The sequence below is a fragment of the Centropristis striata genome, chromosome 7 (genome assembly GCF_030273125.1).
Source record: "Centropristis striata isolate RG_2023a ecotype Rhode Island chromosome 7, C.striata_1.0, whole genome shotgun sequence".
Taxonomy (NCBI): Eukaryota; Metazoa; Chordata; class Actinopteri; order Perciformes; family Serranidae; genus Centropristis; species Centropristis striata.
In genome coordinates this window covers 26,284,306-26,417,416 of record NC_081523.1, presented here as the reverse complement: position 1 = coordinate 26,417,416, position 133,111 = coordinate 26,284,306, and the positions used below count along the sequence as shown (strand labels likewise).

At 40.5% G+C, this 133,111-nt stretch overlaps 5 protein-coding genes across 8 annotated transcripts; 4 read left to right on the top strand and 1 right to left on the bottom strand.

Moving 5' to 3' along the window:
- The first annotated feature begins 12,310 nt into the window (after positions 1-12,310).
- On the top strand, positions 12,311-13,463 carry LOC131974959 (immediate early response gene 5-like protein). The gene has a single exon (XM_059337469.1). It carries the CDS (start codon positions 12,521-12,523, stop codon positions 13,397-13,399), a length of 879 nt encoding a protein of 292 aa, XP_059193452.1. The 5' UTR covers positions 12,311-12,520; the 3' UTR covers positions 13,400-13,463.
- A 783-nt stretch (positions 13,464-14,246) lies between these two features.
- zgc:154046 (Carnitine O-acetyltransferase-like) lies at positions 14,247-21,686 on the top strand. The gene is made up of 14 exons (XM_059337418.1): positions 14,247-14,426; positions 15,673-15,942; positions 16,072-16,190; positions 17,423-17,476; positions 17,599-17,764; positions 18,260-18,434; positions 19,982-20,160; positions 20,249-20,349; positions 20,435-20,554; positions 20,642-20,764; positions 20,866-21,001; positions 21,079-21,141; positions 21,235-21,372; positions 21,471-21,686. The coding sequence occupies exons 1-14, from the start codon at positions 14,400-14,402 to the stop codon at positions 21,684-21,686; spliced, it is 1,887 nt and encodes a 628-aa protein (XP_059193401.1). The 5' UTR covers positions 14,247-14,399.
- A 497-nt stretch (positions 21,687-22,183) lies between these two features.
- adamts13 (ADAM metallopeptidase with thrombospondin type 1 motif, 13) lies at positions 22,184-37,048 on the bottom strand. The gene is made up of 29 exons (XM_059337417.1): positions 36,870-37,048; positions 36,525-36,579; positions 36,248-36,381; positions 34,912-34,995; positions 34,554-34,678; positions 34,310-34,456; positions 33,213-33,347; positions 32,821-32,971; positions 32,086-32,190; positions 31,815-31,966; positions 31,597-31,660; positions 30,028-30,154; positions 29,787-29,935; positions 29,579-29,699; positions 28,941-29,021; positions 28,673-28,854; positions 28,336-28,498; positions 27,538-27,667; positions 27,264-27,443; positions 26,587-26,785; positions 26,407-26,509; positions 26,193-26,322; positions 25,889-26,065; positions 25,603-25,807; positions 24,460-24,712; positions 24,077-24,220; positions 23,815-23,994; positions 22,453-22,628; positions 22,184-22,339 (listed from the first exon to the last, which is right to left on the bottom strand). Exons 1-29 carry the CDS (start codon positions 36,945-36,947, stop codon positions 22,184-22,186), a joined length of 4,086 nt encoding a protein of 1,361 aa, XP_059193400.1. The 5' UTR covers positions 36,948-37,048.
- Positions 37,049-43,697: 6,649 nt separating this feature from the next.
- On the top strand, positions 43,698-61,470 carry ncs1b (neuronal calcium sensor 1b). Of its 4 annotated transcripts, none has more exons than XM_059337003.1 (10): positions 43,698-43,948; positions 44,563-44,683; positions 45,667-45,809; positions 50,321-50,345; positions 54,359-54,497; positions 57,524-57,602; positions 58,051-58,139; positions 58,216-58,293; positions 59,633-59,740; positions 60,221-61,470. In XM_059337003.1, exons 3-9 carry the CDS (start codon positions 45,746-45,748, stop codon positions 59,729-59,731), a joined length of 573 nt encoding a protein of 190 aa, XP_059192986.1. In that variant the 5' UTR covers positions 43,698-43,948; positions 44,563-44,683; positions 45,667-45,745; the 3' UTR covers positions 59,732-59,740; positions 60,221-61,470. The 4 variants fall into 4 exon arrangements, 3 of the variants coding, with proteins under 3 accessions (XP_059192986.1, XP_059192987.1, XP_059192985.1); XM_059337004.1 differs by lacking the exon at positions 43,698-43,948 and adding an exon at positions 44,379-44,474; XR_009394672.1 differs by lacking the exons at positions 43,698-43,948; positions 44,563-44,683; positions 45,667-45,809 and having other exon boundaries at positions 49,862-50,345; positions 60,221-60,346; positions 60,459-61,470.
- A 1,716-nt stretch (positions 61,471-63,186) lies between these two features.
- hmcn2 (hemicentin 2) lies at positions 63,187-111,813 on the top strand. Its single transcript, XM_059337567.1, has 81 exons — positions 63,187-63,445; positions 65,445-65,515; positions 65,862-66,020; positions 66,496-66,618; positions 70,173-70,344; positions 71,101-71,207; positions 71,294-71,414; positions 71,505-71,768; positions 71,885-72,029; positions 72,472-72,593; positions 72,845-73,117; positions 73,540-73,681; positions 73,995-74,122; positions 74,865-74,978; positions 75,070-75,228; positions 75,313-75,507; positions 76,584-76,679; positions 76,824-76,951; positions 77,042-77,186; positions 77,607-77,719; positions 80,905-81,064; positions 81,206-81,365; positions 83,859-83,986; positions 84,182-84,433; positions 85,965-86,048; positions 87,909-88,100; positions 88,199-88,329; positions 88,492-88,636; positions 89,708-89,834; positions 89,928-90,085; positions 90,500-90,778; positions 90,863-91,005; positions 92,057-92,207; positions 92,371-92,586; positions 92,708-92,821; positions 92,925-93,112; positions 93,206-93,302; positions 94,050-94,211; positions 94,331-94,444; positions 94,640-94,836; positions 95,212-95,293; positions 95,368-95,499; positions 95,584-95,727; positions 95,842-96,001; positions 96,536-96,660; positions 96,746-96,929; positions 97,032-97,129; positions 97,238-97,516; positions 97,602-97,792; positions 98,344-98,425; positions 99,212-99,348; positions 99,435-99,576; positions 99,674-99,818; positions 99,949-100,076; positions 100,344-100,500; positions 100,594-100,715; positions 100,804-100,968; positions 101,066-101,173; positions 101,278-101,412; positions 102,191-102,325; positions 102,473-102,742; positions 102,830-103,020; positions 103,114-103,327; positions 103,457-103,591; positions 103,683-103,873; positions 104,564-104,645; positions 104,938-105,108; positions 105,448-105,600; positions 106,133-106,270; positions 106,597-106,718; positions 106,822-107,062; positions 107,143-107,202; positions 107,294-107,413; positions 107,553-107,687; positions 107,911-108,030; positions 108,179-108,304; positions 108,850-108,978; positions 109,065-109,358; positions 109,454-109,573; positions 110,116-110,242; positions 110,344-111,813. Exons 1-81 carry the CDS (start codon positions 63,187-63,189, stop codon positions 110,720-110,722), a joined length of 12,603 nt encoding a protein of 4,200 aa, XP_059193550.1. The 3' UTR covers positions 110,723-111,813.
- The last annotated feature ends 21,298 nt before the right edge of the window (positions 111,814-133,111 follow it).

Below are 133,111 nucleotides of genomic sequence, written 5' to 3'. Positions count from 1 at the left end.
ATTGTTGATTTATTTCAGTTTCTACTGTTACCGAGACATTATTGATCACAGGCTTTTGAGGCCTGTCTGGGAAGCATCAGACTGATGAAATGGGTTAAGGGTGCCTCTCTCATAGGTGACCTGACCTTGTCTCCTCTGCCTCAGCCCCTGACAGTGATCCTCACCCCCCTGAGGGATGCGCAGGATCGATAGATTGGTCTTTTACCCACACCAATCACCAAGGACTCCCCACCAGGTCGAGCCAAGCTGAGGAGAAGAGCTGCTGCAATATAAAGAACATTCCAGAAGAAGCGTCTCCTCCTCAGTCTGTTAGCTTGCTTCTTGCCAGAGCAGGGATGCAAGAGCTTGTGTATTTGTTAGTGTGTGTGTGTGTGTGTGTGTGTGTGTGTGTGTGTGTGTGTGTGTGTGTGTGTGTTTGTGTGTGTGTGTTTAAGAGGGCGTAAGGGGGGGTTACATTACAGCTATGCTATTGTCTAATTGTCTCCTCTTATCATTAGTGACAACCATGACCTCTGTTATTGGCATATCTGCATTCTGCCTGCACTGCAGAGCCTCTACCACACTACTCGCAGCGTTTTCTCTCCCAAGAGCGGCAGGGCCCATGCCTCATAAATACAAACACAATCTCTCCTACACCTCCTGACTGCAGGACAGGACTCCACACATATCTGCCCGTGGAGCGCAGCCCATTTGCATACATATTAAAGTGACGCCTCAGAAAAAAGGAAGAGAGAGAAAGAGGGGGGAAGAGGGGAAGGAGGGGAGGAGGGAGGGGAGTGAGAGAGCGGGTATATGCAAACAAGGCTTTCATCTAATATGCAAGAACCGGCATTGCTCTGGCATAAATCTGCATCTGAGCTCAGGCAAAGAGAGCGGAGCCCATTTGACAGTAAATGGGCTAGGGATGGCTGTCAGATGCACAGGGGAACACTGTGTTACCCCACAGAGAACAGGGGCGATTGATCAGTATGGCATGTCGCATATACCAAGAACTACGAGGTAACAATAGTACATGCTAAGTAAAACCCAAGGATGGTATTTGAGGAGAGAACTGATGATTGATTATGTCAGAAAAATATGTAATGCTTAAAGGAAAAGTTCAATATTTTGGGCGATGTATTTGTTCACTGTTTGGGTTTTATGAAAGATAAAACTTGTTAATTGGTAAAGTTTAGAGGTGCTGGTAGCCGTGTTTGCCCTTTTTACCAGTCTTTATGCTAAGCTAAGCTAACTTGCTCTTGACTCCAGCTTTATATTAAACTTACAGGCATTTAATTTATTTATAAGGACTACACACATTCATTAGTATTTCTGTTGGTGAACCAGTGTTAGCCAGCTTGCTAATTTTCAACTACAGTTTTTCTAAGAGGTGTTTTGAAACCAGTGAGGTGATGGTTATACAGACAGAGGACAACAAGACACTATGAAGACAGCAACAAACTAAACATTTTCAAGACAGTGCATAAGCCATGCATAGCAACAGGAAGCAACAAAACATTACAGTTCCAGTACAGTTTACAGTTATACATTAACAATGTCCACTATTCAGTACATGTAGGCAAGCAAGCAAGCAAGCAACCCAAAGCAACAAAACAGAGCCATACAATATTAAATAACCAATATGACACATGCAAATATGCAGATCACATATTTCTCTCTCTCTCCAGATACATAGACTTTGGGTATCACCGAAATATGTGTGAATCATCAAGCCATTTAGTTGCATTCATCATTGTTGCAGTTTAGAAGCTGTTTGTTTAATTGTTTTTTTCCTGTACATAAATTATGATATTGTCTGCATAAATCGGAACCTCACACCCTGGTCAATGGTAAATGATTTAAGCTTAACGGGATGTCCCAGGATTGATCCCTGGGGCACAGAAGGGGAAATTAAAATTGGCCAGTTTGGGGATATTATTGGATATGTATGCATGATAAATATGTCATTGTGCCAAACAGAGGGTTAACTTAGCTTAGCATAAAGATGAGAAACAGAAGCAAACAACTAGTGTGGGTGTGTCCAAGCGTAAAACAAGACTTAAAGTCCATAGCTAGGCTAGCGGTACTATGTGGCTGTTCTAATGCATAGCGCTGCTTTTTAGCTAAATGCTAATGCTCAAATATGAAAATGACTCTACTTCTCAATGGATTTATTACGGCAGTAAACATTTCCCTAATGAATTTATGGTCTCGATCGCTATTTTTAAGACTTCTTCAATGCACCATAATGTTTATTTTGTAAATTATGGTCCCATTTAGAATAAAATAGACAATAAAGCAGGGTATGCTTTAAGGTGTAGCTACCTTGTGATAGACGGGTCGCTACCACAGTGCACGGTGTATTTTCGTCACAGAACTTTGACACTTTCACAGTGTTTTTTAAGTTCATAAAAGCTAATTGTAACATTTTGATTAACCGAAAATGTCTTGTTCAACATTCAGTTGTACTAGAAAACAATCTTAAGAATCGTTTTTTTTTTAATGAAGGATGCACCTTGCTCATCAGCTAGTAACAAAGAGTGCGCTGGGTCCAAAATACCAAGATGGCAACCATAAGGCTGAACTCGAGGTTTCAAAACCGTAGTCCACAAACCATTGGGTGACATTATGGTGACTGGGTTCACTTCTTATATATAGTCTGTGGTAAGATTGTTCAAATGCTTACGGCAAATTGGCAATGGTAACATGCTTATGTTTAGTAAGTAAAGGGGTTAGTTTAGGGTTGTTTTGATGAAACAATTCAATTCAGGAACACAGAAAAAAATTCAGACAAACATTGTGCATCCAAATTGTCAGCACTAGCCTTGATGACAGACTTGCCATGCAACCATTATATTTCTACAAGTTGTCATTCTAGACTTGACAGATGCTTGTTATAGTAGTAGTGTATTGAAATGGACGGTGGAAGATTCAAATATAATACATGCATTTTATGTCATGTTTAGTGGCACAAAATCTTTTTGAGGACCACCATTGGCCTGCGAGCCTCACTTTGAGTAATTGTGGTTTTGCATAATAACATGCTAATGTTGTCTAATTGCACTGGGAAATATTTCTGACCTTTTTCCACTTGAGTTAGATGAGAAGATCTTTACCACTCTCGGACATTAGAGTGGCATAGATCATGTAACTTTTGGCAAGAAAGACAAAAAAACACACTTCATAAAATGTTCCTTTAAAGCTCCTTTAAAAAGGCAAAGCATTCATTATAAAGCTATACTGTACTGTATGTATGTTGAATTATCCCAATAACATATATTAAAATATACATTGTCATCCAACAGGTAGTTGTTAAACACAGTATTAATTTTCTGAATAGAGATGTTATCATTATTATTACCTTATAGCTAACTCTGGTAACTTTGCTGCACGCTCGCTGACAAACAAACAAACAAACAAACAAACATAAATAAATAAACTAAAGATAAATAAACTTCTAGAACATTTTTGCAGAAGCAAAAGTAGAGCACATGATGGCACTGCTAAAGCAAAAAAAGCAGCGCACTAGTGAAACTTTACTTACTGTCTTCAGAAACTGGAGTGCTGCCACAAGCTCTGGGTTTCCCCTAACTCTGTGAGTATTTCATGTTGGACACCCTTGAACTCCCTTTCCTGTTTTCCTGCCTGAGCATGTCGCATTGAAGCACGCCATTCTGTCTGTACAGGTGATCTTACGCACAGGAAATGGAAACTCTGAATGTGCATGTGTCGCGTATACGTGTGTGTGTGCGTGTGCAGTTTTTGTGCGTGCGTGCGTGTGAAGAGAGTGGGGGGTTGAAACAGGATATGTTGGGAATAACACAAAGCACAAAAAAGTGTCACATGATCTGAAACACAGGGTTGATTTATTTGGCTTCAGAAAGAATCTGTTGCATGTGGTTTGGAGGAGAGAATGTTTTCCTTCTTTGCTCTCAGTGTGCTCAGACACAACACATGGAAACATTTTCAGAGAGGCCATGGGTCTGTGAAAAAAAAGCTCCAGACATTTTATTTCTTCTCCCTCTTTTCATAGCTTTTTCGGTACTTTTTTTTTCTTTCTAACTGATTGAATTACATACATCTGCTTGCCACATGTAGAAATATCCCCCTAATGAATATTTGGGATGCACTCTGGGGTTGTGCCATGCAATTAATATATACTTTAATAGTTTATTTTGGTAAGAATGAACTGTCCGAATGGTGTACCAAGTGGTGGGCTCTTCTCTTATTCCATGCAAGTGTGGCGGGGATATATCAATGAACATCCTATTTACAGCCTCTATTTCAGTCTGTAATAAATACACTTCCACTCACATGAGACAGTTGCAGGTCTGCTCTATTGTCTGCCATAAATATGCTGGAAGGGTTGGTTAAATATTGATAACACCAATTTTCTGCCTCCCCCCCTCCTACCCCACACACCCCCTCTCCATCACCACCACCACACACAAACACACACACATCACACACTCATACCAAACCCCTCCTTCTTTCTCTCCTTCTATCTCGCGGTTATTTCACCCTCACAGTAACCTTGCTTATGCATATTGCATATGTAAATAAAGCACCCCGCCTCTGAAGTAATTGTGTGCATCTTCCACAGAGCTGCATATCTCAGCTCTGTGTTTAAGGGGACGCACTATGGAAAGACTGAATTTTCTTTGTTTAGAAGGAGATTTTTTTTTTCAGTTTGGACTCATCCACCAACTCCACAACTATTGATGTATTGATAAGAAAAGTGCTGGAAGAACAATTTTTAGAACTCCTCTTTTCAAAAAAATGGTAGAGTTAGGAGTTGGTTATGGGCGGGGCTCAGTCATCATCCAGGATTTCTGGCCGATACTATTGAACAAAAATCCTTACTAATAAAGAAGTTAATTATTTTTAGATGAGAACATCAAACCATTTCAAACCATCAAATTGGCATTTCCATCCTTCCATCCATTTTTTTTTATTTATTTGACTATATTTAACTTTTATATGTATTTTTTTGTTTTTATTAAAGTTACAGTTGTAATTTCCGGGCCTTTACAAAACTTAAGAAATTGGAGTGTCCGCTTTGTTTCAAGTGAGAGACAAAAAAGTAGAAAAAAATATATATCTTCAGTGGCCAATGCTGGTACAGTTTGCACAGTTTGTCATCCTAAAATAGACACAGAGCCTGAAAATGCTTCAAAAATATAAGAGGCTTTATAATTATTATCTTATATTTTAAAATATAAGAGCTCTTTTTCAGTTGTATGTGTAGGAAAAAAGTAATGTTTGCTGTTCTTAAAACAGAATGTGTAAATAACTTTACATTACTTTATTTTTCATTCTTAAAAATGCAAAGCAAAAATGCACTGCAAAAATGTCACTGTGCTACTATGTACTGATGTATGTATTGACCAGAAAAATAGAAAAACCTGCTTGATGTGAATTCAATGTACAGTAATGCCTACTTTCTTTCATTTCTGTTGAGATTTATGTGTGTTAATTTGAATCTGTGGCACATTTTGATGCTGTAATTTGTATTGAACATTATATGGAAGGTGTTTCTATTATTTTGTCCAGAATATTAACCCATCTAAAGGGAAAACAAACAGAAACATGTTAAAATACACAACAAAAGCAATATTTTTTTTCACAGAACTGGTTATTACAATGTACAACCCAAGGTTGTTCATCGTCCTAGTATAACCATACAATGTAAACTGTACTATACTGTAAAATTAGTGTATATTACAGGTTTTGTGTATATCAGTATGTTTCTTTGTGAAAACAGTGGCGCCCCAAGAAATCCTGGTAATCTTGGGGTGGCATATCAAAACAGAAAAGACATAACTATATTTAATGTATTGTTATGCTGTTGTAGTATAATAGCTATTTCAGAGAATGCAACTGATATACTTTAGACTGAATGTGACTTATTATATCATATTGTACTTATTATAAGTGCACAAACTAGTTTGTATGCACTTCTAAGTCGAAGTGGTAATGGGATTGGAATGCAGCAGTATAGGCATGCATAAGAACAAACCACTGCTACATTAAAGAAGATCATATATCATGTATCATATATCTATCTCAGTGTTTATGTACAATTATATTCAGGACCTTCACTTTGACACTTATCATTCCAACAATGATGATGTAGATATACAGTGCTGCAGTATGCAACCCATGCTATTCTATACTAAACTATATCGATACAATTTAGTTTCGTTTCATTAAATTTATCAAAGGGTTACCTTGTACAAAATTAGGGATTAGGAATCAAAAATGTGACATGACACAAAAATAGTATCATGAGGATTTAATGTTTAATTCAAGCCACACATTTTTGCCATTTTTATGTTTGTGCTTTGCCTATTTATGAACAAAGACATGGATTCACAACACACATTTGCAGTTTATTAAAATAGCCAAACCATAAAAATAGTAATTACTTCTAATTGCATTTAGGATTATACATTTATCAACTAACTAACGGACACTTTTCAACATTTAATCTAAAATGGCAAGTTGTTTTTACTACTTTTTTTTAAGCACAGTGGCCCAAGTTATCAATAGTAATGGGACGAAAATAAATAAATGAAGGAAATGAAGTAATTCCATTACTACTGTATTTCTTTAACATTTAACTCTCCTATGAGCCAGGTACAATTACTCAAGTCAATGTGAGTGTGTGCAAGAACAACAGTGTCTTCAAAACTGATAGTGGGTCCATTTGACATTTGCTCTGACCTTTGCTTCTGTCTCTTATTGTAGGTTGTAGTTTCTCTCCAGTGATGCTCAATAAAATGTTTGTTACGGTTATTCCGTGACATTTTGGCACCTACCCCCTTTTTTTCTACATCAATCTCCCTGGCATTGCCATTTAGCCACCAATAATGCAACACTGAATCCAAAACATAATACACAAAACTGTATTTAATGCCCGTGTGTTATTTTGGCTCTGAAGGTGAAATGTTCCCACTGACTATTTTTTTTAATTACATTTTTTTATAATAATTAGAAAATGTTTTTGTGATCATTAGGGGGAAAAAGATGTTTCTATAGATGTATTTTGCCATATATGTCATTTTCACCCTATTATACTATACCTTATCATGTAATATACAATTGTTATATAGACAATATCCTCTGCCAAAACTATAACTTTTACAAGGTGACTTGAAACAATGTTAATAATCCAGAATCTAACCATAAAATATATTTTAAATGAAATTAAACAAATGTAACCAGTACAACTACTGTACTACAAATTACTGAACATATATACCTTAAAATACAAAGCTATGCCATACCAGAGCACGCTGTACCATAAAACATGATATCAATCTGCTCTCTGCCATTTAAACTATATTCCAGAGAGAGCACACATGTCACACTGCAATTTACACCATTATCAGAGCATGATAACCATAATAGTGGCTGTCCCCCTGATTCACGTATTTGGCAGGAAATCAAAGTCATATCCAGGTGTTCGGTATGATGTCAGCCATCTGTGTGTGTACATACAAACAGATGTGGGGCACGGATGACAGATAATCTCTCTACAAAGAGCTTTTACCTCACACATCTGAGTGCGGTGACAATATTTCTATTATCAGAGGCAATCCTAATGACTTCACTGTCAGGTCCGGACAGTACATTCATAATTTACTCTGAGTGTGTACTGTATAGTTAAACCTCTGTACTGTATGTTATATCAGTATATAGAGTCTTGGCATATAAGGAAATATCTGTGTAATATAGTAAAGTATAGAGTTTTAATATAGTATATTACAGTACAGTATAGTAGGCTGTTATTGGACATAATTACATGTTGTTGCATAGAAGTGAAAGTTGTCTTCTCCTCAGTTGTCCTCTCTTTTCTCTGGTCTGTTCTATTTTGGGATTAGGGTTTCTGCATTCACAAGCTATGGCACTGCTGCATGGAACACTCTTCCAGTGGACCTGAGGTCCAACCCTACCATTTTTAGTTTTTCTCATTCTCCATTGTTTATACTCTGGTGTCCCTAGTTTTAGGATTGTGTTGATGACATTATTTTTATTTTGCCTTTCTGTAATTTATGGAAAGCTGTTCGAATTGTATATAATTTTACATCAAGAAATCTATTGAAGTCTGATATTCTATGCTGTGCTTCCACCTTTATATTTTATTATCTTATTCACAACTATATTCTATTCCATCATATCAAATTACACTCTGAGATATTGTATTATATTCTTTATCTTTCTTTTACTATGTTCTATTTTATTCCATCCATTTCATTACTCTCTTGTATCTTCTAATTTACTGAATATTCTCTACTACTCTTATTCTATTCCTCCCTGTTACATATTCTATTCTATTCTATTCTATTCTATTCTATTCTATTCTATTATGTTCCATTCTACTACATTACTCTCTGTTCCATTATATTACATTACTCTCTATTCTATTCTATTCTATTCTATTCTATTCTATTCTATTCTATTCTATTCTATTCTATTCTATTACACTTTGTTCCATTCTATTCTATTCGATTACTCCCTGTTCCTTTTTTCTATTACTCTATGTTCTCTTCTGCAACTCTCTGTTTCTTGTTTTCTATTGCTCCCTGTTCCATTCTATTCTTTTCTCTATGTTACATTGCATTATATGAATCTCTGTTCCATTCTATTATATTACCCTCTACTGTCATACTCTCAAATATGTTCTACTCTAGTCTATTCAGTTCCTCTTTAACATATTCTATTCTATTGTGTCACTCTCTTGTATGTCCTATTGTTTTTCATTACTCTCTACAACTGTTTGTTCTATTTTTTTATAACTGTTTGTTATATTGTATTCTATTCCTCTTTAATTTCATTCTGTTCAATTATATTGCTCTCTACTACTGTTTGTTCTATGCTCTATTGGTAATTTTTATTCTTATTATAACTATCTCTTACTATATGCTATTCAACCTTGTTCTATGCAATCACTTTCTACTGTGTTGTGTGGTATTCTATTAGATTATTATCTTATTTGTTGTGTTATATTCTATTTTATTCCTCTCTTTTCTATTTCTCTCTACTGTATATACTCTCAAATATGTTCTACTCTAGTCTATTTGGTTCCTCTTTAACATATTCTAATCTATTCTGCCACTCTCTTGTATGTTCTATTCTATTCCATTACTCTCTACAACTGCTGTATTCTTTCTAATGTATTCCATTACTCTGTAATATATTGTATTCTATTCCTCTGTACTACTGTGTATTCTATTCTTTTGTTCTTATTATATTCAGTTACTCCATATTATTTTCTATTCCACTGCCCTAATTTGTATTCTATACTTTATATGTGTTTATTATTACTCTCTATATGTTCTTTTCTGTTCTATTTAGATACTCTTAACCATGTTATATCATAACGCTCTCTTGTACGCACCGTTCTATTCCATCACTCTCTACAACTGTTTGTTCTATGCTTTTTTATGTTTTCTAATATTTTCTATTATATTCCTCTGTACTACCCTTTATTCTATTATTTTCCTATGTGTTGTATTACTCCCATATTTTATAAATTTTACTCTTAAATACTCTTTACCATATTCTGTTCTATTCCATCACTCTATTGTATGCTCTTTATTCATTATTATTATTATTATTATTATTATTATTATTATTATTATATTATGTTACCCTCTACTCTATTGCTCTATTATACTGTAATATACTCTGTTCTCTTTCATTTCTCCAAGTAATATTTCTACTGTATAATTCTACTGTTTTCCATCACTCTCTACTGTATTCTATTCAATTGTAATTACTAACTACTATATTCTATCTCTATGCTATCACCCGCTATTCTATCCATGCAATTCTATCCATGCTATTCTATTACTCTCTTTTCCATTCTATTGTAATTGCTAACAGCTATATTCTACTTTACTCTGCTCCTCTCTTTCTATCTTTTAACATATTCTACTACTGTTCATTCTATTTTTTTTCTTATTTGTTTAATTACTCTCTGATAAGTTCTACTCAGTTGATCTTTATCAAATTTAATTATGTCTTATTCTGTAATTTTATTATACATTATATTATTATATATCCTGTTCTGTTTTGTTCTAATAATTTACTCTCAGTTATATTTATTCAATAACTCTACTGTATTATACTGTATTCTATTGTACTTACTAACAACTATAGTCTACTTCTACGCTATTACTCTCTTTTCCATTCTATTCGATTACTCTCTGTTCTATTATATTCTGTTACTATATGTTCCATTCTATTCTATTCTATTACTCTCAGTCCCATTATTTTCCATTACTCTTTGTTCTATTCTACTATATTACTCTCTGCTCCATTGTATTCTATTATTATATGTTCCATTCTACTCTATTACTCTCTGTTCCATTATATTATATTACTCTCTGTTCTATTCCATTCTATTCCATTACTCTCTGTTCCATTCTATTCTATTACTTTCTGTTCTATTCTATTCTATTACTCTCTGTTCTATTCCATTACTCTCTGTTCCATTATATTCCATTACTCTGTTCCATTCTATTCTATTACTCTCTGTTTCATTGTATCCTATTACTGTCTGTTCCATTCTATTCTATTACTATCTGTTCTAGTCTCCTCTATTACTATATGTTCCATTTGATTATATGTCTGTTCTATTCCATTCTATTCCATTACTCTCTCTGTTCCATTCGATTCCATTACTCTATGTTCAATTGTATTCTATTACTCCCTGTTTCATTTTACTATATTACTCTCTGTACCATTCTATTCTATTACTATCTATTCTATCCTATCCTATTCTATTCTATTACTCTCTGTTCTATTCTACTTTATTATTCTGTTCCATTCTATTCTATTACTATCAGTTCTATTCTATTCTATTCTATTCTATTCTATTCTATTCTATTCTATTCTATTCTATTCTATTCTATTACTCTCTGTTCTATTCTACTTTATGACTCTCTGTTCCATTCTATTCTATTACTGTCTGTTCTGTTCTATTCTATTACTCTCTGTTCTATTCTACTTTATTACTCTCTGTCCCATTCTGTTCTATTACTATCTGTTCTATTATATTATTTTATATTACTCTCTGTTCCATTCTATTCTATTCTATTCTATTCTATTCTATTCTATTCTATTCTATTCTATTCTATTCTATTACTATCGGTTCTATTCTACTTTATTACTCTCTGTTCCATTCTATTCTATTACTATCTGTTCTATTCTATTCTATTCTATTATATTCTATTACTATCTGTTGTATTCTGCATTATTACTCTCTATTCTATTCTACTTTATTACTCTCTGTTCCATTCTATTCTATTACTATCTGTTCTATTCTATTCTATTCTATTCTATTCTATTCTATTACTCTCTGTTCTATTCTACTTTATTACTCTCTGTCCCATTCTATTCTATTACTATCTGTTCTATTCTATTACTATCTGTTCTATTCTACTTTATAACTCCCTGTTCCACTCTACTCTCTGTTCTATTCTATCACTCTATGTTCAATTCTATTCTATTACTCTCTGTTGCATTTTATTCTACTCTATTACTCTCTACTCCTCTCTTTATATTCTTTTATTTTACTTAAGTGCTATTATTATCCACTACTGTTTATTGTATTATTTTCTCTATATTCTATTCAGTTACTTGTCACCATTTTGTATTGTATTGTTTTCTATTCTGTTCGATTCTAATCTTCACAATGATGTTTAATTCTATTCCATCAATCTCTACTTTGGTATATTCTATTCTATTGTAGTTACTTACTATATTACATCTTTATGCTATTTCTCTTTACTCTATTAGTTCTATTCTATCACTCTATGTTCTATTCTGTTTTAACTATTTGCTGCTTCTTTATTCTACTTTTCTCTTTCTATTCTATTTTCTTCTGCTTTGATATATCCTATTACTCTCTACAATTCTATTATTTTTCTTATGTGTTCTATTACCCTCTTATATGTTCTACTCTATTCTGTTCAGTAACACTTAATCATCGTCTGTTCAGTCTATTCTATCACTCCCTAATAAGTTGTATTCTATGCCATTACTCTCCAGGATATTCTATTCTAACCTATTGTATCACTCTCTACTATATTGTATTCTGCAATTACTAACTAGTCTGTTCAACTGTGGTCTATTCCACTCTTCTCTTTCTATTCTATTCTGATCTGTTCTACTCTCTTGTTTTCTGCATGGGCATTAATTGTGATGATTTCTGTCCGCACTGAGATTTAAAAAGCTCAGAACACATTTAGTGAAATGCAGCATGCCCGCTCCTACGTGCATTCTGAATGAGGCTAGTAGTGATATTTGCGTATAACAGAAGCACCGCCTCCCTCCCATTGGACAATGTCTACGTGAGGGCGTGGCAAGGAAAGATGAGAGTTGCAAATCCATGCCCTTACTGGGAAGACATGGAGAGCTATGGACACAGTCTACACGAATCAAGTCGGAATCTCAACTAAGACATATTTCTTCAGTGAAGAAAGCACCGATTTGAGAGACTGAGAGGAAAGAACGGGTGGCCCGGTTGAGGATGGAGTGTGCATTTGACGCACAGAATCTGATCTCCATTTCTTTGAGGAAAATCCAAAGCTCCAGGACGCAGAGAGGAGGAATCAAGCTCCACAAGAACTTACTGGTAACGTACGTACTGAGAAACGCTAGGCAGTTTTATATGAGCAAAAACTTGTCGCAAACGCAGAGGACGCACCACTATGAGGATGTAGCTGCAGTCCGCGAGAGGCAAGAATATTTTGAATTGACTGGGAGCTTAACGGAGTTGGCCGATGACTTCTACTGCAACTTTACTGGGGTTGAGTCGGACACTTGGCACTGCGGAGCGCACCAGCCCAACGGCCAGCCTGCAGAGGTGGCGCACCAAGACGCATCTGCCTGCGCAATGCTTTCACCAAGTGACTCTGACCTCATGGTTTCTGAAGCCTGTTGGAGTTGTGCAGACAAATCTTCCTGGGAGTTACCTATCCCAAACGCACAAGCCAACCAAAAGACTGTCCTGGACTTGGACACGCATGTGGTGACTACTGTCACGACTGGATACTTCCACTCAGACTGTTGCGCGCAGTCAAAACAGCCGCAGGGCGCGCAGTGCTACGCTAAAAAGCGAAAGATGGACACAACTTATCATATTGTTGATCCAGAGTTTTATTTGCCAGACTTTGGGCCAGTGCCATGTAAAAGGATGAGGACTGATGATGATTTGCATTCAGACTCGGAACAGTTGGACAGCACAAACATCTCCAACCTGATCTCAGTGTTGGGCTCAGGTGGACTATCTGAGTTTGTGAGTTGGCAGCAGACGGACCTTGAGCAAATATTCGCCGCTCAAACAATTTGTTTAAAACATACACTGTTAACAGGCAGCGGTTGGACCAGAGCAATCGAAGCATTTTGACTTGTATGATTGTTTTTCTTTGTATCGTTTTTATTTTATTGCTTTCAAATAAACCATGACACGACTGCAATCCTCTCTCTCCTCTGTTATTGAAAATGTCTATGAGATGTGATTATATAGAGCAATCATTTCGGATTACTTTTTCACTTTACCATTTCTTATACCACTTTATATAATTTCTTTACATGGTATAAATGAACTGTACCTTTCATTTAAAACCTTATTTTCTGGTGATTCAGTGGAGGGTACTGGAGTCTGTCTTTGATTTGTATTTCCTGAAGAAATGAGTTGACGCTGTTTCTCTGGAAAGATGTTGGAAGAGCTCCACCATGTGGCCAGTAAAGATCTGTGCAGCTTCATGCACCAGATCAACGCAGAATAATACTCTGTAAATGTATTATTTATATCAGGGTCTGCTGTTATCAATCAATAAAACTAACATCATTTAAAAACACTTAGACTATTATGTATTTGCTTTAACTTGCAACTCCTAATTAATTATAGACCTGTATGCATTTGTTAAGTGTGCACAAGAGTTGGAAAAAATAGATTTAACCCAGGGCCTACATCTATGGGGTTTATTGTAACCTTGTATTTTTCCATTACTACCATTTTACCAGTCTTATCTACCAGGGGGCCTAAATATATAATATATGAGTTTGCCATAACTAAAACGAAAATATAAGTGTTTATTAATGGCTCTTAATGGATCACTGCAATCTATTATTTCTTCAAATCAAATAAACGGATGATGGAATGAGCAGCTTATTTTAGCTGAGACATTTTGTGTGTTCTGAAACAGCAAGCACGCATGTACCAAACTCCAGTTGGAAAAACAGGACTTTTAGAGGAGAGCTCGCAGTTGTCTTTGCTCTGTCGGTCCGAGGGGGGCGGATAGCTGAGAATACACGGCGTGCTTGTCCTTGAGACATGACTGCCCGAGGGTTTCCCATCTATATTCCCGGGACAGTCAAATACTTTAACGCGTCGGTTTGACAAGATGTTGGGTGTTTTTGTCAAGGCAGCGGTGAGTCTGTTGCTTTTCAATCTACATGTATGTTAAATGCGTAATCGGTAGCGCAGTACCGTTACGTTTGTGTTTACGGAATCAGAATGAGTGACGGGGGTGGGGCGCTGTATGGGACAGCAACAAGGTGACGATATTAGGTGAAAATGTAACTAATGTATCACCACTGTATGCTGCCGAAATGTCTGTCTTTTGTTTTGAAATAGTGCTGATGTAGAGCGTAACTGAGCAGCACTGCGTTGTGACATTAAATGCACAACATTAGTCTAGCTTAGCCGATAGCATAGCTTTGGCCTAACTTAAGGTTACTGCGCATGTTGCAAAAAAAGACATCAGAAAAAACACTATAATAGTAGTTGTATTTGCTACAGAGCACCAGGGTGGTCCTTTTTATATACGTTGTTGTGGCATGAATTGCTAGCAACAACAACCTTGTAACACACCATAGTAATGGATTTTTTTATTTTGAAAGTTTCTACCGGAAGTTTGATATTGCAGGTCCAGAGTCCTGGCACAAATGAAGATCAATCAGTGTGAATGATTTATATCACTACTTAGGAATTAATTTGTATTCCCACTGCTACTCAGTTTGTAAAGAATAGTTTATCAATCTGACTCAATAACGTATAAATTAATTTTTAAATGTCATTATTATTAGTATTATTAATAATAACGACTTGATAATACTAACCACCAGTGAGCATCAGGGCACAGATATATATTCTGCTTTCATATCTTTGTTTAGCTACTATTTCAAAGGTTCACTTGTGTCAACCTTCTATTTATAACCTGGCAGGCTTGACACCAGTGGGTCCAAACAAATAGTATGACTGCTTTGCTCTGTTGTTTTGGTGTCATTTTTCACAGTTTAAATCACCTTGCTGTAAAGTATATGCCCTTGCAAATATTAGAAATGTTGTTCACAACACTGAAGCCTAGTTAAACCAGTTAAGTAATTCAAGGCTTTGATTTCAGACACTTAATATTTAACGACGTGTTGACACCTGGATTTGTGAGTTAGTATTAGTCTGTCGTTTATTCCAAGTAATCTACTGGATTAACTAGTGAGAGACTTTTTTATCAGGGCAGCAATCACGCAATATGGCCATGTGGTCCGGTTAAATATCTGAGCCAAGGGCGGTTGTGACACTTTCATACTGTTTGACTTTCTAGTGAAATGTTTTGCCCATTTAATCTCTAATGGCAAGGGAGAGTTTGTGCTTATTATTAAGACTATGTCTTCCAGCTGCGGCCTGGCATGGTGAAGCCTTGTCGCCTGGTCAGACCAGTAATCCAGATCCCAGAGAGGTCTCTGGTGCACCAGGAGGGTTTACCTAAGCTGCCTGTGCCGGCCTTGAAGCAGACATGTGAACGATACCTGGCTGCTCTGGAGCCCATCGTCAGCGAGGAAGAGCTGGACCACACCCGGCAGCTGGTGAAGGACTTCCTGGAGAGTGGTGTTGGGGAGCGTCTGCAGAAAAGCCTGGATCGAAGGGCACGCAAGGCAGACAACTGGGTAGATATATGGGTGTATTAGACATCTGTTTGTTTGTAATTCTGCCTTGATGACTGTAATCTAAACGAGCAATAGAAAAATACAAATAATGTATTATATCCTGCTTTTTCTGACTACTGCTTGATGTAGCTGTCAGAATGGTGGATGCAATCAGCCTATCTAGACTGCCGTATGCCGGTGGCGGTCTACACCAGCCCCGGGGTCGTCCTGCCACGCATGCACTTCCACGATCGACAAGGACAGATGAGGTGAGGAACCAGAATCAAGTTTAAAAACACTGTAGCTAAGCTGTAACTTAGTTGAACTAAACTAAACAAATCCATACAATTATCAAACATACAATCACAATAAAGAAGCGCCAGTTCTTTTAATGTGTGATTTACATTTATTGGGTTCTCTTAATATCAGTTATAAACATTAATTGTCTAATTATATGCAAACTCCAAAAGTGATTTATATTGTGTTGAAGTGCACTATAAACAAGCTGATATGAAGCTGATATGAAGCTGGAGTTTCAAGCTGACCTTTGGACTGGCTTCCCTCACCATGTTGGCTATTTAAAGCCCCATGGCCGCTGCCGCCACTCATAGCATTGCTCAGCTGTTTTAGACTACTGTGACAGTGAACACAGTGGCCCCACAAAAGAAATATTTCAGTGAAGCCAGTGCTGCAGTTTTAGGTGTGGCTTATACAGTAGGCGCACAATATGGGCATCAGTAAGTCATGTGGAATGACATTTACTTTAGGATGTCTCTATTTAAAGCTGATTACTGATAACTGTATTTGTGTTGTCTATGCTCGTATGCTCAGTGGCTTCAGAACATTAAAGGGATGGTTCAGATTTTTTTAAAGTGGTGTTGTATGAGGTACTTAACCGTAGGCAGCATTTTAACTAAATAGCGGCCAGAATTACCTGCACAAAAGCTAAGCAATGCACTGCCGTGAACAGCAGCAAAACATTCATTCATTCATTAACCGATTATCTGCACTCGGGTTGCGGGGGGCTGGAGCTGATCCCAGCTAACATTGGGCAAGAGGCGGGGTACACCCTGGACAGGTCACCAGACTATCACAGGGCTGACACATAGAGACAGACAATAGTTTTTACTGCTTTGCAGATAGCCCTGTTTAAGTTAACACATAGGAGGAAATTCCAGTGTTCTTCAAGGTAAAGTTAGTTTTTGTCAATGGAGTTTGGTGGCTTTCAAGAGAGCATAGATAGCTCAGTTCCCCACGTGAAAACTTAAGTTGGCTTTTTTTTCTGTGGATAAAATACGTTTTGCTGCTGCCCCTGTCCACAGCAGTACATTGGCTAGTTTTTATTCAGACCACCATCTACTGTAGGTAATACACTGTCTGTGTTTAAGTGTCTCATAGAAAAACACTTAAAAAATTGCAACTATCACTTTTACACAAAACAGCAACACAACACAATTGAATCATCATGTTTGTCAATTGTAAAATGATGTCTTCTATGCAGGTTTGCAGCCAAACTGATAGCAGGAGTTTTGAGTTTCAAAAAAATGATTGACACGTGAGTTTTCCTCAAACTAATGCAAATATCATACTGATGTCATAACAGAGAGATTCTTATCACCATGATTGTTAGTCTGTTTACAAAACTGCAAATGTGTAATTTGAGGTGCTGTGTCATAGTGATACCCTGCCGGTGGAGTACCTGAGTGGAAAGCCGCTGTGTATGGACCAGTATTACCGGATCCTGTCCTCCTGTCGTATCCCTGGTCCAAAGAGAGATACTGTTGTGAATCACGCCATGGGGAAAACCCAGCTCACTCATATCACTGTAGTCCACAACTTCCAGGTACGCGAGATGATTTCTGGGGGTTGCCAAATCATTTTGGAAAAAATATAAATGCACAAAATTAATATTAAATGACATAATTTTAGACAGGGAGATGTTTTAGTTGTTGTCTGCTTCATTATTTGTCCAAAATTTTGCGTATCAACTGAGTTTGTATGATCTGTTCAGTGAGCACAGCGGAAAAAATAAACAAACAAAAAGAGAAAAAAAATGGCGCGTTGTTGCTTTACCGCAGCTGCAGTTTGCTAGCTAGGGGGGCTGGGGTGGGGGTCACGGACAACATGCATGTTAAATTGGGGGTCGCGACTCAAAAAGGTTGAGAACCACTGCTCTAGATGACACTGCAGCTTCTCTTTATTGTTATCTAAACATTTCATCAGAAACAGATTTTGTAATGCCATTTTCATTGGTGCTTGCTAAATTGCTAGTAACAGTAATTGCTAAAGGAATACAGAATCTCTGGCTGAATTAACTTGACCTGGCCTTTCCCTACAGTTCTTTGTCTTAGATGTGTACCACAGCGATGGCACCCCACTGACGGTAGACCAGATTTACATGCAGTTGGAGAAGATCTGGAACTCCTCTTTGCAGACTAACAAGGAGCCTATTGGCATCCTCACATCACAGCACCGCAACACCTGGGGAAAAGCCTACAACAATCTGATAAAGGGTGAGCAGAGCAGAAACAAAAAAGAGTCTGTGACCAAAAGCTCACCATCAGTGGTTTCATTCTCTATAGGAAATACACGTTTACACATAAAGTTGGAATCATTTTGTTTCCAGCACACAAGCCTCTGTTAATTGTGGTTTCATATTCATTGTGATATGTTTGGAAGAGATTGATTAAAGTTTTGAGAAAATATACACTTTATCTGTCAATAATAAATCACATTGTCACAATCATTTCCTGGAAAGAGTTCAAAAATATTTTATTCCAACTTTATGGGCGGCCGTGTATATTTAAGAAGCTACAGGTGCATCTCATTACATTAGAATATCATGGAAAAGTCCATTTCTAGTATTTCAAGTCAAATAGCCTCAACCAAGTATTGAGTGCATATAGATGGACATACTTTTCAGAGGCCAACATTTCCATATTAACCATACTGTTTGAAATTTGTCTTTTGTAATATTAAAATATTTTGAGACACTGAATTTTAGGTCTACATTAAAAGTAAGCCATAATGGTTATAATTAGAATAAATTAAATAAATGAATACATGAAATGTTTCATTCTGTGTGTAATGGACCTATATGTGTTATTTCCACTTGAATTGAATTACTGACAAATAAACTGTCTATAATATTCTAATTTATTGAGATGCACCTGTAGACTAGTATTTGAGAGAAAATTTTGAACTTTAAGGGATAGTTCAGATTTTTCAGATGTGTTGTATCAGGTACTCATCCATAGTCAGATATATAGTCATATATTATGGTGGTGGTCAGCATGCCTACAGTTAAGAATTTTTTCAGCGATTTACTTTGCCGCCAGACAGCCCAAACACAGAAGTTTTACCACACAGACTACCACTGCCTCAAATTGTTAGTTAGTTTGTGTTTTTGTGTGACTTCTGTGAATTGAGATAAAGATTTAGTTTTGCACACACTAAAACAGTGAGCTGTGAATTTGTACTCTGCATTTAACCCATCCTTTACAGACAAGTAAACACAGCACAGCCCACAGCAGTGGGCAGCACATGTCTGCGCCCGGGGAGCAGTGGGGGGTTAGATGCCTTACTCAAGGGCACTTCAGTCCTTGACCTGTCAGTTCTGGGATTCCAACCCCCTGGTTACAAGCTAGATACCTAACCTCTCACAGGTCACAGACTTACCTTTAAAACACCAAAATGACACAAAGATACAATTGATCGAGAGCAACTCTCATGTTTTGTCAAAGGAGTCTGGTGGCTTTGAAGAGAGCATACTAGATAAAAGCTTCAGTTTGGGTTATTTTCTGTAGGTAAGGGCTGTCTGACAGCACAGTAAAGTGGTGAATAATATTATAAACATAGCACAGACTTTGATTTCTTTAGGTGGCTTAAATATTTTGCCCAACAGGACGTAGCTCAGCTTCTGTGCTGGTACTCCTGGCTGCTGCTCCAAACTGGGGGTGTGCTGACTGCCATCTACTGTGACTACTGATAAGTACCTCATACGACCCAACTTCGAAACATCTGGGCACTCTCTATTAAAGACTGTTTTATTACTCCTCAGATAAGACAAATAAGGAGTCAGTCCGTGCCATCCAGAAAAGTATCTTCACAGTGTGTCTGGATGCCCCGATGCCGCGGGTGTCAGACGATCTGTATCAGAGCCGTGTGGCTGCACAGATGCTGCATGGAGGAGGAGCTCGCTGGAATAGTGGCAACCGCTGGTTTGACAAGACAATACAGGTGAGTTTGAGCCAAATTACTTTACCTTAGTAGACCATCAATACGGTGGTAATGGTTGAGAATTTGAATTTGCTTGTCAATCCTTCAGTTCATTGTCGGTGAAGATGGCACATGCGGACTAGTGTATGAACACGCACCAGCTGAGGGTCCACCCATTGTGTTCCTCATCGATTTCGTAGTTAAATACATGTAAGTTTCTTTCACTTCTTAGATGTGTGTTTTCCCCATTTTCAAACAAACTGAATGGACTAAGTGTTGCATATTTTCTTAACAGGCAGAAAAATGAAATTGTTCGCACTCCCATGGTTCCCCTGGCCATGCCTCTGAAACTGCGTTTTAACATCACACCAGAGGTCAAGAGAGACATTGAGAAAGCCAAACAAAATATGAACATGTATGTTAAGTGCAGTTATCATATATTTTTTATTTTCTTTGATGTCAGACATTTTGTTTAACTTCCTTTTTTCCTTTATTTCATCAGAATGGTGCATGACTTAGATGTGAAGGTGCTTATGTTTTCTCATTTTGGAAAAAATGTGCCAAAGCAACATAAGCTGAGCCCAGATGCCTTTGTGCAAATGGCTTTCCAACTGGCCTACTTCAGGTAAGAATTCCTTCTATATAGTAGTCAGAAATTATGCTGGACATACAATGGGCTTTAAGTGAATTACATCACATATCCTATATACTGTTTTTAAATTCCAGGATGTATAATATTTGCTGCTCAGCCTATGAGAGCGCATCGTTACGAATGTTCAAATATGGCCGAACAGATGCAATCCGTGTAACTACTGCTGACTCGTTTAAATTCGTCCAGGCAATGCAGGACCCAGCTAAACAGGTACAGTTAAAACCACTAGAGTTTCACAAGAAATGTGCAATTTAAGGCATTTACTGAATTGTAAATACTGTCAACAGAACACAGAGAGGCTGGCGCTGCTGCAGGAGGCCGTTCAGACACATAAGGAGAACACGTACAATGTGAGAGCTGGACTTTATCAACATAAAAATCTTATATTCTTTAAACACCATTTGATTAATCTTAGTTTTACACATTCAACTTTTCTTTTATAGGCAATTCATGGGCAAGGCATAGACAGACACCTTCTCGGGCTAAGGATGTTGAGTATTGAAGACTTGACTTCCATGCCTGAGATATTCATGGATACTTCTTTTGCTGTGGCGCATCATTATCATCTCTCCACCAGCCAGGTACATATGTGTCTAAGAAAATCAACAGCCTATTATTACTGAGCAAATGATTATTTGTTGTCTTATTTGTTTGCTTGCCCTCATCTCTCCATATCCAGGTTGGCTCCAAGACAGACTGTGTGATGTGCTTTGGTCCAATGGTGCCAGATGGCTATGGAGTGTGTTACAATCCCATGGATGAGCACATCAACATCGCCATCACGGCCTTCAACAGCTGTGACGAGACAAACGCTGCCAAGTTCGCCCAGACTGTGGAAGATGCTCTGTTGGACATGAGAGCTCTCCTGGAAGACACAGCTACAGCCAAGCAGTGATCCCACACAGGAGCCTGGCGTGGTTTTTTGTGTCCCGCCGGGCCGTGCGGGAGCTGGAAATGAACCGGCGCCGGAGTCGCTGGCAGAATGCCACGCTGACAGAGACGCACAATGTACTGAGTGTTATGGAGCTGAGGGGAAACCTGTTATCAGAGGGGTGTGGGAAGTGCAATGTGTGCAAATCTTTATGATGGAAATACTATATTTTAATATATTGTGTTATATATAAACTTTAAATTAACATCATTTCCTCATTGTATTAGTATGTTTTTCTAATTTATGTTACTACTCCCTAAGGAGTCTTTAGAATTATACTGCTGAACATTTGAAGTAGCTTGTTTATTATTTATTTTTGGTCAAATTAATTGCCACATATAGTAAAAAATGAAGTCTTTCTACTCAACAGAATAGATTAATCCTGTTACAAAAACTTCAACTAAACTAAAGAAATGTTAAGCGTTGATTTCCAACTTCCTCAAAATAGTAAATATTTTGTATCAAAGATGCATAAAGGAATATTCAGCTCTGAAGGTCCCTTGTGAATGCAGATAGTCTCCATGAAATTCAATCTCAGCCATATTTCCAGAGGAGTGCCACTGAAACAGCTGTTGTCCTTTAAACACATTGGTCTTTAAGACATCCATGTCCCGGATCTGAGCAAGAAACACAAGACAAAGTAATGAAATAGTTATTACAGTCGCACATTTTTCCTCTTAAGCATTAAGCATATTGGAACAACAGCATGTGTTAAACAGCTTATCCGCACCATGATGTATGTAGACCGGGAGTTGGTGGAGTTGAATACTAATCCTATGTGAAGCGCCTGGATCCTGATCTTCACTGAGGGAGGGGCGTTGATGAGGACTCGACAGGTGTGGTTAGTGTTGGATGTTGTTGGATTCTCAAAGACACCAGTTGGGGAAAACAGCTGAATGTCACAGTCTGGGGCAAAGACATGATACATTTCATCTTTACAAAATATCATGGGCTGATTATGAAACAGTGGGCCGTGGCTACAGACATGCAAAAGGCCCCACCACCACATACAGTCATGGAAAAAAATATTTGACTGTCCTTGTTTTCTTCAATTTCTTGTTAGTTTTAATGCCTGGTACAACTAAAGGTACATTTGTTTGGACAAATATAATAACAAGAACATTTTCCATGGTTTTATCGATAATAACCAAAATCATAACCAAGAAAACTATGGAAAATGGCTCGATATCAGCTCTTAAATTAAAGTCTTATGATCTATTGTTATTGTTATCATTATATTTGTCCAAACAAATGTACCTTTTGTTGTACTAAAATGAACAAGAAATTGAAGAAAACAAAGGTGGTCTAATCATTTTTTCTATAGTTGTTTAGCCTCTTTTTAGAATTGTTTTGTGTCACTTTGTAGTCTGTTGTTGTTTGTCCCCTTCTTGTCATTGTGTATCTTTGTAGTCATTCTGTGTCTCTTTGAAGTTGATTTGTGTTTCTTTGTGGTCATTTGTCTCTTTGTAATCGATTAGTAGTTGATTTGGTCTGTTGTAGTCTTTTTGTGTCTCTTGCAGTTGATTAATTTTTCTTTGTGGTTATGTCAGTAGTTTTTGTAGTTGGTACGTGTCTCTTTTGAGTGATACCTACCTGGCCCATCCATCCAGGCAGGCAATGAATGTTAAATTTGCAAAACTAAAATGCTTAATATATTTGGGTGTTTCAGGTGTTGAATTAACAGTTTTTAGGCAGTTCAAGTGCTAAATGTCCCATTCAAATCACTGGCGAGGTGGGGGGACAAAAAGGCCAGTACAACACAGTTTAACGCAATAGCATAAACTATTGTAGCAGAATCAACCCCACTGACAGTCACAACAAGGGAAGAATAATTTAAACCTTTTTGGCTTCTCTGTATTCATTGCAGGATTTTGTATTGGATTGCATTAGACTGTGCAAGTATTCACAATATTGCATGCATCTCTCTAGATGAACCTTTATGTTGCAATAGGCTTAGTGCACTTATACTTGCATCCATCCCAAAAAGCAAGTGAAGCCTTATCCAATATTTTGAGATACAGAAAATTTAAGCCTTTTCGATTGAAAAAAAAAATCTCTGCTCTGAATGTGCTGACCACACAAACACTCTTACTCTGATGGTGGCTCTTCTTCATGTTTTTCTGTGAGCTGTAGGAGAACACGATACCATTCCCTCGGGTGAGCAGATTCTGACGCACCAGCAGGACGTTGGTTCTGGTGGTCAGCTCACTCCTCGCTACCTGCTCGCACTTCCTCACAAATGCCAGACGGTCAAAAAAAGCAACAAACTCCTCTGTAGAAACACAGGCAGAGTAATAGATGTTTCATTAGTTGCAATAGTCACATCACATTTTTAGGTATTTAATAAAACTTACTTTTTCTGCAGTTTAAGGAGCCAGATTCCACTTTAATATGAATGACCTCATCCAGGGGTCGACCTATGGACACTGTGCAGCGTCCACTCACGTCATTCAGGTCCACCATGCCTGATTCTTCCAGGAGTAGCTGTCCACATGCCCCTGGTGAAAAACAGATTCTGTAAAGGTAATCCTGCTGCTGCCTTCAGCTCTTACTGAGAAGGCAAGGCAAGTTTATTTGTATAGCACAATTCAACACAAGGTAATTCAAAGTGCTTTACATACACGTAAAGTTAAAAAGTAAGGGCAGTAGAGTACAGCAGATAAGTGTTAAAGTTAAGAGTACGCTGCAGTAAACAATAGGGTTTTTAGTCCTGATTGGGCAGCTTATGTGTACTAACTGGGTTTAGGTGTTGGGGCTGCTGTAGTGGAGATTGCTTCTGTTGAACTTGGAGAAGGCTGGTCCAGTGGTGTAACTGTGGCTGTGACATCTGAGGTAGGCAACACGTCTCCACATTCGCCCATGTAGCAGCCCTGGATGGTGATGGGTTTAGGCATGTGCATACAGAACAGAGGGCTGAGGGGCTCCGGCTTAGAGGGGCCCATACAGGACACAGGTCTGGACTGGATCCCGTATCCACAGGGTACTGAACACTGGAGGAGCCAGACAACGCAGCTGTGATTTTCTGCAGTCATTACGTTATACATACATAAGTGATGCCCCTTCAGGTAACTGTTTCAACCAAACCACCTGGATTGGTGCAATGTGTCTTGGTACATAATCAAGCTCAGTTCACAGTGTATTTTTTTACACTGGAATAGGATAAAAGGAGTTCTGAGACCTAGGAAAGAAAATGCTCTTAAAGAGCCACACCACTGTGCTTGCAAACTAAGCTATTTAATAAGTAATAAGTACAATTTATTATTTCTTTCTGGACATTTTTTTAATGCATATGAGAGATGTATTTTTTTCTATAATTCCTGATAATTGCAACAGGTTATTGGCTGTTTCCATACAATATGAAAATAATTTAAGCAACTGATTTGAAAAAGTCTTGCCTGGCCCTTTAAAACAAGATGTTGATTCAGTGTTATAGACAGTAATAAGCCACATAATTAGAATAATGAGAAAGTTACATTTCCAACTCATTTGACTTTGTTCTTATCTAGTATTATTAATTATTCTTCTTATCTAGGGCTACAACTTATCTTCAATGTTGATTAATCTGGCGATCATTTTCTCAATACCTCAATCAATTATTTTCTGTATAAAATGTCTAAATATAATGGGGTGAAAAGGATTCACAGATTTCCCAGAGCCCAAGGTGAGATCTTCACGTTTTGTTTGTCTGGGTCCAAAAAGTCAGAGATTTTCAATTTATACTGAAACCTCACATTTGAGAGGCAGGAACATGAAAATGGTTTACATTTCTGCTTTAAAAACTATTTAAATGATTAATAGATCAATCAATATGATGATTAATCAACTGATTGTTTCATCTTAAATCAGATCTAATCTAATCTGAGTCTTCTGTGAAATGTACCTGGCTCCATGGTTTCACCTCCCATCTAAAGGTGCAGACCTGCACCAGGCAGGGCACTGTGGTGGCTGCTTTGACAGCTGCATGGCAGTTTTGCTCCGGAACCACGCTCTCCTTGCCATGGACGAACTGGACACAAGACACAGTCCTCTGAGCTACACCCAAATCACAGGATGCTGAGCAGGGCGATGTGCTGTATACCTTCCACCTAGATGAATGACAGTAGTATTTAAATCATTTTACCTTTACAGAAATGTATTTCAAACGTGTGTGTTAGTGTGTGTTTCACCTTGCTGGGCAGCTGTGGGCGTTACATGAAACCACTGCTGTGGGTTTGGGAAAGTCACTGCACTCTGAATCCTCCACCACCACCTCCTCCCCTTCTGTTTCTCCGGCACAGTACAGCACCCTGTTGGCCACCCCTCCTCCACACGTTACACTGCAGACTCCTTGCTTAGACCGCCACCTGGTCGTTACAAAATGAATTGCACTGTTATTGCAGCTTATTTGAAAGATTGTGCATTCTTTCTCTAAAAAGTAGACAAAAATGGATTTACTGCATTATACTATACATTTCAAATATGGTGTCTCACATAGGGGGGCAGGGAGATGTGTTGCAGCTCTCAGACTGAGGTGGAGGTTTGGTAGAAGCATCACAGTGGACGTCAGTCACCCTCAGTCTGGTCTGGTGGTCCACACAGGAGAACCACACCTGCAGGGTCCCTACATAAGCATCAGGCTTTGGTTGACCTTATATAATTAGGGCATGCTGTTTCTGAGTGATGGTGAGTATGTTTTTTCACTTACCATTACCACAGGTCTTTGAGCACTGGCTGATAACAGGACTCCAGACATACACAGGAGTCTGTCTCGAGCGTGGCAACACGCCTGACTTCAGAATGGGATGTTCCTGCTCAAGAAAGACAGTGTTTAGAAACACTTCACATCTTGAAATGAGAGTGAGATTTTAGTAATTTTTTACTCTACCTCTCCCTTAGATTCCCACCCAATGGGACACACATCTACGACACAGGGCAAAGAATCAAGTGGTTTGAGCTGCAATGAACAAAAGCTTTGATCCACTTCAACATCCCGGCCATCGTCTGGCCGGACACATGTTACAACTCGTTTGGCTTCTCCTGGCCCGCACACTGCTGAGCACTCCCCTGGTTCTGACACACGCCATCTGTAAACATACAGTATGTGATAAATAGGTATGGTAGAGACAAGACTATGAGACAATGGGCCCCTGGGCACAGACATGCACAAGGCCCCACCACCTTGACTTTATAGTTGCTAAGTCTCTTTTTGTTGTTGGTTTGTCTCTCTTTGTGGTTGTTTTTGTCATTTTATTATCATTTTGAGTCTCTTTTGTGTTTATTTTGGTCTCTCTGAAGTTTTTCGTTGATTTGGTTTCTTTGCAGTCATTTTAAGCCTCTTTATAGTTGTTTTGTGTCTAGTTGTAGTCATTTTGTGTCTCTCGGTACCCATTTTATGTTTCTTTGTTGTCATTTTGAGTCTCTTTATGGCTGGTACGTGTCTCTTTGAATGACATTTTGCAGGTGAAGGCCAGGGGGCCTCTTGGCCCCTGTGCCAGGTAGGCCCATTCAGTAATCCATCCATCCATCCACCTAAGGATCAACAGTACAGTGTAGACTTCATACCTGGCAGGACAGTGTTGCAGGTTACATTTTTCAACAGTAATTGGAGCTGTATCAGGTGAGCATTCAGAATCTGGAACCTCCACCACATCGACTCCATGTTTCTGAACACATCTTACAGGACGCACTCTCTCTCCTCCAGCACAGGAAGCACTGCAAGGCCCAAACATGCCTGCATCCCACCTGTAAAATAGTAAATTATTAATGTAGAGCTATTTGTGCTGAGCTGTATGTCAGTCCAAAGGAACAAAGGAGCAGAGTTGAGAGTGAATCTCACCTGGGGGGACAGGGTGAGAGCTGACAGGTTGTGTGGAGTGGTACGGGGGGAAGGGGTGTTTCACAGTTGTGTTCCTCCAAATGTTTGTTGGTAGTTTCATCTACACAGACATTCACATGCTTCTGAATACCTGTAAAAAGAAAAAATACTTTTATTAAACTCTGTATGATTTCTCCTGAGTTTTGGGGCCCTGTTTTTTTATTTTCTATTTCTTTAACAAAATATGCTACATCCTATTTCAGGGCTATATTAGTGTATATACATTTATGGCAGAGGGGGAATTTTACAAGTCTTAATTGCAATATTCTTAAAGCTACAGATGAAGGTTTCAAGTTGCAAATAATGAGATTCACATTGGTAGAACATGTATAGGCAAGGCAAATAAAGGAAAAAAAAAAGATATATATACTGAATATATTATATTATTGGGTTTTTTGTACTATATGCGATCAGACAGTTTATCAGTCCAGAAGACATTTGGTGGTATTTGCAACTGAAAACCTCTGCAATCAGAACAATGACTAAATTAATTTGGCATATTCAACACTGCAGTGTCTTTGTAATAGACAGACATCGTAAGTATGGGATAAATGCTCGCTCAAAAAGGTCAATTTTTGCTGCACATTATCATACAAATGCCTCATCTCATTTGTAAAACCTAGTGTCTCCTAAAACAAGAGAGCTAGGACTTTAATATGCAATCAGTCTGTGAATCCATAATGACATCTTCCATCAAATATATTGTAATATGCTGGCTTTTGGTGCTTTTTAATAGACTCGTGATTCACAGTTACTTACCTGATCCACAGGAGACGGAGCAGGGTGTTGTGAAGACAGCCCATTTGCCTTTTGGTGCGATGTCTGTCAACTCACTCTCACTGTTTCTGGTAGGTACATAGAACTGGTAGCTTATGTTTGGATTTGTTTTCTCTCCATATTCTTTGCCATATTTGCGGTAGACCTGCAAAGAGAAAAATAATTATAAAAGTCAGATGTTGCACACAAGTTTTTTAAATTTTATTTCCACTGATCTGTCTTTCTTAACATTGTATAAAGGTTTAATGTGTGTACACATTTACAATTTTTGAGTTTTCAACAAGAAAGTTTTTTTTTTTTTTAGTTTATCTTTACTGACCTGTATGTTTATCTCTTCTGACAGCGGTCCTGACAGCAGCAGTTCCTCCATTTCAGGCAAAAGGTCAGGGGTCAGGTGGAGGCGGTACTCCAGGTGGTTATCATCCAGTGGGGAGGGGTGGATCATATTCAGTGCCATGCTGCCTATCCCAGACACAATATACTGATCCCCAACCATTACAGCTGCAGGCACAGAAACAACTTTTCATTTTAGTTTCTGTAAACACTGATGTAAATATATGTATGTCTTGTAAAGTGACGACGCTCACCCATGTGAGTGAAGAGAGGTGCCCTGTTGATAATGTGAACCTGAGTGGCATTCACTGGCAGAGAGAGGAAGGTGGTATACTCTGAAACAGAAAGAATCTAATCATAACTCATGGAAGATAACACAGGAATTTTATGGAAGACCTAAGAAGCAGGTGAGGAAAACTAAAACTGGTGATCCATCTTTTGAATGTTTGTAACTTGTTAAACATCTAAAAAAATAATAAATAAATAAATACGTTTTTCCATCCTTTCTCTCTTTTCATCTCTTTTCAATCTTTGTAATTTCTTTAAAATTAATTTGTGAAACAGAAAGGAAAAAAGTATTGCCAGATTTTTTAAAAAGTGACTTTTTGTCTGTGAGAACATTGTCTGTTGTTGTAATATTTATTTTGGCCACAAGAGGCGGAAGTGAACCAGTGCCCCATTTCTATATAGGATTAAAACCATTCATGTTTACTTACAGGTGACTTAAATTATTTTTTTAATGAAATTTATGAAATTAAAAATTGTTTTCTTTAAGCAGGAATTAGGGTTTGAACTATCATTATTAATTCATCTATTTGTTATTTTTTGCAGGAGTCAGTTAATTGTCTCTTTAACTGTCTTATTTAAATGAGTAATCGATAAGTAATGCTACCTTTGGCCTGACCACCAGTGTAGGAGTCAGATGTCAAACTGCAGGATGATCCATTGCCACCACACACCCCGCACACATCCCTCACTTTCTTTGAGTGCAGCACACCATCACAGCCAAACACCTGTAAACAGTTAAACATTTAAAAAGTTGAAAAACTGTGAAAAGTGTTGAATGAGTTCTGCTGTGTCATCTGCTGAGTCATCTTTACCTGGCATCTCCCTCGTAAACAAGCTGCTGTGGCGCCGAAGTGGAGCGGGCTGTCTGACTCACAGCGAGTCCCGTCCACAAACTGAGAGCCACGACTCACTATGAAGTTCTCTCCTTCTGACTGGCACATGTATCTGCACTGCTCATCCCCTGGTTACAATGAGAAGAGCCCACACAAAAATAGTGTTAGAAATAAAGGTTTTGTCCTTTTATATATATGGAAAAAATGTCTCTAAGCCCACCTCGTGCAAAGCCTATAGCAGGGATCCAGGTGTAGAAGGAGGCGGTGTTTGGTAGCAGGTAGAGGGGGTGGAGGTCTGTCTGGGAACACTGCTCTGCCATGAAATCCAGCTGGGTGCCCTCACAGGGCTGCAACAACAACAACATCAGGGTTCTTTTCTAACTTTTATGGCCTGATGGTGGTTTCTGTTTGCACCTTTATCCCCCATACCCTCATAGGCATTCAGAGCAAAATCGTTCTCTTCTTCAAAGATTGATTTTGAGGATAGCTCACTTTGCCCTAAGCTCATTGTCTCACTGTTAAATTACTTCTTTGCCTCTAATTCACTAAGTACTTCCATCAGTACTCTTGCATTTGGCGGCTACTTATGGGAGCACAGGCTAGGAACTGATGATAGAGGATCTTTATGCCTTCTGTTAGACCCATTTTTGTCTTTTTTAGATGAGGAGAGTGGATGTTTAGGGGGAGATAGCAGGTCAACAGTAGATGTCACAAAGAAGTGGTGTATTTCATGTGAAAGCTGGGAACCTGAAGATTCATTTGACCTTAGCTCTGTGTTAAGTTTTCTTGTCATAAATCAGTAATAAAAATGTGTTTTAGTGAGGCATCTATTCAAAAGTTGAAGTTAAAAGTATATCAGGGCTGAGGACATAATTATATGAGTATATGATCGTCATTTACCATGCTCAATTATGTCTCATAAGTTGTTAAAGCCATTTTTAGGTTGATACAATTTGTCATACAGAGTTGGTCCTGAATCTACACATTTTTGACCGCATGACCTTGAGGAACACCACAGAAAAATGTATGCTGATTTCATATCAAAACCTTTTGCCATTTTGGAGATTTCTGCAAGACTTTTATCTTTTGCCAATTGGAGGGTGAGCATTTTATTCTGGAAACTGCTGAGAAACCTCCATATTGTAAATATACCTAGGAAAGCCATATATCCTCTGAATGCTCCAGGTTTTATACATATCTCTATATACATATATTTTAAACAGTGATGTCAAGTTTCAAAAATGCTCTCTCTACAATGAAAAGGGGTACCATTGGGACGAACATCATCACACATGAATAAAATTGAGCTTATTAAATCCACAAGAGGTGTGTCAGAGGTCTCAGGGTTCTAGTCGTACCTAAATTATGCAATTCCAAGACACTTTAGGGATCCCAGTATACTTTTTGCGTGGGATTAGTATAAAATGGGCATGTCTGTAAAGGGGTGACTCATGGCTACCAATACAATCAATTTTCATTCAAATATATTTAGGTAAGAAGTTAAAGGATCCCTTTAAAAATGACTAAAATTTAGCCTAATCCTCTTCACAACAAGTTATCCTTACATGGTTGGTGCCAATGGATCCCTTAGGTGTACTAGTTTTATATGATACCAGTATCTTCATTGGTAGTTCAATCCTCTTAATTACAATAATGTAGGCTAGGATTGCTGGCATGCTACTTGGTCTCAGAGGGTTAAAAAGTGGGAGGATTGTACAATGATCCACTGAGTAAACAGTATTGACCTACTGTACTGTATGGAGACCCAGTGTAAACAGTAAGAATTTACCTGCTGGTGGCAAAGTTCAGCCTCAATATCCGGTCCCTCACAATCATTCCCTCCAAAAGCAGGTCTGAAAAATGACAAGACAAAATGACAAAATGCTGAGGTAATGCTTTCATCAAGTCATCCATAAACTCCACACTTTGAAACAGCCTTATCACACAAAGTACAGTCACAGGATCTCCAGCACTGCCTGTTACTCATGCTCGCATCACATTTGTTACCTTGGGTTATTGCATTTCCGGGTGCGGTGAGTAACTCCCCCACCACATGTCCGTGAGCAGGGGGAGAACTCAGACCAGTTGGACCATGAGCCATGCACCACCACAGAGGAGCTGAGCTCATCTGAAGACACACAACGCCCCTTCAGACACCACTGGAAGACAGGAATGCACTTCATGAACAAACATGTGTGGGCCTATTTTTGGTGAATACACAGAATCATTCAATGGGAGAATATTGCACCGAAATGACTCACTGATGACACAGCAGTACCTGATTAGGTGCACACTCTGTCCCGTCCAGCAGCGGGACCAGGAGACGTTTGCAGGAGCTGTTATCATCAGGGTTAATGTGACAGGATAGGACACGACAAGCTGGCTGATGGGAAATAAGAAGAATATTCAGGGTATATACAGAAAAACTAAAGTTGAATTTAATACCTTTAATACCTTCACAATATTTTTGAATACCAACACGACATTGGTCTGCAACTTTAGCAGCAAACGTTTTAACTACAGTGTTGGAGGTGACTTATTATAAATCTGTAACTGATTACTGTATTTATTTATTTTTACTTCAAGTCAAATAAAGTACCAATATAACAGTTGCTTGATACTTTTTGCTTTTATAGCAACACTGACCTAGACACAATTATTTGCCCTAAACCATGACAAAATGTTTTTTATTGTTATGTGTAGGGAGAGCACACACCACTTCTCCACCGCTACACTCTATCATTCTTTCTCAATGAAGGGGTACAAAATGACAAAGGTTTAAAAAAGTTGTGCTCCTGGCACTTAGCGGCAGATGGTTCGAAAATGTAATACATCGTTGGATGACGTTTATTACTTTCTTAATACTTTTTAACAGCCTTGTTTTTAGCTAATTTAATTTACTACCTTTTAAAACCCCGCAGCAACCCTGAACTGCAAAAATGACTAAAAGTGTGGAATATTTCTGAAGTTGAATGCCACCTGGTGCTATAAACTGCTATTACATGCTACTTACCAGGTCAGGGTTGGTGAAAGAGCAGGCTCTTGCAGTGCTACCAAAAGCTATACGGCACTGGTCATCCACTCCATAATATAGACCAGGCTTCCAGTCTTGTAGGGAGCCTCCCAGAGCAGGCAGGTCCTTTACACATTCAGCTTTCCCTTCACTGGGGACAACAACACAAGTGGCATCTCATTATCAAGTCCAGACTACTGCAGATTTGTGTCACATGTGTAAACTTCATGTGTAAACTTTTTATACTAGATGTAATGAGGTTTTCATGAATTTTAAATCAAAGATATGAAAAAGATATGACTTATAGATGAAAATCCCTTTCAACAGTGCCAGATCTGCATGATGAATTAGAGGCATTTTCATGCACAGCTGCTCTGAGCAGGTTGGCCCACCTGAAGAATGTGAGCAGCTGCTGTCTGCTGCAGGGAGACCAGGTCAGATCCACACTGTTGTAGCCTCCGTCAGAGGCCATCATGAACCCACTCCTGCTGCAGGTGTTTCCAACTCCGTCATGGTTTATGCCAAAACTGGGTGAAAGTTAATTAAATATAAAATATGTTGAATTTACTTTAATGTACACATATTTAAATCTATCTATTGAGATGCAATGTTAACGACTATGTTAAAAGTTGGTTGTAATATTTCAAAGTTTTCATCCCTTTTGCAGTGAATGCATGCAAGCTCCAGAATCTACTCTCTTCAATAAAACTGACAGTCAGGGTCGTGTACTGTTAATGAGGCGTAATGCATTCACTTGAATTATCTCATTAGTTCTCTGAAATAATGAGGTAATTATCCCATTAATCAAGAAAGAACAGCAGAATTTTGACACATAAAAAATCTGTTCTTGTTTTTCTGAATTAATTACATAATTACCTCACTAATTCAGACAAACAAGAATTTTTCTTCCATGAAAACTTTTCTCACAATTCCAAGATAATTATCTCATTAATTTAAAAAAAACAACAAAAAAAATAGGCAAATATATTTTAAGAAGAAAAACTTCTCGGAATTTTGAAATAACTAACTCATTAATTCATAAAAACGGAGACAGCATTTTTTTTCCCCCAAGAGAATGCATTATGCTTATAGTGATTTACTGAATTCTTTTTAACAAATAGCACAATTAAATAAATATTGTTTGAAGGTCTGTAAAACCCAAATAATTTAGAATAACTTTTCTGGAAACCACTATATGAGTTTGTATTTATTATGAGGAAAACCAGAATGTTTTTAAAGGAAATGCTCTATTTAAACACAAGTAAATATCCATTAATCATTTATTTATCATTGAACACTTAATTACCCACATTATTCTTCCTGACTGTCCAAGTTAGGGTAACAATTAATTTAAATTAATTTACTGAAGGGGTACCAACTGAGCACTGTCTCTAAGTTTCCTATGAATAGTGCAAAATTCAATAACTTTTATCTAGAAAGCTTATTGGAAAGTATTCAATAATCATACAACTGTGAAATAAACTGTTACCTGTGGCCAATTTCATGAGTGATGGTGATGCCCAGGTCAAAGCCTGTGTCCTCTGTGATCACACAGCTCCAGTCACTGGAGCAAGCCCCGCCCAGCTGCGCTACACCCCTGACCTGCTTGTTCCCATCAGGCAGCACCAGGTCATACCTGTGTGTGATGGTAAATATAAAGAAAAACATAGTTTGTTCAATCATAACATATTAAGAATACATACTTATAATACAGGCAGCTATATGTAACACACCTTGTAATGTATAACAGAAGATCAGCGTGCAGTGGGTCTGTGTCATTTAAGGGGTTTATCCTTCTGCCCCAGTCACACACACTTCTGAGAGAGGAGGTGATATTGGGAGACATTTGGATCTCTGGCTAGAGGAGTGAACACAGTAAAAAAAAAAATAAGGCACTGATAATAAAACACAAAGAAATGGAATGTAAGGTTATTTCAGAAATTCAAAGTCACTGTGGATAACAGCATTAGCTTAGTACCTGAATGTTAAATCACAAGAGCTTTAGGACTCAGACTACTGTACTACTGGTTCTAAAATCTGCTCATTTATAGACTTGACTCTACATTGAACTTACGACAGGGAGACATTTACCTCTGGCTCTGACAGGATGATCATACGGACCAGGTGCACCCTCATGTTGGCGCCCAGGGCCATGTCTCTCAACAGCTCGGAGGCCTGGGTGGAAATTAGAATATAAGTCAGATGGAAATATTTCCGCATGTTAAGGATGTAATGGGACTATAGCATTACAGTGCACTCTTTGTCTTTTTATGTCAACGTATCTGAATTGAGTTTTCTCTCTTCTTTTGTACTTTATTCAGCCCTATCAGTGTTGTTAGTTGTGTTGATTTATCTTTGTTCTACTCAGGGGTATAATTAACAAATTATATTGACTCCTGTTGCTCTAACAAAGTAGCTTTTTGTGTATCTTTTTAAAAAAAAATCTTAAGTGTTGAACTGCTGCATTTCAAGTCACATCTGTAGTGAATAGAAAAATCATATGGAAAAGCCCTAGAAAAGTGACACTGCATTCAGGTGACAGGCTGGAAAACATATGTTCATTGGCCGCTGAGGAGTTTGCATTGTTTAAACATCTCTGTGATGTCTGCTTTGGCAGCATTTTCTTCCGCTATTATTTACATAAGCAGTGGCATTTCATTTATTGTACATTTGTTGCCTAATAATGCTGATTGCACCCATCGCAGCATCCATAGCTCTTCTTTTATTCCTCTCTCACATTGTCCAGCATATTGCAGTGCAATACAGTTCCTGTAACCCAAACCCCGGTTCTAGAGAAGCATTTTGGAGTTTTACAGTGTAGTAAAAAAAAAAAAGACCACTGTAGGCTCTTCTACATGCTTGGAAAGGGAGGACAATTTTGTTGGTTGCAATTTGCCACCTCACCGCTAGGTGTCGCTAAATCACACACACTGATCTTTTGATACAGTTCATTTAAGATGTTCTTTAATTTAAAAGGTCTATCATTATATAAATTTTTTTCATAGCTGACCTAGTTTTGACTTTTATCAATATGCAGCCTTACACACAGGTATGTATGTGACTGACTGACTGACCACACGTTGGTGGTGCAAAAGTACTATTGTTCCTCTAAGGTTTATTATATCATTAAGCGTATTATTACTTGTTTGTATTATTGGGACAAAAGCATACTAACTATTAATATCCCAAAAAATTCACAAAATAGACACTATCATAAACAATTACTGTAACACATTGCCCACATCACAAAATCACATTGACCAAACGCAGTCAGCATATACTAGGTTTTAACCTCGTCAAGTAATTGAACCTGTACTTGAGTAAAACATTCTGATATCTTTACATCCCTGGTTTCAGTACATATTCCCATAGATTTGTTTTGACACATGTAAATCAACAGATCAGAGGCTGCTGTGTTCAGACTTACAATGTTGAGATTGGTGAGGATGTATCGTTCTGTGTCCTGCTTGTGGACCTGCTGGACATCAGGCCCCACGACCACCAGTAGTTCCAGATGTGTGATATCAGGCATTAGTGCTGACCGACGTAGCCGCCCATTTACTGTAAATGAGGAGAAGACTATGTGTATCATACCTGGTACTGTAAGATAGGGTTTTACTGTGCATGTCACACTTCATTACACAATCACAAAAAGAAGATAGTTGTCACTGCATTATCTTCAACTGAGCCATAAAGAGACATACCTGAGGCAGCAGGAGAAGAAACTACACCTCTTTGACTTGAGGAGTGATGAGAAATCTTAAAGAGAAAACAAACAGGAAACCATTTTTAGGTCCTTGCAGCAGCTTTAAAATTTAGATTTGAGGCCCAAATAAATAATAAAAGAACCAAACTATTTTAGAAATTTTGTTGTTTTCAGTGACTGCCATGTAAATCCAGTAAAACATAGTTATGGCTCTCTGCAAGTTGTGGGTTTTCACTGGATGATAAACAGTTTAAAGTTGAAAAGTTCAATGTACTTTGCAGAAGTCCTGAGCAGAGGAATCACTAACCGCAGTGCTCCTGTTCACCCGCAGCTTTCCACCTACCTCGTCCAATGGAGAAGTCATTAGAGCGGCGAAGCCAGGCCGCAGTAACAGCAGACAGAGTAAAGTCGTAAAAAACATGTTTCCCCTCTTCCTGTGCGTCTACCTGCTCTGCTTTAACACCAGGACAATATGTGATCCTCCTCTTCAGCAGGACAGAGCCCAGCCAAGAGGCTATGAGTAACATGTGTTTATGTAAACAGTAGGGACAAAGTTGATGAGTGACACACGTCATTTGCTATTTTTTTCTAACTTTGGGACCCAGAGGACAGCCCTCATTGCCTGGGGTTTCTTTTATTTGGTTGGACAATGAGGAATTTGTGTTATTGCTTGCATTTCGTCACGTGAAAAATGAAAACCATGGATAGGTTACTGAATACACGCAAATGTATCTCAAGAAGAGCCACAAAATGACCAAAAAATTAAACAAAAACAACCATAAAAAGCCAGAATTGACAAAAAAAAGACACAAAACAACCATAAACTAAATAAATAAATTACTACAAAGAGACTAAAAACCCACAAAAAGAAAGGTGGCTACAATGAGATACAAAAAAGACCAAAATGAACTCAAACAGACATAAATTACTGTAAAGAGACAAAAAACAACAAAAAAGACACAAAATGAGCAAAAAAGACACAAAATGACCACAGACAGAAACAAATTCCTATACAGAAACACAAAACAACCAAAAAGAGACACGTGGCTACAAAGAGTTACAAAACACCCCAAACACACAAAATTACCTTAAAGAGACACAAAATCACAAAAGGTTGCATAACTACTACAAAGAGAAAGAGGTTGTGGGGCCTTTTGCGTGTCTTAGTCTAGGGATCCATTGCCTTATAATCCACACATGATGAAAACTATTACAATCCCTTCAAACTTTCTGTATTTGAAACATTTTGATGAGGAGAGAAATCAGGAATGGCAGCTGCACTTTTTATTTAGTCACCAAAATCCAACCCGCATTTATACAGAGGCCTTTCACAGCTGCAATCACTGCTGAATTAATTCCAATTATCATGAACCACTTTGTGTGTTGTTTCCTGTTTTAGCCATTAGAGGGCAGGCATGATCCTGTGGTTGGACTGAACATAAGCACATACACACACACAGACACACAGACACACACACACACACACACACACACACACACACACACACACACACACACACTCCTCCACAAGAGTGTAACAAAGTAACATCCCTTATGTCCATAGCAGACATAAAACCTTATCTAATGCTAAATTGCAATTGGAAGGAAGGAAGAAGATTCACAGTGGAAACAATAAAACAACAACAGTAAAACTGACAAGCTTTATCCTCTTGGTCAGGGCTATAATTATTTTCCTGTACTACTTAAACTGGGCCAGATGGGAGATGTTTCTCTCTAGATTACACTATTAGTAGAGGTTTTAAAAAAATAATTTGGCAGCAGGGAATTACATTTAAAGATATCATTATGCTTGACTACTTTCTTTTCTTTTGATGATACAATTACAGCAAAACTGGGCCCTACAGAGTGTCCTACTTCTGATGGAGCTCGCTTAATGGGCAACATCTTCCTCCTGCCATAATAATGATTTTTAAAAATGTCCAGAAATAACCAGGATGTATTCCACCTTTTCAGATAAACTCTACAATGTTGTTTTCACCATATTGCAAAAAGTGTTTGTCCTCTTTCGCTTCTCCTCTCCATCCCATTCCTTCCTGAGGGGGTGTAGTTTATCTCCATAAAGCTAGGATTCAGGCTCCATCTGCCATTAGTCTGCCAGATATCTGCCTGTTGTCAGTCTGAATTAACAGCTGGGTGTCACAGGCATTACACCAACATTGCTGCTCCAATAAAACCTCAATGCCCTGCTGGATTTACTGAGCACAACAGACTGTGATAAGTGTTGTTGGATCCTCATACCCATGTCTGTTCAGAGGAGGGTAGTGATTGTATATTTATGATTCTAAATTATATATATCTAGCCATATGGGATACTCAAGTGGGTACAACAGATGACGCCTCGGGAAAATGTTGTTTAGTTGCAGTTAGTGAAGAAGGAGGAAGTTGCTCATGGAGTGAAGTTAATCATAGAAAACTGATGATCTCTCTTTGAAACGGACAGATTTTTTGCCATTTTTCTGATGCAAATTATTAAAATCTCAAATTATTTTGCTCCAAATGTTGCTTGTTATTGTCTTTTGGCGAGCTAGATTTTGTATTGTGCAGCCCGACCTCTCAGTGTTTCATTTGGACATGCATTTATGTAGAGTGGCTCCGGCTTGTACATAAAAGGATTCTAGTTCATCTGCTGCCCTTTGTCATTCCCTCCATCTGTCACACTGTTGTAAAAGATTAATGTGGGCAAAAACTATAAATGTTCACCTTCCCATCACACAAACTCTTTTTTTATTTGGACAGTCTATGTAGGTGTATTTGTTTTGGTTAAAAAAATGATTGAGGATGTTATTTCAGTAGCTGCAGTAGTTTTTTCTCCCAGCTGGAAATCTTGCTTTCTAATAAAGTGATGGACTGAATAATGAAATTGATCAAATCTCTTGCTTTTTCTTTTAAATGAAAAAAAAAAGATCTCTGTTGGTTAAATCTAGCATGCCTTTTATGTCTGACTCATTGAAGCTGCATTTCTGTTCGGTATGTGACTATTTATAAAACTGCCAGAGTGATGGATCAGATGTTGAATCAAAGTTAGAGCCATACATAAAAATATCACCACCAAATGGTCACAACATCCGCTTTTGAAATATATGGATGTTTCTCTCAATCGTTATGAGCTTTATTTATATATGCACAACTCTGTCTTCAAGTTGTCATATAGGAAAACTCACGAATATTTCCTCCTGCTGATGGAGGTTTTACTACCTTCTTGTGTTTCTGTTGCTAATTAAGACAAATATTGTGTTGATGGTATATTGTCAGCCCGGAGATGATGACTTTCCAGCCTGTAATGCAATACTGAGGGTGCTAAAAATTCTGTGGCAATACAAAATATCCAGATATTTTCCAGGCAGTGGTTTCCTCCCAGTAGTCTCCCAGCTGTGTTAACACATGTCAGCATATCATGGTGATGCAAAGACGCTGCAGGGGCACTTAATGATGCCCCTGTGCTGATGATGATTTAATGATCATGGTGTGTGCTTTCTGATAAATGGACAACTATCTGCAAGTCATTACATTTTTTTTATTTTTTTTAAGGTGAAGTGCTTTAATGTGCATTGGAATGATAGGAGGGTAAAGGAGAAGCGACAGGCGTTTTTTTAGGCTCTGCAATGGAAATCCAAACTTAATAATATATATGACTATTAAGGAAAAGGAAATGAGGATAAGGAACTTTGATGAGTTTAAATGAGGATCTTTTGGTCTCTTGAAACTAAAATCTATTGCAATCTATCAGTGATAAAGCTGTGAGCAAAAACTTATGACATTTCCTTTAAAACACCTCCTCCAGTTCATGTGTTTGATGACACAAATATAGTCAGAATTTATGGACTTAAGATCTATATTGGTCTAAGTATTTTGTTGTAAACTGTGCAATAAAAGTAATCTGAGTTCCATTTAGTTTACCCACTGGAGTTAAAGATAAATTATCCCTAAAAGGAATCACGGCTGCTCTCAGGTCGAAAGCATAAAAACATTAAACCCTCCATTAATTTACCCCATTTTGCACTCGCCTGTTTCTCCTGTGCTCAGCCTTGTTCCCTCTATTCCTATGAGACTACTGTAACTGCAGTTGACTGCAATAAGGGACTGCAGGGAAGGGTACTGACTGAATACTAAGATGGCCAAGCCACACAGCCCACATTTAGATCCAACCCTCCCATGAATGGGCAGATAGCTCCTATTGGGCTGCAGAATGATAGTGTAGCAGTTGTTAATGGACAAATGGTATAACTTAACATCTGTTGGCATGCAGCTGATGGGACCAGAATATTAATAAGCTGCACGTGACAATGTCTGATAGCAAAGTTCGGACTCACGCACAAGCAACATGAGTAACAAGCATGAGTAATACCATGTGATAAATTGAGCCTTGTGGGAAAAACGACTTGTCCTTGTATCCTTCATGCAGTCTAATAAGCAATCAATACTTGTGAAGCCTGCAGAAAATTCATCTTTTGCTTCAAACCAATCTGATTTTCTTTCCTTCTCCCTTAGCAAACATAGTTGTATATCTGAAATCATTTTTCCTCATTGCCATACTGTAGTGTTCCTCAGCTGGCCCCATGTTCTGCAAATCAGTAATTATAGTAGGCTATGTTTAGATAAACTCAACCTGAATTTTCCTGGTATACTCCCTCAATTTGACATCCCACTCAAGCTTTAAGATTTGCCTTCTAGTCTAAGACTTGCAAGATACCTGGCTTGCTGGACTTTATTATACAATGGCTACCAAAATAACTATTAGAGCAACCTTTAAAATAACTTATTTTATGTAAAGCTCTTAAGTCTTACACATCAGTCTAATTGTAACATAGAGTACTGCTCGTGCTGTGAAAACAGTCATAGCGTGTCTTGGTAGCTCTCAAGGGAGCTTTTTAAAAACTGAGAAAATTACCCCTATGATGTCATCATGTGGAGAGAATGATGTCATCAGGGTTGTGTAAACTTCAAATATTTCTCTGTTAACACCTTGTTGGCTGAGTTAAAAGGATCTGGGCATTTAACAGGCTGTGGTTTAATGGGCTTTTTTGCTTCCAGGGGTTAAATGACCATGAAGTGGCAGCCGTGATAATAGCTGAGAGCAACCATTCTCAATGTGGCTACCATTTCATTATACCTTTGTGACTGGTATCTTATATTCCCTTTTTCATTTAAATTCTTATCTTGGTAATGAAGTTGTCAGCCAGGACACACTGGGCCAAGTATCCAAGGTGGGCTTTTAGTAGTCCAGCTTCTCCACATCTTTTTGGAGCCTCATGATGTTTTCCATTGAGTTCAAGAAAAGGTTGTTAGGAAAAGACTTAAGTTGTAATTTTTGACTATAGACCAATTCAGTGTTTACCAACAATGATGACGTATTTTGTGGGCAGAGCCTAACTGGTGGCAGAAAGTGACAGTTAGCTAGTGGTCCTAGCCCTGCAAGCGGTACAGTTTTCAAAATAATATGAATCATCCAGATGTTTTTCTGGATTATTTTCATGGTTTGTTAGCAAAAGACAGTTACGATCTATGAAAACAATAAGAAAATAGAGGTCACAGAAGAGTTTCAGGGGTAACGATGTCTTGCTGTGCCGTTGTATGTCAGAACAGGAATAGTAAAAAAAGAACTTGCCTTCATTCTTATTGATTACTTTGTCAAAGACTCCCTTTGAAGCTTGACAGCAACCATAAATGTCTCGGTCCAGCTTCAAAAGGCGTCTATATGAATGAACGCCAATTTTTAAAAAAAAACTATTTCTGTTTTGACGTCCAACAGCACAGCAAGACATTACCCGCTGAAACTCTTCTGTAACCTCTATTTTCTTATTGTTTTCATAGATTGTTATTTTTTTCCACAGTTTCTGCCATGCGCATGCAGCTGCTAGTGTCGAAACATGATGTCTACTCCAAACTGGTCTATTCAACCACAGCCAGGGTCTACCTGAAGACTTCACTTTGTTGCATTATGGGAATTGTAGTGTCTTTTTTGAGCTTGGCCATCATAGAACTACTACTGAGGAAATTTCAGTTTTGACCATTTTTTAACATTTTTCTTTCTTATGAGTCACTCAACCTTAATGAAAGTAAAAACTTTAATAGCTATTTTACATAATTTTACAATAGTATCCAAGCTAATCATTACAGATGACAAACAAAACATGTAAAGTCAATAAGCAACATAAGGCCTTTTGAGGATAATAATTGTGAAATCAACACATCCTACAAATAATGGCCCACTAGATTTTAACTTAACCCTCTGGAGTCTCCAAAAGTTCTTCATCACATCCAGACGTAAAAACAAAGCAGCGTAGGAGCCCTACTGTAAATTTACCTCTTAAGTTCTGGCTGTAAACTTCATGAGGCCAGTATCAGTTTGATGATGATATACCAAGTAAAACTGGAGACAAGGTCAAATATATTTCGTATAAAATAACAGAACTGGATGTAACCCTCTAATATGTTAAATTTGCAACCTGTGTTCACATTTGCAACATTTAATTTTTTTATTGAGCATGATAATGTTTTGAAAGTAAAAAAAAAGATTCAAAATCACATTTTATGTTGGACTAAAGGACTAAAAAAGACACAAAATGACCAAAAAAGACACAACATAACAAAAAAAAGACACAAAAGACACAAAATGACAAAAAAAGACACAAAAAGACACAAATTGACCAAAAAAAGACACAAAATGACCCAAAAAGACAAAATGACTTAAAAAAAAGACACAAAATGACTAAAAAAAGACAAAAAATGACCAAAAAAGACAGAATGAAAAAAGACACGAAAAGACATTAAAATGATTAAAAAATGGATATAACAGCTCAAGACTCCATATAGTTAATCGTACACATAATTACACACACTGGTGCAGTGATTAGCTAATAAAAAGGTAAAGTACCTCCAGTCATAGCATAATGAAAAACAAGGAGATATATATGAGCCATGCGAACCCCCGTCGAATGACTATCCAGAAATTAGCTTACTCACGTCACTAAAAATTGGGCACACCAAGCTACCTAAAAGTGCCACATCTGCCTTTAAGCTCTGTCCCGAAACTGAGAATCTGCGTCAAAAAGTGAGTTTGGGTACATTAACCCTTTACTGTGATATTGCTGACACGTGTAAAGGCAGTTAAAGCATACAAAGAGTCCCTGTGCCTGTATGACCAGTGGTACCGCGACGTCAGTGTCTCTCTGGCACTGAGCTGAGCTGGTCGGGGCCAGCAGCAACGTCACTCTGACGGCGGCATCAGAGCAGAAGGACGGCCATCCGCGCAGCAACGAGCCGCTCCGCAACTCGGCGGAGGGAGACAGTGTTGGTCAGCGGCTCTCTGTTTTGGGACTGACTGGACGGCGACTTTTCGCGTGTGTAGCTCAGATAAACCCCGAAGTCACTCAACAAGGACACGCTTTAATTCATTTCAAGGTGAGTTTTCGGTGTTTTTTTTTAGTCAACTCGCTACACGGAACAGCGTGGGTACCAAACATTGCGAGTACAATGACTAGCAAGCTTCCCTCACTGTACAGTAGCCATAAACTGTGTGTTGCTATGGTACTGCCAGGCAACGTCCCACCTGCTGCTACCGCGTCTGTATGTTTCTTCCTCCTGTCAACAAAACAAATATTAATATATGGGAACAAAGCACTCTTTCATTTGTATGTGTCAGCCATTATTTTTTAACGAATTCAAGTGTCGGTGCGTATGTCTTAGTTATTCTTTCCCAGCTAAATGTAATACTTTAACGGAATCGCTAATTCAAAGTCTTAACGCCACATTCATTAAATAGTGCTAATTTAAAGCAGTTAACTTTAATATCAGCCTCTGCACTTGCACAACCAGCACTCCTCTTTCCCCACACTGTGCCTTGCCTGCAGCTTTGGTAGACAGTAGAAAGGTCGTTGTCTGTTTTGAGTGTTTTTCCGGTCAAGTGCTCCTGTGCTCATGGCTCTAGGTGACAGCATTGTCCATTTCTACTACTAAACACAGCAAATGCTTGTCATTCCAGTCTTTGTGACTGCTACTTTCTGTTTTTTTTATAGTGTCTAAGTAACACCCAGGACCAGAAGGCTTGAGCAAACACAAGATGGTGATTACCAGCGTGGCATCCCTCAGAAGGACATCACTTGCCGTGGACACGGAGAACAGATGTTTGCAGTGAAGGTGCCTTATGCATACAGTAGTTTTTTATTCTGTGGCTTAGACAGCTGCTGTGGTTAGGCATCAGTGCATGCCAACGCTAGGCCCGTGATACAAAGAAATTCCATTATCCCTCATCTCCTGTCTGCTGTGACAGAGAGGAGGAAAGCACCATACCATGCTGTCGTGAGGCCAGGAAGGAGGGAGAATTATGAGTCAGAATGGAGAAGAAAAGAAAACTGTCACTCTTCAAATCCGCCTCTAAGCTTGGTAGACAGCTCACACACTTATTTTAAGAGCAAGACCAGATCTCTTTTCAGCTGGCATCTAAAATTGTAAAACCATGTAGAGACCTTGCTTCTTTTTTGCTTTCCATAAATTATTACTGAAACCTTTTACCTTTTCTATAACGGTTATGTCAGTAATAGGTTCCTGGGGTAAGAGTTAACGCTTCAAGTGAGTGCAAAGTGCAGTGGGGTGCATCCAAGGCGAGCTCTGTTCATTGTATTTTAGTTTACACACCTCCTTATCTCAGCTGTCAAGAGGGAGGATTCTTTTCTACAGTAACTTACCCAGAGCAATAGAGATAGTGGTGGGAAAGGAGGGGTGGGAGGAGTGAGAAGAACAGAGAATGACTGTGAGGGAGTGAACGTGCTTAACCCAGCCACTGAGTGACTCTTGTATCCAAGGACGAAGGTAGCAACGCATCCAAACGCCACTCTTCGCCCACGGACTGCTATGAAGAAATGAAGCGAACACATAGGCACTCAGCAGCGCTCATATAGTCTCAACAACCTGCCGGCTCTTCTTCACAGGGCCCCTGGGGTTTGACTTGGCTGTCTGGTGTGCCAGGTTTGATGACTGAGCAGATCATGACCGCAGCTAGAGTGAAATACTCAGAACAACAGACTCATTTAGCTTGAATGGGAGTTTCTTTTTTATTTCTTTTTTTATTTCACCAGTGTCATTGCACCTAAACTGGCCCACATTTTTGTATGTTTTGGCAGAGGAGCAGACTGGAGAGGAGGTAGTAACAGGTGCTGCGTGCCAAGGTGGATTTGGAGGTGTGGGGGAGAGCTGAAGATCATGGGTAAATCAAACAGCAAGCTCAAGCCAGAGGTGGTGGAGGAGTTGACAAGGAAAACCTACTGTAAGTACCCTCATGTCTTTTTCTTTTTGCTTGTCTTTAGAAGCACAAACACTTCTTAGCTAGCCTGTATGAGAATAAAGAAACATTCTGACCAAAGTTAAAAGACTATAAAGTTTGTGATCAGAATACCTTGCATTAATAATTACATTTTCCACCCACTGTTTTCCATACAGGCTGTACAGTAAATAGCCCTGCTTGCTGGGATATATTGGGATTCTACACCAGCTTCTCGTTATCGACAAAACAGAGCTACGACTAAATATCAGCAGGAAATAAGCTTCCAGTTTGATTTAAATGTACATTTAAATGTGGCATATCTTGATTAGTTAAGGTCTGGTAAAAGTTGCAATCAGCATCTTTTAAATCACACTGAAGGGTTTTATGAATATGGAGATGCTCGGCTATTGAGCCGGGGGATTGAGAGATGAGGATGTGGTTTTATATGCAGGTCACGGACCCTTTGTATATTCTATGTGTACAAAAACAGATAGATAAGAAATGTAAACAGTGTTTAAATTAATTAATGCTATGCCAGTATTCTAAATGGCATTCTTGAATAGAGAAAGAAATGGTGCGATATTCTTGGTAATGACTGTAAGTCAAAAACTGGAGTGAGTCTGCAACATTACAAGTACATGGATTTGTGTTGTTCCTGTCGACTTATCAGGACATTGCAAATTGACAGCATTTGCTTTCTCACTTTGCTAGCACTAACTTAGTTATATATCCTGCTGAACAAAAAACATGTTTCACCCCACAGCTTTCAATCAAATTTGAGCTGAAATCACATTTATAATTACCACAATGATGTCTGCTCGGAAGACACTATATTAATCATTTGTGTGTTATTTCTGGAGCACAGCTTTATTATTATTATTTGAGCAGTACAGCGTGCAGGTGTGGGTGGGAGTTGACATCCATTGGCTGCCTAATGACAGTGTTATTTGTGTGGTGGGTCTCTCCGCAGCAGAACCATGGAAGGCTGTTGTGGCAGGAAATTGCTGTGGAGGAAGATTGGGCTTCGTGCTGGGCTGGGCTGCTTGCTGCTGTCCTCTACTCACTCTCTGCCTCTCTCTCTCTCTCTCTCTCTCTCTTTCTCATTCTCTCTTACCCTTTCGCCCTGTCTCCTTCGCTTTATCCCCTAATTGCCCTCTTTGAGCTGGGAATGGAATAGTATAATTAGGATCTTATCTGGTTAGCATCGCTGAGAGGGGCACCAAGCTTTCTCTCCCAGCGTGATCATTCTCCCTTTCTCTGTTGTTGCCTGACTTGAGAGACTATCATTTCTGCTTTCCTTCATCCTGTTGCCCCTTTCTCTTGCACTCCCATGAGAAGCTTTGTCTGCCATTTTAGTCGCCGCTTTCCTTTGGTTCTTGACAGATTGGGGACTTAGTAAATTTCCCTGTGCCTATGTGTCTTTTTGTTTTAGTGGTAGAAGCGGTAGGGTGTTTTTTTCTCTGCAAATGCCCTCTGTGCTGAGAGGCAACCAACAAGGCCAGACCAGAAACAAGGCCTGTGGAATTCAAAAGAAGATATCTCTTTTGCTTTGTTGTATAAGACGGGCATCTTCTGGGTTTTAAAATGTACATCTTTATAAGAAAACTATTATGACCTTGTACTTTAAATAAAACGCTTTCTGGCCAGAGACAGCATTGAGCTGTGCCAAGGCTGTGGCTAGCCAGTGTTTTTCCTGTTCTCAGTGAAAACTGTGGAAAGTGGTTGCTGCCTCACCTGTACTTTAAGAGAGGTTAAATCAAACCAGTCTTGCATTACATGGAAAAAACAGAAGTCCTCTTAAGATGTCTGCAGAATGTAGGCCCATGTAATGGCATGATGATTTTGTAAGCTGTCAAAGCTGTGAAGAGGCTCACAGTGACAGAGTGCAAACTGGATGTGTTCTCGCAGACCCTGCAGGGTCAACCAGCTGAGTGGGCCCTGCACTCTCCTGCATTGGGTTGATTACATTATTACGCATTGCCTCTGACTGACTTATGCAATAAAATGTTTTATTAAATCGTAGCCATGGTGAATTGCCTCAATTTTTGACTACATTGACTTTTGAGGCCAATTTAATGGTAGCTTGGCTTGGCCTGACAGTCATGAGATTGACCCTGACATTTATTGCCCAGGAAAGGGTCACATCGTGGGTTTCTTGTTGAAATGCTGAGCAGAACAAATTGAGGCCGAGATATATGCAGACAGGAGCTACCTAACCTGGCCTTCTTATCGATAGCCTCTATATGATTCTGCTCCAGTGCTGCAATAGTCACATTATGGAATACAGATGAAGATGTCATGAAAAAGTGATGATGAATATATTTGTTATGAATATATTTCCTCACTGGTCTACTGCAATATGACAGTATTGGATAATTGAATCATTTATTTTCCTGAAAATGTCTTTTTTGTGGAAATGTGAATGGTCATGAAAAACCCTTTGTTTCCCTGGTTGTATACCTTTGCAGTAACCATGGCTATGACTTGCTCAGGGTTAAACATTAGAGAGAAGACATTATTGATTGACTAACAAGCTTACACGTTTGTTGTATTTATAAGACTTTTGGTTAGCCCCAGGCCCAACAGAAGTGTTACAGTCTATGCTCAGACTTACAGTGGCAGGAATTCAGCAAGTTGTTCTCAAAGGACCACCTGGTTAAACTAATGCTATTGATTTCCCGCCCTTGTTTTCATTAGCAAGCCCAGGAGCCGGGAGGCCGAAAATTGCTGTGGTTACTTGAGAGAAAGTAAAGAGACAAGGGAAAGCCATGAGGGATTGGTTGATTAGATACTGGCAGATAATGGTGTTTGTGTGGGCATGATAACACATCCTGCCTCCTAAACTGTTCTCTTTCTTAAATCTGTGGCTGACCTTCATTCCCTCAGCCGTGTTTGTCTTTTTGTGGCTCCCTGGGGTTTACTCCCACTTGACTATCCTGGGCAGCAGAAATCATTTTTCATCTCCTCTGATAGGAATCGATTAATTCACCACTGAACAAAACATGGCTATTTTCCAATAATTGCATGTTGAGTTTAGGTGTGTAATGGGACACAGAAATCAGGGTTCAGTTCATACCCTGCTTCCGGAGTCATGGTTTGTTACAAGTTCGGTATAGCAAGAAAAACACCAAATGCATAAGGATATGTGTCAGACATATAGACAGACAGATAAAATTATCTTTTGTAAACTATTTTCATTTTTACAAAATACACAACATTTCAAACTGTTCTTTATTACATTGTTCGAACACTGAACAAACACTTTCAAGTCACAATAGGCTATGACACTGAAGAGCATCTATTATGCAGTGACACTGAAAATAGAATAATAAAATGTTTTTATCATGTGCATTAGAGTGGTTCAATTAGTTCCACCTTGGCTATATTTAAACATTCAAAGCACACAAACAAGTTGTGATCATCTGCAAATCTGCTGTTGAACGTGCATTAGCATGTCGGATAGGCTTCCATCCCCTACAACGACACAATGTCCTTGTCTTATGTAAACGGTGTCCTCTAGGGCTGGGCAATATGGTCAAAATATTTATCCCAATGTAGATTATTTCATATTTTGGTTGCGATACGTAACATGAATTGGCATGTTTTCTGGTAATTCAAAAATTAAATAGCCTATATGAAATAACCACATCGTAAAGCCGATTTTGTACACTCCATACTCCATGTTAACACAACAGTGCCTCCAACTCCAAGGATCTGAATGTAATACTTTGTCCAAATGATCCATGTATTTCCAGAATGTAATTTGGCCACTGCTTTTTTGACATCACAATAAAAACAGTATAGAAAAACATATTGTTAGCCTCATAGCATAATTGCCTAAGTCATGTTGGCCAAATTGAGATATCTGCCTAGCCCTACTGTCCTAATACTGCTTATTCACTATGCATTATTGACTATGTCATCATCCTAAATATGACTTGGGCAATTCTACTAAGAGGCTAATAGTCAGTAATGCATGGTGAATCAGCAGTGTTAGAGCTAGGCAGATATCTCAACTTGACCATAATATGAGTTAGCCAATTATGATTTGAGGCTAACGATGCCTAGCCCTACTCTCTCTGTTGTTGTTGTTGTTGTTGTTGAAGCTGACTGGGAACCCACAGGCAGGTCTTCAATCTCCGGTTTTCATTTTTACTTGCCATAATGCAACTGACTCGCACACCAGTTCACTTGTTTTGCTAAACTCAGCAAATGTTGCGAACAGCTCATGTTTCTGGAGAGAACTGGCACTTGTGAACTTTGGTTCCCCACGTGCATCAATCTACAATCTACATACTGTGATGCTTTAGTACGAATACCTTAAGTGTTACAACCCTAGTTGACACTGTTGGAATAGTTTTGATAAAGTCAGATGATATGTGATAGGACTGGGCCAAGATGATTAACGATGCTACTATTCGGCTCCTCTGTTGTGTCTAACAGCAAGTTGCTTTTTTTTCTAGGACAACCAAAGTTTTTCTCTCAGCTAATGTCACTCTTTATTTCTCTTACAGTTACAGAGAAAGAGGTGCAGCAGTGGTAAGTGTGTACATTAATTCTTAATGAGATTTCTTTCCATTACTCATGTGAAGCTAGTCATATATTAGCAGTTGTGTTTTTACTGGTAATGCTCACAGGAATCAGGAGGGTCTTATCTTGACCTACATTTAATTTGATATATTTTGGGCAGAATTTAGTTTCTTGTGTATTTTACATTTGGTTTAATAGTTGATTTGAAGTCATCTCCTTCACTTTTACCCCGAAGACAGATGAGTTCTGAAAATAGAATGACTTTGAAGCAGTACTCAGGCTGAACGACTTTGAAGGCTGATAACACCGATACAAACATGTCCATGATGCATTCCTCAACAACCCTTTTGCTCTATTTGCAAAAGGGATGTCTGATAACAGAAGAATGGACAGGGCATAAGGTTGTTTCACTCTGAGGCACTTAATCACAACATTGCTACAGAGCCTCCACAAGGTTACTTATTAGTAATCCTCTCTGTTCGGATTTTCTACCTATTATTCAGTGTGACCTGGCCCAGCATCATCTTGCAGAGGTCAATGTTCTAACACATACTTACATACATTCAAATGAACCTATTTATGAAACAGAAACACCTCAGGCCATAAGTCACAGAACTGTGGTGAAACTGATCATTACCGGTAAGGTGTGAATTTCTGAATGTTTTTCTGAAGGCACAGTTTGACAGGAGCTAACACAGGGATAAGAGACAATGCATCTTCATTTACAGAGCTGATTCAAGCATGAGTGTAGTCATCGCTTTTGTTTGCTGCATGCTGCTCTTGGGCTATTGTTTCTTTTGAAATGAAAAACAAAGAATAGCGTATATCTGAAGAGGGAGCACTGTAATAAAGTGATCACTCTTCCATGTTCACACTTCAGTTCTCCTGCTTTGGTTTTGCATTTCACGACCTAATTCTGCATGCATGAGAAGAGCCCTGTCTGAGCGAGTCGCTGTTCATGTCCCCAGTTCTGGGGTTTACAGGAGGGAAGAAGCCAGGGCACATTCACAGCCACACAGCAGCAGCAGTAGCAGCATTAGATATCACTGGGCATTGGCAGGTCAGGAGCCTCCGAGCTGTCTCTGGGGCTGACTGAGTGCACTGGGGCGGAATACCCCTCACCCCCCTTAAACCTCCACCCCCTCCGGCTGTGCAGCCAGCTAGCTCACCATCACTCTCACTGTCTTTCACAGCAAAGTTTGCATGAGTCCTCACTTGAAGATCAGCAGCAATCAACACGGCTGAGTGTGAGGGATGAGAGGGAATTTTACCAGGGGAAATGCCAGATGGTGTGTAATTAGAGCACAGGCACAGACATAGAAGAATTAGCGGGGTTAGATAAATGCCTGTGTTGTGCATTAAATTTGTTCCCCTTCCTAATTCTCCTCTAAGGGAACATCATTAGTATGCTCAAGGCTCACCTGAAATCAATAACAAAATGCCATTGCGCAGTGATGTTCCTGCCAGCTAAGCAGGAACAAGAAAGACATCCTGCACAACTCTTAGGCAAACCACCATGGTAGATGCCAAGGAGTGGGAGCAGTGCCAGTAATAAATACTTAATCTTCATGCTGGCCCCCCAGTGTGGTCTGATGCACAATGTCACGTCTGTTGTGTCCCTGCAAGTACAGTGCGTAGTTGCACGATTACACTACTTCAAGTACAGTCTGACCGTGTACATCTTAGCACCAGTGTCACCATGTCACATTTCCTGTACATGATGTGTTCTTGGCAAATGAAGGTGATTTTGATCATGACTCTGACAAATAGCTCACACTGGGTAAACATCTTTACACTGGTACAGTGGCTTTTTACTGTACCCATGTACTGTAGATGTGTCTTCTGCTGTGTTACTCCACTGTTTGTTTTAAAATGTTTTTAATTATTGCATCACAGTATGCCTTCTAAAGAAAATTATTGTGACTACTGACTGACTGAAGAGGGAAAATAAGAATTTGATCAATCAAAAAGTGCATATTACAGAATGTTACAGGAGCCAAACTTATATTTACAGTTATATTAAAGGTCCCCTTCCAGATACATTTAAAAATATGTAAAAATATTCTTTATTATTAATACATTGTTTAACATGGTTTTCCCTGAAAAATGGCTTCAAGCGCTTACTGAACATTTTAGATCAGGTCTCAACCCTGCTCAACAAAACATGCATGCTAGGTTGACTGGTGAGAGAGCGGGATGAGCCAGCCACGTAGCTCTGTGGCTCATGGAGGACTGTGTTGTTAGTGTCTGTGTCAGGTGCTGCATGGATCCAGTGTTGGTCGCTTTGTTACATTACCTGATAAATTTAGCAAACTGGCCAATTTACCAGCCTGATTATCCCTAACAGTCTGAATGAATTGACTGACATTATCTACTAAAGACTGTATTTAGATGTGTTAGCTTTGTAGCAATTTGCAATATGTTTTTATGTAATAATTAATCATTTTATCAATGTGATGCAGGATGTAGGAACATTTATTCAACCATTATTTGTCTACAAGTTGAGCTCCAATCAAAAACACATTTCTGGACTGTAATTTCTTGTTTATAATCAGCAAACACTTTATATGGGTGATAACCACATCAGTACTGGAGTACCAATTCAGTGTTACCTTATCTGTGATACACTATATTTGACCTGTAACTATTGATTAGGAGTAATAATGCCACTTGTAGTTAACCTTGTAGATAGAAGTTATTTTTGTGAATGTTAGTCTCTCAATCAATGACAGCTTTTTGTTCTCTGTGGCTGCACATGTGACGCAAAGAGTAGGTGTCTTTATGAGAAATACTTACATAGATACATTGTTCTGTGTTTGCAGTAAATAACCTCTTCTGTAAACAATACAGTATATACTCTGTACGAAACATGTATACTGTATGTACAGTACATACACTATGCTCTACAGTATGTTGCCATTCAGCCTTTTATGTTTGTTGCAGGATAATATTCCATAGTCCTACATTAAAAATGACTGAGGAATTCAGGTGAAATGGGTCGGCTTTGGATTATGATATGCATTGTGTGCTCTGCACTTTGAATACCAATTAGATTGTATTCTGCATTATAGTGAGCTCGGCTTTCATTTTCCTGCCTATCTCCAGATAATTCAAATGTGAGAATTACATGGTTCTGCTGCTTTCTCGCCTCTCTTCTTGCTGAAAATTTTTCTCAGCTTCTCCTCAAAGTGTCTCTCCATCTTTTTGACTATATGAAGCTGGCTTCATTATCTCCACGGCAGATTAAAAGGAAAGAGTTTAAGAGGAATGAGGAGCCAGAGTGGAAAAGATCTGTACTGGCCTTCATTCTTCATCAGAGCACTCTCTCGGTCTCTCTCTCTCGGGCCGTAATTACAGCCCAGCCTTATTCGGAATCAGAGACGAACATGCAGTGCTCCCTTGTGTGTCATTTTTGCAGTTGATAAAGAGCAAAAGCTTTTTGCGATGCTTTTTATAAACAGAGTGTTATTTTTTCCCTGCTATTTCCTCCTATTTCTTTTTGTAAAGGCTAACGCTCCCCTCCTAGTTCCCTCACCTGTTACAGTCTACTTAGACTTTAAGGTTGCTGTGTTCCTTTATGAAGACATACAAGGAAACTGCCTACCTCTGAGTGACTGTGCTTGAAATCGCTTATGAGATGCTTCTATATTTAGGTTAATAGAGATATTAAGTCGCTCTCTAGATATGTCATTTCCAGGGGCGAGAGGAAGCGCTCAGACTTATCTATCAGCCATGCATATTATCAAAAGAGGACTAGAGAGTAATTTGATTAGAGTGAACCACTCTGGGCTTGCTATTGGATTAGGGTGATCGTCTTATCTGTGAATGAGACAAATAGCTTTGCACTTTACCTTTTTGATCCAGCCTGCTCTGTCAAAGTGAATCAGTAATGCCTGCTGTAGGGGTGAGGAGGTGACTTCAGTCTGTCATCATTGTTGTCAGTCTTGTCTTGATTATGTATTCTCATCACATCATACATTATATTTTAAATCTTAAAATTCTTTAAAATCTTTATTTTCCAGGTACAAGGGCTTCATTAAAGATTGTCCAAGTGGGCAGCTGGATGCTATCGGCTTTCAGAAGATATACAAGCAGTTCTTTCCTTTTGGAGATCCCACAAAGTTTGCCTCCTTTGTCTTCAACGTATTTGATGAAAATAAGGTTTGTAATTTATTTCATATGATTTGTTGTCCTACTATGATGCAGGAAGCTATTTTTTCAGAATGATAAAGAAATAGATGGACAGTGGTTGCTGCTAGATAAGGAACATAATGTTAAAAGCAACAGTGTCTGAGGATAAGGCCAGTCTGAGGGTCGTTCTTTCAACAAGAGGTTGCACAGAATACAAGGGCAGAGAAATCGTTTTTATTTTTCTGCTGTTATTTGTTTGACCGATACTAGATTTTTTTTAATGCCAGTATTCTACAATAAAAATTCCAATATCACTATATGGACCAATATAGTATGTATACATGTAACATTTCTGTTACACTCTTATCCAATGTATTTTATAATGTATAGGCAGAATGGGCTAAGTAGTTAAGTTTGCTTTTTTATGTCCGTCTGCCGTAATCTAAAATATTACTTTTCTGGATGCCAGCTGTATTTTGCTTCAAAGACTTTAAGTTCTTGTCCCCTGTGTTGAATGACATTATAGGGTTGACATCACTTTTTGTCTCATTCTGTGCTTAGATTGTAATTCAGAGCGCGCTCTGGTGGACAAACTACATGATGACACCATTCCTAAATTACGAAGCACTTTTTCTGCATTATATTATTTACAAATGTACGCAGATGCTAATATATGTGTGATATGCAAATATTAACTGATAAAGTACGCTGACTGACATATCAGTCAGGCTCTCGTAATTATTCCAGAGACCGCACCTGCAACAGCTGTGGCAGGACATATCATGTTTTCAGGCCGTCTGTCCTTCTATCCCATTCTCATGCAATGTTATCTCATAAACGCCTGGAGGGAATTTCTTCAAATCTGGCACATGTCTACTTGGACACAAGGATGAATTAATTAAAATTTGGTGGTCAAAGTTCACTGTGACCTGTGAAAAAATCACACATAAAATGATGAAATGATGACATTATATTCAGAAGGTCAAAGATCAACTTAACTCAAAATGTTCTTCAAAAACACTTATTTTAACACCCAAGGGCAGAATGGGAGAAAGTGGAGATACTAATCTTGCTTTCTCTAGAACACTGGTATCTGCTAACAAAACAGGCATACAGTTTAAGGACATGTTGCAGATTTTATGCTAAGTGAACTCATTCTGTAATGATTGCCATGTGTTGTTTTTTTTTTTTCATTTTATATTTTGCATGTATTGGAAGAGGGCTACAAGGTGGTGTAGTGGTCAGCACTCTTGTCTCACAGCAAGAGGGTCGCAGGACTGTTTTTCTGTGTGGAGTTTGCATGTTCTCCACGTGTCAATCTGGGTTCTCTCCGGGTACTCCAACGTTTAATTGGTGACTCTAAATTGTTTGTAGCTGTGAATGAGAGAGCATGAATGGTTGTCTGTCTGCCCTATGATAGTCTGGCAACATGTCCAGGGTGTACCCCCCTCTCGCCCAATGTCAGCTGGGATCTGCTCCAGCCCCCTGCGACCTGAGATCGGATAAGCGGTTAAGGATAATGAATGAATGTATTTGAGGACATTTACATCAAAACACTACATAATCTGTCATAACCATTTTCCAGTTTTGTATTTCAGTATTTCAACAGCACAGATGATTCTGCTCTATTAAAAGATGAGTCACTGCATCAATAGTAACACATAATTGTAACTCTTAGGTTGTGCCAGAAATCAGTTTCCAAGAGTGGATACTAATTTATATTTTAGAAAGATGATATGTATTTTATTTTTTGGATTGAAACTCATCTCTCTGTAATGTGGGCTGATCCTCTAAGGATTTGAGGATATGATGAGAAAGCATGTTTTAACAAGGCCAAATTGTTATAAGCAACATTTGTCTGGAGTAATCCACCTCATCGCAGCTGTAAGAGATTATTCAAATTGTGTTTGGGGAAGACAAACTGTAGATGAGCAGCTCCTGGGATGTTGGTGAGCCCCTGGAGGTTTATTGACTCAGTTAAGAGGCTTTGTGTCAGGAAGATCAGACAACCCCTCTGTCTGATGTTTATCTGTGACCTTCATTAGCGTAAGGCACCCCATAGTTAAAGAATGCATTGATCTTAACAGTTTTTATGACTTATGTAATCAGCAATGCATGACTTCAGCATTGTCTGGCTGGTCAGATGTCTGGTAAAGATAAAGTTAGCCGACCCCAGGGCCATGAAGATCACTTGGCTGTTTTGAAAGTAGCGCCTTGGCTGAAGTCGGTTACAGGTAGGCAGCTGTTGTAGCAGAATAACTTTTTTTGATGCAACATAAACCTTTAGTATCCTCTGAGAATATGTACCGACCAAAGCCTGAAGACTCCACTACCAGGATGTTGATTTATATGCATTGCCACCAAACTTGTGTGAATGACATATCCTTTACAAAGTGCCTTTAAGCAGTTCATTTGAATAAGTCCAATGCAGTTGCTTGAGCCTGGAAGTCATAACTTGATGATTTGGTTTGAATTAGTGGTGTTTAAGCCACTTTATGCTTTTGAGCGTTTGATTATTATCCGTGTTAGCAGATGTTTCTCTCCACTGCACAATGTGTGGCCTCACAGAGCAACGCTGAGGGCCACAATTTTAGGAGGGTAATTGGAAATTTTGAGCTTCTGTGGTAAGATTCAGAGCATGGGATTCTAACAAAGCTCAGAGGAAATAAAAGTGTCAGAATATTTTCAACCTCGTCGGACAGAATTTTCTGCTATGCCCATTCATGATGCAGAGTCGTCTGGAAAAATGTGAAACATCCTCACTCCAAATACGCTGGTTGTTTGTGTGCTGTAACTTTTTAGACGATGAGCCAGTCTCATCCATCTTACTAATGACCAGAGGTGACATATTTCTGCCTCAGGAGAGAGCCAGGTGCAGGGCAAAAATAGCAGCTGACTTGGAGCTAACGTCTGGCCCCGTTTTCAGCAGAATACTGCAAGGACACCATGAAAGAACAGCAACAAGCTCATGAATGTACAGCAACAGAAAGTGTTGGGCAAGATGCTCATCTTGTCTCTGGTCCATTTCTCTTTCTCTCTTTTTTGTCACTCTGTAGGATGGACGCATCGAGTTCTCTGAGTTCATCCAGGCCTTGTCAGTGACCTCCCGGGGGACTCTTGATGAGAAGTTGAGATGTAAGGAGATGCACCCACTTCCCCTGTTTTTGACATTTAAATAGACCAACTGCCATGCATGCATATGAAAGAGGATCCATGGTTTCTTAGAAAACAGCAAAAAGGAGATTATTAGCAAATACAGCAGATTTATGCAACCTGGGAGTCATGACCCAATATGTTGACAAGCTTTTCTTAAAAAAGAACACCTTAGAAAACTTGCAACATTCGCTGTAATCATGAATTTTAAACCTTCAAACAAAGTGTCACTATTTTTATCCAGAATTACTACTGTTCCCTTTTGATCTGGAAAGCAAACATGAAGGGCTTCTGCCTGTCTGTAATCTCACTTTAAACACTGTGCTTTGTAATCCATGAAAACATACATGTTAATCTAACTTTCGTGTTACATTTTGAAGTCACAGTAATTTTCTGATCTCAGTGTGGGCCACCATCTTTCTCTGTACAGGGGCTTTTAAATTATATGACCTTGATAATGATGGCTACATCACCCGAGATGAGATGTTGAACATCGTAGATGCCATATATCAGATGGTGGTAAGTTTTACAAGACATTAGACCCATAAATAAAGATTGTTTTAGTGGTGCAAAACGTAATTATTTAATATCTCAGGGGAACACTGTGGAGCTGCCAGAAGAAGAAAACACACCAGAAAAGCGAGTGGACCGTATCTTTGCAATGATGGACAAGGTTGGTAGTTTCATAGCAAAACACCAAAGTGATGAAGACAGTGATAATGTACTAGTGTTGTCAAAAATATAGATTTTTATGAAGCATATTGATATTGAATATTTTAAACAATCTGAAACACGTTTCTGTGCTCTGCAGTATTGATATGCAGCTACCTGCTGCACTTGCTCTCTCTGGCTGCCCGACAGCGAGTTGACACACACCACTACCATGCCAAAAAAGCCCTGCCTCCTCTCTCACAGTGCTGTTCTTTTGTCACTTGTCTTATTCGCTCCAGTTAAATATAACCTACGGGTTTTCTTTATTACGCCCTCTCTAAAAGTTAATGGTTAGTTTGGCAGCATAATGATGAATAACTCCTGAAATAGCTAGCGTAACTGCTACAACCATGTGGCAAACAACTAGCACTGCATCCATTGGCTTGATGCTAACACATAATGACAATTACCAATTTACTCTTTGAGGGAAATTAATATCATGATAATGGTTGAGGAATAATAAATTTAGCTTCACATGGTTAACATAAAACATCATGTGTGCTCATGTTTACAGGCATATATTACCTGCTCTGTGGAAATTAACTAATAGCTGCTAATAGCTCAATCTGCTACTCTGTTGCTTCAAGAATCAACACTGACCAGCTACCACAACCTCATTAAAGATGAGGTTTTGTTTCAGGACCGCAGCTTCATTGTCATCATGTTATAGCCTTTGTTCATGCTATAGCCGTTAAAAGTTTGAAATTCCAAGATTGTGACAGCACATTATAGTACTATTTGCTGTACCATTTGAGGTTACTTTCTACAGCTTAACATCAAACTTTGCCTGACACTGATAAAAATGCAATAATGATTATATGTTTACCGTTAAGAGGACTGAATCTGCCTTTGTTGCCACCCTCAGGGCTTTGACATGGGCACTGTTAAGTTTAGAGCTGTTAGCTGTAGCCATCACAGCGTCACTAACACCGCCTGCAGTCTATAAACATCATATATAGTCTCCTCTACCACTGGCCCTCTGTGCTAATGCCCATTCCCTCAGCCCCAAGAATCTACTCAGCTTTAGTGAAAGATGAGACACAGCCTGCATGGGTGTTTGCGTCTCAGCCCACTACTGCCAAGATCAGCCCATTGGACTAGCTGTGCAGCACAGCAGCACTTAGTGATTTGTATTGGCAGAGAGTGGCTACCATCCAAGTGCACTGAACCAAAGATCAATCCAACAGCATAGAACAGGAGTAACATGATTTAGCTTAAGAGCCTGTTTGCCCCCTGCTGGTAACTCTGTGTTAAAGCTTTGGAGGGCTTCAGTTTCATTTTGTCTCATGTTCTTCTTCCAGAATGCAGACGGGAAGCTGACTCTGCAGGAGTTTCAGGAGGGTTCAAAGGCAGATCCTTCTATTGTTCAGGCATTGTCTCTCTACGATGGACTTGTGTAGGAATTTAAGGTGAGTGGGGTATTAATGAACCAGTACCAGCATACTTCTCTGCTTGGGTGATTTTCAATCCCAGGTCATGATTTAACACCAGATAATACTGTCTAACTTTTAATTCATCTGAGGAAAGAATAAAAGAAAGGAAATCACTCCGTGGGCTGAAACCAAAGTGAAGAAGACACTTTCTGCTCTCAGTTTGTTCCTATGAATTATTCAAATGGCCCACTTGTTTGCTGGCAATCAAATAGTCTTGCAGTGCTGAGTGAAGAGCGCGACAGCCCTCTGCTCTCACTGCCTAATGTAATGCGCCGGCTGCTGCCAATTGTTGCCGACATCCTGCTCAGCGTTTTGTCAACTGCGAAGTGAGCTCGAGAAGACATATTTTGGTAATGCAGCCACTCTGTTTAGTGATTTATCTTGCATGCCCTGAACACCCCCACATTTCATGACACTATCAACTATTCAATGGTGATCATTCTTACAACTTCTCAGATGGATCCAACTCAGCATCCACACGCCAAAATCCAGCACCATCACACCTACGACGAGACGGGAGGAAGCCACATTTAACTCGCTCACCCAGAAGTGGACTGTTTATCGTACGGCATCTTGTGTCAGGTAGCCGTTCGCCTACATTTCCAAATTGGATGTAAACAAATATATACTCTGATGTGACGGAGAAGTCAAACATGTCAGCAAAACCCTCAGTCATTTATCTGTGCTTCTACAGCTATGTGGCACCGCGTACACCCTTGAGTGTTGTGGACTGTGTACGAGCATTTTTGCAAGCGCAGTGTTGTGGTTTCCCCATGGACAGTCCAAGGAACTGAATTTCCCCCCTGAAATGTTAGTCATGTTCACATACTGTAAACCAGGGGATGCACCTGAACTGCTCAGAGGAACTGTGCTGCTGCTTCACCACATGAGGAGACTTGAAAACCCGGGAGAATCTTGGGAGAATCTGGAGAAATGTGTTACTTGGTGAACATTGACTTAAAGTGACAAAGCAGTATAGTGTACATTGTATAATGTAAATAGAATGGTAATTTATTTTCTGCTTTGCTGCGTTTTATGGGAATTTCCTCCTAAGTATGGAATGAAGTTTTATTTTTTATCAAAGGTGTTGAAATGTATTGCACTGTATTTTCATTATTGTGGGATTGTTTTTTCTCACATTCTGAAGTTTCTCTGTCCTGAGAGAGCACAGGTCTTATTTGAAGAAGAGTGTTGAAGGAGCCTGGAGTTTACTATGGATTATTTTACTATGTTTGCAGTCTCTGCATCCCATTGTGTTTTCACTTCCCCGTTAGCACTAGTGTCTAGTGTCTGCAGCGTTGCACAGCCACATCCTGAACGACATGACCAAGCAACACCGCCAATTCTCACAGCTTACATCTGAACCGAGGCTCATTATTTCTTTTGAGAGCATCGTACTCCACCCCTCAGCACATACAAAGCCCTGGTCATTGAGAGGCACAAACAGACATCAATTCTGGTTGTAAAGCTTTTTTTGCGAGCTCTGTGGTTGCAATTGTCCACATTGTATTTGTCCTGTGTGAGGCCAGAGCATGTGATGATGCCTTTTTATCATTCTTGGATTGTTTAAGTTACCGAATTAAGATGTTTTAACAGCTTCACTGATTTTATGCCTTATGCAAATGATAATTTACTAAATGATAAATGTCATTTACCTGTTTATTAACAGTATAAGAGCACAGAATAAAATGCATTTAAGTGGCAAACTTTTCTATTACTGCATTCTTAGTTTTTGTATTTAAAATGAATAGAAAAAATGTGTGTTTTTTTTATCCATACAGAAAGGTCTTTATACATACATTGATTGACTCTTGCTCATATGTGTATTTTCAAAATATGCCGTTATGATCCCTCATGAATCACTTTTCAAGACAGCGATCAAAGTTCACACCAAATTGCATTGTATTCAAAAATGTCGGTCTAAGCCTACAGAGTACTCCACTAATGATGAATACTGTCATGTAGATTATGTGTCATGCTTTAAAACCCAGAATCTTACATGCCAACTCAGTCTGGTGTAAGTCTGCACTGTTTGGTTGAATAATGAACAATGAACTGCGGGTTAATGAGGCTCAGTGGTTCTGCTCACTGGGCCTGCTCAGACCTGCTTCCTGTTTTCTACTAATGAAGAAAAGATGCAAGTGATATCAAAAAGAGGAGGTCAGGAGTGTCCAGAGCTTTGACCAGACAAGCTTCTGACCTTTGGATACACGTTTGATTCACTTTTGTGATTTTTAAACAAGTTTTAAATGTAGCATCTGCACCAGGAATGTAACAACTTAAAAAAGGGGGCTGATCCGATATTGAAAATAACAATTTTGCCAATAAGCGATGTCTATACTGATATTTGTGTTATTTTATTCTGCCTTTGTGTCAGGGAAATATGGAAATCTTCGTTCTTCGCAAATAACCACAACATTTAGCCAGTGACAAATTGATGCAAATCATCAGATAAACACCAGGGCACTGATAGTGCATGCCATCTTATTTGCCCATTGGCAGATAGCAGTTAACGAGGCGAATATCGGCCGAAAAATGTTCTTCGGCCGATGGATAGGTTGCAACTAAGTGCAGCAAATAGAGAAGTTGTTTTTGAAGTGAACAACCAGCTTCCTGTCTCAAAAATATTCTGGGTCCCTTCCACACACTAAATTATTTACCTTCATAAGATCAGTGCTGGCTTCTTCTGTGAGGTCTGATCTCCTTAGATAAGATGCCATAGCTCGACATCAAAAGCATGAATAATATTTAATAATCCAGATCAGCTACTGTACACAGTAAAAAGGGAAAGGGACATTCCGCCCATTCATATGCCAAGGGGAGTTTTCTCAGGGTGGGCTATGTATATAATTAGATTGGTGTCAGCTGAATATAAACGATGCCTATTTATAAAAATGAGGCTGTTACTGAGACAATGTTCTCGGCATGTCCAAAACACAGGCTCCAGACTCCGCTGGTAATGTGCGCAAAGCTGTTCAAAACAGGTCCCAAGGGGCCCACTTCGAAAAAATTGAATAGAAGGGGGAATGTTGGATAGGGTTAAAGTCTTGAAGTCACAGTGGGGTCGACGTACACACACGCTCAGAAAAAAAATCAGGTTGGGTCTCGGGAACCTTTTAATACCCATCTCCGCCCCCGTTTGAAGCGTCAGAGCACCAGCTCTCCAGGGGCTCTCCAACACAGAGCCAGTCCACACGCTCCTCCAAACTTTACGCACGGATGTACTCCTGTGGAAGTATTTTACTCTGGATTGTGATGTGTTTCAGCTGAGCCGTATTGTTCCAGATATCTTTTCTACCGATTGGAAGCAGTCCCAGACTTTGAACAGCTTTGAAAACTTCTTAAACCTTTTCTCAACTTTTACATTTTTATGTGATTCGCCTCATTCCAGCAGACAGATGCAGTAAATCTAAAGAAAAAATATGACCGTTGTCTTATTAAAGTGCCTAGTCTTGGCGCTCTGTATCGGCGCGCACAGGCTCTTGGCAGTCCCCCGGGCTGAGGAGGATGATGGATCCGGTGACAGCGCCTCGACCCTGGCCTTTGTGTTCGATGTTACCGGCTCCATGTACGACGATCTGAAACAGGTGATAGATGGCGCCTCACGGATTCTGGAGAAGACCCTCAACCGGAGGACCAGACCCATCAAAAACTTTGTCCTTGTCCCCTTCCATGACCCAGGTACTCTTTCACCAAACACTCAGTTCTTAACCACAGGCACACTTGTTGTGAATGTTTATTTGTGAATTAATAACTTTTTAGCAAATCATAATATAATTTAACGTGTTAATTTACTGTCATTGTCATATACTGGGATATCATGATAGCCTACTATGATAATAACAAGCACATACTGTCTCAAATTTCTCAGAAAATCTGATGGGAAATATTTTGAGGGAATATCAAATTGAAGATTTTGGTTTCTTTTTTATAACTCACACTTTAAATTCCATTGTCTTCCATAATCAGTGTATAGCTAGACATATTTGATTTTTGCTTTGTACATTTGTTCATATTAAAGTTCTTAATTAAATGAGAAATGCTCTGTACTTAAGTTTTTATTTCACGCTGAAGTGAACAAAAAGAGACTTATCTCTGTTAAAGTAAAATGTATTTATTGAATTACCAGAAAGCTTGCTACATTGTAACCGAAATATGGAATGACCTATATTGTGATAGAAGATTTTGGCTATATCGCCTGGCTAGCTCTAAGCCAAAAATTATCAGATTGTCTTGCCAGGTCCAGGCAACACAGCCTAGAACCTTCTTCTTTGCATTATTCCAAACTCAGCATGTAGGTTGGTTACATTTCTGCCATTTATATAATGATAGTTGAAAAGATAACAGCAAACCTCAGCACATTTAAGGACCTGTTGCACATGTGTTAAACCATAGCTGTTTCAGTAGAAGTCAACTTAGAGACAGAGCAGCACTTTGAGGTCAAAGTGGTACAAGACATCAAGCAGGGGTATGTGAGCTTTTAAAGTGAGGAGTGTGTGGGACAGGTACGGCATCTGTCCTCCTATATGGGAAAGCTACCGCTTGAAAATAAGAGTGTTCTAATGGGGGGAGGGTGTTTGAGCTCTGATGAGAAGCATATGCTGTCTGCTTGTGTGTAATTACCCCACTCACCCCACCCCACCCTCTCCTGCATCCAAGCCTCCGGAAAACTCTCTTAGCCCCCCAGTTTAGCCAGTCAGGAGTGGGGGGTGGGGGTGGGGGGCACTAACACCATACATTTTGTCTGTGTTTAATATGCCCTGCCCTTGGGGACCTTGTAAACTTCCAAGACTGCAAAGAAGCCGCGGTGGCTTACAAAAGAGGCGTGACGGTGCTGTCAGTGTTTTACAGTCAGTCATGAGGAGGAGAGAAGGACTTGAAAGCATCCACTGTTGGGAAATAGATTGTGAATGAGTAAGAAATGTCATCAAGCTTGACATATGTCTGCAAGCTCAGTATCATTAGCCTCACACGGATACTTCAAAATGGTATTTGACAGTCGGAATAACAAGCAGAGACACAGAAATCACAAGGCTCCACCCTACCTGATAAGGGTCTTCTCTGTAATGTAAGGCTTGTGTTTATAGACAGCAGTCTTCTATAGCAGAAACAATGCATTCTGTAATGTTTACTGTTACAGCGATTGGCCCCAGAATGCAGCCAAGTAAGTGTCATGCCCTGACAGGTTCTTATCCATCACACTTGAGTCTCCTGCTGTTGCTGCTTGAACAGTAGAAAATGCTGACTACAGCTGCAGAAAATTATAATCGTCTTCTGAACTTTGGCCAGATTGTACCGATTTGTGTGAAACAAAACCTGCAAATTGTAATTTTGTCAGCACACCAATCTTACCACGCTTGTGTGGTGTGCGTGATTGATAGTCATGTCTCGCATAAAAGCTACAGGGCATCACACTGGTCCTGATAAATTAGACTGTGGCTTATTTGGGATTTTGACGCTGTAGATGCGTTTTCTCTGTTCACAGAGGGAAAACCGCTGAGGAAGGAACAACTAAATCCTTTGTTCTGATAGTGTTGTTTTGTTTGAAGAAAAACTCAGACAAGTGAGACCTAAGCCCTCATGAATATTTGTAGGCATACGCTTTTGTTTTGCAACCAGGACATCTCTTCTTATGCTGACTTGGTTTGATTTTGCTCACTTTAAATTTCAAACCTTGCAGATATTGGCCCTGTGTCCATTACCACAGACCCAAAGAAGTTCCAGCAGGATCTGCAAGAGCTGTTTGTCCAGGTGGGAACCATACAACACTTACGTGATTATCCTTTAGTACCTGGGACTACAGTATTGTTCCAAATCAATCTGAGCTATAACTGTGTGGAGACTACATTACTTTTACTGAAAAGCAGCCACTGCTGCCTTAGGAGACAATAATGTGATTATGGAATAACATAGTGTAGAGGAGAATCATAAGGTCAGCAAACTGACTCAGGTGTATCAGTTACATAGCAATGTATGTATTTTAAGTATCTGAACTTTTCTTAACATTAGCCTACCGAATCAGTATGACTGAAGTTGAAGATAAGATAATTAGTTTATTTCTTCTAGGAGTGTTTTATCGTGTGATTCTGTCACCCAGGGTGGGGGTGACTGCCCTGAGATGAGCATAGGTGCCATAAAGAAAGCCTTGGAGGTTTCCCTGCCTGGATCTTTCATCTATGTGTTTACCGACGCCAGAGCGAAAGACTACCGGCTCAAGAGAGATGTTCTGCAGTTGGTGCAACTCCGGCAATCACAGGTACAGGGTTGTCAAGATCTCACAGATTGGCACATATGATGGAAGTTTCTCCTTTAATGAAGCGACAGCCACTGAAAAAGAGTAAAAAATAATGTGTTTTTTGAGCATGTAAAAATGTTCAACACATGCATACAAGTGTGAACCTGAATATGAGCACACTCTGTCCCCTCAAATCTAACGGTTTAAATATAAGTTGTGACCAACAGAGTTTTGAGTATCTTTGCATTTATCACATGCTGTAACAAAAGGAATACAGTGGCATGCTGAGAAAGATCTACATTCCAATAAAGTTCCCCGACGCTCAGCTGAGCAGGGGAAAGTCTCTTCAAAGTTACTCTTGTCTCAGCCTCTACGTGAAGCATGACAATGAGAATTAGCGTCACTTTAGAGCCAAGTGAAAAGCGAGGCCGTAGAAAGCAAACACTGAAAGTAGTAATCCTCTTAACTCTTCCTGCCCTCCCCTCCTTGTTCCCAGGTGGTATTTGTGTTGACCGGGGACTGTGGGGACCGCTCTCAGCCTGGCTACAGGGCGTATGAGGAGATCGCTGCCACCTCCTCTGGACAAATCTTTCACCTGGACAAGCAGCAGGTCAACGAGGTGAGAGCACAACAGACTGCATGGCCCTGCAATGACGGCTATTTTCCCCAAACCCTGAATAAATCTGTATACACATTATAAAGGATTTAATATTATATAAATTCTGTAACAAATCAGAATTAAGTTGTGTATATAAATATAGAAAGGATTATATCACCTCATAATGGAGAACTGCAGGAGCAGGAGTGAAACAACCCCCTGCTTGACCCACTGATGTAATAATAGCGATTTCATTTAGTGTAATCAAATGATTCCATAGCTGATATTAAACTTCCTGTTCATATGATACGGGTGAGTGACTCTTTTATATCGGAAGCAGCATGTAACAGAAGCCCTGTCTAAGAAGCCAAAGACAGCAGGGCTCACTTCCCCGGCAGACGTAAGAGAAGCCAGAGTTTCCTCTGGAAGAGACACTGGTATCCTGCATGTCAACACAGGAGACGCTGGGCAGCGTTGAGCTGTAGCCAACAGCTCTGCACGCTGGTGGCCCACTGAACCCCTGAACTTAGATTGTTTGTGTGTGTGCATGGGTCTGTTTCCTGTCAAGTCATGCTTGCATGTAGCTAAACATACAATGCCTGTGTGTGGGGCAGCTAGGTTCATTATCACTCCATAATCCTGCCAGCTGTTTAAGAAGTGTTTGAATGTGATTTTTTGTGCTGCAGTATTAAGGGAATAGGAGAGCAAACTCAAGCCCTCACACCTCAACCCCAGATGGTTTTGTGCTAAGGTATTATGACATGTCCTTAGTGTTTTGTTACATGTAAACATGTGCATTCTTATGAACACATTTTTCTTAGCTCCACATTGAATTTCCGTATGTCAGCTGTTTAAAAAAAAACCCTGTGTGATTATAGCTCTTGGGTGGCATGCTTTTACCAAATTAATGCAAATCCTTTAATCCTTAAAAACCTCAGAAGTACTACAAATCTAACCAAAATATTCACCCTTAATAGCAGTTTAATAAAGTGCGGCTAAATCAAAATATACAAAATCTTTTTGTGGTCTCTTGGGGGAGAGTGGAGAGAAAACAGACTGCTTATTTTACTCTCTAATCCCAGGATATGATCTGTCATGGCTTCCCTCCTTCCAACACAGCTGCCCAGTGGAGTTGGCTCCAAGTCCTCACACAACAACTCATTGTCAGCTCTACGTATCGCTCTCTTTTACGCTCTTTTAAATTTGAGTGGTTGTGATCAACGAGAGGATCAGCTAACAAGAGCGTGGACAAGAAAGCCCCCGCTAATGTGTTGTCAAACTTGGACCATGATCTGTGCTCCTTATGGTAATGATGCCACCGTTAGTCATCGGTAGCCTGAAGCGCTGATCAAAAAATGAGGGCTGTGATGGTTTAGCTTCGAGATAATGTCCTCTGTGATGTTTGCTCGCAGACAGAGAAAAGGATGTTAAATATGCATGTAATGAAGATGCGGTTTTGCAGCGTAGGATACGGACAGTTATTGTGTATTTCGACCTAGCAAGCTGCACAAACACTCAACTCAAGTGCCTTGAAGAGTCATTTATAACATTGGCCTTATGGTTTCCTCATTACGTGGATGCAGTTGTGAGTTAAGGGGGTGGTAATGGTTGTCAGGCATAAAAAGAATCCCAGGTAACATTTATCCTCGTCTTCCTGAGCGAGCTAAACAAAGGCACCATTTATGGTGTAGCTGCTCTCAAATACAGGCCACTTGTGACAGGTGTGTCGAAACTCCCACTGAGAAAAGAGCAGGGGCTCCATCTGGGAGTGATTCGCTCTAATAACATTGATTTGTAGCGAGGCATCTTCCTGCAAATGTCAGCAGTTGTGGTGGTTAAGTCTGGGTAAGGACTAAGCTGACCCCTCCCCACTGGGAGGTCTGGAGTCAAGCTGTCGTGTTTAACCACCGCAAAGCCACGATTTTCTTCAGCAGGTAATGCACCTGGACGAGTGAGGGGAATACAGCATCAACCCAGCCTTAGCTAACCCTTCTTCTCTGGCCCATCTGTCATGCTTCTATGAATAGCAGAGGGGGGTCCTTCCTGTAACAGCCCTGTAAGCTCATTCAACTGAGACACGCCAGATGAGGTTTCACAGAACTTAAGATCCTCTGCATTCCCAGCGGTTGAGACAAGGAGTGGCTGCAGAACGCAGCGTGCTCCTCCAGACCTACCCTCTCCCGGAAAGCAGGTCGTCCCGTCTCTGCACTCCACTTCCTTTTATCTGAGCTCTGCCCGCTCCTCTCGGCTCTCTTGCATAAGAAATAGACACTGTCCTGGGGCAGATGTAGGTCACTTCTTTGCAGTTTCCTGCTCTGCTGGTGATGGCTGCACATGTGGCAGACATTACAGCTGTTTCCAGTTGTAAAACCGGCGAGAGGAACCAGCTGCCGTCAGCACCCAGTGGACCTGATAGACAAAAAGCGGAGGCCTGATAATTAAATTATCAAAGGCTTTCCTTGTTTCAGTTTTTACTCGTTTTCGTGAATGTTATAATGTGTTGCCGTTGGCTCTGTCTCCAAGGGCCCGCTGAAGAAATGTTTTCAGTTTGTTTCATTACAGATGCAGCTAGGCCATAATGCCTCTCCATATGAGGTCAAAACAAATACTAGACAGCAGTTGCTTGTTAAGCTTTTGGAAAATGGAAGATGTCTGGTCCATTGTGGCCACTGAAATGAGACTATGCAAAGTATCTGTGGGTTTTTTCTGCTTCTGTTTTCATTTTAGAGAAAACAAAGGAAAACTGTATTCTTACTTAAAACCATGGGACTGATTAAACCTAGAAGGTCAAGTACCTGTCAAAACTGAAATTCTGTGCTGTCAGATATTCCCCTGGAGAGCCTCTGAGGGACATTATAGTCTTAAGTGATGATTGTTTTTGCCATTAAAGATAATCAAACTGTCCACCATTATTTCAGACTTTGTGTAATTTTCGCTCGGAGTGCTGCAATGACTCATTTAAGAAGTGATCCTCCTCCAATCCTAACGTGTCACTGTCTGACCTCATCTCGCTTCTTAAGCACAACCGATTCCACAGAAAAGTGGGAAAGAGCCAGCTGTTTCTGTCTGTAAATGATCCTGCACATAATGAAACTGTGGAATATACAGTTTAAGTGTATTTTCTAAAACAAAGGCACCGCTGCTTTCTATTCTGAGGAACAAGTCTCATGATTCATGAAAGCTGTGTTGCAGGAGGGGGACTGCTGCCTGACAGACTTCCACTGTGAGAGACAGTCCCCTGGGAATACATGCTTGAGAGTGCAGAAAACTGTATGTTATCAGTTTGACAGTTGAGCTGTTTCAGTTTTCCTTTGTTTAGGCAAAATCCCTCCGAGGAATACTTTTGCAATGAAAGAATAGTTTGAAGACAAAGAGCAGCCTGCTGTTCAAGCAGGGACGTGGTTGGTGGGGATTTTCAGCGAAAGACCACAATCGTATCCTTCCTGTCCTCGTCCTGTCCTCTTTCTAAGTTGAGAGGGGATCCCTGACAGTTTGCGTTTGACAGATCCCAGAATCATCCACCGATGAATGTGTCTCCTCCAACGTGACATGTTGCTGTTTTCTCCCCCTGCCAGGTTTTAAAGTGGGTTGAGGAGACAGTTCAGGCCATGAAAGTCCACCTGCTGTCCTCCAACCATGACAGTGCCCAGGAGAACAAGTGGGAAGTGCCCTTTGACCCCAGCCTCCGAGAGGTCACCGTGTCACTCAGTGGACCAGCACCACAAATCGAGCTCAGCGATCCCTTTGGTAGACAAAAAAATTAATATTGTTTTCTTTCCTGCTATATTAATTAAAGGGCACCCATTATGTTTTTCTTTACTTTCTGTCATAATTATATATTGTTACATAGTCAGATATTCATATAAAATGTTTATCCAAAGATGCCCAAAGTTTCAAATAATAAGGTAAACATATGTAAAAGTAATAACTGTAAGCAAATACCTTATGCTTCAGATTGTTCTGAACACGCCGCTTCCAACTGCTTTTTCTTCTCTCGGCTTGAGCTGATGTGAGCTTGTGATTTCTATCTATGGTCATCTGCTCCAGGCACATTACTGCAGTCCTTTCCTTACATACACTGCTACATGAAGCTCCAACCTAATGCCAGGGACATGTGTAATCTTCTTTGATGATGTTTTTGCTGATTTCTTACCAATTTTGGACCACATTCCTGGCTTAACAGTTTTTGTTTTTAAAGTTTTAATGGTGATTTTTCACGGGGGAAAAAGTAATTCCCATGGCTGCAACACTGGAAAGTACAGAGAGACATTGAGCACAGATGAAGAAGACTCGTGAACACTGACAAATCCCACCTAGGCTTTTCCGGGAGGGGTGGTGAAACACTGCAGCAGCCATGGATGGAATGAGAAAAATTTAGTTTTTTGAACATCAAAAAATGTAAAGATGGTCTAGTGGAAACCCAAAATACTAGTATGAAGCTGAAAATTAGCGTAATAGGTCACCTTTAACAATATTTTCTGTGCCCCTGTTCTTGTGTTGTAGGTCGTGTAGTTGGTGAAGAGCAGGGCCTTAAAGAGCTGTTGAACATTCCCAACTCTGCTCGTGTTGTCAACCTGAAGTTTCCCAGACCTGGGGCTTGGAAACTGAAGGTACTGCTCGGATGAATAATCCATCATTTTTTTCCTGTGACTGTTTCATAACAATTTGCTAACTGAATACTTCTCCTTTCCTTTAGGTGAGCTGCAGTGGGCGCCACACTCTGAGGGTCACAGGAGTCAGCAATCTAGACTTCCGGGCCGGCTTTTCCAGCATTCCAGTTTCAGAGTTCAACCACACAAGAGAGAGGCCGATAAAAGGTGCCAGACATGTTTCTTTTAGCTTCTAGTCTAATTTGACTGAGAACATGTGCAGAAGATGACTTCATGCCATCTGTCTTTGTCTCTCAGGACTTCCAGCCCATATTTTGCTGAAATGTACAGGCCTGAAGCCTCCAGGTCAGCTCAGCCACGTGGAGCTCATGTCAGGCTCAGGCCGTTCCTTACGCACCATCCCCGTGCCTATGCCCTCTGACCTCGGCCAACAGGGACTGTGGAGTCTCCCGGAGTTCCGCACCCCCTCCCAAAGCTTCTTCATCAAGGTGACGGGCAAAGATGAGGAGGGCTACCGCTTCCAGAGGCTGTCCAGTGTCTCCTACACCAACATCGTTCCCGGCAAGACGACCCCCCCCTTTCTTGTGGACACATCTCACCAAAGCCACTCCGCAGTGTCTCTCACACCTCATCAATCTCTCTGGTGACCTTTAACCTTTGCTTCCTTCCTTGTGCAGATCCCCCAGCTGTAAGCATGCCGGATGTGGTGAAGGGCTTCTACATGCTGCCCGCTGTGATTGGCTGCTCGGTGGAGAGTGACGTTCCCTACAGGCTAAGATTCAGCAGAAGTGGGATTACACTGGGAGAGGAGAAGTTCTTTCAGTGAGTCTTTCCTCTGTTCACTCTGTAATATTTGGCTCGCCTTACAGATTCCTTCAGACACTGCAGCTTAATTTGCCCATTACCTGCTGTAGGGCACACTAATTAAGTCACTCACTACTCTAACCAGTGAGCACGTCTGTAAAGCATTAGTGCTGCTTCATCGTTGACTTTTATTGGCTCATCTGTCAGGAAACATGTTTACACAGTCAATTTTGCGAACATTACATACTCGATTGTGTCATCTTGAAAAATTAACAAAGCACCTATTCTTTTTCGGTGTTGCCACTCTGCTTTAAATTACATTCATGAAGTGAAGCTGACTTGTGGTGAAAACTATTCCCAGTGTTTGTGCACCAGAGTTACTAATTGAATGTGATGTAAAAGGGGGTCTTGTTGCTATTGCTGTACTCCAGTCATTGAACCAAGCGTGTCTTTCAATCAGGAATTCTGCCATTGCATCATGGGAGATTGCCCATGCATCAGCTGAGGATGAAGGCCTGTATGAGTGCATAGCACAGAGCACTGCAGGACAGGGACGTGCCTTAACACAGTTGAGTGTTAGAGGTATGTCACACACACAAACGACAACAAAAGCCCACATACTGCCTCAGTAGTCTTGCCTGCATGCTTCATCACAGTCACAGCAGGGCTTTGAAATAAGTTCCAGCTATTTTTCTTAAATCTTAGATTATAACATCAACAAGATACAAAGCACGCCAGCACAAACATTTGTATAAGAGTAAACTATTCCTGTACTGTTTGTTCACCGCTGATAACACCACTTTGATGTTTTGGTTGTGTTTCCACTAAAACAGAGCCTCCTCCGGTGCTGAAGCCGGCAGTGAACGTGACTTCCTCTGTGGGAGGCTTGGCTGTGCTGTCCTGCCAGGTGGAAGGCTCCATGCGCCACAACTTAACCTGGTACCGAGCGGGTCGTATCATCAGGGCCCGTGCGGGGAGGGTGAAGCTGCTGTCTGACACCTCCCTGCAGATCAGCGGGGTGCGAACTCAGGATGCTGGGGAGTACCATTGCGTGGCCACTAATGCCCATGGAGACAGCAGAATCAGAGTGTGGCTTCTTGTCCCAGGTACAGTACGGCAGGACGATACTCTGAAGGTCATCTGCTGAAACACTTAACACACCGGGGCCTCATGGCTCCTCTCTGGCCCCCGTCATCTGTTTTCCATTATTGGCTTAGCCTCCTCACAGTCAGATTGAGCCACTTCCTCATCAGAAAATGTTCCTCATCAGCCAGAATTGAAGTTGAAAAGTGTGGCTTCTATTGTGGACACACGCTCAGATGTTTGTAATGAATTTCAAAAATAGCAACATAAATGTGAAACTTCTGTGCCGGTGATGTCAGACATCATAAGTGCTGGTAATTGCATTGTAGCCCACATCATCAGGAGTTTACTCTTGTTAAACTTGTGATTGGGAAGTTATAAATGACATCATTCAGTGTTGACAGGGCCCTGAGTCATTGTGAGCTTTTTGCCTCTCCAATTGCAGAGGCTCCTTCTGTGGTAGTTCACCCCCAGGGCCGGGCTTTCTCCCGAGGGGACGAGATCCGCCTCGTCTGCACGGCGTCCGGCTCCCCCCCTCCCCAGCTCTTCTGGAGCCATGGAAACATGTTCCTCACTAATCGGCCGAGGTAAGGGAGCTCTCAGCCCACTCAACACCTCCGGCACAGAGGACTCAGAGAGTCATTACATTCCTCTTAAACTGCATGCGCGATTGCCACATCTTGTTTGCATCACTTTGGAGATTTACATCTTCTGATGTAAAAGTTTTTTCCTAAACCACAAGTACATAATATGCCTGCGTAAAACACATATTCAAAGAAAAATTTCTCTCATGATACCCAAGAATAGCAGAAAGGGTTAGAGATTAATTGCCAGTTTACATCTGCATATGTAATCACAAAAGAGTAAAAAAACATGAATTCTGTTGATTGCATGATACAGGCTGAGTCTGAACCAAGATGGAGTTCTGACCATTAGAGGGGCCCTCCCAGAGGATGCTGGGAACTACACTTGTCTGGCAACCAATGAGGCTGGGACTGCCTCTCAGTCTGTGTCACTCACTTTTGCTGGTAAGTCAATATATCACTACAAATGTGGCATGCTGCTGCTGGAATGATCCTTTTTACCATTTGCAGGAATCATTTTTTAAAATTCCTGTTCTGAATAATAGCTTCTCTTAAATTTAATTTTCAGAGTTCAAATAAGGCAACACTTTTTTTGGCCGTGTTGTTGACTATTCTTCAGTAGCTTTGTTTTGAATCAATCTGTGAAGGATATCCAGTGTGAGTTGTGCACTAGCTCTGAGTGGAGCAGGAGCGAGTACGGCCGCATGCTGCTCTGTCTCACACAATAGGATATTTTTCCTCTCCTCGTTTTGTTAGCGCTGACAGTTGTAGGCCTGAAGTTTCAGTCGTGGCATGTCAGTTAGTGGTTGACAGAAACCTCAATATTGATGGACTGTGGCAGCCTCTTCCTGGGGCGCGCTGGTGTTATACACACTTTTGTCTCTGAATGTCATTTTTAACAACATTGATCTGTCAAGGCAGCGAGAGCCTCGTAAGATAGAAAGCATCTCATCCTTTCAGCTCAGCTGTCTGCCTGATCCAAAAGCATATATCCCTGCTCTCTTAGCAGCAGAATGTGTGTGAACGTGTGGATGTTTTTTTAAATATTTTCCTCAGGTCTATTCTGCAGCCTTCACCGATTTAAGCCAACAATACTGTGATATTAATAAATGACTATAAAATAAAATAAAAATCTATGAGAATGCACAATCAAACTGCTTCTAAAGCTTTCTTTTCTATCCTCCAGAGATGCCTAGAATAACAGTAGCACAGCAGGTCGTACTTGTATCTGTTGGTGGTGACGTGACTTTGGAGTGTCACGCCGCAGGCATTCCCGCTCCTTTAGTGCACTGGTTCAAAGGTAAGTTAAGGTCAAAAACAGTGTGTACATAAAAGCAACTAAGAAAATGTCAAGTAAGAGACGAATGGGCTTGTTTTCTGTGTGCTTCCAGGTGAGCTTGAGGTGGGCTCTGCTCCTTTTGTTGAGCAGGATGTACACCGTGGGACCCTGCACATCCGAGGGGTGCAAGAGGTAGATGCTGGTCAGTACAGCTGTGTGGCCAGCAGCTCTGCTGGAACCTCCTCTGGCACTGTCAGACTGGAGGTTGGAGGTGAGACTACACTTTGGTGTTCCTCATAAAGCTTATTTTTCTCTCAAAATGTACACAAAGGAAAATTCACTCTTTCCTCCACAGCGGGCCCATTGTTCTCTGAGGCACCAGTTGACGTGACAGCTAGCGTAGGGGAGAATATCACCCTGCCCTGCATCGCCCGAGGTTTCCCGCAGCCCACGGTGACCTGGCGCAGACAGGACGGCAGACAGATTCTTACAAGGACAGACAGCCACACTAGAACAATGCAGCTGGAGAGCGGACATCTTCTAATCCAGAGTGAGTTAACCATGAAACACAATCACAGCACAGAGCTTTGGTCTGCAGTGCAGGCTAATACAGCTTCATGGCTGCCTTGGACTGAATGGCATGACTGAAATATTCTGAGTGATTATATATAGAAGAGGTGCAGCCTTTCATATTGAATTCAGTTTTTCTTAAGAGAGGGGAGCAACAGGATTTCATTGCCATCAGTAAAGTATATAGTATATATTTGGGTTTCAAAACATTTAGTGTCCATCCTGCTAAAAGCACGTCTCCTGGTCGGTGAAAGACTTACCTAGAAAAAGTGCCACTCTGCAAGAGTAGATGCACTTTTGTCCACGTTTCTCCTTCATCGTGAGATTGTATTGCCATCAGGGTAAGGGGAATTTATATTTGAGCTCCAGAGGCCTTTCAGCTTGTAATATGACTAATCTAGCCCACTGAAGGTGATCCTTTGTGCTCCTGAGACTAAATGTTTATAGTGTGCGTAATATTATTTTGGAGAGGAACCGACATATTTACATGGGCTGCTTCTGTCACTGTTTCCATTTGTGGCTGCCCTCTGACGTAATAAACTCAATCTGTTACAGACGGCTTTTTTTCTTTTTACCTGCCATTGTTTTAGAAAATGTCTCTACCCATATTGCGTCACACATAAACTCCACTGTCCCTCACCCTCCTTGATCACCTTTTTTTACTTTAATGCTTAATGTCTTGTCATCACTTATTTAAACATCTGCCTGACTATCTAAACACAAGAAGTGAATCATATGTGGATGTTCCAACATGCGATCTCCAGAGAATTTACAGAAGGGGACATGTGTGTCAGCAGTCGGCAGCTGAAGCAACCCATTAATCCTATTATTTTCTATTTTTAACTCTTAATTACAGTGCAGTCAAACCAGTCATACCGCTTGTAATTGAGTAGAGGTCTTGACTGCTATTAACACTGGCTTATTTTTCTAAATAAATAGTTTTACTTCTTAGTTAGTGTAGATATGCTGCTTATCTCAGAGGTATAGATTGTGCCTTTTTTTCTTAATACGTTGATTTATATTTCCTCATTGCTGGTTTACTGTGTTTGGTGACAGGTGTCTGGCTGGATGATGAAGGGCTGTACATCTGCGAGGCAAAGAACCAGTTTGGAACCATTAAAACTGAGGCCAGAGTTGGTGTCACTGGATTGGGTATGCTTGTTTAACCTTTCTTATCTCATTGCACGACCATATATTTAGAAACAATGGCAGCAACTCCAAAGCTGACAGTGGCCTTAAAATACATTTCCCTGCTCTTGTTTAGTATTTATATCTGTGCACTTCCTTTTCCTGCAGAGCCGCCTCTCTTGGCACAGGGTGCCCCCATCATCACCACAGGCATCGGTCAGTCCCTGAGTATCCCTTGCATGCTGTTGGATGGAATTCCTCTTCCTGAAAGACACTGGTCCCAAAATGGAAAACCTGTAAGACTGAGTTTAAGTTTTGAATATTTACAGTAATTCACATGCTTGTGGGTGTGTTTGTGTGAAAGCAGCCATTGCTCTTTTGTGCAGGTTCACCTGAATGGGAGGATGTTCCTCAGGAGTGATGGCAGTTTGTACATTGAAAGAGCTGTCCCAGAGGATGCTGGGACATATGTCTGCACTGCAGTGAATGTAGCAGGCTCCATGAACATCACAGTGAGCCTGGAGGTCCACGGTAAGCTTACATACTAATTAGCATAAATGGGTATTAATCTCTTCATCTAACTCTCTGCAAGAAAGCGAGTAAGCTTATTTCCCCAAAAGTTCCCATTACAGTTTCTCAGTGCTAGACACTGACAGGTTTGACCAAAAATCATAGTTTGGAGAGTCATGTCAACAATGTGCTGACTCAGCATGGAAAACAGCATCATGTCAATGACTTGACCACCTGCTGCCATCATAGTGAGAGGGTTCATTTATTGCATGCTTTGATGAAAGGGTCATTTTGTTCATGGGGGCGTAATGACAGACAGGCCAGATTACAGTTCATCATCGGTTTGTAATGAAGAAATGCCTCGAGCGCTGACACTGCCAGTGATAACGCTTCTTCACGGCCAGTCAGACAGCTGTGTTTTGTGACCTACTTCTTCCACAGTGCCCCCAGAGATCATCGCTGGTCCATACCACTACATAGCCAATGAGGGTGTAGCCATCACACTATCATGCGAGGCCAGCGGAGTTCCCAAGCCAAATGTTGTCTGGTCCAAGGTAGGATGTCACATTCACTGTGAAAATGTACTTTTCTTAATGATCCTTTGGCTGCATCCCATAAACCAATGCATGATTAAGACTACTTCTTATTCCCAGAAAATCATCAAGTGAGGATATCACTTTGCATTCATTCATCTTAAAATTAGTCATCATTAAGACTTTGTAAATAATTATTGAAGTAATAGCTATATCAAGCATGTTACAATCAAACAAAAGATCATTATCCAGTCCTGCAGTGGTGATGGGATCTAGATCTTTCTTAAAATGTTGAGTCCAATTTTGAGCAAAACCATTAATCAGGCTATTAATGTAATCAGCACTAGCATAACAAGAGTCATAGTGGTGGTAATCATCTTCATATAATAATCGTTCTTTAAGGATTTACTACTTTTTTTTTCATTTTCCTATTGGCATAATAGTCTAACAATGGAATTTCTCCCTGTGGCCGTACTTTCCTCTGATTTGTCTGAACGTTCTAAAAATACCACCAACAATAACAGTTTGCATTGCAATCAAGATTTGATTAACCTGACCAGGAAGGAGGTAACCATGGCAACTTTACCATATTGCCGCTTGACTCTGAGAAATCACTCAGGATTGTATTGTACCTTAGGAATCTATTTAAAACCTTTCTTGCAGCACCTTTCAGTACAACACATGAGTAAAAAAAGAATTGTATAACGAGGATAAAACCTCAAAGGTTGTATATAACCAGCAGGCTGAACTGGTGCAAATCCAACATTCTTAAAGGTACTATGTGATTTACATGATATTATTACATGAATTTACACGTATTTATCACTTTGTATTGCCAATGTGCGGATAGATTTTAACGTAACATAAAAACTGAGACTCCCAACTTCCTTGGTTGCCTATAATATTCTGTGGACTGATTTATATGTAAAGGAATTAGGTCAGTTTTGCAAGGAAAATCCAGAGAATTTGACATGTATGTGCACTCCTGAGTGTCTTACCTCTCTTCAGCTTCCTTACAGTGCCAAACAGTGCGCAACACTAGGTAGTGTTAGCTTAGAAATGAAGTCAGCTAACTTCAACAACAATCAGCACCCACCACAAAACAGAACCCAACACAAAGTCCCTGTAAGCAGCACACAAAAAAGTTTTATCTAGTGCAGCCCTTCTGGCCAAACAAGAAAACTGACCCCAAGCTGTTAAGCCTGCCTTTTTTTCCTGAACTTGCTTGCTTGCTAAATCTCCGTTAACACCATAGACTGTATATAAATAATGGACGTAGTCACCGTGACGTCACCCATTGGTTTGTGGACCGCCTGTTGGAAGCCTCGAGTTCAGCGTTACACTCGTCGCCATCTTGCGTCGCCATCATGTTTCCGATACGCGGAGCAGACCATAATTGGACTGTGGCGGAGCGCGAGGGATCTGACGACACTGACTACACGCATCTCTACACCGGCAACCCGACTGAGAGAAGCCGGTGCTAATTCATGTTAGCATTAACTGGAGCATTAACTGGGATGTTAGTTTTGGCTAGCAAAAAAACAAAAACAAAATGTATCTTTCTTACCTCAGAAAACTGAGCAGCGACTCCTTGGAGTGTCTGTTAGTCCAACCAAACGCTGAACAAGACATTTTACTGAACAAAACATTCAAATAAACTGTCATTAAGTGAAAATATAGTGTGAAAGGGTCAAAGTTATGAGACCAAACCGCTAAACGTCCTCTATCTATATAACGTTATATATAACTTTATTGACACGTTGCCGTGGATACGCTCTGCTTCTCTCCTGGTGACGGCTCGCCTTGTCAGTGACCTGTCAATCAAAGCTAGAAACGCCCCAAATCATACGATTCTTTATCTTCTATTTTCTTCTAAATGGGGCCATTATTAGAACTATTGACATCAAATTGTCTTGAAGAAGATTTTTTTCTAGCGATTGAGACCATAATGTCCCTGAAAAAATTTTCTGAGGTAATAAATCAAGTGAGAAGTTTTCAAATTTAGCACTGAAATGAATGGGCAGATTTCTTTTGCAGCCAAACTTAGCACCCCCTACTGGAATTTTCGGTGAATTGCAGGCTTTATGCACTTCCTGGTGGCTTCCATGCACAGGCACGGAGATTGCCGCCTGGTTAACACTACCAAAATTATCAGAGAGTCAACATGTTAGTCAGCTAGCTTGCAAAATTACTCCACCAGCTGATACATGATATTATCCATGTATTATGATAGTTTTGATTTTAACCAGCAATAAATTATGTAAAATACAAAACAAAGGTGTATAAATAACGATTAGCCTACTTTCCACTAGCCAAAAGCCATGCAAGGCATTTGCCTTGGCACTAAGCTTAGCCAGATAGCTGTAACTTAGCTACACAGCATGGATCTGATGTTGATTTCTCTGTAATGTAGCTCATTGTAATGTTGTTATTTGCCAATGGCAATAGTTAATATCATGGATCAACATGATGATTAATGACCACGAACATGATACCAGCATGATGCCAGTTAATAACGAGTCTTGTGCATACACCATTGTTTGGGTCAATACCCAGGATGGTCATTCACGTCTACAGATTGCGAGCATGTGCGCAAACAAGAGGCTGTTGACTGTGGTTCACTTAACAAAATGATTTACAAGGATTTTCTGAAAATTTCAAATAGTACCTTAAAGTAATAATAGTACCCACCAAGAATGCAAAAAGAATAAACCTCATCATCAGATGTTTTCACTTTACTGAACCTCTGCCTGTGATACTACAATATGGTCATGGACGGTACAATGTTCAACAACAATTTGTCATGTGATGAATCTCAAGTTATAGACAGAATGGAATGGATTTATCCACCACAATGCAAGAATATAAAGACCCCTCACCAGTCAGCATTACTGAGTGAGGTCAACATACATATTGTTGAACTGAGCCAGATTCATTTCTCAGCGGAGTCCTCTTGAGTCAAGTAAATTTCTTTTCTTGTCAGATAAAAATGAATCTGTAAAAGCAATTTTATGTTCAAAGCAAGTGTGTGTGCAGCAGGCTGCATGCTTGTGTGTATCAGGGATAGAGAGTGAGTTCTCTGTAATTACATTACACATCAAAGGTTGGGCTGTAAACCTTAAACCAAGCTTAGTGTCCATGCACTGTTGTGCGGACAGCTTATCTACAGTATATTCTGTCTGGTCTTATGCCTGCTGTTCCTCTAGGGAAGGCAGCCTTTGCCCAGGGGCCGCTCCAGTCTTCAATCTGACACTGATGGATACCTCCACATCCCACACCCCACCACTGAAGATGCTGGTATCTACATCTGCACTGCCACCAGTCCTGTGGGCTACGCTAGCCGCGAGATCCAGCTCAGTGTTAACAGTAAGGCAAATAAATACTCTACCGCAGTCACCCAAACATGGTGGCGTTTGATTTAACAAAGGTTGACCTCTGTCGACAGACTGTATAATGTTTCACTGAGCCTACATGGTATTCTTACAACTTCCTTTCCGTCTTTTCCAGCCATGCCTAAAATAGAGGGTGTGAGTGGCCATGACAACACAGTGAAGATGGCAGCAGAGGTGGGGACTGAGGTTGTTCTCCCATGTGAGGCCCAGGGGAGTCCCTCTCCACTAGTCACATGGAGCAGAAACGGGCATCCCATCCCCCCTGTCACAGCTGGGTAAGAGGAAGTCTTACCTCACTCTTGCAAAGATGCAGTAAATTTAGTTGAACATCATGTAACAAAAGTTTTCACCATACCTTACCTCTGACTTAGCCAACATTTGACTCAGCTTTTACAAGGAACTCTGACTAAGGCTGGCTGCCATTCAAAGATGCTGTTAATGTTTGGAGCTCATTTAGTGATGACTTTTGAAGGGCAGCTAGGCAGAGGCTGGAACAGTCTAAGCTGTGTGCGGGCTTCACTAAACTGAGGAGGAACATCTGGTCCCACATGGTTTCGCTGATTCCCTGCTTTCATGTGTGGTCACTCTGGGTGCAGACAGGCTGGCTGACTGGGGACACAGACTGGATAGATGACAGACACTCTCCGGGCCAGACACCAGACCGATTGGTTTTTGGGTAGATAGATGTACGACGGGGTGGGTTGAAAGCTGCAGTTGACTCAGATGCAGTATGACTTGTGTGGGGCCAGGAAGAAGGAAAAGGTGGGGTGGAGTAGGGGGTTGCCAGGAAGAGGGGAGGAAAACGAACTGACAGAGGAAGAGATACAAGCCCTGTCTGCCTGATGTTCGCATTCCCTGGGGTGCTTCAGCAGTAAAACAACATGCTGACTCTTTACTAGTCCTGTCTGATGAGAATAACACATCTCTGTGAACAACCCCCACATCAGCCCATGCTTTGCATATGCAGGACCTGCGGAAACAAGCATGCTGTGAAAGACGGAGATTCATTCTCTCCAGTTACACTCTGTGGGGTCAGAGGAAATGACCAGGGGGTGCTGATTGTTGAAATAACTTAAATCAGTGGGCGGTTTCTGCCATAGCCATGTAAAGCTAGCACTAGCAAAAAGACACAGGGGGGAGGGAAGGGTCAAGACACAAAGCTATTCAACACTCAAATCAGTGGATTTTTTTCACTCTAGACCTAATCCTGATGAGGCCAATTTGTCCCAGTTAGTCTTTGTGTCAGACTGTGTACACAGATGACTTGACACCAATGTGTGGAGTGATGGATAGACAAGAGGGGTGGTTCATGTCTTGTGTGCTTGAGCTTGTGTCAGCCTTCACTGTGGTTTTGCCGAGATACAGCGCAGCAGTCTGAGCACAGATTGACCACTGCAGAGGCAGTCATTTGGTTCCAATGTCAGATGTTGCTGCCTCTCCGAAGGCTGTTTGAGGAGGTGGGGGAGCGATATTACACCATATGTGCAGCTGAAATAGAGAGCTCTTTGTCCTTCAAGCTCATTTCCACTTACAAGAACATGTTATTGTTATTATTCAGTTGCTTAGCAGACACACTTATCTAAGGCAAATCGCAGAAGCGTGTTTACATTTGTGTATATTATGCATTTATACAGCTGGATTGCTTTCAGTGCAATTCAGGTTGCCACACACCCCTACAAAGTCACTGACCTACATTTATGTTCTTTTAACCTACATTTAGCGGCAGCTCTTGTTTTTGCTACAAAGTGTATTTTGGAGTGGAGAGTAGCCTCCATCTGTTTACTTGTTTGTCTATAAAAGGAATGGATGATTTGGCATTAACTTTGCTTTCAACATGGTTATTCTCACAGGATGACAAATATTGTTAACGGAGATCTGCGTGAGCTACCATGTGGCGCCATCATCAGGCTTACCCTTTTGATTTTCAAATTATAAGTATTGCCTGATTTAGCGGTGAACACACAACAGCTGCTGTGAACATAACTGCTCACCACAGAAAGAAAAACATTTGTTTGTTTTTTAAGCCTATGACCTTTCCCATGGCAACATCACCAGGTCAAACTTTGGTTGCCCTTTTACACTGCAATTACCCTGGATGATGGTAATTGTGAAAATAACAACACATTTGGGATGTTACAAGGCTATGGCTACGGTCCACACTCCACTTTCTTGTTCAGAACTTTAATCCGTCACTAGATTCATTTTTCTTTCCGACAAAAACCAAATGCAAACCAGCGATCAACAGCTTTACATGTATTTCAGCTCTGAATTCCTGTCATGCTTTGTTTTGTATTTAGAAATCACATTTAAAGTAAATGAAAAACGGTACAATAGACAATGAAGCATTAGGCTCCATTATTTTCACAAATTGTATAAAATGTGTACATATTTTCTGATTAATTTACATACTAATGAACCACTTTATCAATGTGCTTCTGGCAGTAGCTGTACCGGGAATTCAATGTCTGAATCTGTTTACAGAAACTGTGTTCATCATTTCATCTTCTACTAAAAATAGTAATAGAAACATCACTGCATCTTGAAATGTGTTCTCACAGACTACGAAGGTTTAGAAAAACGTTAAACACTGGACAGCCTTAATGTATTCAAGTATCATGCTCCACAATGTAAATGGGACACCAGAGAAAAAAATACTTCAAAACAGGAACACTTCTTCTCCCAAAACACAGTGGTTGTAGATCTTCAGTGACTCATAAAGTGTTGTGTTTTCTCCATCTCTTTGCCCTTGACCCCTAACCACTCCCCAGGTTCACTGTTTTGCCTTCAGGCTCTCTAAGGATCACTGATGTGCGCCTGATTGATAGTAAACTTTACACCTGCACTGCAGGAAACCCAGCAGGCAACGTGTCCCTGAGCTACAATTTACACATTCAAGGTAAATTTAACTGTGCGGCTTCATTAGAAAGTGGAACTTCTTAGAAACCTTAAAACTTTTCACACTGCTGTCAAGTTGATGGATTATACGTAAAGACGTCACTTCTAACATAAGTAAAATATGTGAGATATGCAAATAAGTGTGTTTAACAGATGTGGCGAGACATGCATTCAGGGTGTTTGTTTTTGTCCTCAGCTAAGCCCAGAATCCAGCCAGCACCTTCCCTCCTCAAAGCCCTGGTTGGTCAAAGAGTGACTCTGCCATGTGTGGTCCAGGGAGAGCCAAGCCCTGAGGTCAGTTGGTTTCACAATGGACTTCCTGTTGGGGTAAAGAACACTACACCACTCAGGATCCAGCAGGTCAGCTTGGCTGACCAGGGCACTTACCAGTGTGTGGCCAGGAACAGCGCTGGACAGGAGACACTGGAGATCAAGCTGGAAATTCTCGGTGAATATCTGCAGTTTAGTTCTTCTAAAATTAGCTGGAATCAACAAAACTCTGCAGTTTATTACATATATTGTGAAATAAGTAAAAACCTATTTCAATAACAATTTCCTAACACTGTGATATGAAGATTTACACACACTGACTGTGTCCCAGTTTTAGGCTCTCCCAGTCTTTAGAGATGCATTCTCTCGAGGCACAGTAGCTCCATGCTGCAAGAGGATAAGGACCCAGTTGTACTTGTTAAGAAATAGTCGTGTTGTGCGAGTACGTCAGGAGTAAAATCTGTTTGTAGTTGTTCCAAATGGCCATACTTGAAGGAGGAGTGAAAAGTCTGTCATCATAGAGAGGGGATATGTGATATTGTTTAAATATGGGATAATGCCACACATTATCAAACAGTCCCTCATTGAAGATATTCATAGCGTTGCACAAGGCTGGTCCCTATAAAAAGTGACAGAAATAGTTATAGTAGTAGAATGAAGTCGTACAATGAAAAGAGAGCTGGAGAGAGGTGTGATGTGTGATTGTTCTGACTGAGTACACAAACCCCTTAGGCAGTCCTTTGACCTTCTATCAATCTGTGTAAGTTGACAAATCAATTTGGGCCAATTCTGCCATCGGTCATGGGGCGCCTCAGGGCTTGTTCATGGCCCCTTACTATTTACATTATATAAAATACATTATTCTTCCTAATCAGAATTTCAACACCCACTTTTAAGCAAACAATAGAGTTATAGGCCCCTGGTTCCATTCTGTCCCAGACTCCTATTTATATTAGGTCTGCCTTTAATGCCTTCTCGATATCTTATACCCTAAATGCAGATACATGTGTACGTACTAACCTTGGCAGAACTTGTATTCAGCTTTTAAATGGAATCAACTTAAATCTTCAGTCAAGATTTTTTATTTCCCTTAGAGATTTTAAAGCCTTATGAACTGATGTTTTTTTTGTTACTCTTGTCATTACTTTTATTCATAATATTTGCAACTTGATCAGGCTGTTTTCATTCACTGTTTGGAGTTATACCTACAAAAATAAATATGCTATAATTACTTGTATATAACTCACATGAGCAATGACATGCAGGGCTGCCTCTAAGGAGAAAGTTAGAGGTAGTATAAAGAGTGCCAAACTCCACTTAGGAAGGAGGTCAATTGGATAGTTGGGTAATTTACCTAACAAACTTTTAACAAACGATCTATTCCTAAACCTAAGCAAGTAGTTTTGTTGCCTAAACAAGTACTGTACTGCAGGGGCAGTTCACTGGAGGTTCACTGATTCCTCATATTGCATAACTTTTCAAACTGTTGTATGAGGATTCGTTGCTTTGGTGTTTGGTTGTCTGGCTTTAGACGTGTTGATGTCTGCTGTCTGTGTGGTTGTCTGACTGAATTTTTTCATGTTTCTGAAAACAGACCTTCCTCTATTAACATTCTGACTAATACTCACTACACTAATAATCTATTGTTCACTGTATCACCTGCCCTTGCACTTTGAATCAGTACTTAACATGTTTTTCTATCCTCACAGAGGCCCCGTCCTTTGCAGAACCTGGAGATGCCATTATGGAGAAAGTAGCTAACAGCAAGGTCATCATCCCTTGCCCTGCTGAAGGTACAAAATGATTCATAGTTAGTCAGCCTCACACAGACTAAAAAGAATAGTGCAATCAAAGCTATCATAGTGTTTAGAAGAGACGTCATTTACACAGTAAGATGTTTTTAGAGCCTAAAATGGTAAAATGAATGCATCTTTTTTGTTTTTATGACACAAGTGAAAATTCAACTTTAAATATAGAACAAATATGTGAATTCATGCACCATCAAAGGAGTGCTTCACTGTCACTGTAGACATTTAGTTGTCAAACCAGAAAAAACATCCTTGCCATCTTAAAAGGCACATCCTCTTTTTTATCGCAGCACCCAGAGGCACGCTGTTGTCTCTATATTTTAACATCTCTGTGCGAACAAGGTAGCATCCTAGAGGGACCTGGCGAGCTCGCTATTTCATCAAAACAAAAGTGCCTGTGTATTTCTGCAGAAGCGCTGATGGATTCTCACCCTTTGACAGCCCTAGCAAACAGGTATTGTTTGTGTGGCGCTGTGTCATGGTTACCAGCAGAGTGAAAGAGGTGAGGACTGTGTCCAATGTGGAGCAACAGCTGGAACATCAGTCTGCCTGCTGCCTCAGTGAGCCACATCTGCTTTCCTCTGCGTCGGGGCCTGCTGGGAGAGGAATCCTAATTACAGGCTGCTGCAGGCAGATGAAGGACAGAGATGTCTGAGGTGCACCGTGAAGCACAGGAAGAGGAAGATGAAGCCACACTAGCACCTCCTTCCATCCAAGTCATACAGGCAGGCAGACAGGCAGGCAGGCAGGCTGTACCAGGCCACAGAGGGCTCACACAGAAATGCTTGATGCTCTTGACACCCTGGAGAGGCAGCCGGCAGCGGGAAACAAGGATCCTCTCATTGTTCTCTTGAGATCTATCTGTATGAGGGAGATAAAGCACAGTCTCTGCCAGAACGATATTATTAATTCACCAACAAGCGCATTGCATTTGATAGAGGTAATTATTTGAGAAACACATGGAAAAGATAATCTCCGACTTCGTCAGCCCCAGCAAGTAAATTCAAAGTCTACTAATGAGATCTGTTAACATCTAAAGCAGAACATCTGTATGCATTTCCTCCCAGCAATGAGATAATGAATTTGCTTAGAGCTCCTTAACTGTAAACATGTGTTCGGAGAGGCAACAGATGATAACATCACCTTTTCTGGTGCTGCATATTTTGCGGTTAGTGTGTTTTTTTGGATTGAGGACGGGTGCAGTGTTTGATTTCCCTTCCTCGTCCATGGTGTTTGTATATGTAACACCTCTGTAAATAGACAGAGCCGTGGCATTTGAGTCACTCCCCTGTGCTGCGCTTTCATCGCGACTCGCTGGTCTGTCCTTGTCCTAGGCAGTCTGTTGTGTTAAGTAAAAAATTCTCCACCTTTTCCCCCATTCCACCTTTCTCCTCTTGACCATTTCCACCTCTTTTCAACCCAGTAATCCACATAACACATCTGTTTCAGGCTCCTTGGTGTAAGCACCAGGGCCTTTGAACTGCGCGTTCAACCACTCCTTTCCTTACTGCTCGAGACTGTCAGTGTTTGGTAATAAATCTTGATGCTAGTGCTTTAAACCTTACATTTTACATCTCTCCAGCATACTGTGTCTTACTTTTTTTATGTGACCTTGAAATCTTAAGCTCGCAGGATACAAGGACCCATTTTGGCAATGTCTGCCCCGCTGTCCCGCTGTCCAACAGATAAATGTAGAGCTGGCTTTTTCTAGTCTGGGCCGCTTGCCCATTAAGTTCCCCTGTAGAGAAGCAGAGAGATGGAAGTAACTTTTCTTTCTGTCAGACGCGATCAATAAAGCTCAGTTTATACTCACTCACAATCCTTCTCTTGTCTCTGCACCTGCAGGTTCACCTCATCCCAAGGTGCGCTGGTTCAAGAATGGCCTGGAGATACACCCTGAACAATCAGAGCTTTCTGTGGCGAGGGATGGAGCTCTCGTAATTAGCACAGCGTCTGCCAGCCACAGCGGGGACTTCAAGTGTGTGGCAACCAATGAGGCAGGCTCTGTGGAGAGAAAGACTAGGCTGAAAGTCAATGGTGAGAATTCAGTTTCCCCTATTTTTCCTCCTCCTAAGAAAATAGCTTAAACTGAACTGAAACATAGTGTGAAAAACAACTCTTCTGCACTTCTACAGTTCCCCCAGAGATCCCAGACGACGGGCAGCCATTGAACCTCACTGTCACCTTGAAGCAGCCTCTCACTTTGGGCTGCGATGCCTTTGGGATACCTCCGCCAACAATCACCTGGACTAAAGATGGTCTTCCTGTGAGTTCTGTCACCCTGAATTCCCATTTACAGTTAATTTAAAATGTGGGCTGCATGTTAATATACCTTGTTGATATCTAGCTGTACAATGCCACCAAGTGGCCGTTGTTCTAATTACAATGAGACACTAAAGATGCACTAAACTTATTTCTGTATGTCCAGGTGGACAGTCCTGGGGTATATCTGCAGAATGGGAACAGGCTGCTCAGAATCTACAGAGTTCAGCCAGAACATGCAGGAAGATTTGCCTGCACCGCTCAAAACTCAGCTGGGGAGGCCCGGAGAGAATATTACATTGTGGTGCAAGGTGAGCTCATAAACCAGCTGTCACACTGGTATTCAGTACATACAGGAATAGAGTGGGTGGAAAGACTGATGTAAGTATACCTACGACATTAAGTAGTAGAGTTTAAAGGGACTTAACATCTTCTGGAACAGCAGCCTAAAGCCCCAAAAGAACGGTTTAATTAAACTTTAACATTCCACTTAATTTAGCACACATCCTTAAAGTTGTCATTCCCACCACACCGACAAAGACTTATCATTAAAGTTGATGCTAGTCCATCTGAGACAGATTTAGAAATCATGGACATCCTCTGGGGCTAAAGAGGAAAAGGACCATCCAGATTGTTACCAGCACAAAGTTCAACAGCCAGCATCTGTGATGGTATGAGGGAGTGTTGGTTGGCATCACGAGTAACTTGCACATCTGTGAAGCCACAATTAAAGCAGAAAGGTACATACAGGTTTCAGAGTAACATATGCTGCCATCCAGACAATGTCTTTTTCAGCGACGTCACTGCTTATTTTAGCAAGATAATGCAAACACACATTCTGTTACAACAGCACGGCTTCAAAGGAAAGGCGTGCAAGTACTAGACTTTCCTGCCTGCTGTCCATACCTGTCTCCCACTCCCAAAATGTGTAGCACATTATGAAACACAAAATACGACAACGGACTGTTGAGCATCTGAAGTCATATATCAAGCAAGAAAAGATAGGTTTGCTTTCGAAATTCCAACAGTTAATGTCCTCAGTTCCTAAATACTTCCTGAGTGTTTTGAAAAGAAGAAGTGACACAGTGGTAAACATGCCCCTGTCAAAACTTTTTGGAATGTGTTGCAGGTATCAAATTCATAATGAGGGTATATTTACAATAAACAATAAAATGTATCAGTTTGAACATTAAATGTTTTGTCTTTGTACAGTGTGTAATTGATCACACTTTTATGTTTAGAGGCCCAACTTTTTTGGAAAGGGGACTGTAATTTGGATGATTTTAACATCCCTGTTTTTCCATCACAACAGTGATTTTGATTTGCAGTGATCATCATCTGATTTCATAAGCCATGTGAACTAACCAGTGTATTTCTTACAGCTCCACCAGTGATCTCAGGAACCTCCCGTCTGCAGGAGTTAACAGTGGTACTGGGCCAGGAGGTGGAGTTTCAGTGTCGAGTCAGCGGACGACCAGCACCCAGAGTGGAATGGAGCCGCGATGGAGAGTAAGCAGCATCACTCTGACAGTTTATTGATGTGACATTCAGTGCCACACACCCTCCGTATTGATTTGATCCACCGTTCCTTCCTCTCTCTAGGGTTCTGTCCCGCGACGGAGACCCCCATGTGGAGTTTCTGGAAGATGGCCAGGTGTTGAAGGTGAAGTCAGTAAGACTGAGGGACCAGGGGCTTTACCAGTGTCTGGCCAGTAACAACGCAGGGACTCAGATGCGCCAGTTCAGACTCACAGTGCAAGGTCTCTGCTTTATCTGAGACATACACTCACTACCACATTGGCCTGAATTCAGATTATACTTTCATTTGGGGTTTTTTTCCACAGAAAAAAAAATGGGAAAAAAAATCGTTTAAAAGTTATCAGGAATACTGAGCTGATTTCTTTTCTGAATGTGCTTTCATATCTATTCATATCTAGAACTCTACAATTGAACAATTTGACTTGCATGCTCTATGAAAACACACTAATTATCTTTAAGCAGTGTGACCTAAAGAACATGTGCTGTAAAAAGTATTGCACACTGCATTTCTGTTTTAGAGGGTTGCCTGCACACAACACGCAAATCCCCTTAGGATCTATTCATCCTGTGCTACAGGCTTGTAAAAAAACTTACTGGCTGTTAAACATTAACATGTTGTCGGCTTTTCTCTCCAGCCCCCCCCACCATCAAAGGCCCCAGTGAGACCTCAGAGGTGTCAGTGGTGCTGGGTTTCCCCACAGTCCTCCCCTGTGATGTTGAGGGCTCACCCACACCCAGCATCACCTGGCTGAAGGACAACCAGCCCATCGTGTCCAGTACAGAGTCGACATACACCCGTGGCGGGCAGGCACTACGTCTGGGCTCAGCACGGGGAGACAGCAGCGGCCTCTACACCTGCAGAGCCACAAATCCAGCCGGGACCGCCATCAAACAGTATTCTCTGAGTGTTCTGGGTAAGAGACATCTACAGCACATACACATTAAAGTGTCTGAGCCTGAACTTTTAATGAAACACCTGTTTTTTCCCCTCTCATCAGTCCCACCACAGATAGAAGGAGACTCTACATCCTTAACATTTGGTGGTCAGGAAGAGAAAGTACGGATCAATGGGAGTTTAACACTTTCCTGCCTAACCAAAGGTTTCCCTGAGCCCAAGGTTAATTGGTTCAAAGACGGACAGGTTGGTGTGTCATACTCACAAGCTCTGCATTAAAACCTCCTCAAAGGTGATTTTAATGAAACAAGTTATAACCTCTATCAGCCTCTACTGGCAGCCGGTACGAATTACAACACTCTCACCAGAATTTACATCTTCTTGCACAAGCCACCTCCACTCTCCAGATTTTGTGCTATGACTAAGCGAGTTAATTATAGCAAAGACGGGGAAGAAGAATTCAGTCACTAAATATAATGATGTGAAATGCTGAAATAATATTGCTTTGCCCAGTGCGTTTTTTCAATATTTTAGTGTGCAGCTTGTATGTGTGCTTGTGTTCATGTTGTGCTGGGCCTCCAACAGGGAGCAGCAGAAAATGCACAAGGATTAACTGGATAATGGATGTTTTTTTTCTCTAAATGGGGATGAAGGTATATGGAGGACAGAAGCTGGCAAAATGAACAAAGGACTAACTAAATGAATATACCATTAAATGTCCCATAAATAATAGAAAAAAATAAGTATAAGCATGAATTTATTAATAAAATGTGACTTCTGATGCTTTCTGATTTATTTACCTTTGAACTAATTGTTAATGCTTTTTATTTAGTTTCCTATTTAATTTCCCATCTTTTTTTATTATTATACATTTAATTATTTATTTGTTTCCATCTTTTTTGTTTATTTAAGATTGTTTTTTAAATGTATTTATTCCTTTTTTAAATCTATCTATTTATGTATTATTTTCCCTTTGTATTTTCCCCACTATTCGCCTTTGCATGCCCTTTTATGAGTCAAATGTTTTGTTGGCATATAATCTAACCTCTAAACCCACCACTGATGCTGATACCTACACACATTTTTAAAGTTAAGCAGGAAAATCATAAAAGATTTCTCCACCAATTTAGGATTGCTAGTAGCAACTATGCAGTAGTACTCCTTTGAACAGATGTGTGAAATCACTGGCGTTCCACTTTAATGACTCTTGACGAAATAGAGTTTCCACAGTTTGCTCAGAGGAATATTTCACTGACACTATAAAATCTGATGCATTCTTTGTCTTCTTTGTCTTTAGTTGCTGACTGGAAACTTCCGTGCTGGCATTCAGGAGAGTGGCCAAATCCTCGTCATAGAGAACGCCATGCTGTCCCATGAGGGGCAGTACACCTGTGTGGTCACCAACTCTGCAGGAGAGGACAAGAGAGACTTTCATGTCACCATTCAGGGTGTGTTCAGTAAAATATGTGAATTTATTGGATTGAATATATTGTATTCTGTTTATATTTAAATGCAAAAACTTGTTTCCACATAGTATTGACTTAGTTTCTTGGTAACTTGCAGATGTACATTTTTTAAATAAAACAATACCTCATGCTCTCATCTTCCTAGTTCCTCCAATCTTTCATCGGGTGACTAACAGAGAAGCAGCCTGGGGTCTGGGACATGAGGATGACGATAATGAGGACATGATAGAGAAGAGGGAGGTGGTCCTGGGCCATCCTGTCACCCTGACCTGTGAGAGTAATGCCATCCCCCCTCCAAAGCTCAGCTGGTACAAGGATGGACGAAAACTCACCTCTGCTGATGGAGTGGTACTGCTTCCAGGTCAGAGTGAACCCCTTTCTCTGAGATCTCAATTAAAAGCATTAGTGTGGTTGTTTTGTAAGGCTGGGGCTTCAGAGTCCTAGATAAGACTATTTTTGTATTTATGGGTTTATGATTTCAGGTGGACAAGTACTGCAGATCAGTCGAGTGCAGAAAGAAGATGCTGGAAAGTATACATGTCAGGCTGTTAATGAGGCCGGGGAGGACCGCATGCACTTTGAACTTGAGGTCCTAGGTGAGCAAGCGCATAATTTAGTTGTAATTAAAATGCATGCAATACAATGTGTGTGTTTGGAAATCATTTCTGAAGAGCATGTCTGCTGTGATTTCCTCCTCAGTCCCTCCTGTGATCATGGGAGCATCAGAGGAGTTCATGGAGGAAATGGGAGCAGTGGTTAACAGCACTGTGGTCCTCCACTGTGATGCGACCGGACACCCCGCTCCAGTCATCTCCTGGCTGAGAGACAAGCAGCCTGTGCACGCAGACTCACAGCACCACATCAGCGAGGATGGGACTCAGCTCAAGGTTAGTCACTGTTTGACTACTAGACACCTACCAGCTTGAAAACAGAACCAACTGTGACATGTTGTATTGAGGATTAACCATCCAATCTTTCAGCTCCTCAGTGTGCAGGTTTCAGACATGGCTGGGTATTTGTGTGTAGCGGAGAACAAGGTTGGAACAGTTGAGAAGCTCTTCAGTCTGACCGTGCAAGGTAAGAAAAACACAAAACTCAAAGGGCTTTAACACTTTATTTGTATATTTAATGTAAGGAGCCCAGAGTGCAAACAAACCAGCGTTTGACACATAACAGACCAGAAGAAAATGACCACAAAGAGACACCAAGAAACAACACAGGGACAAAGCAACAACAAAGAGACATAAAAAAAAAAACAATCCAAAGAGATGAAAGTCAGCTTAAGAGACACAAAATGACCACAAAGTCACATAAAACAACTACAAAGAGATGCAAAGCAACTTCAGAGACACAATATGACTACAAAGAGACATATAACCACAGAGAGATGTGTGACAATTACAAAGAGACTCAAAACCACAAAAAGGAGGCTTAAGGAAAGATGGTGCTTTTGCATGTGCCTGGGGACCCATTGTCTCATAATGGAAGGACTAATATACTATATGCCTATCCCAGCTGACATTGGGCGAGAGGCGGTGTACACCCTGGACAAGTCGCCAGACTATCACAGGGCTGACATGTAGAGACATTCACGCTCTCATTCACACCGATGGGCAATTTAGAGTCACCAATTATTAAAGTGCATGTTTTTGGACTGTGGGAGGAAGCCGGAGTATGGTGAGAACCCACGCTGACACAGGGAGAACATGCAAACTCCACACAGAAGGCCTGTATGCCTTTAGGTACTTTATAATGGATGCTATCATATTTTCTTTTTACGACTCGTACTCTAAGTGTACAACACAACTGTTGGATCTCTTTCAGTGCCTCCTAGACTTATTGGCCTTAAAGAGGAGGACGTTAGTGTGATTGAGGGCCACATGGTGTCGTTGCTGTGTGATGTCCAAGCGTACCCTCCTCCAGAGATCACCTGGACCAGAGACGGGCAGATCCTCCACTTCAGCACTGGCATCCACATTCTGCCAGGTCAGAGCTCGGTCACCAGCAATAACTCAGATAATTGTTACACAAGGAGCATTTCCTTTGTTTGAATCTAATAACAGCCCATGTATTACATTTCATATGATTTTATCTATGTATTACAGGTGGCCAGATGCTACAGTTGCCTCGAGCGAGACTGGAAGATGCCGGGCAATATGTATGCACAGCCACCAACTCAGCAGGCCAGGACCAGAAGAGTATCCTCCTCAGTGTTTATGGTGAGCAAACACATGGTGACCCATCTGCACAATTCAGCTACATATACAGATGATCAAATCTCAAAACATTGTCCAGGCTAAAAAATCTGTTTACTGCAAGCCAGCTGTGAGCGAGGATAGTTCAGGAGTGAATCATAGCGATTCTGAATGAATCAAACTGAGATCATAACCCTGTCTCTATGTGCAAACCATCAGTCCTGCCCACCCTGAAGCCCCGGCTAGATGCTGAGTCAGACTTGGTCACCCCGCAAGTTGGCTCCTCAGTCACTCTGAGATGCGAAGCACATGGTGTTCCTAAGCCAGAGGTCACATGGTACAAGAATGGGCTGCAACTGGCCGCGGGGAACGGACTGAAGATGGAACCTCAACAGCTGGAGATCATAGGGGTTCAGGTCGGGAAAACATTTGATGTCATATGTTTGAGACTGAAAACAAAACATTCAAAAGTCTTTTAAGGGCTCAAAGTGGCTTTTGACAGGGTTCAAACTGATTTCTAGACTTTTCAGTCTAACATATTAAATGTATAAAAGCCATGCATCTTTAACTTTCATACATTCTTTCCATAAAATACACAGAGTAAGAATAAAAGACTTGGAAAACTGGAGACATACAGCATACAGACATGCAGCACTCTTAGTTAATGTACCTGATTCTGGACTCATGCACCAGCTAGCGTAGAAGGAAAGAGCCAAGCTCTTTCTTCGCCTGTGGCCTGTGCTCTAAATGCACCCTCCCTCACCACAATGACCTTCTTTTTTTGTTCCTAGATGGCAGATGGTGGCACCTACACCTGCAAAGTTTCCAATGTGGCTGGACAGGTGGACAGGACATTCAGATTGACAGTTCATGGTGAGAATAGCTCTTCTTTGTGCAAAAAGTAACACTTTAAACAACGGTTTTATTCTTCAAATATATGTTCACAGTTCCACCTGTGCTGGACGGGCCTCTGCAGGAGTCCCTTAACTACACCCTCGGCTCGCATGTGTCCCTCCTCTGTGAGGCCTCAGGGGTCCCTGTGCCCAGCATCTCCTGGCTCAAAGATGGAACTCCTATTGGTAAGAGGGAGGCAATGACAGGGGAATTGTAATAGTATGTGTAAAGTGTGAAAGCTCATGTAAGTGGATGTGTTTGCTGTCCAGAGAGCAGTCTGCAGTGGCAGTGGTCCATTAGAGGGAACAGATTGGAGCTGGGGCCTCTCACTCTGTCTCATGCTGGAACATACACCTGTGTGGCAAAGAACAGCGAGGGACACACAACGAAAGACTACACACTCACAGTGCAGGGTACATTTTTTAATTTGAGAAAAATCAGATGCACTTACCCTCGAAAATTGTTCATATTTCTAATAAAAAGAGTGATTTTGAGAAGCATTTAGCAATAATCTCTGTCCTTATCAGTAACACCTACCATCCTGGGCTCTGAACACCCATCCGATATGAGTGCACCCATGGGAGAGGAGCTGACCCTGGAGTGCAGGGTAACTGGAATCCCCACACCACGTCTCAGCTGGCTGAAAGATGGAGTAACTGTAGAGGGATCAGATGTTCATCACATTGCGTAAGTCGTTCACATTCCCCATTTACTTCCAGGACTTTACATGCAAACAGGACAGTATGAAGCAATAGTAATAATAATAAGAATGCTTTTTATGTGGCCCATGTTGCTTGTACAATGCTGCTGAATTTGTTTGACAAGCAACACAAGAATCAATCAATTTTAACCATTCAACCATTCACTGAAGATTTGGAAAATAAAATATTAATCATCATCATTTATCATTGTCAAAGTTAATGTGCATGACAGAAGGATGTGTGGACAGACAAATGGAGTCCTTTCCCTAATTACATCATGGGGAACAGTAAGAGCAGCTGTTTTACAGCTGTTCAGCAGATTCTTTTTGTCATTGCAACTACGTCAGCCAGAGAAAGCAAATGTCTATGAGTGTGTGTGACTGTGAGAAAATCGTGGGATGATGATGATAATGATGATGGGAAAGTAATGCTTAGGTTAAGAGTAGGGGTGGACCAAAAATAATGTAGAAGCTAATATGGCGTTAACTTGAGAACATAATATATACTTGTATCCCGGCAGTGTGACCCCTGATGGCAGCACGCTAACATTACTGAGGCTGAGACCCGAGGATTCTGGGACATACACCTGTTTGGCTGTCAGCCCGGCTGGACAGGAGAGCAAAATCTACACGCTCTTTGTACTAGGTCAGCTTGAGTAAATTATTTGTGTATCTGTGTTCGTGTTTATGCTTTGGAGGGATTTGTTTTCATTTGATTTGACTTGTCACAGTCCCACCATCCATCTCTGGTGAGACTACTGTCCCCAGAGAGCTGCAGGTCACACAGGACAGTGTCGTGACTCTGGAGTGTCAGACAACAGGAAACCCTCCGCCTCAGATCAGCTGGCTGAAGAACGGACGTCCCCTGCTCCTCTCTCCTCGTACACGCCTCCTATCTGGTGACTCTGTGCTGAGGTCAGTTTAGACAGAGAAAGCCAAATACAAACACGATCATTCAGAAAGAGATGAGGTGTTTACAGATGAGGTTATAATGTGTTCCTTTTCTTTTTGAAAAAGGATTTCTCCTGTGCAGCTGTCTGACTCTGGACTTTACACGTGTGTTGCACGCAGTCAAGCAGGTCTTGCCGAGCTCAGCTATGATGTCCAAGTTCAAGGTACAAGCATAACAAACCACCTACTGATTTTCCATATAACTGATTTTATTGGATCTGAGGGTTTCATACAGATGTGTGTGTGTGTGTGTGTGTGTGTGTGGTCCACAGTGCCTCCTGGTGTGGATCATGTTGAACCAGTGGAGCCAGTAACAGTCGTCCAGGGTTCCTTGGTGACGTTAACTTGCGAGGCACGTGGCGTCCCACCTCCGACACTGACTTGGTTGAAGGACGGCCAGCCGCTTTCTCTGCACCGCAACCTGCTGCTAGATGGACAGGAGACAAGGCTGCAGCTGCCTGATGTAGGGCCTTCAGATGCAGGCCTCTACAGCTGCGTGGCTAGTAACCAGGCAGGAAGCAGCACAAAGAGCTTTAACCTCACTGTGTTAGGTAATCCCAAAACAATCTGTATATTACATTTATTTCCAAAATAATATTGTGAACAACTTAACTTAAAATATGCTTTATAATCCAGAGCCTCCAAAGATAACCAGCTCCAGTTCTCCAGAAGAGCTGACCATAGCAGTAAACAGTGCACTGGAGCTGGAGTGCTCCGCTGTGGGAGCCCCACCTCCCACTCTCAGCTGGCTCAAAGATGGTCGCCCCTTGGAGGGAAGTGACATTGTTCAGCAGGATGGACACTTTGTCAGGATTAGCAAAGTTCAGGTAAATTAAAAACCTACAATATCTGATATTGCAAAGTTAAAGCTGCAATAGTCAAGTCATACATACAGTAGCTGTAAGTACATGCACTGTTTTAGAAAAAGTCCTAATGGAAGGGATTTTGGAAAAAAACTTTATGTCTGTTTAGCTTTCAGCTTTAACTTGTGCAGTCTTTTCATATAACAAGCACACATTCAGAAAAGTTGTGACTACATATGCTCATGCAACCACACACACTCAACCTGATAAACACTTGATCTCCATGGCAAATTTCAGCTTCCTTGGGCAAAAACCCTGGCCACCAAACAACATTACCAAGCTAGAGAGCTGCTGAAAGTACATAGTATGAAGCTAAAAAAATTAATTAAATCTTCTAAATAGGTTGTTTACATTTGTGATATACATCAAAGATATTAAACAAGCCTGAGCATTTATCTGTATACCACAAATTAAATGGCCAAACATCTGGAAGGTGTTTTAAGGGGATCAATTCAGGCAAATACAGCATTGTTATGCAAGAAGCACTCAAGTTGATTAATGTCATCTCTTTAAAGGTCGAGGATGCAGGTCTGTACACCTGCTTGGCCAGCAGCCTGGCTGGAGAGGATGGGAAAAACCACTGGGTCCGAGTCCAAGGTGATACAAAATGTTCTTGTTGTTCAACTTGGATGGAATATATCATGCCCCCCTCTTCTCTTTACTTCCTCTCTTCCTCACACATGGGACTTGGTGGATAAATCTGTATGTACATTCAGTAAAAGTAAAAGAAAAAAATCAGTGTTTGCACAAAAGTAAAAACAGACTCTGACTCTGGCATTAGCATTTTTCCAGCTATGGTCATGCACTGAAATAATGCACGCAATATGACATATACACTGTATGAGGACATTTTCATGTGGTGAATGATGACACACACATTTGATTTATGATACACTTTACACTGTGCAGCATCCTTATCCCATTTCATCATTTTTATACCTTTTTTCATGCTGGAATAAAATTATGTTTGCAGTTATGAATGCATGTGTATATTCAAATATAATAACACGTAATGCTCTTGAGGCATATTGGAGATTAATGCTCCAACTAATATTTCCCAATTTTTCTTCTTCTTTGATTATTATGACACACCCAGCTCTGTAAATCATGTGGTGATCTTATTTTTATTTATTTTTTACAGCAAATCCTTTTTCATACAAAAACCTAAGGATGTTTTTTTATTTTAGTGCAAACAGATGATTTTTACATCTGGACCCTGATCTACATTCTGACTTTATCTGTTCCACATGGCTGCATATCTTTACCTCACTCTTATTCTTTTAAAAGCAGCACTTTAGGTATACAGGAAATGTCACATAATTCAGGCTGGTTGCTTAACCGTGTCAGTGAGGTCCATTGCTTAATAACCACTGGTTGTTTCAGTGCCACCAACCCTCCTTGGTTCTGGTGATGTAAGGACACTGACGGTGCCAGTAAATGGACATTTGACCTTGGAGTGCCTAGCTGACAGTGACCCCCCTCCAAATATAGAGTGGTACAAGAATGAAGCCAAACTGCAGGTACAGAGGCAAAAACAAAAACGTATTGATATAGAAGCTGTCTCCTCTGACTCACACACAGTCTTGTTTTCCTCCTGTTCCATTAGCTAGGAGGTCGTATCCAGCGGCTGGCGGGGGGGCAGTACCTGGAGATCCAGGACGTCAGGTCTGAGGACAGCGGCCAGTACAGCTGTGTGGTCACCAACATGGCTGGCAGCAACAGTCTGTTTTTCACCGTGGAGATTCTCTGTAAGTCAGCATGTCATAAAAGAAGTGATTTAGATACATTTTTAAATAGTTCTACATACTAAACTCACTACATGTATATGTCACTTTATTTCTCTAGTACCACCAGTAATAAAGGAGAGCAGCTCAGTGGTGACCGCACACGTCGGCCAGGATGCAGTTTTACCTTGTGAAGTTGAAGGTGACTCTTCAACTACAGTCATGTGGAGAAAAGATGGCTTTCCCGTAACTCAAGATAACAAAAAGTATGTCTATTTATTTTTGCTTTAGCCAAACTCCTGTGCAATCTGTCCTCGTTAATCACATGTGATACCAAACATAACTACACATATGTGGTGTCTGCACATTCATATATTAACTGTGTATTTGTTTCAGGTACACTATGTTGTCAGAGGGCTCCTTGCGTGTACATGGGGTTCAGTTGAGTGATGCTGGTCGTTACTACTGCACTGTGTCTAACCAGGCTGGCTCAGATCACCGGGGTTTGGATCTGCGGGTGTTTGGTAAATATAGCAATGTAAAATTAACACTTACTTCATGACTTTGGTGGTGTTTTTTTGTGATAATTTTATGACCATACATCGGTCCCTGTGTTGGTTCCAGTTATGATTATAGTGCAAAAGGGAGTTTTTGAAGTGGAGTTATATGAGTTATGTAGGAGAGGTCCTTTCAATACTTTTTTAGGATATCTTATAGTGTTAATAAACAGCAACAGTTTATTTCTACAGTTTTGTTGTCAACATGTGTGAATGTGTCGTGTCTCCTATCAGTGGGTCCTTCCATAGCCCCAGGTCCATTCAATGTGACAGTAACCACAGGGATTAGAGCTGTGCTGAACTGTGAGACTACAGGTATACCCTCACCTACAGTATCCTGGAAAAGGAATGGTACTCCGCTTGATATCAGCCAGCAGTCTGGTGCATACAGGTAAAGACAAAGCTATGACCAGACTCCCTTTGAATACACAATTTTCCATACATTATAACTCACAAGCTGACCTAATTGTGCTGTGCTATCCAGGTTACTGTCCTCAGGGTCGCTGGTTCTTTTGACTCCATCCAATGAGGATGAAGGTTACTTTGAGTGCACTGCTGTGAATGATGTTGGGGAGGAGCGCAGGGTCATTGAGGTCATGCTGCAAGGTATTGATTTTCAGCTTTGTACAATAAGCAGACAGTAGAGAATCATTTCGGATGACTGAATAGATGACTTTGCAATTTTCTCTTTTAGTCCCACCTTCTATTGAAGACGATGTCACGACAGTCACGGCTGTGAAAATGTCCCCTGTGGTGTTGCCTTGTCACGTACAAGGACGTCCTCAGCCCACTGTCACCTGGACAAAGGGTGGAGCCAAACTGGGTGCCAGAGGAGGAAGTTATCGTGTCCTTCCCACTGGTAAGACAACATGTCTACATGTTAGTATGCTGGAATATATTTTGTCCTCATTGTGACAAATGTGACATTATGTATCTTTGCACTTGTGTCAATGCAGGAGTGTTGGAGATAACTGCTGTTGTGCCAAGCCATGCTGGCAGGTACACATGCTCAGCTCGCAACCCAGCTGGAGTGGCTCACAAACACATCTCTCTCTCTGTGCAAGGTAGGCTGCCATACACTGACTGTGTGTTGCTGTGTAAATACTATCAGTTGGAACACATGGTGAAACATGTAAACACTAAACTATTTGTTCTGTCTTGTACTTAGAACCCCCTGAGATCAGGCCAATGGCAGAGGAAGTACAAGTGGTGTTGCACCATGGGACCATCCTACCATGTGAGGTTCAAGGTATCCCCAGACCCTCCATCACCTGGCAGAGAGAGGGAGTGCCCATAGCAGCAGGTAACTAGAATAAACCTCGGATGGTCTATTTTCTGAGTTGGGAAGTCGTTTCTCTGACTTTCATTGTGTTTACTGAGCTATGAGTAGTAATATGGAAACAACATGGATATATGAAGTTGCATTTTATTGTTGTTATTGTTGATAGCCATTTCCTGTAGTTGCATTAGCCGTAAAATGTGTACCAACATTTTTTGCAGACTTTTGGAGTTGTTGTCACTACTTGAGGTGAATTCAGGGTAATTTTTCTGCTTGGGAACTCATTTTTCGAATGATTATGACACCACATGAAGCTGCAATGGCCGATCTCGCAATGATGACGAAAGTCAAAAAGAACACATTTCATGGGTTACACTTTTACCCATGCTACACCCTTGAATCAGGCCAGTACTTTTTCCGTAAACCGACAACTGACAAACTGAGCTGAAAACATAACCTCATTGGTGAAAATAATGATGCATAAAACACAAGTACAACCCTCATTTTATAAACCCATTGTTACTGTATTATAGATGCTCGCACTGGTGCTCCTTTCTGCATTTAGTATCTGTAACATTCATGGAAAAATACACATTGAAGCGACCTGCACTGCTGTTATCCAACATTAACATTCACTAGATTTAATGAGGTCCATTTTTTTGTGAGAAAATCCTTAATCCTTTCAACATTTTTGCAAAATACAATGTTGCCAGTCAGTCAGGATTAGCAAACCGCACTGGAATTCATGGGACATTGTCTGAATTTCATGCTCATGTGATGTGACTGCATTGTGTGATTACAGGCCACAGGCTTGCTGTGCTCTCAAACGGAGCTCTGAAGTTTTCTCGTGTCACGCTTGGTGATGCGGGGACCTACCAGTGCCTGGCAAAGAGTGAAGCTGGCGTAGCTGTGGGCAGGACCAAACTAGTTCTTCTAGGTAACGTGGACTTTCCATCTCTAAAATGGTCAGGAAATGGTGGTTTCTCAGTGTTTATTTCTTGTAGTCAAACTGTTTACTCCTAAAGCCGAAAAATCTATTTTGGACATTTAGAGATTCATTGATACTCATCTCATGTTTCTCCAGTTCCACCGGTGCTGAGCGTGCCTCGCGTGGAATACACTGCAGTGCTCGGCCAGCCAGTCAGTCTGGAGTGTGTGGCTGATGGGCAGCCTCAACCTGAAGTTACTTGGCATAAAGAGAGGAGGCCTGTGGTTGACGGCACTCATATACACATCTTTGCCAATGGAACCTTGGCAATAATGACTACCCAGCGCAGTGACGCAGGCCTGTACACATGTACTGCCAAAAATCTCGCCGGCAGAGCCAGCCACGACATGAGGCTGGTTATTCAAGGTGAGTGCCATTTTGTATAATTAAAAGACTGAATATTGCAGCTTAACGTTGAATGGTTTTATTGATAAAAATGATTTTACATTCCAGTCCCACCCATGATTCCTCCTGCACAGACAGACCTGTCAGTCATTCAAGGATTTCAGGCACTGCTGCCCTGCGCTGCTCAGGGTTCACCAGAGCCTAAAGTGACATGGGAGAAAAATGGTGCCATTGTGCCAAACCGTCCGGGCAAATTCACTGTCCTGCGATCAGGAGAGCTGATCATCGAGAGGGCTGAGGTTAGCCTGAGTACAAATAATGTTCTTCACTGCATTATAAACCACATTTGTCTAGTTATACTATAATAAGCTGTGATTGCTTTCTTCACACAGCTAGGGGATGCGGGTGTGTTTACATGTGTCGCTACCAATGCAGCAGGCTCTGTGAGACAAGACATCCGCCTGTCAATCAACATGAGGCCCGCCTTCAAGGAGCTGCCAGGTGATTTCACCCTGAACAAAGGCCAAGGTCTGGCAATGTCCTGCCACGCTCAGGGAACACCTTCACCTGTCATCTCTTGGACTGTCAACAACAGTCCGTTCACAGGTATTCTCTTCCTTTATATTATGAGTTGACATTGTACATTACAGTGACAAAAATCACATCCTATCCACGATGACAACTTAAGTCAATCACAATAACATGAAATGGCAATCAATTTCATTCACGTTCCAGGTGCCACGGTCGATGAGGCTGGCAGGAGCTCCGTGATCATTGAAAATGTGACCACAAGTGATGCTGGGACCTACGTTTGCATAGCAGAAAACAGTGTGGGCTCCATCCGAGCGCTCTCATTTGTCCGTATCAGAGGTGAGCTTCCTGTCAAGGGTCAGTCAGGGCCATCCAATTCATTTCAAGATGCTGATATTACCTCGATGATCTAACAAATATATGCCTCCAGAGCCTCCAGTGTTGAAGGGTGAAGCTCACATGTCTCAGACGGTCATCCAGGGTGGCTCTGCTATGCTCGACTGCCCAGTCCACGGAGACCCCAGCCCAGTCCTCCGCTGGCTCCGGGATGGAAAACCATTGCTCCGCTCCATCCGGATGCAAGCGCTTCACAACGGATCGCTGGTTATTTACAGCATCACTGTAAATACAAAATTCCCTTTATTTTATTTTTTTCCCCTACATTTTAGATCAGCTCTCTGGACAAGTTTGACTTAACCAAGTTTGAGTGATTAAGACCTCTAGGGCAAACTACTTACAGTAATAAATGTTTCATGTCTTGGAGAACAATAGAGCACTATTCATCCTTTCCAAGCATCATCTGCAGTCTCCTTGTGTGGAGAGACAGTGTGTGACTGTCCTGCAGCTTCCTGTTCCCACCTAAATCAGATTCAGTTCAGTCAGAAAGGCTAACAGCATTAACAACAGAGGGAGGAGATGAACAGAGAGCTGGATGTTCCCAGACTCTGCCCCTCTTTTCTTAGCCTGTAACCTTGTTAGGTCTCTAACTGCTGCCGTAATTGCACAGCCTGCAGTTGAGACTTTCTCACAGACAGATGACCGTCCTTCCCACGGAGCACTCTAATGTGAAATTTCCTCTCTCTGGTCCAATAATATCTATTATGACAAAGAATTCAATGGAATAAAACCCCAGCTGCCCAGTCGAAAATGCTGGCCTTTTTGGCTTTAATGTCAGCTTTCTTTCACCATTAAACTATATACGTGATCTAAGAGGCAGTTTACTCCAAGAGGTCTGTGGCCCCATCAGAGGAAAATTGTTCCTCGGAGTGTCAATTAAGCCAACCTCTCCTCCTCTACCTGTTTGATGTACAGGCTGCAGATGAAGGCGAGTACCAGTGTGTGGCTGAGAGTGAGGCTGGAACAGCTGAGAGGACCATCATGCTCAAGGTTCAGAGTGAGTTCTCCGCTTATAATTACACACATTGTTACGAAGTATGAAACTAATTAGAAAAATATAAACAACCACAAATGCCAGAAAAAAAAAATTCTGAGAGGGGAAAAACATTTTAAATGACTAATTGTGTCTCCATCTTCTCTGTTAAATATTATTTTAATTTGATGTATTGTGTATTTAGCGTCTCTAAGGGCCTTTTCTCCCCCCTTCAGGAAGACTTTTCTATCAGCTCATTTGTTATTTTTGCAAATCCAGACTCAAAACTCCTATCTTCTCCCTCTCTCTCTAACAGTCAATGGAGGCTACTCAAACTGGGACGAATGGGGTCCTTGTAGCAGCACTTGTGGACAAGGTTTCCAAGAACGAATCAGAATATGCAACAACCCAGAACCAGCCAATGGCGGCCGATCATGCAGCGGCCCCAGTATTGACTCCCGGAAATGTCAAGCTGGTCTCTGTCCAGGTTTGAATTTAGTTGTCTTCCTTCACTTAAGACAGAAGCTGATGTTTAAATTGTCATTGTCATAGTCATTGCTTCAGTGCCTCATAACGTAATACAAGTCATTATGAACATTATCTCATGTCCTGGTCAAGCTTGTATTATGTATGAGCGAACAGAATATTGTGAAGGTTTCCTTAGAGACAGTGTACACACAGCAAAAGAACATTTCAGCACATGGGGTGTTATTACAGTATTTGTAAAAGGATAAATGGGGCATTTATTGTGCATGTATCAACTTGAAATTTAAATCTTAGATATAATAACAAATTATTTAATTGCATGTTTGTTTGGTGTTGAAAGGAGAGACTCCTCGTAGGACCAGAGGCAGCCTGATAGGCATGGTGAACGAGAGGGAGTTTGGCGTGTCCTTCCTGGAGGCCAACATCACAGACAATGTGGAAGAGGGGAGCAGCACTGTGCAGACACGCCTGGACAACATCCCTCCCAGTGTGGGTGAGTGATCACACATTATATCCCCTGGGTTGGTGTTACATGCATAGAGAATAGGGCCTGAGTCATTTAAGTGCTTTTGTTGTGCAACAGTGTTTAGTGGGATTAGGGTTGTCACGATATCAGACAGACTTATTCAACTTTGTTTTTGACAGCCGGGGGTCAGACACAGGTGTGCACATACAAACTGTTTGTGGGAAAATCCTAGATCTAAACTCATCATTGTTTAGTCACCTTTTTAAAATGTAAACAGTATGGGTTTATCAAGCTTTTAAAAAACAAAACTCTGAGATCTATTTTTATTTGTTGCAACATTCTAAATGCAACCCATCTAACTTTAAAATATAGTCTTTTTTTTTTAAATGGAAAAGTGGAAAGCCAGAAAATGTTCTGTTCTGTTCAGGATTTTTTTTCATCAAGAAGTGAAAACAGAAGAGGTCATTTTTGGGATGTGATCCTAATATTTCTGTAGACCACATGTACTGTATTTCTGTGGTTCTGTAAGATGCCAAGAGCTTACGCCGTTTCCTTGTAGGTCCCTTGCTGCGGGTGCTGGTGTCTGCGTTTGCTCCCATCTACTGGACCACTGTGCTGCAGAGCGGAGCAGCCAGAAACGGTTACTCCCTCACTGAGGGCCAGTTCAGACAGGAGTCTCAGCTGGAGTTTGAGACTGGTAAGTTCTGGCCCAGACCAGTTTTATATCAGTGGAAGTCAGAATTAATTGTAAGCCAATTGATAGCTTTTGATTTTTATTTAAGGTAATGTGCAAAAAGTTTGTGACATGAAGAATATTAGCAATTTATTCAAAGATTATCTGACTATTGATTCTGAATGTCCTTTTGTAGTTTACAAACCAACCAGCAGATGGCACCAATCACTTCCACTGACATTCTTGCATGACCACATGAAGGATATTAAGTCTACACAGTTACATTGTGCTCCCTTGTGCTTGGAAATAAGTTTTCATTTTCTTTTTGAAAAAAAATCTCTTTAAAACAGGGGAGGTCCTTCGTTTGACCCATGTGGCCAGAGGTCTGGATTCTGAAGGAGTTTTACTCATCGACATCGTAATAAATGGATTTGTGCCACCTTCACTATCATCATCTCATCTGAGCCTACAAGTGCGATCACTTCTGTCATTCTAATGCGTATTTACAGACCACAAGAATGTGGTGCCATTCGTCACTTCCTCTTCTCTGACCTCATTTCTTTTGTGTCCCACAGGAGTTTGATGAGTCATATGTGCAGACGGGCCAAGGGCAGCTGTACTCGTGGTCATCGCAGACCCACCAGAGAGGAGGAAACCCCATGGTGCTCCGTTGTAATCACACCATTATTTATGAGGGCCAGGAGGAGCGCCAGGGCCCTCTGCTCCAGCTGGTCAAGGTCTCGGGGATGAACAGCGTCTACAACATGTTTACTCTCACGTTGGACTTCCATATCACTGCCAGCCTTCTAATACCAGGTCTGGGAAAATAAAACTTCACCATCACTCCATCACATGAAATACTGAAGCAGTTATGAAGTGAACTTTTCTGTTTGCAGATGGTTATGTGGACACATGCCCCAAAGGTTTCATTCTTGACACAGCCTCCTACTGTGCTGGTATGCTGCTTTCTTTTTTTATGCCTCATTTATTTTTGAATATTTGTCCCTGCACCACTTTTATTTTAATGATTCAATGTGTCCTCATTAGATGAAGATGAGTGTGATCTCCAGTCTCCCTGTTCTCACTCATGTAACAACATCATGGGAGGCTTTACATGTGCCTGTCCCTCTGGCTTCACCATCTCTGCAGAGACCAACAAATGCCAAGGTATGACAAGAAAAACATGTTTTTGTGATTAATTGCACGATAAACAATGGTTATGACCTAGTTAAGTTAAAGAAAATCATCTTCATCTAATCCTCTGCCTCAGCATTTGGCCTAATACTTGTATTTCACTTCAAACCAGATATTGATGAGTGTTCTCAGGGCTCACACATGTGCCACTACAACCAGCAGTGTGTCAACACAGTGGGCACATATCGCTGCCAGGCCAAGTGTGGACCAGGGTTTAAGCCCAGCATCACAGGAACCAGCTGTGAAGGCAAGTCACTTTTAATCACTGTTTAACTCTCTGCACAACATTTCATACAGAGGCAAAATAACTTATCTCCTACTTTCATTGTTTTGCACATTACTTTTCTTTGTCAAATTTACATTAATAAAGACAAATCTAATTTCCCACCTTACAGTATATTGTGTGTTGCACAGTGCCCTGGCTGGCTGCTGTAGTTTATGAAGCCAGATGTGTTGATTGTGTGTTTCAGATGTGGATGAGTGCCAAGAGTCTGCTCTCTCACCATGCCAGCATCAGTGTCTCAATACTCTGGGCTCCTTCCGCTGCATCTGTCACCCTGGATACCAGCTGTCAGGACATCGCTGCATCGGTCAGTCCCCTCAACTTAGTGGGACTCCCACCGGTTACCGATACGAGCTTAGAAAAGTCATGGAAAATTTAATGATTGTAACTTTCAAATCCAGGCATGTTAGAATGGGATAACTAACAGCTCTGTTGTCATGGTTGCACTTTTACAGATGTCAATGAGTGCATGAGAAATGTTTGCCCGGCTCATAAGGAGTGCCGTAACACAGAGGGAGGATATCAGTGTGTGGACAGCTGCCCAGCTGGCATGACCAAGTCAGAGAATGGAGTCTGCGTGGGTTAGTAGCTATCATACTTTTTTTATCCACTATTTTTAGGTGCTAAATGTAGCATTAAAGCATGACTCCATCTGTGATTCACTGATGACTGAGGACTATTGGTGATGTATTGGCAGCTTCTACAGACCTCGACATTGCATTTACATTGCATAACACCAGGAAAGTTTCACAGGTTTGCTTTAGGGCACAAAACAGCAAGAGGTCGATGCTTGTCTGTCACAAAGAAAGCTTAGGGGTTTGAAAAAGTCCATTAATTGGTACTCAGAGAAAACCTTTGACCCAAGATACAAAGATCCTCTTTATTACAGGATGCAACAAAGTTTATGAGAGCGTGGTCTTCATTTGAAGAAACTCTATAGTCCCAATAGCACCCCTGGTATGAGACAGAGGCTACCACCATTTCCACCTTTTCTTAATTTTTGTTTTTGTTGAGGGTTTTAAAATTTTTCTCCAGTAGATAATAAAGTTGATGAGAAGGATTATATGAGATGCAAATAAAAACCCAGATTTGTGATGATGTATTCAGAACTGCATTTTTTTCCTAGATATTGACGAGTGCCAGGATGGAAGTCACATGTGTCGCTACACACAGATCTGCCAGAACACAATCGGAGGTTACGGTTGTGTGTGTCCCAGAGGTTACCGGACCCAGGGAGTAGGCCTTCCATGTCTGGGTACGACATCTGCTGTGTCTCTTTTATATATAACTTACCAATGACACTGACCTGAGAATTGACTTGAGCCCTGTTCTTCCTTTCAGACATTGATGAGTGCCAGCAGACACCAAACCCTTGTGCCTACCAGTGCCGCAATGTGCCTGGCAGCTTCAGGTGCCAGTGCCCTCCTGGAACTGTGCTGCTGGGAGACGGGCGCTCCTGTGCCGGGCTGGAAAGAGGGCAGACCTTCACCAATGGCACCAGAGTCCGGGCAAGACTCCGCCCACAGCTGGTGTCGTCTCTGGGCAGGCCGATCTTCTCCCGACCCCAGGGAGTGTCTCGCATCACCAGACAGAGCTGTCCCGTGGGCTACACCAACAGAGACGGCACATGTGTTGGTGAGTGTGCACCAAAATGATCAAAACAGCATTTAAAACACACAAACATTTTTTTTTTTCCACCACTTGATTTTCACACATTATTCTCTGAACAGATGTGGATGAGTGTCTGCTCAGGAAGCCGTGTCAACACGAGTGCCGAAACACCATTGGTAGTTTCCAGTGCCTGTGTCCCCCTGGTTACCAGCTTTTACCCAATGGCAGGAGCTGTAAAGGTAAGAGTGTCACGTAAAACGCTATAATAGCCATCAGTAATACATGGTAAATGGTGGTTAATTATACTGTAGTTAACTGGTATTTTACACTTAACAAACAATTAAATTAATTTAAAATGTAAACTAAGTATTAGTAATGGTGATTTACTTTTATTTATGCTATTATAAAGGTTCATAGGATATAACATTTTATATACTATACCTACCATAAACTTTTAAGAAATAATTTGTAAACCACCTATAAACATATGGATTAATATTACAAAGCATGAACTTACATTAATGTGGTCCTACTTAATATTTTATTGGTGATCTATAAAAGTAGAATTAGTTGTTCAATAATATCTAAATGTTTAAAGATCCTTTACAAATAAGTTTGTAAACCGAATTACAGAATTACTAATCATTAGCAAACATTAATTATAATTGTATGGTTCCTTAACAGTAAAATAACTATCAACTAGAGTTTAACTAACTATTATTCATAACCCCCTTTCCGACATTTAAAAATATCACAGTTAACCTCCTTTCTCTACTTCTAGACATCGATGAATGTGTAGAACAAGGAGTCCAATGTGGAAACAATCAGATGTGTTTTAACACCAGAGGGGGGTACCAGTGTCTGGACACACCCTGCCCTGCATCCTATCAGAGTGGACGAAGTCCCGGGTGAATTACATTGATAATTATTGTATTTACACTGTGCAATACTTTCAGACTTTAAATTATGTACATTTTAATGCTAATGTCTTTCTTGTTGCTGTTTAAAGGACGTGCTATAGGCCGTGCTCTCTGGACTGCGCCACAGGAGGCTCTCCTCTGCTCCTGCAGTACAAGCTGCTCACTCTCCCCTCTGGCATTCCAGCCAATCACAATGTGGTACGACTGTCAGCTTTCTCCGAGTCAGGTATCCTGCAAGAGCGTACAGCTTTTATCATACTCGAGCAAGAATCGGTGACGGGCGTGATAGGCCGGGTGTTTGGCATCAAAGACGAGGCAGGAAGGGGGATCATCTTCACCCTGCGGGCTCTGAACAGACCAGGACTAGTGCGCCTCAAGGTGCAGGCCACCACCATCTCGCTGCAGGGCCGCATCACCTACCAGAGCATCTTCATCATATATATCTCCATCTCGACGTACCCCTACTGAGCCTCTGTGCTGCTTTATTGATGACTCTGCCTCCCAGTGGCCTCTGGATGTCTCTTACCCACAAGGCAATGCCCCCAAGACCCTGTGCCTCGGACACATTAGGCCATGCAAAGAAGCTCTAATATACAAGAGAAGGTGGACATGGTTAGTAAGTGCACCTCATGAAGATGTGTACCCCCATCTGTGGCTGACCTGCCATAGTGGAAAAGGTTCATTAGGCTCTGTTTTATTAAATACAGAGCAGAACCTACTCAGTTGAAGAAATCTGAACTGACACACATACTGGATGAACAAAATATTTTGTTCATTTATTTGCTATACGTCCTATTTGGGGAAAAGTCTTTATCAATATCTGGAAATGCGAAAAAAAAAAGAAAAAAATTGTCAACCAAGCACTGAAGTTATTTAGTATCGATCAGGAACTACCAGTTGTTGTTTTTTTATGTTTTGTTATATATCATTTTGTTTGTTCACTTCACAGTGTTATCTAATTCTGAGACAGATTTATTCTCATATGCAGCCCACGGTTGAAAATACAATTTTTCATTTTCCCCTACTATTTTATTTATTGAAGTCATTTGAATACATCACTGGTTCAAACAACCTCCAGTTCCAGATGGTTTGAATTAATAAGGATTCACTAGCATCGTGATGACAAACCTTCAATGGCACAATGGTAACAATGGCTTGTAACTATCAAGCTAGCAGCATTGTTTCATCTCTTGTATGTGTTTTTGTACTCTTTTATAACATTTTTTATCACATGAAATGGTTTCAAAGGTGCTAATCTGAATGTACTTTAGTCTTTTAAATACTCAACACAGAGCTGGACTGCACTTACACTTTCTGCAGTGTGGCATTAGCTACAAAATGGCATTTTAGCATCCTCATTTCGATGTTTGAAATAGTTGGTGTTCAGTAATCAACCACGTGCCAGCAATGTGCAAACCAGACAAGGGAAGTTATCTGGAAACCATAAAGTGCCCACAATTGCAGTAAAAATGTTTGCTCTACTCGTGCAGATTAAACATAAAATGTTTCCCTGTTGCTGTAAATGAGTGTCAAATATTGGTAGAAATAAAATGGATAACACTTTTGTTCCTGTCTATGTCTTGGTTATATTCCATTGAAAACAAATTATTAACCAAGGGTGGAGCATAAACACAACTCCTCAGGAAAAGCCATTTGGCCACAGTGTTACTGGATGACGTATTAACTCAGAGAATGGATGACAATCTGGCTTTCAGATCATTTCTACCCTGGCCTACTCTCACCTGAACCCTAAGTAAACCCTACATAACCTCTTTCCTCCTCCATTATATTCATATATTCCTGCTCTCAGAACGCATTGATCCCTTTCTGACTTGTGCCCTGTCGATCGGTGGTCTTTCTCGGAAAACATTCAGTGTTTAAAATATTTTTTTCTGCTAACACAAAGGCAGTATTGTATTTGCGGGATGGGGTAGGACGGTAAAGACTAATCTAAATCTCTATCATCTCACAAATCATAACATTGTTAACAACTTAACAACTCAGCCAAGTAGAAAACCATCTCACCCATGAGTACAGCACCACAAGTACATTTAGTTTCTACATGAAACTGCTCCCAACAAGTTATGTGGAATCTCTTGAGTAACCAGATTATTATTTCCAATTGTTTTTGAGTTTTTCAAATGCATTTTGGCCGCTTTGTGCACCACAAGCCAAGTGGCATATTGTTCCATTCAATTTAAGAGAAGGCAGACATCTCTACAGCTGGTATCTCCAACACTCACACCAAAACAATCTAGAAACAAATACGTAGTTTTGCTTTTGAGGTGAACTGTCCCTTTAAACCAAGAACCTGAAGAAAATGGTCACTGCTGCAAGTAGTACCTCAGCTGCTCAGTAGATGGAGCGGGGTTTAGGTTGACTGTAATATCTTCTGTGGGCCCTTCAGTGCTCTGGGTGTATTGTTGCTCTCTTAGCTGTCATCACTGTCATATGTTGAGCTTCTGGTTGTAATAACTGACAACACTGAGTAGATGGATCTCTGCAGGAGGTTATTTCAACATCATCCCACCTATGGATACCTGGCAAAACTGTCCACCTGTGTGATTACTGTTATTTAGGATTAGTTTGTTTTCAAGTTTAAGGTGAGTTAACTGACAGGGAGCTTTTACAGTTATACAGAACTTTTTTTTTACTGTTCATTTCCCTGAAATGACTAATAGAGAAGGTCATGGAAAGCTGACCTGAGCTGAGCTGAGGGGGTGTGTTTTGTTGATACTTCAGTGCCTGTGTGCGTGTGTGTGTGTGTGTGTGTGTGCATGTGCGTATGCCTGTGTGTGTGCGGGGGGGAGGTTGCCTCCAGTTGTTTTGATTTTTGCTGTTTCTGTGATGTGGTCATTAGCTTAGCCTGGATGTTAGGAATTACAAGTGATTGTGAAAGAACAGTTTATATAGTGCGTGTGGATTTAATACTTGCTGTTAGCAAGAAACTACTGTTAGCTGTTAAAAGAGGCAGCTACCCTAGGTTTAACAGATTTAAACATCACCCCAACACATTTCTTATAATCGTGAAACAAAAATGTAGAATACAGATGTGTTTGAGGTAGATCTGCAGTCCAGCTAGGCTCTTACATTCAGTATGTGTTCTGTATTTTCCATTAACGTAATCACAAAGGGTTTCTCAGCTACTTCCTGATAACTGTTTCTAAACAAAGTCATTATACATAATTATTTTTGACTATGGTACACGTGAAGCTAATTAAAACAATGTGTGCTTCGTCTTTAATATCTCTGAACTGTGTCCAATAACTAAGCAGCAGTACCAATATAACTTTAACAGATACATGTGAATAGAACATGTAATGGTTGCAAATAATTAGAAATAGCATTAAAAGGAAAAAGGGGAGGGGGGAAGAGAGAAAAACAGCGGGACTGCCCAACAATCTGGAATCTAGTCATTCATTAAGGTTTCATAAAGCTTCACAAATCCCCTGTAACACATGTAAATACAGCGAGGCAGACAGCAGGCCTTCTGCTCTTTTCTATAAAACACAAAGTATTTGTGAAAATGAATGCTTAAGGCTGAGAGATGGCTACCAGTTACATCTCCCCTACTGCTTTACACAGTCAGGATGTCAGGAGAAATGGGGACTTACTGTGCTCCACTCACTAATGAGCACAACACTGCTGCTTATTAGTAGGTATAAGCAATGGAGCTCAGAGTGTAACCATTATTGCCAAATTAAACCTTCAAACAAAAGAATTCTTCAAGTTAAAGTCTTGTCAAACATTTTACTGTGTCCTAGATTTGTGCCTGAGATTTAATGCTCAGTTATAGGCCCTGTTTCACTGCACGGTGTTCTTTTACAGCACCACAAAACATTTATAAACATTTTTTTGTTGCATAACGTAATATGGAAAATGTCGCTAATAGTGAAAAACCCAAGAGAGTATTGTTACACACTTTTAACTGTTATCACTTGATTGCATTGTTGTTATCGGTGGTTATTAGCCTCATAGATAGTTAGAAGGTGCCTGCTACACATGGAATCAGTTGCAGTTTCAAAAAAACTTGGTTAGGTTCAGGAATGCACATGTTTTTTGTTTAAAAAAATAAATTTGTAACCTACCTTCAGTTGAACTTTTATTTAGACATGTCACAGACACAGACAGCAGTCTCCTGGTTAGAAGTCCTGTGTTTGACCCATCCAACCCCCAGCCATCTCCCAACGCAGACTCTTTTTGCTACAGTGTTTCCTATTAATTATCTAGACTGTGGTGGACAATCTGTCTCACCACTGTTGCATAATGAACCGAAAACAGTTTTCCACTTCTCATAATAACATTAAGGATCTCTAATGTTGTGTCTCAAACCATCTCTCACTCCCAAACTGAAGCCTGACATCATTATATGGCCAGTATATGGTAATGGTAATATCTTCCATGAGTAACCTGGAATTATGTTATGTCAGTTTACTCACCAGTTGTTTTTTTCACCAGGCCAGTAAAAGTTAACTTTTAACCAAAGTTATACTGGTAAAAAACAACAGCCATTGCCATAGATGTACGACAGAGGCTTACAGTGGTCAAGCCAGCCGCCATTTGGATTTTGATTGAAGCTTTTATGAGCAACAGTCAGGCGGCAACCTCTGGGTCTGAGCAATGAGGCAAACCAGGAAGTGCCTTAAGCTGCATTCTAATGAAAATTCCATTTTTATTTCAATAAAAAATGAGGAAACTTCTCACATTACCTCAGAAAACACTATGGTCCCAATCGCTGGTAAAAAAAATCTTCTTCAAGACGATTTGATGTTAATAGTGTAAATAATGCTCCCATTTAGAAGAAAATAGAAGGAAAAAAATTGTTTGATTTGGGACGTGGCTACCTTTTGATTGACAGGTCACTAACAAGGCTAGCTGTCATCTGTAGAGAAGCAGAGCAATGCGTATATAAAGGATTTTAAGCAGTTTGGTCTCACAACTTTGACCCTTTCACACTGTATTTTCACTTAATGAAAATTTATTTGAACGTTTTGTTCAGTAAAAATGTCTTGTTCAGTGTTTGGTTGGACTAACAGACACTCCAAGGAGTCGCTGTTCAGTTTTCTTAGGTAAGTAACATACATTTTGTTTTTGTTTTTTGCTAGCCAAAACTAACATCCCAGTTAATGCTACAGCTAATGCTAACATGAATTAGCAACGATTTCGCTCAGTCAGGTTGCCGGTGTAGGGAGGCGTGTAGTCAGTGTCGTCAGATCCCTCGCGCTCCTCCACAGTCCAAATATGGTCTGCTCCCCGTTTCCAAAAACAAGATGGAGATGCAAGATGGCGAAGATTGTAACGGCAAATTCGATGCCTCAAATGGGCAGTCCACAAACCAATGGGTGACGTCACAGTGACTACGTCCATTATTTATACAGTCTATGGCTACCTTACAGGGACCTGAAGTAACCAAAGGGTGATAGCAAGCAATCACTTCTCATATGTTATATACCAAATACAAACATTATTTTACAAAACATATATTAAATAAAGCTTAAAAAAATATGTGACATAACCAAAATCGTCCCAATCTGATAAGCACAATGGATTTCTGCTCAAAATATGGTTTACCGTACATTTGTGTGACAGGAAAATCACGTCATAGGACATTTTCAACAATTTCCTCAGATGACCTTTCATAAAAACATTATGACTCAACGAATCTTCAGTGGATTAAAACAATGCCAGGAATCATGTGCTGGCTGTGTGGTACTTCCAGAGGCTTATTTACTTAAATGGCTGCATTTTGTTTTCATTGGAACTTTTTTCCGTGCCAATGTTTCCTTTTTCAGTGCCAAACTTTATTTTCAATGTATAACACTGACTGTCACTGCTCTAGCTCTGTAGCTTTGTGGGTGTGACTTTTTTTTGCCATGTTATCAGTCTTGATCTACAACCAATGTGTTTCTGATTAAATTGTTTACCAGAACACAAAATTGGTTATAATAACATCAATGTCTTCATAGATCTGGCCTTTTAATTTTGCTCTCAAAGTGCACCAGATTGATGCATTTAACTTTAAAATGACCCCTCTAAAGGCTCCAAGGTCCACCCAACACAATCTCACAAAGTACTGCGGGGAAACACCGTATTAAGTCGTCTGACTTTTGCTCCCATCACAATTGCTATAGCAACATGCAGATTGCGCCAAACAACAAACATAAATCAAGCATGAGTAGATAAATTATCTACGAGGTGTAGCAGGATCCTTCTAACTCAAATCTATGAGGCTGATCACCAGTGACGCCCATTCAATAAAGCCATAACATTAGAAGGAGGTGATCATTATCACTCAACACTGAAGCTCCCTTCAGCTCTGTGGCCTTTCAGCTCTTTGTTTTGGTAGTATGGCAACTTCAATGCTTTGGTTCAGTCCAAACAGCAGAGAGACGAAGGCTACATCTACGCTAATACGTTTTTGTTTTAAAACGCAGTTATAAAATGAGAACAATGCCTGTTCTCACAAGTTTTTAAGCACTGTTATCAGAAATAATCTCCTTCCATACTAATGCGCCTGAAAACGTATATCACAGACCATTCATGCACACTGGGCATCTGCAGCTGATAACACTACCGAACACAGTAATTGTTGAAACTCGCTCAAATGATAGCTAGACTTCTGCACATGCAGGCTGAAGTAGCAATATAAAATGCAGAATTGAGCATGTGCAACAGCTGCTTGCATACACACCACGGTCAGCTAGGCCTGTAATTTGTTTAATCCATGTTTAATTAATGTTAGTCAAGGCTTATGATGTTTGTTTTCTTCCTGAAAAGAGTCACATGAGTCTGGATCAGACTGTAGACTGATCCAGACTCAAATAAAATTCTGAAAAGAGTTTTTGAACTAAAACAAGGTTTAGCAGCATTAACAACCATCTCCATTTTAGGAAAAGTGTGGGCGCCAGGTGTTTGTGTTGCAAAACGTATGCATTTTGATACAAAATGGAGTGTGTAGTTAGTGTAGATGTTACTGTGACTGGCTGGTGAACATAGTAAAGCTGCTAAAGAGCCATACATTTGGTTAGTGAAGACCAAAACAGAGAAAAGGATAGTATATACTGGGCCTACTTCTGTCAGATAGTCAGTAACCAGACACATTACCTCTCTCTCCACCTTCATATCACAGCTCAAGACTCGTTTAGATTAGCCTTTTCTGTTTGACCTTGCCATCCTAATTTTTGCTCTGTTTGTTGTTTTATGTAGTTGTTTGTTTTTATGTAGCTGATTGTGCTTTGTTTTTATCTAATGTTTTTTGATCTGTTTGTAAGGTGACCTTGAGTGACGTGAAAGGCGCCCGTAAATAAAATGTATTATTTATTATTATTATTATTATTAATAATAATAAATTAATGCTAATGTTGCTCAGCATCTGCTGGAAATGCGAAAAGGCAACTGTTTGCTAGCATTTGAACAACTAGTTTTTACTACTAGTTCTGCCAACAGAGTGTCAGAAAGTCTGTTAATGCAGCTTTAACTGTTGCTGTCTAATATTGGTTAGTGTATTAGTACATTTATAAGTGATATTGTAGCATGGTGCAGTTAAGCTTTGTGGAGCTTTTTAAATCATTGACTCACTTTTCCTTTGTGGGCTGTAAAACAACATTTTGACAGATATGCCAAGTTACAACATGACAAAAAGTAATTCTTTTTTACATTAGGTCACTTTTTGTTCACCCAAGAAGTGTGATTCAATATCCGAGACATTTTTCTTTGACGCTGCACAAAGGGCCGTCACTGAAAAAGACCGAGAAACTCTTTTTTTCCCATCTGGAATCCAAAGCAGTAACGAACATGAGTAATGCCCCGACTGCAGACTGTCGTAACTCTACTGTCTGTAACTAAGTGTGGGGAGATTGAGTAATACTATGATGTGGTGACTGAGAACTAATGGTAAAAGTGTAGTGGAGGATGTGGAGAGCTTGTCAAGACTCCATGAGCAAGGTCAAAAGTATAGCTTTGGAGAAAAAAAAAAGTGTACCTGTGTTTGTATCATTGAGCCTGTCAGTGTTTTATTTCAACATCATCTTTGCCAGATTGCTAAAAATGTCTGTCAAGTTCAGAATTGGTTGTTTGAAGTTAAAGAAAGCTTTTAGTGCTTGTTACACTGGCTGTCCCATTAAGGAGCGATCACAGGACAAGCCCTATGCCTCTTATTAATTCACACAGGATGAGAGTCGCCTAACGCCAAAAATGCAAATGTAATCAGGCTGCACACTGCGGCGACTCGTGTATGAATACAGAGAAGTTGGCAACATGCTTTAAAACCATTAACCAGATTTGCTAGCACACACTTTGTCAACATAGCACTCAAGTGTGGAAACAAATTCATGAAAGTGAAGTACATTTTCGAGATGACATATTAAGTTTCTCGCTTCATACGGTTACAGTGCCAATAAACGTGATAATCAACATACATGTGAAGCGGCAGAACATTACCCTATGCCCTGCTGGAAATACTGTGTTCACAGATGAAAAGGATGCGATGGAAATATTTACTTGTCACCATGGCAGCAGGGAAATATACAATATATAAAAATCTTTTATAAGTAGGCCAGTGAAAAAAAACTTTAGTGTGGAATAATGCAGACATGGCACAGAAACTATAATGTCAGATAATTTGTGTGTTAAAAAGGTAGAAAGGAAAGTTATTGATAATGCATGTGCACTGAATTCACCTTTGTGTTCTGTGTCTTTAAGCCTTTTGTTAAAAAAGACGTGTCTTTTTTTATAGAGGCTGATATCTGGAACAGAAGTGTCAGAGTGTGCATGAGCTCATGGAGATATGCATTACAAATATGAAATACTACTGAAATGAAGCACTGCCCCCGATGCTATCAACTCTCTCAGTGGGGCAATAAAAAACAAGCACACTGTGTGGTATATTCCTTGACATCATTCTTTTTCAGCCAGCTTGACGATATTTCCTGCACACGTAAGGGAGCAGCTTGCCAAGAACATCAATGCGTTTTTGGACCAGTGTTTACCTTTTACAGCCCTGTATAATACTTCATGTGGCATGTGTCTGTAGAATATACAGCCAGTGATATCATCCCTAAGTGTTGCTGGGACAGTCACGCTCTGCCACCCACAATGCTCCATTCTCCTAATAATTGCGTCCAGTAAATGCAGGAAGACACGAGCCTGTCAATATGTTGGAGAACACTTGCATGTGTTGTAAACATGTTGGCTGGATTGGAGCTGTTGTGCGAGTGCATGCGCCTGCTTGACTATTAATGTGGGCCAGACGCTGACTTCATCGCCACAATGCTTACCACAGTAGTTCCATCCATCCTGCTTCCCAATCCGCGCAGCCAAGCCCTGCTTCCTATCATTACTCCCGGGGACTGCAGATGAGGGGAAAAAGGGACTTGTATCAAACCCTAACATTTTGTAGCTACGGGTGGAAAGAGGTAAAAAAGACCACCACATGATGAAAAAGAGAGAGCCCGCACACTTCTTTGGTTGTATTCCATACACAAAGTCTCAAAGCTACTGTTTTGGGTTTGAATCTGCGGTTAATATCATTCACATCAGCTCAGGCATTACAGTACAACTGCGGATGCCAGATTCGCTTGTTCCTCACTCACATTTTTTCCAAGTAAAATGACTTTCCAGGCTCAAATGAATAAAAAAACTATTATATAAGCATTTAGAGAAAATAAGACAAACATAGCATACTGGTAGTGGTGGGTAAGCGCAAATACTGAACTATAAATTAAGCATGCAAACTAAAACTTGATGCTAAATAGAGCTATAACGTTAGAGCTGCTATAATTAATAATTATTCATTCTCAGCGCTCTCATTCAGCAGCAGGCGGCTTCTTTTTTTTAAGCAAAAAAGTCTTATAAACCTGCTGAACGCTGCTCAGCACACACAGTGGAGCATTTAGGAGCTAAAGAGCTAGATACATCCCTCAGGAGGTGGTAGAGAACAACAATGAGCTAAATGGAAAGTGAATATTGGGCCTGGCCAGACACCAAATACTATTGCATCAGCAACTGTGCAACTTGCCCCTCCACCACCATGCTTAACATTTCACAGAGCAAGCAAGTTTGCTGCCCCCTCAGGATATTTTGTGACTGCTCCATTAGTGAAGCCAAAGCCTCCATTTTCCAGACCCGCAGTTGTTCACTAATCACTCTGCTGAGATTTACTGCCCTGTTGGACAGGTAATTGTCAATCCTGCTCCAGTGATTACTCTCAGACACAGCCCATGCTGTGTAGGACTGGTGGTAAAGAAGCACTTTCTCACGCCAAAGCTGCAGCACCTTAGGCTATCTACAAAAATACCACTGTGGCAAATAGTCACATGACTACACCGCACGTTTAAATAATGTTCTGTAGCAGGTAAAGATCTGTGCATCATCTCCCCCAATTTAAACTACTGTATTTGGTGGGTTATGAGTTACAGAAATGTAGTTTTTCCTAGCACCACACGATAATTCTACTCCTTAAAGAATTGTCACTAGCACTTATTGATGCACTAATAGCTCTTTTTGCACTAAACCTTCTTTGTTAGCTTTTATTCTTCCTGTAAGTCGCTTTGGATAAAAGCGTCTGCTAAATGACTAAATGTAAATGTAAATGTAGTTTTTAAGCAGTAAGAGCACAAGTCAAGGATCCCTACATTTCTTTGCAAATACTATACAAATATAGACCTCTTCCTGATTCTGAAATAGATTCTGCTTTAAAAGAATGACCATATTATCATCTGTAAAGCAGGGACGAGATGGAAAGCATGCTCCAAACTTGAAAACAGGGACACCAAACCATACTTGTGTTTCCTGTTTTCAACCAGATGCCCTGGTCGCCCCTGTCTGTAATCACACAGTTGTAAAATGACTTTTTAAAGTTCATGTTGTGCGTTTGAGTGTTTTCGACAGCTGTTCTCAGATCTGCAGACGTTTGCGTGACTGGCATTTCTCAACTTCAAGATACGTTTTTATACACAAATACCTTCAGTCCATCAAAACCAGCAAGTCGCAACTGGCTGTGTGCAACACTTCATTCACAGGCCTGGAATGGGATGAGATGGAAATATCATGGTCATAAATAGTTTTGCAACCAGAGGTAAAGGGAAAGCCAAAAACAGCCCTGCAACTGTCTTGATCCTCCCACAGAGCGGCTACGGAGTAACTGTGGTCATGACTTTCAATGACCTGTTGCATAATTATTTGATTCGACAGACTAAAAATCTCTCACTATTGGAATGCTACATTTTAGACCATGTCAAAAACACGTAAATTATTCATGGCAGGTCTTTCTATTTTTCAAAATAAGAACTGACAAGAAATGTTGAACTAATTGTAGCTAATCTAAGACATCTTCAAAAACTCCACTTAAGCAGCAACAGTTGTAGCTGTAACTCCTTTCCTGTCTCCGATAAGAAGTTGACACTACACAGATCATCAACAAATCTGTTAAGTGAACATGGAGTAAATTGCAGGGTGACATCACTGAACACACCCCTTATATAATTGCAAACATTGAATTACCTCAAGAGAAAAGAATGGGCCTTTATAGTAAAACTAAAACAGTGCAAATAAGGCATGTTGTACCACTTCTAAGAGTCACTCAGTGCAGTTGAGTTTTTAGCATAAGACTTTTGGTTTCGAAACACACACCATCCCACGCCATGAGCACTGTTTGTCTTGGCAGACTCATCATTTTATCGCCTGTCCAACATTCACATTTTCTGCTTCGGCTCCGTTTGACAGTTTATGAGTGTCTAGGATGTATTGGATCAGAGATTTTTTTCTTCCTGGAACTGAGCGTGCTGGTGGCTGACTTCCAGAGAGACGTGACCTCCAGCGGTGTGACCCCAGGAAATGGGGTGGTACAGGAGGGGCTGACAGCCATCCATCACAGTCGGTGCCCTGGGACAAACTGTGGAGCACGACTGCAGCGTGCTCTCTGGCTTTCCTCTTGCCACTGACCATTTCATGCTTCTTGAAATCCAATACACTTATATTTAGCTTGTCCTCCAAACATTTTTACAACACAGACAGAGCCAACCAAATGCACACGACTTTAGTACGAGACATAAAAAGTTTGTACTACAGTCCATGGCAACACGCTGTAACTGTTTTGCAGTTTCTTTGTTGTTGCAAATAACATGGACGGGCACCCTTAGTGACCACAGAGATGACGAAAAAAGAATGATAAATGGAAATCAGCTGTGGATAATAAATCAAGACACTCGGGGTCATGGTGTTGGAATTTTATACTTTAAAGAACCAGTTAATATAGCGCGTGCCTAGAACCTTTCATCAACTCTATCATATATCAAGGTCAGCTCACCAGTTGTAAGCACCAGAATATCTCATGAAAACAGAGAAGCTCTCTCTACGATCTGTATATGCATGCTTTTTTCAGCAGCACACAATGCACTCATCCTCTTACACATATCAAGACTTCGCACTTTCCCAGTATAACCACCCTTTGCTCAGTGAGTAGCCACTGAAACAGCTGAGGATCAAAAACTTTATTGAATCACACCTCAACAATGGTGGAACATTTGGGCCCACCGGTGTTTGATCTACCACTCTATTTATGTCTTGTGATAAAATCTAAGGTTTGGCTCTGCAGCTTTCATCCACAACAGCTATTATCACAAATGAGTTGCAGGATTCGGGCATTCAGTCAATCATTCATTGAGGGCAATGCAGAAGTAGGTTTGGAATACCATTAAGCGCTATCACGAGCTAGACATTAGCATGGGAAAGCTCAGTAAGCTTAGGTCAGAAATTGTAACCCCTGGATTCCACTGGATGTCCGACGACGGATCTGCAGCCGTTACACACCCATTATAATCAATGTGTGAGATTCCACCGACTGCAGATCCGCTGCGTAATGAGTTCGACAACGCAGGGCCATCCGACAGCCCTTGCAACACTTGCGCAGAGCTTCTATTTTTGTCGGACGACGGAGCACGACGCATAAATTCAGCACAGAACAGATCGTTCGGGACAGGAAGTCGTGCACAGACACAAAATAAAACATCTGGTATATTTTCAAAATAAAGTACCTCGGGTTCACGGCGGATCGTATTTCATAACTTGAAGACCTCAAATCAACAGGTTAGAGGTTTTAACTCGTCTTTTCACCCCACTAACAAGAGGCTCTTGTTAACAAGATTTGTCTCCAGTCATTAACGAGGAGATGGTGATTATCTTCCAGTTATATCAATTGATTAGGCGTGAATTCGCGAGATCTCGTGCGTCCTCGGGACTCTGCTGTCCGCAACAGCTCCGACACAGATGGATCCGGTGGGTGTTGACGGACTGCGTAGATACGCAGCCGTTGCGGACGGACCCCTTTCGGAGTCGTTACGCATCCAGTGGAATCCCGGCGTTAGTCTGAAACTGCACACCACCTCTTCTCAGTACAACTAACTTACTTACTAACTGGTGCAGTGCCTGGTCAAGAAATGCCTGTTCAGAATGGGCCAACTGCTTGGCCTCCGGTTCATCCAGACAGCTCAACGTTTGACACTGCACTTCCTTGGTTCCCGAACAAAACAGCTGCCATTACATAGTTGTGTCCCTAGCAATGCTAGGGTATACGCGTCATTTGCCAAAGGCTAGCTATTTGGAAACAGGTTATTTCCAGGAACAGAAGCATTCATTTCAAAAGTTACTTTGCTAGTGCATAAAATGTTTCAGTTTGCAAAAATGTATGATCTTTGGTCTCTCCTTCATGAGTTCTTGAATGCACTGTAGTTAGCGATGGAAATGAGCTGTACCCAGCTTGCATTACTAGTAAATATGTCCCGCAGATCTCAAGAGCTCCACTTAACACTGCACTTCTCTGGGTCCTCAGTAATAAAGCCATGCACCAAGTGTAGAGCTGATTTGAGGATATCAAGAAGATTGAAGTACAGAAGAAAAAATGAACAGATAGATTCCTTTCATTTTAGTTAGATACAATTCTAACAACATCTTTTATGAATACAAACAGCTCATAATTAACAATAATACACATTTTTTTAGATGACAATAGATATATTATGAATCCTTTCTTATTTTCTTATTTTTAATTGCTGTTGATTAATATATAGTGTCACAAAAATGACCTCAAAACCCCAAAGATATCCAGTTAACCTTCGCCATAGACAAATGCAGAAACAGCATGAATCACTTAATTTTGGGTATTTTGTTACTTAAACAGTCAATTGATAATCAAAGTCAGAGGTGATTCATTTTGTGTTGATTACGTAATCAGTTAATTGACTAATCATATCAGCTCTAGTGCTACCCACTGGTAACCTCACCTTTGTCCAGCCAGTTCAGTGAAACTGACCCTTGATTCTGTTGAGAACACTCACAAGATCACTTTTATCATTACTGTGAATAAAACAAAAATGGTAATCTGAATGGGTTTTATAGCCAAATAGATTAGCCCAAAGCCAAACTGACATATTATACAAAGAATGATGAAATCTGGCTGACTAAGACCAGTCTGTAAAACTTGATACATAACTGTTTGAGCCAAGGCTATCCCGTACAAGTCCATGACTCAATTTTACTACTCTAATTGCTTTTCACTAGCAACGAAGACTTCCCTGAAGCTGGGTCTTCTACAGTCATTTAATATACACTGTGGGTGCTGACACAGACTCTGTTCTTTTACAAGGTCCATGCTGGTAAGTACTGAGCTCCAGTAAGGCTGAAAGTCAAGAAATTCAAGCTGCTTTTCTGTATGTTTAAAGAAATGGAAAGTTTTAGGTGTAAGACTCAAAACAAACAGGTCAAGTACTCTGACCTGACTTTTACTTTACTCTGGGACATTCCTCCGAAATGACCTCATAGGGGACAGCAGGCTTGGAAAGCAATAAAACCCGTCTCGGTGGAGATGGCTTTTCCATCAGCTCTCCAGCTTTTATTGTTCAGGACTACAGTTCAAACCTGCAGTCTGGGACCCCCTGTGGCAGCTTTAAGGATAGGGGAATAGGTTGTAACAACTTATTCTACTCAGGTATAAACTCTCACATCTCAAATTTAAACTCTGTTATAGTCACTACGGGCTTACTTTATATATTTATCGGTAGCTAAAAGGTTAGCTACTGCAGTATAACTAAAAGTGTCATTGACATTATGTCAAAAGACAAGACGAGAACACAGAAGTCATGTCTACTCTAGGATGATTCTTCCCAATGCATTACGATTTTTTTGTTCACTTTTGTCAGAAAATTTCATTAAAGCTGCAACTAAACTCAGGTCCACGGCACAGAACAACATTTCTGGGTTCAGCCTTTGATAAATGCTAACTTTGCACAATCCTTGAGCATTTTTAAGTATTTTAAATGGAAAAAGTAGCCTTGATTTTTCAGTCATGACTGAAACTAAAACATGGAGTGCAACTTGAAACACGCTTTCACTTAGAGACCTACAGACACACAACTGGAGATTGAAAAAGGTAATTTTGCATTTGCAGCCAGTCAAGAAAACTGTCCTTTACTTACAAAGCTTTTAAGTATTCAGTCTTTTTGCCAATTATCATTATAATTACACAGGTTTGTAGATTTTATGATCTTTTAACAAAACACAGCAGTACAGTAGCAGTAGGAAACAGTAGTTTTCTTTCCACCACAAGCTGTTTTTCTTCTGTTCCCTGTGTCTACTGAGCTTCCTTACCAAGGTTTGCTTTGCTTTGCACTGGAGTGCCAGCACATGGTGGTTTGCTTGTGGAAGAAGAAAAGGTGCATGCAAAAAAAATTAAGGAAACATTCAACTACAAGGATGAAAGCAAACTTGGCTATACAGCCACTCAAACAGCTCTCTCTCAGCGACTTCCTCTGGGTCCAGCTCAACATGCTGATCTGGTTAGAGCCACTGATAGTGGTCGTCTAAAGCCAACAGTGCTGTACACACTGGAAAAACTACAAGTGATGGTAAGAAAAACCGGGGCTTGAGGGTCAACCTGGTGTGTCTGGAACATTACCTCATGGGACAAAAGAAAAGGGAACTGGATTTAAGAATGTTTAATTTATCAGGCTACTGCAGAAAGCTGGCAAATAATGTTATTTAAATGCTGGTATATACACTGACGGTGGTTTTGTAATACAAACAGTGGATAATAATTATGCCATAATGGGAATATTCAGTCAGTAAGGTTTAATGGCGCAAGTCCAACATTACATGTGTTATATAGAGATTTATGCAGAGAGGATTCAGACTTTGGATTTCATGCAGTCAGGAAGTTGGCAAAACTAACTTTGAGCCCAATCGCACTGATAATAAACATTCAAGGTTATATGCTGACATAACACAAACACGTGCAACACAGAAGTTTACATCATCTGGGAACGTTAACTGGACAGACTACTGTAATAACGTCTGTCTGGGGGCCTCTGGCCTTTTTATGGCAATGCTTTGCCTGGCCAGTGGAAATAGCTGACTAAATATTGGCAAAATTGTCAAGACTAAATATTGGCTCAAAGTACATGGAAGCTATGACCGACAAACATTAGGTAACTGTGGTTCTTCTCTTTCAATTTAAGGTATTTAGACAGAGAGGTAACATTATACAAGAATAATGCCCAGCATTAAAAATCCCCATTAAGGCAACAGGTCACCATCTTATTTTTCTGTAATGGAGTAATCCAGTAATACTCTGTTTTTCTTATCTACAAACAGGGATGTAATCGAATATGGCATCTACCATAAATAGCAGTGCAAATGAGAGCTTAGGTTTGATTAACTGTCTGACTAAACCCTTGCCGAACAATAAAGCTTTTGAGTGAATACTTCGCAAATTGCTTCCTCAAGATCATCCAAGCAGAGGTACAAGAACAGGGCTCTTGGAATAGAAACCTGCAGCATTGCTCTGGAGAAACGGCGAATGTTATAAAGTTTTGCTTACGAGACAATTCAATTGACAGGCACCCTATTGTTCCAAAGCAAAACTGGCTGCCAGTAGTGTGAAGGGAAACTAATAAAATGTTTCATTTGATTGCTGTTGCCAGATGAATGTAACTTTTGAGCAGTTGCAGCAGGCTTTTTATGTCCCCAAGTCAAGTCGTCCACAACGACATGTGACATTTACAACGATCTGTCAAATGGACAATAATTATGGCTATGTGCTCTGCCACTTGGAGGAAATTAAACACTTGACACTCTTAAGAGTGCACTGTACAAATCTATCAGCAGGGAGCCCGTGGCAGTGAACAGTGACCCCAGTTTCACATTTCGTCTCACTGATGAATGTGCATTGGCCTTGGACTACCATAGTGAGGGTGGGGGACAATGGGGATAGGTTTCCCAGCCCTTGTTTTAAGTGGGGCCCAATGATCCATTACTTTTGAAGTGAATTCTAAAAATGACACAAGATTTTTTCCATGCATTCTCTCTGTTTAGTTGAAATGCTCAAACCAAAAAGAGCAAACTCTGAGGGTCATCTCTTTCATAAACATAGCTGCAACCGAGGAAGTGGAAGAACCAAAAGACTGAGCTTACATGTTTCCAAGGTGAGTTTCCAAACTAAACACACAAAAGATCGCTGGTGTCCAAAGTAGGAGTGCAGGCCTGGTTGTCTGTTGTAGTGTGACCCTACAGCACAAAGAGCCTGCAGACACTCAGCCAAATCATGAGCTCAACACTGGCCCCTGAAAGCAGCCTGCACTGAGAGGATTCTAAGTGTATACATGTGTTTGTTCAGAAGTGTGGGGTTATTAAGCTTGTCTCGTTCTGTGATGTGGTTCAGGAAATGGCTCACTGTTCCTATTAAGCCATGTTTAGGTTATAGCAGTAAACATTTTGTTGCCAGATTTCTCCACGCTGTAAGACACATGGTATAAGACCCTTATAAAGGGTCCAAAGGCATGCACTAACTATGAACTATAAAACATACTCACATTACCTCACTGCAAGCTGTTGAATCCAATAAACTCTAGGAGGATATCACCATTTCTCACATAATAGCTCATTTCTGAAAGCTTCATGATATGGAAGTATTATTTAAGTCTTAAGCAGACATGGGTTCTCTTAATAATGGACCTGTGAAAAATGGACATATTGCTCTAGTTTGGCAGCTGAACCCAGGCACAACATGATTCGCAAGACATTATCTCATGTGCAGTGGAAAAAGCAATTCCCGTTTCGTGGTTCCTTTGGTTTTCTCCTGTGAAATTGGGGTCTGTCTTTGGAGTAAGGGCAAGGAGCATGCTTTAATCTGGAAAATATTACTGGGGGTGGAAGAACATGGGAAACAATAACACTAGGAGGATTCCTCTTCCATCCTCTCCGCTCTGTGATTTGAAGATATGCTTTAGTATGCAATTTTAGCTCACCGCAACTACCCACTTGGCCCCCGTCCTTAGCTACTCTTTTTCCACCTCCCTCTGAAGTGGGCTTTTGTCTTCGCCGTTCCATGAAGTAGAATGGCTGGAGAACAGCTCAGGAAGAGAACAAATCCCTCAGGTACTAGTTTTGGTAGAGTTAGTCTGCACTACAATAAGTTGGCTTTGCTCCAGATCATTTAAAAGATGAATGTTCAGTCAGCTTTGAGCTTTCAGGTGACTCTACCATCATCCTGCCAGTAGAGTTGTTATAGATGACACTCATGTGTTGTGAGGTTTTGCTGCTCTGCGTGGAAAGCTTCCCCTGCTCAGTCAAGGACTTCCTCTTCACACATGGAGAAGTAATCAAAACATGGAGGCAAATGGAGCAAGTAGGTCTTCCTTCAAAGCAGAATGAATCCCTTCTGTTTTTGACATTGAGACAGCCAAAGCCTTCCGGCAACTGATTAACTACTGTTTTCGCAGAGGAAACCATAACAAATGATTTGTAATCTGTTGTCTAACAAAAGTCACCACAGGGACAGCAAACGGAAAATCTAATCTACATTTGCTTCCTGCTGGGATGAGTTGTGGAAAATACCTCATAAAAAGGTGAGGCGACTGAGAGAATAAAGATGTAACAGAAAGCAGTTCAAAACCAAAACGGTTACAAAAACAGGTGGATTATTGACTGTTAATTGATAGTTTGAATGTGCTGAACTCATGAGGGTCCATGCAGGATTCAACAGAGGTGATTTACACTGTAAATCTCCATGTGAGGGAAGTGATAACACTCATGCTGGTCTGGTTTTAGCTGGACTGTTTTGGGAAACTACTGTTCACTGAAAGGTGGCAGAAAAGTCCTCAACCACAACTTGGGCTGCTTATTTGACCTAGAATGATCCAAGACAAACAGTCTGCCGCTTCAAAGTATAGCAACGCTGCTTGTGTGGTCCGTTTCCATCTATGTGGCCATATTGTACTCATAAAGATTCTCAAGTACAAACTTCTGATGTACACTCAACACAAAGGCCAACAAGTCAACAAATCTGCCTACATATTACTGGTAGCTTACAACCATACAAGCTCACTGCCCACAGAGCAACCAACAACATGACATACTGAACTGCCTCATCCACATATCATGCATCTATGAGAATAAACTCTGACACAGGAATATTGGAGGTCATCAAGTAGTTATAATGAAAACCTGTATCAAACATGTATCAAGTGTAACTTTACAAAAGATATATAGCAACCCAACACAAATACTTGGCATGAAAGGGGGTATTATTTTAGCACTGGCCTGTACTTCCTATCAATTTCCTCACACCGGAAACGATCAAACCAAACATCTCTGACAGGCTCAAGACTCTATAAGAAATGAAGTCACACTCTATGTTGAAATTATGTGCACCAATTATTCAGTTTGGGATTTCCCAATAAATACAATTCAAATTTTGCAGGTAATTCATGATTCCTTCTATATGAGTACTTAGGTTAGGCAGTAAAGTAACATTGTTTAACGTTGGCTAATCTAAGGGTTTTGGGGTGTCACTTCTGCCATCAGTAGGTCCATAAACAGCAGGAAAATGAGTTACGGTCGACCCTCAGCCAAGGTGTCGTTCCAATCATTCCCCAGGCTGTCCTTCCCCCAAGACATCAGTCATTAAAGCTAGCAGACCTGAACTTAAATACACAGCTGCAGAATACACTTTGATGCTGTATCTCACACAAAAGCAGAGAAGTCTAATGACAATAGATGTTCGAGGAATGTGGTCTGCTGTCGCTCACACTGTGCAGACATGGCCAGTGTGTCCTGAGCAGCCTTTACTAATATGGAATCCACAGCTTGCCAGTCCCTTCTTTAATGGTGTTTATGTGATCCCCATCAACCTGTTAAATGTGGAAAAATCATGCGACCATGTTATATTTGCCAGGTGCTTGCATGTGGTCAGCAATCACTGGTAAACAGATGGAGATGAAATAGCCCAATAAAAGACACAGAAAGGTGTAAATGACAGAGGGCAGGCAGAAAATATGCTTGACATGTTGTTAATTAACACGTGCTGATAAATTATATGGAAATGTACTTCTGCTTTATTTATATTCATTTCAATATCTTCTTTCTAATGTGTAATGTATAATTTTCCTTGTATAATTATTATCCTAGTATCATATCATGTTGGGGATCATGGAAGTTGCCCACATTTACCACTGGTATTCAGCCTTCTGCCAGCTGTTTGAGGTCAAATATCCACAGTTGTTAACATGGAAATTTCTGATTTCACCAGTTGTCAAGGCCCTCTAAATGCAACATTAGTCCTGGTCTGTGAGGAGGCAGGAACTCATGATGATGGGTAATTCTCGGTACACTGTATTATTTGGGGACTAGGTAATGCTTCAGCTTATTAGCTCAGTTATCTGAAGGCTTCGCAAACAGTTGGTGAAATGTCTGTTCTGGAGGCTCAACATTGTACAGTACTAAGAAAGTTTATGCTGATAAAATAAAGAAATAAAAGGAATATGTTGGAACCTTTGATAAAGGTTCCAACATATTCCTTTTATTTCTTCTTCTTTAAGGATGCTTTATCAAGCATCAAAGAGCACATTAGTTACTGATTAGCCCAATATATATAAATTCTAATTGGTTCAATATTTTTCTTAGGGTCAAGCTAAAACACGTCCCGTGTTGGAACACAGGGATGGAAAGGGCCACACTTGACTAAATTTAGTCACATTAACTGAGTACTCCCTGGGAGTTTCAGTCAATGGCTTTCATTTGGAAACCTGCTCATTAAGTGATAATTTTGTGATGAAATGCAAAGATGGATAAAATTGAGAACAGAAGACACAGTTCATGGATCAGTCTTGATTTGGCTGTTTTGCTTGTTAAAAAAAAGAAAATTCTCAGAAATCTGTGAAGAGCTTTTGATTAAGCCAACACAAAAGAGGCCTCAACAAGTCCTCCAACCATATGACCACATTTTGGTTTTTACTACCCTGAAATGCAACCCATACAGTAGAGTGTTTTTTAAATTAGCACCCCCACCAGGGGCAGGAGATCAGCATGTCCTCTTACCTATATGAAACGGTCACAGTATTAAACATGTCACCAATGCTGTGAAATGGTAGCAGTAGAGTTAAATTTAGGCAACAGAACTACTTTTTTAAGGTTAGGGGGGGAAGTACATAGTATGGCATTAATGGTTAAAAGTAAAATAAATGGACGTAAAGACCAGAAGTGAGCTAATTACTTTGGTAATGTAAAACATGACGTAAACCTTGAAATAGCTACAAACAGGCTACACCCGTAAGTTAAGTTACGTAACTGTCAAATAGAAACATTGACTCTGGTTGACTCACAGGACACCAACACTTGTCTCCTGGGTTAAAGTCCTGTGTTTGTTTGAGAGAGCAGTGTCTGTGTCTGTCTTTAATTTGAAGAAAACATGGACATGTTTTTCAGTTCTGCTTCTTTGACTTAGAGTGAAGTTTGGGCATGCTGCACTTACACTTATGTGATGGCTACACGTGTCAGTGCACACATTTAAGGTTTAACTTCACAAAAAGACAGTATTCATAATATAGCAAAATGTAATCCCTTCACAAAATCAAGTACACAGTTTTCTAACCAGTACTGAACACTCAACATGAGTCCTTGGCATAAAAGAGTTATTATTTTAGCGGTTTCCTCACACAGGAAATGACCAAACAGAAGAGCTCTGACAGACTCAAGGCTCTATAAAAGGACTAAAGACACACTATGATGAGATTATTTGCATCAAAATTTCTGTTTAATACCATTCAACTTTAACAGGCTATTCATAATGTCTCAAGCATAATGCTTCTTTAATACAAAGGTCAGTGTCAGGCAGTAATGTTAGTGTTTGGCAGAGCTGGGGGTTTGGGGGCGTCACTGCTGCCATCAGTAATTCCATAAACAGTAGGGAAATGAGCTACGGTCTACCTTGAGCTAGAGTGCCGTTCCAATCATTCCCCAGGCTGTCCTTTCCCCAGGACATCAGTCATTAAAGCTAGCAGACCTGAACCTAAATACACGGCTACAAAATGCACTGTCTTCTCCACAGTCCAGCGGATTGAACCTGAGAGAAAAAAGCTACACTTCTGGCGTTAACATGGCTTTACTCAATGTCACACCTGGCTCGGAGGCTGGCTTGTTCAAAAAGGGGACTGTTGCCAAATAAATGTCCAATAATTTTGACAGAGCCAAGAAGATGACATTTAAATGGTGATCACTGATGCTATAAAACTATGCTGTCACATAAAAATGTGGGATGACCATATTAAAAAAGCCGGTATCCAAGACTCATGATTCAATGCAAGTGTGACTTGAAGATGCAGACTTTCACTGATAAATGTATGCCTGTCACAACTGCAACACGTAGGCTGCATTTGAAATTGCCAAGTACACCCTGATTCCAAAAAGGGAAATTGCCTAAAACATAAAATAATAAAAACAAATGCAATAATTGTTATATTTTTTGTGATATACCATATTCAATTTAAAACTGTACAAGTACAAAAACTACATATTTTATGTATTAATCTTTTT

Excerpts from the sequence above, each read along its gene's own strand:
- LOC131974959 (XM_059337469.1), top strand. The coding sequence starts at position 12,521 with ATGGAGTGTGCATTTGACGCACAGAATCTGATCTCCATTTCTTTGAGG.
- zgc:154046 (XM_059337418.1), top strand. The coding sequence starts at position 14,400 with ATGTTGGGTGTTTTTGTCAAGGCAGCG. Across the intron at positions 20,350-20,434 it reads GATTTCGTAGTTAAATACAT|GCAGAAAAATGAAATTGTTC; the intron begins GTAAGTTTCTTT and ends TTTTCTTAACAG. Across the intron at positions 20,765-20,865 it reads TTCCAACTGGCCTACTTCAG|GATGTATAATATTTGCTGCT; the intron begins GTAAGAATTCCT and ends TTTAAATTCCAG.
- adamts13 (XM_059337417.1), bottom strand. The coding sequence starts at position 36,947 with ATGTTTTTTACGACTTTACTCTGTCTGCTGTTACTGCGGCCTGGCTTC. Across the intron at positions 26,510-26,586 it reads GGTGGGAATCTAAGGGAGAG|GAACATCCCATTCTGAAGTC; the intron begins GTAGAGTAAAAA and ends TTTCTTGAGCAG. Across the intron at positions 25,808-25,888 it reads GCCCACAGCTGCCCAGCAAG|GTGGAAGGTATACAGCACAT; the intron begins GTGAAACACACA and ends TCATTCATCTAG.
- ncs1b (XM_059337002.1), top strand. The coding sequence starts at position 50,215 with ATGCTACTATTCGGCTCCTCTGTTGTGTCTAACAGCAAGTTGCTTTTT. Across the intron at positions 57,603-58,050 it reads TCTTGATGAGAAGTTGAGAT|GGGCTTTTAAATTATATGAC; the intron begins GTAAGGAGATGC and ends TTCTCTGTACAG. Across the intron at positions 58,294-59,632 it reads TCTTTGCAATGATGGACAAG|AATGCAGACGGGAAGCTGAC; the intron begins GTTGGTAGTTTC and ends TTCTTCTTCCAG.
- hmcn2 (XM_059337567.1), top strand. The coding sequence starts at position 63,187 with ATGACCGTTGTCTTATTAAAGTGCCTAGTCTTGGCGCTCTGTATCGGC. Across the intron at positions 98,426-99,211 it reads CCACTGGGTCCGAGTCCAAG|TGCCACCAACCCTCCTTGGT; the intron begins GTGATACAAAAT and ends TGGTTGTTTCAG. Across the intron at positions 109,359-109,453 it reads CAGAGACGGCACATGTGTTG|ATGTGGATGAGTGTCTGCTC; the intron begins GTGAGTGTGCAC and ends TTCTCTGAACAG.